Here is a 104,552-nt window from a genome sequence, read left to right on the forward strand (position 1 = left end):
TACCATGGCTAGAAGCAAATGATGCTCGCACGGAAATGCGGTACAAAATGTGCTGTATGAATCCCAATGTCGCCGATAAGAGCAGCGCATTTTATGTAGGGTCGAAGAATTTCAGCCATCCAAACTTTGAAAAGCACGAAAAAAAACAGAGAGCATGTGGCAATTAAGCAAACTATCGATGTCAAACAGGACCCCGCTCGCCCTATGGACAAGTGGCGGAATAAAGGTAATGAACAGCGACATGCACTGACAAACGTGTTTTTGCTCGCATTTTACAAAGCTAAACATGCACGTTCAATAAGGTCTTATGAGGAGGACATCCCACTTTTAAAAAGGCTTGGAGTTAATGTGGGAGCCGCATAAAGCCCTTTATTTTGAATTGGTGCTTTTTATTTCTTTACATTTCTAAGTAATGGCAATTTTGTTGTGCCAGTTGATGTTAATCAAGCATTAATTGTTATCATAATTAATTAAAGTTAATTGGCTCTAAGTAAAGCTTGTCATAAATTTATCGCATCAGGCGGGTTGGCTCTCAAGCTCAATGAGGACCAAGTCACATCTCCAGGTCCTCCTCTGAGAACCTGGGCAAAAAAATTATGTGCACCCCTGTCTATAATACTTAGTATATGTTTTGACCTACGGAGGGCGCCATGTTTTATGCGCACAATGGACGCTCGGGGTGATGACATAGTTGGCCTGGACTGGGAGAATAGCTGTGCTAGCTAGCAACTGAAGCTACTATGACGACTGGCATAATTTTGTCACATTCTGCTGCTGGTCAAATTGTTTTGTTAAAGAGCTGTGGGATGAGTTCCCGACGTTGTACCTGCATCGAATTCCAGCTCATCAGCAGTGTCTTTAAACTGATCCTAGGCAGCTTGCCTAGATATTGACTTGCTGCCATTTGACAGTTTGTATTCTCGATCCCTTCGCTGTTTGTCTTGGTTTTTTTACGCGACGATACGTCCAACAAATGCGGTGAGTACTTACTATTTGTGTTTTTATTGCGTCTTTTATTACCTTTTCATTGCCTCAAAATACTTTTTCCATGTGTTTCCCTCTCATACTTTTAGCCCGGGTTTTTCAACCAGTGTGCCGGGAGAAGTTATCCAATATCCCTTTTTTTTTTTTTTTTTTTTTTTTTAACGTCGTAAGGCGGGGTTGCAGTAGGAAAAAGGAGTAGCTAGAAGGTTGCAGTCATGTGCAAATTAGCAAGGTATTGCTCGTGACGTGTTCAAGAACTGCTCAGATTTCTATCCATCAGCCACCTTGCTGTCCGCGACAATGTGGACCCCAGCACGTCTTCTGTACATCATTTGATTGGAGTTGCCAAGTCTAAATATACACGAAAGTGTTCTTTCCATTTCATCCATATGTGAGACCGTCAATGGTCCCCTTGTGTTTTATTCTAACACATTGTTGAGGAAAGCAAGGAGGCTGATGGTTGGAAATCCGAGCAGTTCTTGAACGTGACACGAGCAGTTGCATTTGCCCTCGTATCAAAAAAAGTTGAGTGACTATTTTGTTTGCCTCTGTGAAAACACAGAGAAACTTTTTTGAGAAAAACTACAGAGGTAAATGAGTAAGACCTCAAAGCCAGTTACCTTGTTGCTGAACTTGTTGCTAAATCCAAAAAGTCCCATACTGTAGCAGAGACAATACTACCTGCCTGCAAAGCCATTGTCAGCGAGATGCTTGCCCCTGATGCGATTAAAGACATTTCTAAAGTCCCCCTGTCTGACAATTCTGAGCTATTAAAGCCTAACTGCTATAAAAAAATAAAAATAAAAAACAGAGAGAGACTAAGAGCTGTTGACGAAGATTCCTGCCAGGATATCGGCTTTGTGTTCATATATACAGGCTCAAGTTTCACACTAAGTAAATATAAATATTGTGAAATTATTTTATAATTTAATTTAATATAATTTATATACTGTACAGAAAGTAATTTTGGAACATTTTTGGTTTTTGATGTGTGCGAGATTTTTTCCAATGTAAAAACATACCGTGACACATAAAAGGGTGAAAACCACTGTTTTAAGCATTGTGTTTTCTTGTGATAGCTTTGAAGCAGATTGTTGATTCGTTGACCACATTAGTCACGTAGCATATTTTATACCACCCTTATTTGACATGGCTACGTTTAAGTATTTTCTTAAGGCATTTTTAGTATGTTCTGCCTGTATGCATCTAAACAGAACGAGCTGAAAGCACACGGTAATACTTGCTAAATACTAGCATGTTTCGCCGGTGTAGCACATTTTGGCCGAACACCGGTTTTGTCTTTCTCTCGTCTCATCCTGTCTTTCCTGTTCATTTTGTGTTTGCTGCTCGTTTTGTGAAATATCGACAGTGCTGTCATGCTCATTAATGTTCCTCTCTGGTTTAAATTGAAAGGGCTGAGCAGATGACATGTTTATGTTGTCATTCATAGTGTCATTGCATGTAATTGACTTTCATATATATATATATATATATATATATATATATATATATATATATATATATATATATATATAAGTTGTAAAGCAATAAAACTGCAACAAAAATGAATGAAATGAACAAAAAAAAAAAAAAATTATAATGGGTGGAAATTATTTTTCTCGCACCTTAGACATTTGCTTTTCATATAATTTAAAATATATTTATGTATTAGGGAAAAAAATATTTTGAAAAATGATTTTTTTTCTTTGATTGAATTTTTTTTTTTTTTAATTTGAACAACTTTTTTGGGGATTGAATGAGTTAGACAAAAATGTCCTAATCATAATATGGCCCAAACACAAAAAGATTGCTTCAATCAAAGAAAACTTTTTCAATGAAAAATTAAGTGTTCAAATGCAAATTTTTCAATCTCAAATATTTTTTTGCATTCAAATACTTTTTTATATAATTGAAATTTTTCTTTTTTTGATTGAAGTGATGTTTCTTTTTGAAAATCTATATTTTTGAAGCAACTTATTTTTGATTGAATAATAAGGTGAAACATGTCCTAGCCAAAATGTGCCCAAACAAAAATCAACATTTCTTCAATCAAAAAGTTGCTTCAATTAAAAAAAACAAAGAACAAAAAAAAAACTTAACTTTAATCAAAAAAATTAAAATCAATTCAAATAAAAAATAATCAAAGAAAAATAGCTTTCACATACATTCTTTTTTTTTGTTTGTTTTTTTTTGTTTTTTTTTTGTTTTTTTTGAGTTTTTGGAGTTTTTTGAGTTTCAAATTTGTTTTTGAATTCAAAGACTTTTTTTTTTTTCATTAAAGCTACTTTTTTTGGTTCAAACATATATTTTGATTGAAGCAACTTTTTTTGATTGAATAATAGAGACACAAATCTACCTCCATATGGCTCTGCCCAGGGGATACAATTTTTGACTGGGGTAACTACATTGGCACGACACCAGCGGGCGTACCAAATTCACTGGATGACGAGCTTGGCGAAAAGTATTGCCTAAGCAGCCTGATTTAGAATTCCCCTCAAGAATGATGAGAAACAAAAAATGCTCATTGTCAACTTATCATTATAAATATTCTTGTAAGTTAATTTTATTGCTGACACTGCGTTTTGGGGTCATCAACATGTTGTGCCCCCCCTGCACCAAAAGTCAAACTCCGCCTATGCCTGCGACGTCAACAAAAATGGTCACCTACTAATTATCGTCCACGCTACTAACGTAAACGAATTTTACAAATTGTATAAAAATGAAAACATCAAAAGGGGTTTTAAGATCAAATTATTTTAACCCATAATAACGTTGATCTTTTAAGACCTACAGGTCTTTCTATCCGTGGTTCCCTTTAAGTTTCTTGTGTGGGCCATATTAAGTGATTCACAATTTGCTACGGGCCAATAAAAACTAGCAGCGGGCTGCAGTTGGCCTCCGGGCCATAGTTTGTACACCCCTGGTGTATTCTAATAAACTACATGTTGACTTTGCAGTGCTTCGTCATTATTTAATGACTTTGTGTCAGTGTCTCTTTGGGGCCCCCAGCACCTTTTGGTTGCCCTGTTGCGGCATCACTGACCACATTGTTAATAAAAAGTACAGCATCGATAAATCCACTGCAAAATATGAGCTGGCAGCTATTTGAGTGACTTTGAGGAGGTAATACTATTAGTTTACAAATATTCAAGGTGGGCCCGGTATAGTGTGCTATTTGCTCTTCAAGAAACTTTGCTTTTTATAAATTGCATAAACAGTCTGTAAATCCCCTTTAGCATGTTTGTGTGTGTGCGTGTTTACAAGCACTTGTGAGCAGGTCTTTTAGAATAGCCGAGGCATCAGGTTTGCAGCAGCATACACAAGGACAGAATATACACCCTCAATTATTAATGGCAATGGAAACAACTCATTTTTTTCTTTCTGTGCCAGTAAATCTCTCGCGTCCTTGTTCATAGCCAGCAGCCATCTGGCACCTGTACAGCTCTCCCAATGTCTGCCCAGTACAGAGTACAGCATACGTGGAGCGACTTGGGTGTTCTGGCGCAAATGCACATGGACAGAGATGAGGACACACACACACATACACACGTGAACAATTCAAAAAGAGCTTACAGTATGTTTCATCAGCCTCCATCTTTTTCTAGTGGTTCTCATCTCTTCCCCCAATTTCCCCATCTGAAAAAAAAAACTATGGTTTCTGTGTCATTTCCCTGTTCCCCCCCACCCGTATGCTGCAGTGCCCTCTTTTTCCTGTTCCCTCTTTCTGTAAATAGGCAAAGAGAGGAGAGGAAGAGGATGAGCAAGAGATGGAAAATAAGAGAGGCAGAATTCACAGCCAAATAAAGAGCAGGCCTTAATAATTTAATCTGCCCTGAAGCAGCAAACCAATCTCAGACAGCCCATCGCTCCCATGGAAATGAGAGTGATAGGGGCGGCCGCTGACAGCCCCTCCATACTGTGATCAATTATTCGAGGTCAAAAGCTGGTGTAAAGACTTTAAAATGTTCCCTGTCAAATGTCAAAAGCAGAGAGGGTGAATCAATCAAGAATTTGGGCCAAAATTAACAATCTACAGCCCTGAAAAATACGTTGATGAATGTATTTCTCTTGTTGTACTCAGCAGCCAAAGCTGTTCCTATGTCTGGGCACGGTTCTATTTCTTGTTCGGATCACACATTTCCTCGTTGTAGTCAATGCTAGCCTTATGTGATGTATAGGTGCAGCTGTATATCAACCCTCACTTGCACAAAGCAGCCACAGTTCTTTCTAATCCTGGAGCAAAACGTGCACGTCATGCCTGAGAATCAATTTTAATGTGTGGACAGCATTTTAACTCGGCAGCCTTCATCCATAAGCTCGTTTATGATTTGGCCGGAGGAAAGTCACCTTCCCCCTCTGCCAAACTGATCCATAAACTGGAGGAATTTCGAAAGAGGGAATGTCATGCTGAAATATGGATACAGGTAGAGGATGAGACTATATTCGAATAATAAAATATATTCAGTGTATAGTGTCCTAATTTTAATACCTAAATTTACGAAATTAGTTGGTCCTGGAAGTAGTTTCATGAACTGAAAACTCCATCGATAGAGACCTGTTTTCTATGTAAATGTCCTAATTTCAAAATTCAGACACAAATCTTTTATAAAGCATAAAAATGCATCAAAACATGTAACAAATACATGTTACAATTAGATCATTGCACAATAAACATATAGTAAGAAAAAAACTAAGAATTGAGTAACTAATACAAGCTAATACAATGAAATGAAGAGGATGCTGGGATACACACATACACATTCAGTAGAGGTCCCTCTTAGCCAATTGGTTGCAAGAAAGATGCTAGGCGATAGCCAGTGGAAGAGCAGCTATAAGAATGTTACTTTTAGTAAACTCTGTGAGCTGCGAGTTGTAGCTCATACTGTATTTTTGCCTGTCGTATCTTGATATTTCTTTCATAATAAGAGGCAATATTTTCCTGTTGAAGTGCGTCATAACCTGAAAACTTTGTAGAGACGTTCGTAAGTAGAGATACCACTGTATTTACTAGGGTGATGATTGCCTCGTATATCTGGCGATACAATCCGTATCATGATTCACATGTCACCATTCGATTCGATCGCGATTGATCCCCCAAACAATTTTTTCATGACGATGGCGTCACAATGACGCAGTGAAAACGTGTCTTGGGAGACTAAAACACAAGGAGATGGAATGCCAGTTGTCGTCTGACGACACGAGAACGAGATGAAAATTCACCGTAGTTTCCGTTATAAATTCACAATGTTCACATTTAGCAGACTTAAGAGTGTGCCCATTCCAGGCTTCTTTTGTGAAACGTGTCAGGTGCTGCTTGGCAAGTTTTGTTTTCTTATCTTGGCTAACTCCATGTTGCTTTAGCCTTTAACCCTTGAGAGTCGAAGGACGCGCTGGCGCGTCCTCAGCGCACGTCGTCTTTGAAGCGCCCTCACGTTTTAATTACGTCACCCACATGCCGTTGGTTAGTCTCGTTTTAAAGTGCGGAAGTTGCGGTTTACTCTCGTTATTATTTGAAGTCAATCGACCAACTAAAACGTGAGATATTGTCATTTAAGTTTTATAGTTTTATTGTCCTCTCAAAAAAACATTAAAACGCTGCATGGATCATTTGTTTATGTCTATATTTCCATCATTTCTTGTCCTTTTTCAAAATGGAAGCTCCATGAAAAAAACACAAATCAAACGAACCCTTTCGAAGTCACAGTGGAAGCACAAAATGCGTTTTTTAAATAAATATAACTGCCGTGCGAGGTTCCACCGAACGAGAGGGAGGAGTGTTCTGAAGCAGCGAGGTGGCGAGCGACGGCCGTGTGGCTCGAGCAGCGACTTTGTGTGACTTTGAGAATGAACGGAAAACTAAATTTAGCGCAGGCAATTGTGCTTTTTGATCAACTTGAGGAAGAGGATGGTCCAAATTCGTCATCATCGTCTTCTTCGGAAGAGTCCTCGAGTGAAGATAGTGACGGATTTGAACACGTGGGTGACGCCATCGACGAGCAGAGGTAAGCAAACTCACTTTTTTTTTTTTGATGCTGAAAAAGTTTCTTTTGAAAGTTTCTTTTGATATTGCAAGACAAAGTTAATTTTGATGCAATATAAGTGTGTGTTTGTGTATATAATAATAAAATGTGCATATCAGATCAAAGTCGTACGTGCACTGTGTGTATCCAAGGCAGGAATTTATAATTGTGATGATCTTCTTTCTATATGAAGATTAGGGATGTAGCACATATTCAGCTATGGTATTCTTTCTATTGTCATACATATAGATTTCCATTATTATTTATTGCTGTATATATTTTTATTTTATACTTTATTATTTTCATAAATACTGACTTTTTTTCATGTACATTTATAGTGTCAATGAAAGTAAAGTGAAATGAAAATGGAAGGGTGGAAAGAGGACCGACACCCCATGGAAGTGTGGGCTGTGTGATGTCGCCCTGTGTCGAATTCCAGGACGAAACTGCTTTTCGGAGTGGCATGCCTGAAAAAAATTTAACTTGTTTATTGTAAATATTTTTGAAAATACTTTTTTTCCCAATGTTGTATATATATTTTTTTCCCCACAATCAGTCTTCTCAATTTGTCTATATAAATGTGTGTTCAAGAAGCTTGATTGTGTGTACATAGTTTTCATCAGGTGATGGGCCACAATACCTAAACTCATAAAGAGATGGCCTCTAAACACTTTTTGTGTTAGATGGTATATATTTTTTCACTGTTCGGTCTGCTGTATATAACCTGTTTTGACTAGAGCATGTATAAAGGCAAAAAACGCCTATGGCTATACCTGTTGTTTATGTTGAATTGTCAAATATAAGACTATTTATTCTAAAATTTTTTGGTTGAATGTTCATCCTAACATGTTGAATAAATATTACAAAGTTTCAAAACGGTTCGTTACGCATGTTTGGTTGTCAATTGGACATCAATATTAAAAAATTTGACAAAACGATTTTGGAATTTTTGGTCTTTTTGGGCCCAAAATGATGATTTATAATTGGTCAGTGAATGAAACAACAGTTTGGACATGAAGTTCAAGGTGTCACAAAAAAAGGGACCAAACCAGGCCATCGTAAACAATTCTTTCTTTGAAATATAAAGGCAACTTCAAAGGCATGCAAAATCAGACAAAATAGGCCACAGAACTTAAAGGGTTAAAGGTATTTGCTGAGTGATCATTACGCGTTAGCATAGTGTTTGCGATAGCATTAGCATTTAGCAAGATGACTCAGTGCCTTCTTAAACTCTTGGAAAACATTTTACTTACAGTTTGTGGCATCCAGGCGAGTTTAATTAATAGCAAATAATGTGCTGTTTTCCTGCTGAGTGTCTATTATGATCATGAAAATGGAGATATCCTTGTAGACTGTAGTTATGTGCGCGTCTGTCATGTTCATTCGAAATAGTTGGAAACCTTTTATTTATTTATTTATTCATGGACTATAACTTTTGAGGTTTTTATACGAAAACATTTTGAGGACTGTCGACTAAAACTAGACGAAGTTTTTCTGAGTTTTCGTTGACTAAAACTAGACGAAGGTGAACACAAATTTAAAATTACTAAAATATGTCTATTTTTGTCGAAAGGACTAAGAGGAAAATTAAAATGGCTGCCAAAAACAACACTGATCCAGATACTACACTTAAAGACGATTATTGGGATATTTTAATATCACTTTAGAAAAAACAAAATCAAAATGGACATAAAACTTTTGTGTAAAACTTTCATACAAAAGTTTTATATATTTAAAAAAAAATAAAATGACATAAATATTATTTTATGGTAAAAGTACATTTATATCAATTTATTCATGAAACCTCATTCAGCATTCAAGTAAAAATGTTTTTGGTTTTTTTAACGTTTGACCAACATATGGCTTTTATTATAACATTATTTCTTTTTTTAGTTAAAATCTACTTAAATGCGGGATTTTAAATACTCCATGCCCCCATTTTTGCAGTAAAATCCAAAATGTGCCTAAATTTCAGACTTATAAAAGGACTAATCTGAGCAAAACAACCAAAATACCCCATCCGCCATTGCTAAGGTGTGCCGCCCACAGCACACAGCCAACAGCAGCTAATGTTACTGTTTACATTGACTGACGCTGGGCTGCTATAAGTGTATAAACACCCCAGTAATGGTGGCCAACCATTAGAGGGCAACGTACACAAATCTCTACTCTGATTAGTCTAATGTCGTTGTTACTTCAGCAGACTGCAAGGCAATGCTGCTTGCGCGCTGCCAACTACTGGACAGGACTAGAAGTGCAGCCACTGAATTGTTTATTTCCACCAAAAGCTCACGTGTAAGGATCGATACGAGAATTGCGTAATGTAATATCGCGATATATCTAAGAATTGATTTTTTTTAATAAAACACCCCTAGTATTTACCGTATTTTTTAGACTATTAAGTCACATTAGTCAAAAATGCGTCATGACAAAGAAAAATACATGCCCAAACTTTTGCACTATAAGGCGCACCTGACTATAAGCCGCCAACCACCAAATTTGACACGGAAACAACATTTGGTTCATAGATAAGCCACACTGCACTATAAACCGCAGCTGTCCTCACTGCATTATGGGATATTTACTCCAAAAGATATTAACGGTAAAACGCTATTTGAGAGCGGCATCATACGACTGTCATGAGACCAAATAAACCACCATGAAGCTTTGAACCAATTGACTGCAAAGCTTCATTGCTCTAAGAAGCTTCATTTGGTCATCACTGCTCCCTTGTGGGAGACAGTCAACCTCTGCTGCCCCCTGCTGTCAACACTGTTGTTGTCCAATATGCCTCCTAGCATGCATTGCAGTGCTACAGATGTAAATAACAATCAAAATTCATGTTCTGTGCTAATTATTTCTTAAGTTACTGTTCCAGTTGTTTCATTAATTGCTAGTTATGGTATTTGGTAAAATTTTCTTTGACAGTGGCGCTATAAGACTGTCATTAGACAATCATAATTATGTCATGACACTGTCATGAGCATTAATGAATGCTTATAAAAGATATCATTTAGTGCTATCCGGAAAATTATCTCACTTTTGAATGGATGTAATGGATGATCCGAGCTGGACAAAAATTGAGTTAGTGACATGAATTGCCAGATGACACCTAATGGCATATGTCATAAGCATTCAGTAATGCCCATGATAGTGTCATGTCATAATTATGACATGTCTTATGACGCCGCTGTCTAATAAAGTGTTACCTATTAACCCAAATAAATCAACAAATAAGCCGCACTGGACTATACGCCGCAGGATTCAAAATGAAGCAAAAAAGTAGCGACTTATGGTCCGAAAATTATGGTATATAAGTTTTGCTGGACTATAAATTGCATTTTGGGTGGGAAATGCAGCCTGACACAAGCCAGCCTGACTTTCACCATGAACAAGATACATGGCAAGTCAGTCACCCAGATAGGGCAAAAGTGCCACTCATGATCTAAAAAATACGGTCATTTTGTTAGTGTAAGTAAATACGCTTTTTTGGTGAGTGATGACAATTCCAGGGAGCTGTGATGGACAAGCCGCCAAGAAAATAGTATTTTGGAATTGTATTGGCAAAGACAAATTGTGTGCATGTATAATGTGAGAGAATAAAAATCATCTTTCAGATAATTCTTTCGTTGGTGTTATCTTTTTGAATTTAAGAGGTTATTTCACGCATGTGCAGTCTGTTTCAGGAATTATATAATCGTTGTTGCAGACTAGGTGGTATAAATCCACACTGTCTGGGTCGGAGCCACCTCTGAGTGTCTAATCCAAAAATCTATTTTCCATATTTCACTTATAAAATAGGATGCAACAGATTAAAATTTGAAAAACGCCACCCATTCAGCACAAAATTATAGTCAACTCAAGTCATATTGTCCTTTGGAATGTGCAAACAAGCTCAGAAATGAGTGAGAAAGTCACGGCTGCTTTCTTTTACTGCGCTTATAATAAAAAATAATCACTGGGCTCAGGCAGCTATCATGACATGGGTGTAAAATGGGTAATCTGGCCTCCAATCACCAAAAGGCAGTTTGCGGCTAAGTGCGGGATAAAAGAAACAGGCAGTTGAAACATGTGGAGAATACAAATGGGCATATTGTTAGCTTTTAGTAAGAGATAGGGACTCAGCATTAATCAGCACTATGCGGGATAATTACTGGAGGAGGTCGTTTCAAGGACATAAGCTGACTACTCAGGGAGATTTTAGCTTTCACCTTGTTTACTGGCAGAGAGAAAGAATGACTGAATTCAATAAACAAATGGGAGTGTTGATGGAATGCACTTAACAGAACAATAAACTTGCTTGCTCCCCTATCATAAACCTTCCAGACATGCTTGTTATCCAGCAAGAACATGAATCACGTTATCCCAAAATAAAAAATGTGTTTGATGGTTTTTTCCTCCCAAACACCAGCGAGAAAGCGCATTCTAGTCTCGCTGATGAGGTTGGGATAACCCAGTTATATATGGCATAGAAGTTGCTGTGCGCTTCTTTCATCAAGATTTTACAGTAGTTGTTGAAAAGCTCTATAAATAGCGCACAAACACGTTTCCTGATTAGCAATCATTTATTTTCATCAAAATGCTTCAGACTACCTAGAAAGGCATCTCCTCGTAGGAAATGACACATAGAATGGTCGTACTATAATCACGGCTTGGGGAGAGGAAGAATGAGTTTATATTTTTAGGCGATTGGTGAAAAAATGGCCTCAAAATCACCTACAATTAGGGCTGCATAACGAGTAATCCTCAAGAAAACTGTTTTTTTAGGTAAAAAGCAATTATAAATATAGATGAGAAAACAAGATATTTCACCAAATATTGAACCATTTTTAGACAATCAATACCTTTATTGTAGATGTCCATGAATGAAAACAGTCAACAATTGCATCTCATATGTGACTAGAAAAAAACAAAACAAATTACAAATAGTCCTGATAGGATTTTGAGTTTTTGCAGTGTTCAAAATAAATGTATGATAGCTGAAGTATTGGAGCACATTAGGCACCAGTGCTACTTGGTATTTCACCCATCAATGACTACTGAGCTAAAATTGCTATTTAGCTTTGTTATGTTTTTATTTCACACCCTCATTACTCTACAGCTCTGTGTTTTTACAGATTAAATAAAGCCAGTATGAAAGACACGTTAGCCGTGGGCATCGACAGTAGTTATAATTGAAATTGCATATCCACTCAGTTGATGGCAGTGGTGCTCTCATTTTCAGAGTGTGCGCAGTATTTTTGAACCACACAAGAGCACAGAACAAACAGCAGGAGTTAATATGAAGAGCTAGGACGAGGAAATATGATGAAGCCTATGTGGTGTTTGGCTTCACTTTTAATACAGTGGGAGACAAGGAAAGTTTACTGTGTCCAAAAATGTTGGCAGCGTGAAGCCAAATCATTTAAAGACCTCACTTAAAGACCAAAATCACACTGATAACTCGCTTGATTTTTTTCACCAAAAACGTGCCGAATATTGCTAAAAATCTTTGTGAGTGTTACATCAGTAAACCAGCGAGCACTGTTAGCATCATATAAGGTGGCATACCAAGCTGCTCAGTGCAAAAATAACCTCACACCATAGGAAAGCAGCTGATACCACTTGCAGCCAAAGTAAAAATTCCCGCTGTGCAAAGACAGTGTTTTTGTTCTATTATTTTTTGTTTTTTCAGTCAAATTATTTGGCATGTTGTACTCTTGAATTATTGTTGCCAATCAATGTGAATTCATTATTATTCATTGATTTTATTAAATTGATTTTTCAGTATCAAATGGTCAAAAAATGTACTTTGAGTGTGCTGTTTTGGATGTGACTTTTTTTTTTTTTTTGTAATTCAAAGATGTGCTTTGTCTTCTGTTGAAAAGAAAAATGTTAAAGTATAACTTTATGTAAGTTGATCTCAGTGTTGTTAATCCTACTTTAAAAAAGTAATTAATTACAGTTACAAATTACTTCTCCCAAAAAGTAATTGCATTAGTAACTCAGTTAACTGAATGTAAGAGTAATTACTTACTTGGCAAAGTAACTGGTGATCATTTTCATGGCGTCCCCCCCCCCCCCCAAAAAAAAACGAACAAAGAAAAAAAATACAGAGCCTTCCTGAGACGTCTACTGCATCAAGACGGCGGCTGTTTAATAACGCATCTAGTTCTTTATACATGTTGCGAATGCCGCCGTGTCTCCCATTTGCATCTAGTTGTATGATATGTGATATCTACCGTAGCATCATGTGGGTGTAGTTTGAAGGCTATCGGCTACAGTCAGGTGTTATTGGAGCCACCTAGCATCGCGTTTGCAACGGCGCCACAACTCCCTTGCCTCCTCACTACTCCTGCTCTGCTCTCTCGTCTCCGTGAGTCTGTCTCTCTCAGACTTTTCCCGCGTCATTCAACCAACATAGTAACGCATAGTAACGCATAACTTTCCTGCCTCAGTAATGGTAACGGCGTTGCCAAGATAAGAAAAATAATTAGATTACTCACTACTGAAAAAAATAACGCCGTTAGTAACGCCGTTATATTCTAATGCCGTTATTAACAACACTGGTTGATCTATATTACTTGTTTATGTGAACAAGGACAATGATATTAAATGTGTACTTTTTATTAACTTTTGATATTTTGTAGACATACTGTATATATATATATATATTTACATATACAATGGGGAGAACAAGTATTTGATACACTGCCAATGGGTTTTCTCATTGGCAGTGTATCAACTACTTGTTCTCCCCACTGTATATAGCCTATTTACAGTGGTTGCAGAGAGTTGGGGGGCGCTTCTTCCTGAGGGCGTAACAGAAAATAATTGAGAAGCACTGTGATATTAAATCAGACAGAAATAATTATTTCTGCACCCAGCCGTTGCCATCCCCGCTGTATCCAACCAGTCCCCAGTAATTGAAATTACAATGCGATTGTGATTGTTAGAGAAAGAAATGACTATAAAAATTAAACAAATACGGCAGTTGCCAGTGAAAGACAGCTGAGTAATAGTACTCTATTTCTTTCAAATACACATTAGATTCTTTTAGAGTAATTGTGTTAAGGTATACAAGCTCTAGTTGAATTAAAAATCCTCTAGGGCGGGGGTCGGCAACCTGTGTTTTAAGAGCTGCATGGGGCTCTATAGCGCTGCCCTAGTGGCTCCCTGGAGCATTTTCAAAAATGTTTGAAAAAGGAAAAAGATGGGAGGGGGAAAATATATATTTTTTGTGTGATATGGTTTCTTTAGGAGGACACGAATGAGACAAACATTCTTAACGTTTTCCAAAGCTGTAAAAATGTGTAGAATAAATATTAAATTTAAACATTTCTGTCAATGCAGATTTGCGTTATAGCCTGTGACACGTTTCTATCAGAAGGGCGGGATGCCAGGCAGGTGGCTATTGGAAACAAACCGGCGGCTATGTGATGGGCCATGGATCCAAAAGGGAAAAAGAAAAATAACTGAGGAGAACAGAGGATTCAACGTTTCTTGGACCGAATCATTATCATTCATTGCCAATGCGGAAGGATTGCCTGAACGTTTACTCTGTGGCGAGAAACTGTCAAATAACAGCTTCAACATTCTGACAGACAGCCTCAGGTTCTCCTGCAAAACATCCTGATAAACTTTTGAATTAATTCTTCCATTAATGATTGCATGTTGTCAAGGCCTTGAGGCAGCAAAACAGCCCCAAATCATGATGCTCCACCATACTTCACGGTGGGGATGAGGTGTTGATGTTGGTGAGCTATTCCATTTTTCCATTTTTCTTCAGTCCACAGAATATTTTGCCAAAACGTCTGTGGAGTGTCCAAGTGCCTTTTTGCGAACATTAAACGAGCAACAATGTGTTTTTAGACATCAGTGGCTTCCTCCGTGGAGTCCTCCCATGAACACCATTCTTGGCCATTGTTTTACATATAGTTGATGTGTGCACAGAGATATTGGACTGTGCCAGTGATTTCTGTAAGTCTTTAGCAGACACTGTAGGGTTCTTTTTTTACCTCTCTGAGTATTTTGCGCTGAACTCTTGACGCCATCTTTGGTGGACGTCCACTTCTTGGGAGAGAAGTAAGACTGCCAAACTCTCCATTTGTAGACAACTTTTCTGACTGTTAAATGATGAACATCCAGACTTTTAGAGATGGTTTCGTATCCTTTCCCAACTTTACACAAATCAACAATCCTTGATCGCAGGTCTTCAGACAGCTCGTTTGACCGAGCCATGATGCACATCAGACAATGCTTCTCATCAAGACAATTCTTACCAGGTGTGTGTTTTATAGTGGGCAGGGCAGCTTTAAACCGGTCATCAGTGGTTGGGCACACACCTGACTTAAATTGTTTGGTAAAAATTGGTTTCAATTGCCGTTTTAGTCTCCTTAAGCAGAGGGTTCACTTACTTATTTTTAAATGTTTGGGTGGTTTTAGTTAAAGCAGACACTGTTGGTCTGTGTGATTTTGACAAAGATCAGATCACATTTGATGGTGATTTTATGCAGAAATGTGAGAAATTCCAAAAGGTTCAGATGCTTTTTCATACCACTGTACAGCATGTGTTACCTTCATTGTAAGGCTTTTAATTTTTTGCGGCTCCAGACATATATATATATATATATATATATATATATATATATATATATATATATGTTTTTTGATCCAATATGGCTCTTTTGAACATTTTGGTTTGCCGACCCCTGCTCTAGAGTAATGTTTGCTTTCCAGCTTTTGCCATGCCGTGTTAAGTTTCTGGATTTGTGTTTTGATTGTGTTAATGATCCACTTTTATTGCAAACTTTTTGAATGCAAAAATGTATTTTCCCAAAAGGCCCATAAAGCTTGATGGTGCAAATTGAGACCAATAAAGTCCCTTTAAGTGTAAATGTTTTATGTTTAGTCATAAAAAAAAAAAACAGCCCGATATGCTCAAGTACCTTGGGATTTTTGTAGTCTAAATTTACAGAGTAAAGGCACAATTTTCTATTGCACTGTGAGTTGTTTCAGAGAAGTGCACTTGGAGCTCATTGATTTTCCCCTATATAAAAAGATTTTATTGACGTGGCATTTTCACACCAGGAAAGGTTACCGACAGTAGAGGAGAGAGCCAGAGAGGGATACAAAAGGGACACAATCCTCTGCTGAGAAACTTGTCAGCAAAGACGCAACCTTGAAAACCGTTGAGTGACAACAAAACAGCACCAAACTAAAGAGGGAAATGATTCGGAGCTGAAATACATGGATGTCTTTCTTCACACGTAAAGAGAGATGAATTTAAGCTGAAGGAGAACAACCTTGCCACCTTTGAAAAGCACCTCATCTCCATGTAGATGCCTGTAATTTGTACTTCGTACGTAATGATTCATAAAGCCTTCGAGGCAACGCCTTACTGCTTACACAGCACTTAATCATAACGCTCTTGTTCCGCCTCCTTTTCTCACAGGAAAAAATGGTTTGGTTTCCCAATATTTACCCCTACTTCATTGTTCCTCAAATGACTACATAATATGATATTTTGTTATAGCAAGCCATTTCTGGATAAGTGTCTAGCAACAAAAGCGATGTTATTTTGGACACATCATTTTGGCAACCTCATCAGTAAGCATAACATTTTTGATGCAGGCTTTGTTATCAGCTGAAATTAGAGTGTGTGATGCGAACTACAAAGTGCAGAACCAATAGACGTAAGCATTTTTTTCCCTGTCAGAATTGTAGCAGCTTAAAAATGTTTAATAGGCTGTCAACTGTGAAGCTGAGATAAGACTTCACCTGGCAGCTGTGCCTAACACTGCATTTGTGTTGTGTATGTCTTAGGCCTGCCTAGATAAGTCAGTGATTCTGAGGCACCTGACCGTAGAAATCGGCACTCCACTGCCAACACACATCAAGCCAAGTCAAACCATGGGATAAGACATTAAATCCTGTTGTTCTTGTCTTTGGTTGGTCATTTTTTGGAATGAAGTGTTAATGCGTAATTGTGTCTGACAACATCAGCAGTTACTCACTTTTTCACTATGGCAATATTCTGGAAAAAAAATTATAAAATATATCTTCAGATAAGTAATAATATTCCTACATACCATCCTTGATCGACTTTAGAGTGTATGCATTGCACTGCGTATCTCAATCTTTCCGACACTCACTCAGACACATAACATCTCAACTCACATTGTGTGAATAGATCCATCCGTCAGCCTCTGTTGTGTGAACACGACAGGAAGCACTAGCGGAAGTGGAGCGTTGAGCTGTGCCACGCTGAGTGCCGAGGGCCCCGTTGCTTCCTCGTCTGCCTCGTCTTCAACTGTTAGCTTTTTCTTTGAAGGCTTGGCTTGCAGTAAAGAGATGGTCCATGAAGGCTAGATGCAAATTTGAAACAGAAAAGGGAAGAAGATTAGAAGTTTGTGCCTGTACATGTGTAAAAACATGACAAGGACAACCGCGACTAAACTTCTCTTACTAGTGATCTTCATCTTCATCATTTGCCTTCCAGATTTTTTCAGTTTGTATCGAGGTGAGGGATTGTGTGCGTTTATGTATTTTTGAAGCCTTACTAAAGAAGTTATTTTTAGTTTGTAACGTGCTGCGTTAAAATTTTAGCATACAGTATCAATCACATGGTATTTTACTTGGCAAGGTCCACGTGTTAAGGAATTTTTAATTCATTTTTTTTGGTTGTTGGTAAAATAATGGTTGTCATAAATTGTTGAAAATGGTTTGGTCTTTGACAATGATGGTTTTGCTCAATTCCAGTGAAATGTGAATTTATTCATGCAAATTATTTGAAGTGATTGGTAGGCCGCAATGTAGTTTTGCAATTCTCTTGCAATTGTAATACAGGGATATGTATATGAGGCTTGTGTAGAAACCCATGGGTGAGTGTGCAATACATCGTCTCAACCGTCTGTTCCACCACTTGTAGTATCCGATTTCCGCCTTGTGTAACTTTGAAAACACAAGTTCCTTCCTCACTCTTAGCTATGAACCACATGCTCCCTTGCAGCTGTTTTCTGGCTTAATGTGTTGTCAGAAAAGTTTTAATATTTAACTCTGATCAGATTCGTCTTCTTCCCCCTCTAACATGTTCAAATTACCGCAATTTTTCTACCGTATACTTTCCTTTCAGTGTCGAAATTCAACTTCATTTGCTTGCCTTGCAACCCACACAAGCGAATGAAAAATAGAGAGAATGGCAGGAGTGCAGATGCTGAGGTGAGAAGAAAGACGTCATGTGACCCTCTTCACATCCCATGGCAAGAGGCGTGTGATGAGAGTGATGCTGACAGTAGCCAAACGCAAGATGACACAGGGAGTGAGGACCCTCGCAGACTTTTTTATAGATGTGAAGCACAAGGGAGTGGGACGGAATTACATAGTAACAGCTCTGGTTCAGGTACCAGTCAACATATATACATCCAGTCACAACATCCCATTCCATTATTTAGAGTGAAGAGAATAAGTAGTTGAACACCGTGCTATTTTGAAAGTTCTCCCGCTTAGAAATCATGGAAGGGTCTGAAATTGTCATCGTAGGTGCATGTCCACTGTGAGAGATAATCTAAAAAGAAAAATCCAAAAATCACAATGTTTGAATTTTTAACGATTTATTTGTGTGATACAGCTGCAAATAAGTATTTGAAAACCTGAGAAAACGAATGTTAATATTTGGTACAGTAGCCTTTGTTTTCAATTAGAGAGGTAATATTTTTCCTGTAGTTTTTCACCTGGTTTGCACACACTGCAGGAGGGATCTTGGCCCACCCATCCGTCAGGTTTCTGGCTTGTCGCTGAGAAACACTAAGTTTGAGCTCCCTCCAAAGGTTTTCTATTGGGTTTAGGTCTGGAGACTGGCTAGGTCATGCTAGAACCTTGTTATTCTTCTTACGGAGCCACTCCTTGGTTTTCTCTGGCTGTGTGCTTTGGGTCATTGTCATGTTGGAAGACCCAGCCACGACATATCTTCAATGCTCTGACTGAAGGAAGGAGGTTGTCCCCAAAAATCTCACAATACAGGGCCCCAGTCATCCTCTCTTTAATACAGTGCACTCGTCCTGTTCCATGTGCAGAAAAACACCCCAATGCATGATGCTACCACCCCCATGCTTCACAGTAGGGATGGTGTTCTTGAGATAGTACTCATCATTTTTCTTCCTCCAAACACGGTTAGTAGAATTATGACCAAAATGTTCGATTATACTCTCATCTGACCACAAAACTTGCTCCCATGACTCCTGTGCGTCATCCGAATGGTCATAGGCAAACTTAAGACGGGCCTTGACATCTGCTGCAGGGGTACCTTCCGTGCAATGCATGATTTTAAACCATGATGTCTGAGTGCAGTGGTCTCCAAACTATTCCACATAGGGCCGCAGGGGGCGCAGGATTTTGGGCCAGGATTTCATTCCAACAAAACGACACCTTTGCACCAATCTGGTGTCGTACAAGTGTAATCAGTTGATTGCAGTCAGGTGCTGCTTGTTTTAGTAGAAACTTTATTGGTTAAAATGTCGGTACTCGATCGGTTGGAACAAAAACCAGGACCCACAGCAGCCTTTGAGGACCGGTTTGGAGACCCCTGTCTTAGTGTATTACCAACAGTAACCTCGGAAACGGTGGTCCCAGCTCTTTTCAAGTCATTGACCCACTCCTGCCATGTAGTTCTGGGCTGATTCCTCACCTTTCTTAGGATCATTGAGACCCCACGAGGTGATATCTTACATGGGGCTCCACTCCAATTGAGACCGACCGTCATGTTTAGCTTCTTCAATTTTCTAAGGATTGCTCCAACAGTGGACCTTTTTTCACCAAGCTGCTTGGCAATTGCTCTGTAGCCCTTTCCAGCCTTGTGGAGGTGAACAATTTTGTCTCTGGTGTCTTTGTGCAGCTCTTTGGTCTTGACCATGTTAGAAGTTTGAGTCTTACTCAGGGGTGAAAGTGGCTAGAATTTCTTGCCAGAACTCCCCGATGTGAAGGTCGCCATGGAGCCAGAAATTTTATTTATTTATTTCATTTGGGGGGAGGGGGGTTCAAACCTCTTAAACTACTGAAATGCAAAGAAAACTGTTTTAGCAGTTATTTCTATAACACATACAAAAACTGATTTGCAAAATAAAAGTTGACAAAAACAGCAATAACTATAACCTCCATCGCCTAATTTTTATTTTCCCTCATTTCCTCACATACAAAATGCCAAATGTCAATTTTAACCACATAAGAACATACGATGTATATTAAAAATTGAAGTTAATGTAATCATTTAGTTTTTTTTTTTTTTTTTTCTTTTTTTAAATAATAAAGATATAAGTAACATACATTCAGAAAATAAGTACAAGTGACTTATATTCTGCAGAGTTGAAATGGAATATATTTTGAAGATCGCGCAAACATTGACTTTTTCAAATCATAAGGAAATGAATAAGTAGCCTAACATAAATGAACAAATATAAGTCCAAAGTGCACATTGACTGCTAAGATGTTCTGAACCTCCCCATCAGAGCAAATAAAACTAAATATGAGAAATAAGCCTCCTCAACTCTTTCGTTGCTCTTAAAGATTTGATCCATTCTATATTGCATTGCCCTTTTTTTGTCGCATCAATTCAACCTTTTTTTTTGTTTTTTGCTGTTCCAGAAAACATGCAAATTTGAACCAATCAGAGCTAACTATCTCTGCTGACACATGTCTTCCAATTGAACGGATAAATGAGTCCAGGCATTTTGCTCTGCTGCTTGCATTCGCACATTGACGTGACTCGTCATCGTCAGACTCAGATAACTGCAGCAGCTGGGGAAACCTCCATGCCAACCGTGGAATAAAAGAAATAATAAATATTGGTGGAAACGGATTACGCTATACAAGCACTTTATTATGCTTGTTGTTAATACTTGTGTATGTAAATTTGATGTTGTTAGATTGTTTTCTTCTTAGAGATGAAATGCATGTGTGGCAGCTTAGCATTTAAAAAAAATTTTTTTTTTTACACAGCGTTTTGACTGTTGCCGTCATATTTTCTGAATCAAAGCACCGTGTACCGGAACAGCATTCCGGCCCTGAATCTTATACCGGTGTTCTGCCATAATCTCTTACATCTGCGAAACGTGCTACATGAGATGAATTTGACACCCAAAGTACTATTGTGCGCTCTAAACTTGTTTTGTTTAGATGCATACAGGCAGAACATACTAAAAAAAATGCCTTAAGAAAATACTTAAATGTACTTATATCAAATAAGGATGGTTTAAATACGCTACGTGACTAATGTGGTCAACTGCTTCAAAGCTAACACAAAAAAAAAAACACAATGGTTAAATGTAGGATAGGGTCATACATGCAAAAACTATTTTTGAGGCAATGAAAAGGTACTAAAAAACTAAATAAAACCAAAACAAAAATAGTGAGTACCAGTGTTGTTAATCTTACTGAAAAAAAGTAATTAATTATAGTTACAAATTACTTCTCCCAAAAAGTAATTGCGTTAGTAACTCAATTACCTGAATGTAAGAGTAATTAGTTACTTGGCAAAGTAATTGGTGATAATTACTTTTTTTTTTTCCCTCAAAAAAAAAAAAAAAGAAAAAAAAAAAACATTGGCCACACTATGTGAAGTTTTTTGTGAAGGTTTTTGGTACAATTGGCCCGAGCCCAATTCTTTACCCTAATTTACCCTTTACCCTGAATCAACTGTAAAAAGTTGTTAAAATTGCTCCCATTATTGCATTTGTTCCCTTCTCTCTACTTTCGACATATGAAAGTTTTAAAACAGTTTCATCATTTAAAGATAGATTCAAGTCAAGATTTTGCCGATTTAGAAGTATTTATATAAAAAGATTTAAAAAAGATAAAAAGTTACTTAGGTTCGTTAGGAAGGTTCTCTACAACAGAGCTGTCCTAAAAAGTCTACTGCTTTAAGATGGCGGCTGTCTACTAACGCATTTAGTGCCATGCAGTGTTGTTAATTTTACTTTAAAAAAGTAATTAATTACAATTACAAATTACTTCTCCCAAAAAGTAATTGCGTTAGTAACTCAGTTACCTGAATGTAAGAGTAATTAGTTACTTGGCAAAGTAACTAGTGATATGTTTTTTTCTTTCTCAAAAAAAAAAAAAAAAAAAACACACACACACACAGGTCACACAATGTGAAGCTTAAAGTGTTTGGGGGACAATTGGCCCTAGCCCAATTCTTTACCCTCCACTTAACTAGACACAAGGGTATTGCGATAACTAGCTAGTAACCTTTGCTATGTGTGGAAGTCATTTAAAGTTGTGAATCAATCGTTAAAGTTGTTAAAATTTCTCCCGTTATTGCATTAGTTCCCTTCTGTCTACTTTAAACATGTGTAAGTTTTAAAACTGTTTCATCATTTAAAGATAGATTTAAGTTAAGATTTTGCCGATTTAGGAGCATTTTCAATTAAAAAAAATTACTTAGGTTCGCTAGGAAGGACCTCTACATCAGGGCCTTCCTGAGAGGTCTACTGCTTTAAGATGGCGGCTGTTTACAAACGCATGTAGTCCTTAAAACATGTTGGCAGTGCAGCAGTGTCTATCAATTGCATCTAGTTCTATAATATGATATCTACCGTGTCATGTGGGCGTAGTTTGTCGGCTATGGCTGCAGTCAGGTATTATTGGAGCCACCTAGCATCGCGGTTGCAACGGCGTCTTCCCCACTCCTGCTCTGCTCTCGTCCCCGTGAGTCCGTTTCTCTCAGACTTTTTTTTTATTCAACCAACTTAGTAACGCATAGTAACGCACGCCTTTCCCGCCTCAGTAACGGTAACAGCGTTGCCAAGATGAGAAAAGTAATTAATTAGATAACTCATTACTGAAAAAAATAACGCCGTTAGTAACGCCGTTATATTGTAACGCCGTTATTAACAACACTGGTGAGTACTCCCCGCTTCTAACCGATGTGCGCATGCGCGCAGATGCTTGCGCAAGCGCGCCTAGCATTGTGTAGGACGTTTCGCCACGTAGTAAGGAATGGCCGAACACTGGAACAGCATTTCGGCCCTCAATCTTATACTGGAACTGAGTTCTGGCCCTGAATCTTATACCGGAACTGCGTTCCTGACCGTTCTGGCCCACTTTCACCCCTGGTCTTACTGGTTTTAAGGGGTGGACAGGGGTCTTTATGCTGCTATCGACCTTAAACAAGTGCATCTGATTCAAGATAATACATGGAGTGAAGGTGGACTTTTAATGGGCGGATCAACAGGTCTTTCAGGGTCAGAATTGTAGCTGATGGACAGGTGTTCAAATAGTTATTTGCAGCTGTATCACACAAAAAAATGTTTAAAAAAATAATTCATTGTGATTTCTGGATTTTTCTTTTTAGACTATCTGTCTCAGAGTGGACATGCACCTACGATGAAAATTTCAGACTCCTCCATGATTTCTAAGCAGGAAAAATAAAAAAATAGGGTGTTCAAATACTTATTTTCTCCACTGTGCATCCCATCGCAACATTCAAAATATGAATGCAGTAAGAGTTAATTTGTCATTTTAAATCCTTCAAATTTTTATTTTTTTCATTTCCAGCAGCAAAGATTCATATTGAGATGTTATTGAAGCTTCAACTCGGAGACGCTAACTTCCTGAACCTTACCTTATATGGCCACACTAATAGCAGCTCCCTACAGCTTCACCCGCATGAGGAGGAGACAGATGATGGGGGTCACGGTGTGGCATCTTATTGCTGTCACCAAGTCTCACTCACTTCAGAGAGATCCAATCACATTGTGTGTCTGGTGAGACTGTCAAATCACACCTTTTCTACTGCTGCAGTAAACAAGAATCTTCGACAGACGCAAGGTTGATATGGGAGTCTATGACTAACATGAACTGTCATTAAGTTGTTGTCGTTTCATGAATAGTTGATATTTCTCACCCCAACAGCCCATTGCTGTGTTTTTGCTGCTGTGTTTTGCTGTGGTTTCTGGTTCAGATGAGTGGAGTGGCATGTTCAGGATCCTCTGGCTGGTTCTCTTGTGTGTGGTGTTGCTGACTTTGACCTTGGCTTTAATCAGACAAGTCAAGCGGAGTGGCCACTGCAGTAAGACTCACATGCTCATATACTCAGTTCAATGCACAAAATAATCCAAAGCATCAAATATGATAGAATTTACCTGTACGTGGTTTCTTTCAGAGAAAGGGCACCCTGTTGATCATGGTGTCAATGGGCAGCAATTAAAAGGTTAATACACACACACAAAACCCTATCCATACATACAGTACATACAGTATATACATATTTAGAAATGTGTGTATATATATATATATATATATACAAGGCGGAAAACACTCAGATGACTTTAAGTTTTGCTCTGAGACCCCCAATTTGGCCAAATTGCCCTATATGCATGTGTGATACATCATTGGAAAGCTTAAAATCTCAATTTTCTGGGGGAAGAAAAATTTTGAAAAGGGGGGCATTTAAAAAAACAACAACAACAAAAAAAACTAAACCCTAACTCGAGGTGAGAGCATGAGAGAGCATAATTAAAGACACCATGATTTTAACGAGATACAGTATTATCGCGTACTTACCTTGTTTCGATCCAAAAACTCTGTGTAGCATTTCTCACCAAGTGCCAAGACACAGCTGTGAATGGCCACAGCCGGACTTTTTGGGGATTCTATGGGTGAAACACGGTACTATAACAAGGGTCGCGATGCATGTTTGGATCGATTATTTATCATCTAAAATATCAGGGAAAATGCGACAGTGACAAAAAAAAAAAAAAAAAAAATACAATTAAGCGATAGTTATGAGGTTGATATCCATGACCTATTTACATACCTGTCAACCCGAGGCCATTGGCAATCTTACAAATAGTGACGTATGCCCTTACAAATTGGTGACTAATCTTACAATGTTTCATGTAGCATGCAATATGAAACAAAAATAAAACTCAATTTTTGAACCAATATGAATTTATTAGTAATATTGTCACATATAAACTGGTGCAATCAAAGAACAATATCTTCAGTTACATCATGATTACAAAAATTTCACAGTGACTTTTGTTATAATTTTATGTAGCACTTTTGGCAATTTCTATCATGTCTTTTGATGGCTGCACTTCAGCTCGCAATTCAGTTTGACTTGAAGGTAGTTCGTTAGGGTGTCCAATTATAAATTAAAAAGGTCATTTGATAAAATTAACTTACCGATGCAATATTTGAGTCAGGGAACATTTCTTTTGCTAATTCTGAGAAGTAATCAGCAATAGTTGCAGCAAATTGTGTTCGGCAACAAATTGGCAGAAAAAAATCTCCGCTTTTGTCACTTTTCAGTCTGCAGACTGCATCTTTATGACCAGTGTTGTTAATCTTACCTTAAAAGAGTAATTAGTTACAAATTACCTCTCCCAAAACGTTATTGAGTTAGTAACTCAGTTACCTGAATGTGAGAGTAATTAGTTACTTGGCAAAGTAACTGGTTTTACCTTTCATGTTTTTTTTTTCATCTTGTCAAAAAAAAAAAAAAAAAGAATAAAAAAGCAACAACAACAAAAACAGTAACCTTTGCTATGTTTGGAAGTTATTAAAACTGCCCCCGTTTTTGCATTAGTTCCCTTGTCTACTTTCGACATGTTAAAGTTTTAAAACTGTTTCATCACTTAAAGATAGATTCAAGTCATGATTTTGCTGATTTAGGAGTATTTTAGATAAAAAAAGTTACTTAGTTTCGCTTGGAAGGTTCACTACAACAGAGCCTTTCTGAGAAGTCTATTCCTTTAGGATGGCGGCTATTTACCAACGGCGGCAAGTGTATCATTTCGCATCTAGTTCATATACATGTGATATCTAGCGTAGCATTATGTGGGAGTAGTTTGTAGGCTGTCAGCTACAGTCAGGTATTATTGGAGCCACCTAGCCTAGCATCGTGTTTGCAACGGCGTCACAACTCCCTCTTTCCCACTCTTGCTCTTCCCTCTCCGTGTCTTTCTCGCGTCATTCAACCGACGTAGTAACGCATAGTAATGCACATTGTGTCGTTGCCGAAACTGTGACAAAATCCGGAGAAAAAAAACCCTGTAATGCACGAAAAACGTACAGATTTTGAACGTACGACGTACACATTTAAAGATCACTGCTCACGTGTACAAATTACGCGGAAACCGTACAACTTGACAGGCATGTATTTAGAGACACTATTTTTTTCATTGTGACGTAATTTGTTTAAAAGTTTAAAATAGGCGAGTGAATAATTTTTCAAAGTCGTTTTTTTAAACTAAATATTATTCATTCATTCATTTTCCATGCCGCTTTTCCTCACGAGGGTCGCGGAGGTGCTGGAGCCTATCCCAGCTAACTACGGGCAGTAGGCAGGGGACACCCTGAACTGGTTGCCAGCCAATCGCAGGGCAGAAACTAAATATTAGACATCAATTAATGATTCTAAGCTAAAAATGATTTGGCTGGCACGACCAGACTGTTCTCCCTTTATTTTTCAAACACTTTGAGAATAGTCTGGGACCCAGCTCCTTAATGGCCTCTCGAGCCGAACGGAATCCTCCGTCCAATCAGATTCGATTATTTGCGTGACGTGTTCTTAACGAGCAACGTCACTCTTGCGCGTCGGAAGTCATCTCCACAACAACACAGATGGCGAATGGGAGAGCCAAGAAAATGTTCTAATCCGCAGTAAAAGTTGTTTTAAATTACCAAAAACACATCAACTCAAGTCGTTGTCCACAGTCTGTCTCGCGCTAGCCATGTTGAATAAACTTCTCCGTTCTCCGCTCGCTCTAGTTTCTTGTCGCTTTACCAACGTCACGTCCGCCCGCCGCTGATTGGTCCACTCCGCTTTCTGTTTGCTGTGGCTTTCTCCGCCCTGGAAATTTGTTCCGCTCAACAGTCGCCAGACTCAATAGCTAGAACAGCGCTGAGTCTGGTGTACCAGGCTAAAAAATGATAGACATTTCAAATAATAAATATAATTACTTACCTTCTTTTTATGGCTGTGTTGAAACAAAAGCAGTTGCGAGGTGTCTGTAAATGGGGGTCTCCAGGGTAAAACGGAATAGTTCGGGGGCTTAATGCGCCATGAAACTGCTGTAGCAGCATATAGACATATTGTTCTATCAAACACAACAGTTCTTTTGGCTTAAAATACAGCAGTTTATTCTAAAGAGGGGTGCAAGAGCAGAAACTGCTTTTTTAGCCTTGTCTGTGTTTTCCGTCATGTATATATATTAGGGCTGTCAAAATTATCGCATTAACGGGCGGTAATTCTTTTTTTAATTAAACACGTTAAAATATTTGACGCAATTAACGCACATGCCCCGCTCAGATTAAAATGACAGCAGTGTAATGTCCGCTTTTTACTTGTTTTTTGTTGTTTGGCGCCCTCTGCTGGCGCTTGGGTCCAAATGATTTTATGGGTTTGGGGAGTGAGCATGGTGTAATGACATCAACAATGGCGAGCTACTAGTTTATTTTTTGATTGAAATTTTTACAAATTTTAATAAAACGAAAACATTAAGAGGGGTTTTAATACAAAATTTCTATAACTTGGACTAACATTTATCTTTTAAGAACTACAAGTTTTTCTATCCATGGATCTCTTTAAGAGAATATGAATAATGTTAATGCCATCTTGTTGATTTATTGCTATAATAAACAAATACAGTACTTATGTACCGTATGTTGAATGTATATATCCGTCTTATGTCTTATCTTTTCATTCCAACAATCATTTACAGAAAAATATGGCATGGTTTGAATTACGATTAATTTTTAAGCTGTAATTAACTCAATTAAAAATTGTAATCGTTTGACAGCCCTAATATATATATATATTAGAGCTGGGGAAAAAAATATAATCTGGCGATATATCGCGACCCTTTATGTCATGATCCAAGTATTGATAGTTTTTTTATGAGTATCGATACTTCTAATGTGCTGCGCCTACGCATCGCTGTCCACAAGCCAACAAACTAAGAGATGTCTCAATTTCATCACTCTCCCTCCTCTCTGCTTTTTGTAATCACCAGTACACTGCCATTTGCTTGTTAAAGTTCCAGATGAGTGACAGCCGGTGAGGTTTTGATGTTGCCAGAGAAGCCTGGGAACGTGAGACTTGAAAGACGCCACATCATTAAGCTTGTTTAAACACTCGCGGTGCTTAAACACTCGCGGTAGTGTGAGTGACAACTCATTGTGTGTGTGTAAGCAGCGCGAGCGGATTTGAGTGGACTGACTCAATGAAGCATTTAATATAGACAAGTATTTTTTTATATTATTCTTGTTTTAAACTATTTCAGTGGGACAGTAACATGTTTACTTGTTTTTGTTTTTTTTTTAAACTTTTTTTTTGGTATCGGATCAGAACTAGTTATAAAATGTGAAGGGTTTTTAAATAGTTTTTGTTCTATTCTGCACAGGAACAGTTGCTGCAACAGCTAAAACACTTTTCTATGCAAAACACTTTTCTATGCAAAAAAAAAAAAGTTAAATGGCCTCTAGTTTAAACGGAGATACATGCCTCTGTGGTTTTATAAACTTTAAAAGACAATATTTTGCCATAGTTGAAATATCGCAGTTCGTATCGGATCACCACACAGGTATCGGGATACGGATCGGATCGTGAAAAAAGCGTATTGTCCTGGCCCTAATATACATGTACGTTTACTAGGGCTGTCAACTTTATTGCGTTAACGGGCAGTAATTAATTTTTTAAATTAATCACGTTAAAATATTTAACGCATGCGCGAAGTGACCCACTCCTGCGTTGCCGCAAACAGACTACAATGGTGCCGTTTTATGTATATTGAGAGCTAAGAGGCAGAGATAAGCGAGTGGAGTGGACACAGGCATTCATTGGGGCCGCGCTATTTATGGGCATAAGCTTTGGCATCTCTTCCACAACAATTATAACTATTGTGGCGGGCGACGTGGGGAAGACTGACAGGAGATCATCTTTTTCTTAATACCCTGTATTGAACAGAACGCAGAGAAGATATACCATTTGCAGCCACCAATGACAGTCATGGTTGTCCAAATTCCCATCATGCATTTGGGCGGAACAGTTAAGTCGCTACTGTATCATTTACTGAGAGCACAACAAAAATAATATTCCTATCTCAAAAAAAAAAAAAATGTTCACAAAGAGGAAAGCGCTCAATGCAAAGAGAACTGGCATTCCCAATCAAAATAGCTATGCAAAATAATACTCAGCCTTCGGTCAAACTCTATTCAAACATTTCGTTTAGCTCAACAAATACACTAGATGGCAATATTTAGTCACAATATACAAACTATCCGAGGTCTCGTACGTTGTGATATTTTTTGATTGAAAATTTTACAAATTTTATTAAAACGAAAACATACAGAGGGGTTTTAATATAAAATTACTATAACATGTACTCACATTTATCTTTTAAGAATTGCAAGTCTTTCTATCAGCGGATCCCTTTCACAGAAAGAATGTTCATAATGTTAGTACCATCTTGTGGATTTATTGTTATAATAAACAAATACAGTACTTATGTACAGTATGTTGAATGTATATATTCGTCTGGTCTTATCTTTCCATTCCAACAATAATTTAAAGAAAAATATGGCATATTTTAGAGATGGTTTGAATTGCGATTAGTTACGATTAATTAATTTCTAAGCTGTGATTAACTTGATTAAAAATGTTAATTGTTTGACAGCTCTAAACTATATACATATATGTTTTCTTCATAATTTGTATATATGTTTTATTCATAATTTGTATAGCGTCCCAACTTTTTGAGAATCTGGTTTGTACGCAGACAGATGATAGGCAGATAGATCAAAAGAGCAAAATTATCAACGCTAATGCAACTCTTGATCAGAAGGAAGCAATGACAGAGAGCAGCATTCGAAAAGCTAACTTGCATAACTTTTTTAATTGATGTGCATTTATCAAAATGTTTAAAGGGAGAAATCTTCATAGCTACGAGCCTCGCCTGACATGGTCAGGTCAGTAAAAAACAGTTTTTAATTAAAAACCTAGAAAAAATATTTAATGAAAAAAAAAGTACTAATAACTAATGTTCTTTTTCCACACACAGGACTGTCACCAATTGAAGAGGTTGAAGTCATTGGTAGGAAATCATAACGCACAGTTCAGCAAAATTTATAATAATCTTTAATCATTACGTATTCTATTTTTCAGATGATGCAGAAACTGTTCCAGAAGGACATGTGGACTACTCCTATGTTACTGGTAAATTGACTAATGTTAAAGATAATTACCCATGTATAAAGCTTAATAGAAAAGTACATACAGTATGCTTTTAGGTATTATGCTATAGTGTACCCCACTTCATGTAAAAGTTAGGCTGTAGATTGGAAAAGGTGGTACAGGGACCTCGAGGAGGCTCTCACTTTAAATATTTACCCTCAATTTTATCAATCTCTTTCAGCTAATCTTCATCACCGTCCAACTCTTACTTTACCCCAAAGAGGAGCTGAGCTAATGGACAGAACACAACTTTAGTTCCACCAAGAAAAATCAACATGACGTCATCATCTGTCCTAAAGTCTTATTTTTTCAAACATTACATCCACTAATATTTATAAATGACTAACTGCAAATTTTGTCATGTGGCTAAAAGAAAATCAGTCCTGATGGCTCTCTAAATGTTGAAGGCACAGAAGATGGTTAAAAGCAATGAAAACAGGTTGAATAAATCTTAAGTTGAATCAAATTTGACATCTCACCATAGCTTTTATTGCATATCGATACGTTCCATTTGCATTCGATCCTAGTGGATACAATGTTAAGAAATACATTTTCTTCAAGGTGATATCACTTTGGGTTAGATGTCAAATAATATAAAACTCAAAGAGCAATAATCATGAATACTGGCATTTTTAAGAGTAATTTTTTTCCTCTCGTGTCCATCAATGCAGTGGAGTGCAAAGAGTGCTAAGCGTATTCTTATATTAATGTAAACACAAACACATTTTGGTTATTCTGACATTTTGGAGATGATTATCTTTGTATTCAGTTCATGGCTGGACATATCCAAGTTAAAACAACATTTGGGTCAGCGACATACAGGCTGACTGTGGGATATTTAACATGTCAACGTTAGCTTTGTATTATACACATAAATAAACATCTTCTGACGGCGCAGACAGAAGCTCTTAGTGTCGGATTTCTTTCACGCTTATGTACATACAATAGTGTGTACCCATGTGTTATTGCTGCACGTGTGCTGGTTCTGCGGTTTTAGAGCGTTGGCTCTCGATGTGGGAGATCTGCAGGACGGGCAACAGAAGTTGAAAGGCGTTTTGAATGTAGTTGGTGCTGTTGGAGCCCTGAGGACAATAGACCACAAGGCTTTTTGAAAGATCAGTGCTATATCGCATCACACTATGATCGCCGAAAAAAAAAAACGCTATTAATCAGCCAAACATCAATCACCGCTGCCTGTCATGATGTTCGTTTCAGTCATTATAAGTTCAGTGAAAAAAGGCTCTTACCTCTAGCAGCACACTGTCAACGAGTGGACTCAGCTCTTCAGCTTTCCTCTGACACTGAGGGACAACAGAGTGTGCATGAATTCACTCGTGGTTTATTGTTATCTCCTTGAAGCACAGAATCTTCCACTGGCCCATACTCACCCCAACTACAAGTAGCGTATCCGAGAACTTTCTTGCCAAAAATTCCACTTCCTTACACATAGCAGCTGTTAACCTGTGAGGAAAATGAAGGATTTGAAAAGGTCTGGTCACCTCCATGCATGGTAAACGCACACAAATACCTGGTGAGGACATGTGCCTGATCCCTTGCTGGTTTCTCCTGTTCCTGCTCTTGGCCGTGGAGGATGAGTTCTGCCACTTTGTGGAGCTGCTCAATACTCCGGGCCGTCACTTCGGCCAGACTGCCCACTGATGACAAGTAGATGGACTGTGGAGCAAGGACGGATTGAGTGAGAACATAATTATTGATCCCCTTTTACATTTATACCCCGCCACACCGATGACACCTGACCTCCACAGACTGGAGCCCGTCCACCTTCTTTGTCTTTGCATCCTCTTCCACACTCGCTGCTACATTTTCCATCACCTCTTCCTCCTCCTTCTCTTTCTCCTCTCCCTGCTGTTCCTCCGTCTCCCTGCCAACTGTCTCTATTGTGACAGGCCGCTCCACCTTGCTCACCCAATCGTGGGCGCTCATCCGAGCCTGCAAATGCATAATTAGCTGTCATGCCGCATAACATGTGACAACTATCTTGATGTGATTATCACATGCACAGTTTATGCACCGATGTTGATTCGAGTCAGCCAGTCTCATTTAGCAACAACTCACAATATTAACAATGACATTCTGGACTGCATCTTAACTAGTGTTGTTAATAACAGCGTTAGATTGTAATAACGTTTTTTTTTTTTTTTTTTTAGTTTAATTTACGTACTGCTACGACAAAGACTGTGTTCTATTTCACCCACAGTGTGCGTTGGAGTTTTTGTATTGGAAATAAAAGAACCCGTGTATTATAATGTAAATCCCAGCAGCTCGACGGTGCAATGAACCACGGACACATTTGAAAATGAAATGGTCCAATAAGCTTCGGTTTAACACCCACTTTTCACAACACTCAAATTAATTGCACACAAATATCCAACAGTGTTCTGCACCACGCCTGCAGCTCGACAGCAACAACAACAATAATATGACTACAATGCAAGCTATTTGTAAGTTCTTCATGGTCTAAATCTGCAGCTAACTTTTCCTTGCTCGACACTATTATAAACAATCATAATCATCTTCATTTTTGAACTCGAATTAAAATTTTACAAAATTTCGCTGTTTTGTAAAGATAAAATCAGTAATTGTTTTTTGCGCCATGTTAACGCCTCCTGTGTCAACAGTTAACTTTTCTGTCCCAATAGCGCCTTATCCAACGTGACCTGGTAGCACGCAAGGTGTCAGGTGGTGACCATGTTATTAACAAAAAAAAAAAAGAAAAAGTTTTTCAACATATATATTTAATCCCCAAAGATAAATACGCCATTGTTTCAGTATTTATTGATTGATTGATTTTTAACAACAAAGACGTAAAAGAAAATACCAAAACACTTGTTCTCCCTAACACCAGGGGGATGCTGCAACACTCTCAGTACCCCACTTCCCGCGCCACTGGGTGAGTAAATTAATTTATTTTCCCATCTTTCTGACGCCATTACCGTTACTGAGGATTTGAAAGGGCGCATCACTACAATTTGGATGAATAAATGAGACTTGTCTAATATCTGAAAGAGCACAGTGGGATGGGGAGGGTGGTGACGCAGTTGCAAACGCGATGATAATTGGCTAGGGGGCTAAGAGCTTTAGCATAGCATTCGCGTTCTCGTTAGCATTAGCATTTAGAGTGGCAACTTTTTTTTTTTCTTTTTTTTTTTACATGCAGTTCGTGACGTCCAGGTGGGTACAATTAAGTGAAACGGTTTTCCTGCTGAGCGTGTGTGCATTATCATCACCATCCTTGTAGACGCTACAATACTAACTTGTTTTGTTTTTTTTTATTACCAAAAAATAGTCACTTGCCCTAACCTTTTTTGAATGACGTATCCATGAACCTTGTGTGATGTTTTTCAATCAAAACAACTAGAGCAAAAACAGGAGAGGCAGAAGATTCAGAGCCTCACCTGCATATTGAAAAATATATCGAGATATATATTAGGAGTGTGACGATACACACACAAGTCACGGTTCAGTGCGTACCTCGGTATGGGTGTCACGGTTCAGTGCGGGTTCAGTACAACAGGAAAAACAAAAAGGCTTTCTTTCTCACAGCATTTGAAAGTTTGTATACTGTTCGGGGGCGGTAAACCGAAAATTTACCGTCACCGAAATTCTTAACGATGACCGACGTAATTTTGACCATGTCGGTAAATTCGGTAAATTAATAAAACAAGAAAATATAGTCTTTTCATCCCGCTTTGATTCTGTGTTGTTCGTCTATGTTCATTCCCCTTTAAGAAATGAATGTGATTACGTAGGGAGTCACGTGATCATCAAGAAGCCAATCAAACAAAAGCCCGGTAAGCTAACGCTAGCAGCTAACGCTACAAGCAAAACGTGATGGAGTGTGGCTTAAGGGAGGTTCACCAAACTTTCAACCGACATTTAGTAGACTCTTGGTGGCATCCAGACGGGCTTTCACCCGCTGTCCTCCTTTGTTCTCACGATTTCCGGAGATGGTGCTTTCAGTGCTTTCTACTGGTAGCCAGGCTAACGCTAGCTAGCGGCTAACGCTACAAATGAACGTTATGGAGTCGGATAGCGGCTCTAACCTTGTCGAAACGGCTGAACTTAATGAGTGGATTGGGCACGGACTGCATCTAGCAATTACTATGTGGCGTTATTTTGTATCTCTGTCTGTGTGTGATTCCTCTGATAGCTTTTGTGAGGGTAAAGCATTCAGCATAAAGTACAATCCAACGGCAAAACTTATAATGACCGAGAAATGGCCCCAGCTATTTTTATTGTGCGTGCATTTATTAAAAAATGCACTGGGGGAAAAAAACCCTTAAACCATAAAGTAAACACTTGTATTTAATAATTATGTCACAGCAGCCATTAACAATAAGTTGTCTTTTTGAAGTGTACTGTTCAAGCTGCAAGTCATTTGTGTTACAATTACATGTTTGCACAGGCATATAGATTTTGACAATGTACATTGTTCAAGTCATACACGCTGTTATAAATGTTCATACTTGAATTCTTATTGCTTACAATACATTTTTATAAACTTAATGTTTAGACTGCATGTACAATTGTTAAATACAGTATATCAAATTGAATGCTGGTAAATAAATCAACAAGAAATAGTTAATCTGTATTTCATGCATTGATTCAGATTTTCAAATTATATAACAGTCCGCTTGGGCAAATTTATAGTCATTTATCGTTATTGAGATAAATCTGCTCAATTTATCGTGATACATGTTTAAGGCCATATCGCCCAGCCCTACCCAGACGTGAGTCGTGCCCACCCAATCAAAATGTTGGGAATATCTTTTGTAGCGTTGCACTGGATATAGAGAACGCACGGTCAGAGACGTAAGACAACCAGGGCATATAATATATAAGAAAGATGGGGCTTATGGTAGTAAAGGATAGATTGTTGAAACAGGAGAATGTCATTGTCAGTGGCATAAGAAAAAGGTGTCGATAAAAAAAGCTAAGGGAAGCTTAGGTCAGCTCGTTTTTTTCCGTCTTTTTCATCCGTCGACACTTAAGCCATCTCTTTAACTCAGTGCTTCTCAATTATTTTCTGTTACGCCCCCCCGAGGAAGACGTAAATGTTTCGCGCCCCCCCCCAAACTCTCTGCCGCCACTGTAAATAGTATCATTTGTCTATAAAATTACTATTATAAATACGCATCTGCCTAACATTGTGTCCTTTTTTTTTCTAATAAAGAAAAAAGTAACATAGATCAACTTATAATAAAGTATAACTTTATTAACATTGTTTTGTTTGTAACAGAAAAGACTTGACGCGCATCAATTTGCCTGAATTAAAAAAAAAAAAAGTCACATCCAAACGGTAAAAAATACACTCAAGGTACATTTTTGACCATTTGATACAGAAAAAAAAAGTAATAAAATCAGTAAATAATAACAAATTAAAATTGATTAGAAACATTCACTCATGAGGATAGTATGCCAAAAAATTTGACCGAAAAAACAAAACTGAATAAACGGAAAAAAAGAGTGTCCTTGGACAGAAGGACAGTTTTTATTTTTGCTGCTCACAGTATTTACCTCCTTGTGGTGTGGAGTTATTTTGCAATGAGCATGCTAACAATGCTCACTGGTTTACTGATATAAAACTGACAAAGCAGGACGATTGTTGGCAATATTCGGCACGTTTTCACTGAAAAACAATCAAGCGGCTTATCAATGAGATTGGGGTCTAATGTCTTTAAGTGGCGTCTTAATGATATGGCTTCTGGCTGTCCGCTATAATTATTTTTAGACACAGTAAAAAGTTGTCTTTCCTCATCACCCACTGTATTAAAAATCAAAGCTAAAAGGCAAACGGCATGAAAAAAGCGCATTCTCGGTGGCCGAGGTAGAACCATAGGTGAGGGCGGTCGTCGTGATGATCCCAAGCCGAAAATGGCACTTCTCGGGCGGCGACGTGAGAACCGGACAAGACAGCGGGTCGCTGCGTGAGTGAGTCCGGTCGGAAAACGGCGTTCGAAAACGGCGGCAGCACACTGCTCTTCATATCTGTTTTCTGTGTCTGCTAAGTGCTCTTCCTTAGTTCAAAAATACTGCGTGCACTCTGAAAATGAGAGCGCCACTGCCACCCACTGAGTGGATGTGCAAGTACACTTTATTCTAGTACGGCAAAAAAAAATAAAATAAAAAAAAATTAAAAAAAGCATGTTCCCCGAGGCCACATGCACCCCCCCGGCATCGCTCTGCGCCCCCCCCCTATTTGAGAAGTACTGCTTTAACTGAACATTTGTATGTTCTTCCACATCTTTACCAGTGAATTTGGCACCAGGGACATCATTTTCGGACAGAATTGGTAGGTTTAGCTCTGTAAACATCTACGTCGTACACTATTCCCATTCATTTCCTATTGGGGACAAACAAGAGCTTGTCCCCCCTTAGCTAACAGCAGAGCCACAGAAGCTAAGGTCATAAATAATAATGAGCGCAAGTGACGTGTAGCGTGCGGTTCCCCATTCCAAATACAAGCAATGGTAGTAGCAGTACCAGCAGCAGTAGAGCTAATAGCACTGTTGCTAATGAAAGCACTGCAGCAAGTAGTAAAGTAACCAGTACCACCACAAATACTTTTTTGCTTTTAACCAAGAATCGAGATTGTTTTATGTCCATATCTATAAAGAATTCAGGGATTTAAGCATTTATTCACAAGAATTTTCAACGTAAAAAGCTCTTTGTCTGCGTTTCCACTCGGTCAGCTTTGATGGAGAATGGCCCCCTATTAATCGCCCATACACTCCGTGTCCCATCAATATCATTATGAAGTCTATGATACATTTTAAAATGAATACAATTTTAAGAAAAACTCAGTTTATTAAATTAAAATGAATAAAAACAAAAATACAGCCTTATTAGGGTCCCAAGAATCACTCTGGGAGGAGATTAAACCCCCCCCAAAAAAAGTATTTAGCCCATTGTATGCCATTGACAGCGCTAGACGTCCAATTCATTTAAACTGGGAGGACTCGCCGTAAATGCTCATCTCTCAGTGCCATTGAGGGCGCTGGACGTCCAATTCATTTGGACTGGCAATGGGCAAAAGAAAGACTGTTCATTCCCCAAATCTAGCGCCGTTAATGTCTGCCAATGAGTTAAATAAGTGCCTTTTAACGGCAAAAAAACGTCATAATTTGTGCATGAAAGGGTTAACAATCCCTTAATTTAATTGCTGTAGATAAATAAAAATGAAACATACTTAGTAAAATATAATAACCCAGTTATAAATATAGTCAGTGCATGTATTCCTTTTTACTTGATTAAAGTAAGTTCATAATTATATAGTATTTACCAGTAGATTATAAATAATGCATACAAATAAAAACACATTTTGTTTTTTGTTTTTTAAACAAATTAAATAATTTTACATAACACCCCTCCTCCCCCTTTTACTGTACCTCTCTCTATCTAGGGGTGACCACTTTAAAAATCAAACGTGACTCGTGAACACTGCTATACATTTCCTAAATATGGTGATTTTGTGTGCGTACTTTACCTTGTTCAGTTTGTCTGGTGTAGCAGCAATATGAAGCTCGAACAGCAACTCAGTAAGAACACTCATAAACTCTTCATCAACTTCATCAGATTCTACAAGAATACACACAAGACAGCAGTTTAGACAGCTTCACTTAAATATTTTCGGGGAAAGTGTAAATTCAGTTTGTTTTCAAAGATGTTTCAATGGTTCGAAAAGTACTGTAGCGATACTGCACTATAATGACAAATGATCAATAGGAGAGAAATTGCCACCAAGTGGATTACCCTTCGTCTGCTCTTCATTTTGGGTCTCCTCTTCTTTTTCTTCATCTCTCTTGATGAAGACATCCTTGATGAAAATCAACTCTTTCTTCACTTCGTCCTGCGCTTCTTCCTCGAGGGAGGAGAGGAATGCTTGGACCTATGAGCGGCACTCGGCTTTATTTTTCAATCCACACACAGCTTGATCACCCACCCCCCTCAAACTATAGGCTGACCTTGGCCTCACTCTCGTTGGACAATATCTCCAGAGCCTCAAGGTGGGACAAGCCCTGGTAGTCATCAAAAAGAATCCCATAATGAGCCGTCGGTGCGCTGATGGGCTGGTTGCTCAGCCGTGCTCGCTCCTTCTCCTTGGCTTCCTTCAACATCTAAAAAAAAACACAACGAAGACAAATGTGGAAGCATGCTTTGACAGGTTGTAATCACTTAATGTGAGTTATAATGTGATGAAGTGCTTGAAGGTACCTGACTCAGCGAGGCAGTCTTCTGCATCAGTGTCTTGGTCTTTTTGAAACCCGGATCGCTCTCAGCCAAAACAGTCATGGTCTTCTTTCCGATGAACTCCAAAGCATCGAGACCTCCGCTGAGCACAGATTTACCCTGATAATCACAGCATGGAATACAATGGTGTTTGTGAATATACAAATAGAATCACCCCAAGGGTGTAGGTTTGCATAGGGACTATAGGGACATAACACTACCAACTTTTTAGGATGCTCACATTGTCCCCAGTTTTTAAGGAAGCTTATTTGCATTATATAATTACTTCAGTTATATAGGTCATTTAGATTGTCTTCCCATATGTTATAAGGATAGATTTGAACCTACCATTATTAAGTGAATTTCAGTACTTTAATTATGTTCAGACTTACATTGACCCCTTTTCACTTGCTGAATGGGCGAGTCCATTTTTTCCCCTCAAACGCACGTTTGATTTGCTGATGACTTGAACACACACACACGCATTCACCCCCCCCCCCCAACAGAAATACAACCTCCTCCGCCCCCTTCGAAGACAAGGGATATTACAAGTTTTTTTCCGCCAACAGCAGCCACTGTAAGTAATATAAAAAAAAAAAAGGTAAATGTTGTGTAGGTGAGAAATGAGGAACACACCACAAATTTTACTACTGAAAGTCCGACCTGCATCAGAGTTAGTATATTATTAATCTGTGCAAATTTCTCGATCTCCAGGAGGAAGCTGCTTTGAGAGAAATGTCCTGTTGGATGTTTTCTACTGTTAATGTTAATTAAACTGTAAGAAATGTAGTGAACCATCGTTTACCCCCTTTTCCCCAGTTTTCATTTTTATTTTATTTATGTGGTCTTGAAGCAGCCTAAAGGAGCTTTCATTTTTTTGATGAGTTTGGTTGCGCTTGTGGACAAAACCGGTAGTGTTTTACCTAAAGGAAGACTCTATTTTGATTTATTTTTGTTATTCCTTGACGAAGAAGTTTTTTTTTTTTTTTTTTTTTTTTTAATATATATATTTAATTTATCTAGACAAACAATGTTGAGTGGTATTAAGACAGATGTTTATTTTTTTGCATTTCTGGATACTTGAGAGATGATTAACAAGTTTGTATTTCTTGTATATGTTAATATAATTTGTGTTCAAATAATGAAATTTAAATTTGCTAATAAAATCAAGGCGTTTATTGTGGACGTTTTCAAAATGTTTCTTGAGTATTTTTTTTTTTTTTAAGGTTTAAATCGAACAGGGTATAACCTGAACCAATACATATGCACTGCAAAAACCCACCTTCTTAAAACAAAAACAAAAAATAATAATAATAATAATTTCCCTTGTTTTCAGTGTAAATCTACTAGAAATAAGTGAAATTATCTGCCAGTGCTTCAAGTAAATTTTAATCCAATTTCTTGAAATAAGAAAAATACCTAGCTGAAATGAAAATAAGCTTAATAGACCTATTTTAAGCAAAAGGTTTGTATATTTAATCTAAAACTTCTTAATTCAAGAATAGATATTGTTTAAAACATTATTTGAAAGTATTTTTTTTAGTTAGTTAGGAGTTACGTGAAAAATGACCGACTTTTAGATGTATGGGCTTAATAAGAACGAATAGAATTAATTACTAAAAGTAAGTGGAAGAATCTGACGCATTAATCTGTTAACTGGCCTTTAACACTCAAAACAAGGTGAAAATTATTCAACTAGAATTAAGAAAATGTATCAGATTAAGACCTTATTCTGTAAATTTGCAGTGTGAAAGTTAGCATCAGTCAATGGAGATTTATTTTGCTTTAATCATTTAGCCTATCAATTAATTAGGTTCTTATTGGTGAGAAATGTAGCCCTGACCGCCGTTCACCCAATCTGTTTGGTCTTATGAATGTCCCGTCCCAGACAAAAAGTGTACGTGCAGGTTATGCCGTTATATCGTCCCTACCAATATTGAGACCCTTGAATCACCCTCCTCGCCCCCCCCAAAAAAATAGAAGTGTGATAACGTTAATATTTACTCACCGTGTTGTGCACAACATTGGAGATAGCAGAGAACACGCCCCTGTTAGAGGCAGCAGTCCCAGAAGAGTTTGTGTCTTCAAAGCCTGACTGCTGGACGCTTTCCTCCCCTCCCTCTTGCTTTTCCTCCACTGTATCACCCTCTTCCTCTTTGGCTTCTTCGCCAACAGAGGTCCTGTGGAGACGCAGAGCTTCTCCTGCCTTCGCCTTGACAGATGTCAAACTATGACCTTTCAAACAAAAAGACAAACAAGAAGATCCGCAAAAGAAGACGGAAAAAGGATGATGTTAAGTGTAAGACGTACCCACTGTGGAAGTGGCGCTGCTAAGGAGTGATTTGCCCCATGAACCCCATCCTCCCCAAGCTTGCTCATTTACTTGACTTAAGCTCTGCAAATGACAAATGTGTTTATCAAGTGTGCTCCAAAATACGATGTGATGTTTGAATCCCTAGCATCAAATTTTGCTCTTGCTAACCAACCTTGCCATCTTTCTCCTCCGCAGCACCATCCAGGCTCACTGATTGGTCACATTCACTCAGTTGACCCTCTGGCTCTGGACTCTCAGAAGTCAGAGTCTCGCCGGTGTCCTTGGTCGTCTCCTCAGTGGTCTGCGGGGCACTCTCAGAGGTCTTCTGAGACTGCTGAACTTCAGTTGGGGCTTCAGGAACATCATTCCCACATTTGAGGTCAGGGTGTGGCAGCTCTCCTGGTGGAGGGAGGTTCTCTCTGTCAGTGGGGTCAGACTGGGACATGGTGATCTGGAAATGGTGATAACAGACAGTGGTAAATCAGGAAACAAGTTAAACCCTATTTAGGGCAGTACTTTAACACATAGGCTACCACTCTAGATGTATAATTCATTTTGACTGGGGAAACACTGACCTTGGAGAAAATAATCTAAAATTCTGGAAGAAATTATTTCTCTCAATATTGTAGGATTTTAATAAAATAAACAATTTCGGTAATCTTGACTGATCTGAAACAGGAGTAAAGTTTAGTCTGATTTGACGTCAGACAGTGAGACAAAACATGAAATCTGTGTTTTTGCACTAGGAGTGGGAACCTCTTGGTATTTCACGATACGATTCAATTTGCAATACAAAGCTCACAATAACGATGATCTGACGTTATGGCGATACAACGATTGTCGATGCATTGGTCAGGAAATCATTCTAGGATATTTTACAAAAAACTAACAGAAAAACAAGCTTCTAGTGTGATTTGGAATTAGGTTATCACTAGTAGACGTTCAATCCATTCGAACTGGGAGGGTGGCAGCGAATGAACATCCCTCCCACTTCAAACGGATTGAATGTCTATGGCGGTCAGTGACAGTCAATGCCGGGCAATTAGGTAATTTTGGGCCATTTAAGGTCTCACTGGAACAGCACCAAACAAAAGTTCCAGCATCATCACCTTGTCCAATGCAGATTCTTGACAAGGTGATGATGCTGAAACTTTTGTTTGGTGCCGTTCCAGTGAGATTTACAAAGATGATTGCCTGAAGAAGACATCAAAATTCCCTCAGTAAACATTGACACCTTTTTAAAACGATATCTCGATTCTCGCCAGGAGCATATCGATAACGTTTTGGGATACAAAGTATCACGATATATCACCATTTCGATATTTTGTCACACCCCTATTTTGCACAGTGTAGGTAAATTTCTGGCTTCAACTGTGTGTACTGTATATGGAAGCCAGTTTTTTTTTAATTTTTTTAATTGTATTTATTATTTATTCTTTCATTCATTTTCCATGCCACTTCCAGTATTAATCACTTGCCTTATAAACAGTTGAAAATTGATTCGCGTGCACCGCTATTTGTACATACTGTATGTTGTGGTATTAAACCGCCACCTGCTGGTCACTTGCTGCAAATATTCTCAGCACTTGTGTCATCCAGTTTTGTTGACTCTCCCAGTTTGCACACTTTGATAGGATTTTTTTTTTTTTTTTTTTTTTAATAGTCTCGGGCCTCAACCGGTGTGCCTAATACAAACACAATATCCTCGGGGAAAAACGTGACACTAACAAAGACTCGCATGCATTAACTCTTAAACTAAACATAGCATCCATGTAAATGTATGACATAAAAACCGTAAATCCGTGTCATCAATTCCATTCATATCTAATGTAGTTGGGAACTTTCAAACAATGGCAAATAGACACCAATGCACACGCTTCCTGCAATGGTTGGCTAGCAGTCTAAAATTGATTGTATGGTTTCGCAAAAACGCTTTTAATAGTTGAAATAGTTTATTGAAACGTGTTTGTCGTGGAAACTGGTGAATCCAGTCAACTTCGGGTGTTGTTTTTGTAAGTGTAGAGGTGACAGCGTAACTCACCCGCTTGGTACCACCAGCCGGCGACTCCTCTTCCGCCCCGCCACGTCGGCAGGCCGGTGAAGTGTCCACGCCAAAGAGTATAAAATCGTCAAGATGTTAGTTGCGCCTCCCTCAAGCGATCGTTGAAAGGAAGTAACTGTTTTTTGTTTTTGTTTTTTGTTCTTTCAATTTAAATGCAACTTTATTCACAACAAATATACATTTACAAACATTATTATTTTTTTTTTTCTATCAACAGAAATGAATAATCAACACACAAACAACAACAAAAAAACAAACGATACAAACACAAATATGTCGGGGTATAAACACACCACGCAATGTACATTCGAAAAAATTTTTTTTAAAAATCGCTGTCTAGGCTCCAGCCCCTCCGCGACCCTCGTGAGGAAAAAGCGGCATGGAAAATGAATGAATGAATGAAAATCGCTGTCATCAATCACTAAAAAGTTCTAGTTTTTCACAAATATTATTTTTATTAATTTTATTATTAATTATTAATTAATTAATTTTTTAAATTATATATTTTCGGTGGGGCGGCACGGTGGCTGAGTGGTTAGCACGTCTGCCTCACAGTTCTGAGATCAAGGGTTCAATCCCGGGCTTTGGCCTTCCTGTGTGGAGTTTGCATGTTCTCCCCGTGCCTGCGTGGGTTTCCTCCGGGAACTCCGGTTTCCTCCCACATCCCAAAAACATGCATGGTAGGCTGATTGAACACTCTAAATTGTCCGTAGGTATGAGTGTGTGCGTGAATGGTTGTATGTCTCCTTGTGCCCTGCGATTGGCTGGCAACCAGTTCAGGGTGTCCCCTGCCTACTGCCCATAGTTAGCTGGGATAGGCTCCAGCACCTCCGCGACCCTCGTGAGGAAAAGCGGCATGGAAAATGAATGAATGAATGAATATTTTCGGTAGGGGTGTCAACCGATTAAAATTTTTAATCACGTTAATTACAGCTTAAAAATTAATTAATCGTAATTAATCGCAATTCAAACCTATAAAATATGCCATATTTTTCTGTAAATTATTGTTGGAATGAAAAGATAAGACACAAGATGGATATATACATTCAACATACGGTACATAAGTACTGTATTTCTTTATTATAACCAGGGGTGCACATAAGTGGTCCGCATGCGCACATGCGTACCGGACGTAGACAAACGCGCTGGCCCTCAACGACTTCCATACGCTTTTGCGTACCGATGGCTGACCACCGTATTTGCGGCGGACACGAGAAAATAACTTCTCAAAATGTCAAAGAGGTAGGCCACACTGAGTAATTACTTCCGTGTTCCACCACCCCCGTCAAAAGACAGACAGACGACAGAGACGTCACCGGAGCTACCGAAAAAAAGGACTTTTGCTGAAAAGTAGGAGGTACCATGGCTACACGCAAATGATGCTCGCACGGAAATGCGGTACAAAATGTGCTGTGAGAATCCCAATGTCGCCGATAAGAGCAGCGCATTTTATGTAGAGTCAAAGAATTTCAGCCATCCAAACTTTGAAAAGCACAAAAAAAAAACAGAGAGCATGTGGCAATTAAGCAAACTATCGATGTCAAACAGGACCCCGCTCGCCCTATGGACAAGTGGCGGAATAAAGGTAATGAACAGCGACATGCACTGACAAACGTGTTTTTGCTCGCATTTTACAAAGCTAAACATGCACGTTCAATAAGGTCTTATGAGGAGGACATCCCACTTTTAAAAAGGCTTGGAGTTAATGTGGGAGCCGCATAATGCCCTTTATTTTGAATTGGTGCTTTTTATTTCTTTACATTTCAAAGTAATGGCAATTTTGTTGTGCCAGTTGATGTTAATCAAGCATTAATTGTTAATATAATTAATTAAAGTTTATTGGCTCTAAGTAAAGCTTGAAATAAATTTATCGCATCAGGCGGGTTGGCTCTCAAGCTCAATGAGGACCAAGTCACATCTCCAGGTCCTCCTCTGAGAACCTGGGCAAAAAAATTATGTGCACCCCTGATTATAACAATAAATCAACAAGATGGCCTTACCATTATTAACATTCTGTTAAAGCGATCCATGGATAGAAAGACTTGTAGTTCTTAAAAAATATATTAAAACCCCTCTTCATGTTTTCGTTTTAATAAAATTTGTAAAATTTTCAATCAAAAAATAAACTAGTAGCCCGCCATTGTTGATGTTAATAATTACTTACACAATGCTCATGGGTGCTGAAGCCTATAAAATCAGTCACATCCAAGCGCCAGCAGAGGGCGCCAAAACTCCGAAAAACACAACAACTACACCTTTCACTCTGCTGTCATTTTAATCTGAGCGGGGCATTTGTGCGTTAATTGCGTCAAATATTTTAATGGGATTAATTTAAAAAATTAATTACCGCTCGTTAACGCGATGATTTTGACAGCCCTAATTTTCGGCTTTCAAATTCATTGATTTTTTTAAAAACAGATTTATGTTGCATACATTTTCGTTATGAAAGTGATAAAAGGAAGGTGACAGCTTGCTAAATTTACATTTGTAGAGGTAGAATTTAGATAACAAAATGAGTAGATTAACAATAAAAACATTCTCACTCTTGAGATTCCTATATAGACAAAAAAATGATATTTTCCCATTTGAGTTTTAGGTCCACATGTAAATTTCTGCTGATGAAATTGCAAAAGTCTTTCCAAAATTTATTGGAAAAAGAGCAGGTCCAAAAAAGGTGCTGAACTGTCTCTGGATGATCTCCACAGAAAGAACAGTTTGTATCAATGTCCCGTTTGAATTTTCCATGTAATGGTTTGCAGGATAGAATCTATGGATAATTTTGAAAGAAACTTCTTTGACCTTATTTGTCAAAGAAACATGTTGCGAATAGTCCATACCTTAGACCTAATAATATCTCCAACGAACTGATTCTACAAACATTAGTGAACAATAGCGTACAGCACGTAACACGTCACCTTTGCTCATTAATATTCATGACGCTAGCAACTGCTGCTCTGGGGGTCAAACTTGCGTTTGTCGGTCATGCTAGATGCATGTAAATAAATAGTGTACGTACTAGATTTTTACTGAGCTAAACCTACCAATTCTGTCCGAAAATGATGTCCCGGGTGCTAAATTCACTGGTAAAGATGTGGAAGAACATACAAATGTTCAATGAAAGGGATAGCTTGAGTGCCGAGGGCTGAAAAAGACGGGAAAAAGAGCCGACCCTGATCCAGCGGTAGTTTTTTTTTATCAACACCTTTTTCTTGTGTGCATTGTCTTACGCCACTGACAATGACATTCTCCTGTTTCAACAAGCTATCCTTTACCACCAAATGCCCTGTCTTTCTTATATATTATATCCTGTGGCTTTCATAGGCAGAGTTTGACTTTTGGGGCAGGGGGGCACCACATGTTGATGACCCCGAAGCACAGTGTCAGCAATCAAATTAACTTACATGAATTTTTATAATAATAAGTTGAAAATGAGCGTTATTTTGTTTCCCATCATTATTGAGAGGAATTCAAAATCAGGCTGCTGGCAGGACAGCTATACTTTTCGCCAAGATCATCATCCGTTGAATATGGACGCCCGCCGGTGTCGTGCCAATGTAGTTTCCTCAGTCAAAAATTGTATGCCCTTGGCAGAGCCATATGGAGGTAGATTTGTGTCTTCCTTATTCGATCAAAAAAAAAAAAAAAAAAAAAGTTGCTTCAATCAAAAAAAAAGTTGCTTCGATCAAAATGTATATGTTCAATTAAAAAAAGTAACTTCAAAAAAAAAAAAGTGTTTGAATGCAAAAAATACATTTGAAACTTGTTTGGGCATCATTTTGGCTAGGACATTTGTGTCTTTTTTATTCAATCAAAAAATAAGTTGCCTTATACAAAAAAAAAAATTCAAAAGAAAAATCACTTCAATAAAAAAAGAAAAATTTCAATCATAGAAAAAAAGTTTTTGAATGCGAAAAAATATTTAAGACTCAAAAATTTGCATTTGGACACTTAATTTCTCATTAAAAAATGTTTTCTTTGAATTTAGCAATCCTTTTGTGTTTGGGCCATATTATGGGTAGGGCATTTGTGTCTAAATCATTCAATCCCCCGAAAGGTTTCTTTAATTAAAAAAATATATATATTTTCAATCAAAGAAAAAAATCATTTTAAAAATAAAATTGCCCTCCCCTATTTTTTTAATGTTTGAGGGGGAAAATAATATGCAAAGCAAATGACCATCTAAGGTGCTAGTCACATGAACTGTTCGAAAAATAATTTTGACCCATTATAAAAATATCTTTTTTTGTTCATTTCATTCATTTTTGTTGTTTTCTGCTTTACAACTTTTATATACAGTACATAGGAAAGTCAATTACATGTAATGACACTTTTCGGCCACCAGGGGGTGCCTGGCCCCCTCTTAAACTCCACTTATGCTGGTTTTCTTAAGTCTCTGACAGTTCTTGGGGGTAATTTACATTGCTAGTATAGTTTAGTGATCGCAAATGCTACTCAGTGACAGCCAACGAACACTTAATTTTTTATCAATAACAAATCTTAATTCTTTCAATTTATTTACACTTCCCCCATATTAAGGTTGTTTCTTTACAACAGAAAATGTAAATCTGTTAGATCTAGGGCCTACCAATATCAAAATGGCTTATCTCTTTGGGGAAGGCTGTGGCTGGCATTGTTCACATTTTTTCCTCTGAGTTTTTTGCTTCGGGAAACGTATGAAGAAAACCTCCTTCATATGTGGACAGTCGTAATGTATAGAGTCGTTTTTACAAGTTCCATAGCAGCAGTGTTTATTCGACATGTTCTTTTTTTAAAGATTACGGGCAGAAAACAAGCAGTACTAGCATGGCTTGTATGCGAGCGCGCTTCTACAGTATGTTGACCCCCTTCCGGTTTACGATGGTGACGTCGCACAGCCTTGAGGTCTAAAAATAGCATTCGTGCGATACGCTATTTAAGTAATATCTGAGTCAGGCTAATTTGCCTTACACACATATGCACACTAACATATATCCAAACATTATACATACAGTATATGTGTGTGTAGGGGGTGGGTATGAGTGTGTATGTATGCTCTTTATAACCATCTTTTTGGCTTTCTCCACTTTCTAATCGTTACTCTTTTACTCACCTTTCCATTAGAGGTCTCTCCCCTGTCAACCTCTTTGCTCCTCTGCTCTGACTCCTACAGGTCAATAAAGGTGGTGGAGTGATGATTATTATTAGTGTATTATTATGACTATTCACTGATGATAATAATACGTTAATGAGCTCCTGTACTCATCTATTTGTGAAGTGAGAAAACAGCTTATGCTCCTGACAATTTCTATAATTCGCTCCTAGGGTGAGAGAGGCCCTGTGTTTAAATCCTGTATTTTTAAGATACCAGACGAGCTCAACTTTTTTTTGTTTGTTTTTGTTTTAAAATCTTTGACCTGGAAAAAAAAATCTCACTTTTAAATAGGATTGCAAACTGTCCTTTGAAAAACGAAATCGTCTTGTATTCATAAAAAAATTGAGCTTTCAAGGGACACACTTTGTCCCATATTATAATGAAACTCAGAAATAGTGTTTTATTTGTAGAACGAACAAATACTGTGGTGCTTTACAAGAATATGCAGGGAAACGCGTTCCCCTGCTTCTACTTTTTTTTTTTTTTCCCCCTTTGTGATCATTCAACATACCTCATTTATTATGACAAAACAGCGAACAGGAAGGGGTTATGGGGGAACAGAAAAAAATAATATACAAGAGATGAAAGAGAAGAAACACAAACAACAACAAGAAATACATTGAACGCCTAACTACACTAACTACTAATATGTTGGTGCCATCGTCAGCTACATGTATTTCCGGTTGACACCATGTGGGGGGCCTGTTGACCAGGGAAAGAGGGGGAAGAAGGTGGGGGAGTCCACAAGCTAAGTGATAAAAAAGGGGTAGAGTGTACCGTACACAAATCATCACTGTGATCTAGAACCCAGTAATCGTGTGAATCCCTTGTGAGTGTAAGTCCATTGGCGACCGACCCTAAGCCGCCCCATCACCAATCCCGGCACCGGGACCCCCCGCCCGAGCGCGCACAATAACATTCAGCCGTACGCAAGCCCCGCCGGGCGCGCAGCAGCCCCGCAGACAAGCTGAGACGCTACGTGGGCACCGACACAGGGCCACAGCCCCCACCCAGCCAGCCCGGGGAGGGAGGGCGCCATATTAGGAGTGATCATTTGTGAAAATGTTATTACTGAGGGGACTTTGAACGTACCTAAGTTGTTAAAAGAGTTTTCCTCAGGCGCAGAATTTATGTCTGCACTTCTAAAAAAAAAACAACATATATATATATAAATAAAAATGGCCAAAATCACACATGCACACACACACAAAAAGGCTCAGGGCTTGAAGGGTTAAATTATAGTTTTAAATTCAGCAGAGCAGATTTTTTTTTTTAATACAAAAAAATACTACAAATAAAATTAAGTTGCTGATAATTATTTTTCCATGTGCTTATATCACTCAAATATGTACCTAATTCAGTTGAGTAAAATTATTATATAATTTAATTATATTAATTTAGAAAAAAATCATTTTCACATATTAAAAAATAATTAAAGGGTGAGTGTTATCGGGCCTGCCTGCAATTTCAGTGGCATGTCCTTTATTTGTTTTTCGTTTTTTTTCCCCAGAGAGAGTTACAACCCTAGTTGTAAATAGCTTGTCATAGTAATTTTACAATGTACTACAGTATATGGACCAAATTCCAATGAAAACATAAAGCTACATCACAAAAACACACATTTATGCGCAAAGGGAGGGCTCAAGGTTTCACCTGCTTAGTTCTTCTTGGTGAGAACACAAATTAAAATTGCTAGTCCACCGGTATTCAAGGACGGCTCCGAATAAAATTTGAGAGGAATATTATAGGGTTGTATACACATAAATCCTCGAGCCTGATTTTTAATTCCTTGTGTAAGGGTTGATTAATTAGATTAAGCGCGGACTTATTTTTCCCTGTGAGTTCCGAGTTAGTAGAGAGCATTCACGCTGTTTGGGTGTGCTTGTCTTTGGGTTTATTAGATACTTAGAGAGGCAAGATGAGTGATCGTATTTCATTTGAATTTATTGATTTTTTTTCCCACAAGGTCTCTTTTAATAATTGAATGGTTTCGTTTTTGAGGTAATGCAAGGAGTGAAAAAACAAAGCACTCAATTCTGAAAATAGTATCAATAACTTTATTAAGTGGTCTGAATAATCTGTTTCAAAATAAATGCAAAATTGCAGACATACCTGTAGTTATGTTCACAGTTTAACATATTCCCTTTAAATTACCAATTTAGATTAAAAGGAGAGAAGTTCCATGAGAGCCTCAACTTGGCAGAAATGTGGAATAAATTTTATTATTATGAGTATCAAAATCATGCTTAATAAAAACCTGTAATTGCCCTTTCAGTCTAACAATTAATTACAAAATATATATGAATATAATATATATTACAGCTTACATCTGCACACAAAAACCCTCACAAGCAAAAATTGGGAAATGCTGATTTGTTGAGATGCTACATTTGAATGTTTTTAGTAGATATCTTTGCTTGGGTGCCTTTGGGAACTTTGTTTTGAAACCTATCTGTAAAGTGCACACTGCATGCTTTCTTTGTTTGTTCTTGGGATGCTGTAGGTCAGATACAGTGAAATTTGATTGGCAATATATTGGTCCATTGAAATATTGAAAGCAAGCGAGTCTTTTCAGTTCCTTGCCTGGAATGTTGACTTTGTCCTATGTAAAAGTGTCACAAGATAAAAATGTACTTTTCCATTGCAACACAACCCCTCCCCCAAAACAGGCCAAATTACAGATACACTGTACCAGTTTGTTATGCAAAATTAGATATTTTACTGCAATCGGTTGGTCCTCCCTGAAACAATAATGCCCAATATGCAGCAATGTCTTAAGTGCATTTTTCCTGTGTTCAGGCAAGAGCAAGCATCGTTCAAGTTTTTAAACTTAGATGAGGTGTGCACTCTTTCAAATTGGTAATTAGAATTAGCACAGCTAATAACACTGCTAACATGTAAGTGGCATGTGTTATATTGTGGAAATCAACACAATATATAAATTAAGACATTGTTTCATGTGACATTCAAAAAAATATGACAAACTTTTTTTATTGCCTCGAAGGCAAATTAATCTTAAAAGGCTTTACCTACCCTGCTATATTGCTTGAGCATTTATATGGAATCCTTGAGAGGGATAATAATATGAGTCACATTTCCACTGGTTGGGAAATTTTAGTGTCACTGGTGTAGCAAAGGCACTTAGGTATTTAAGTTTTAATTTTGTACTGGTAGCAGATAAAATGGTAATAATAAGACTCAGCTGATCTATTTGTGTGTCCGAGTCCTGATAGTATCAGGACTAATTCACATTAGTATCACACTGATACTAGTGCGCCAATTGTTTTACAAGTGAAGAAAGAGTGCATTACTGCATAGCCCTAAAACAAAAATGTAACTCATCGGCTACAACTGAAGGCCATAAAAGTCCAATCCATTTCAACTGGGAGGGTTTGTAGTGATCATTTACAGACTTTTGGATGTGTGTGCTCTGTAAGGCCACAAGGGGGAAGCACTCTCAAACCAGCTGAGATGTTGCAATCCCTTTTAAAAGCCCCCCAACTTGTAATAACACAACGTGAAAGATAAGGAGCGTTGTACAGAAGCAGTACGACACCAGCTCATATTGGGGTTAAAGAGGTGAAAGCTTGCCCCAGTCCACGCATTGGGCTACAATAATAATACCCCGTCCTCCCCACAAAGTCCAAGTGGTCCAGTCCAATGTTGACCAGCTTTCTGGCAACTTGTCCTGTGCTGTATCACACTAGAAGATGGCGTTTCTTATGCAAGGCCAGGTGGTCTGAGCGAGAGAAGCTGCGCTCACAGTCAGGACACTGGAAAGGTTTGACGCCCGTATGCTTGCGAAAGTGTCGAGTGAGCTCGTCCGACCGGGCAAACTTCCATGTGCAGCCTTCCCAAACGCACTTGTACGGTTTCTCACCTGCATGGGTGCAAAAACATATTAAAAACTCTTTAATGGACTGTTACAGAACAACAAAAAAATCAGTTGAACAATATAATGCTCCGTTTTTCTCAAACTATTTTTTAAATGGTCTCTCAATAGCACTATTATGAATTTTCACCTAATGAATGTTGGTCTCAAACTAATCCACGCATATACTAAATTTATTATCTTATCTCCATAACAGTGATCCCTTGTTTTTCACAGTTAATGAGGACTAGAACCCGTCGTGATAAGTGAAAAACCGAGAAATAGTTTGTTCAATATATTTATTCAGATTTGGAAAGAGATACATATAAGACATGTTTTTTCACTTTTTTCCCCAAAGTATAATAATTAGAAATACTTTTATGTATATGGCAGAAAACACAGACAAGGCCGAAAAAGCAGTTTCTGCTCTTGCACCCCTCTTTAAAAGAAACTGCTGTATTTTAAGCCAAAAGAACTTGTGTTTGATAGAACAATATGTCTATATGCTGCAATAGGAGTTTTATGGCGCATTAAGCCCCCAAACTATTTTCAATATTTGTCCGTTTTACCCCGGAGACCCTCGTTTACAGACAGCGCGCAACCACTTTAGTTTCAACCCAGCCATAAAAAGTAACTATAGTCATTATTCAAAATGTCTATCATTTTTGCTTAGAATCATTAATTGATGTCTAATATTTAGTTCAAATTTTTTATTTATTTTTTTTAAACTTTAGACTTTATAAAATTAGTCACTCGCATATTTAAAACTTTTAAACAAATTACATCCCAATGATAAAAAAAATTGTGTCTGTAAGCAGGTCAGCTCATAACTATCACTTAATTGTATTTTGTTTTTAATGCCGCATTTTCCCCGATATTTAGATGATAAATAATCGATCCAAACAAAGACAAATTGTGTGTGTGTGTGTGCGGGGGGGGGGGGGTTTAAAACGTAAATATTTGAAAAACAAAATCTCAACCACTCCTTGATGTCTGCGATTTCTGCATTGCGACCCTTGTTATATTACTGTATTTCAACCGTAAAATCCCTAAAAAGTCCGGTTGTGGCCACTCACAGCTTCGTCATGACACTCTGTGAGATACGCTACACAGAGTTTTTGGATCGAAACAAGGGAAGTACGCGATAATATCTCATCAAAATCATTTTTTCGATTCATCGATTTAAAGTTTAGGGGTTTAAAAAAGAAAAAATTAAAAATGCCCTCTTGTTCAAAATTTTTCTTCCCTCAGAAAATAGATTTTAAGCTTTCCAATGATGTATCATACATGCTGATAGGACAATTTTGAAATATGGCCAAATTGAGGGTCTCAGAGCGGAACTTCAAGTCAACTGAATGTTTTCCGCTGTGTATACTGTATATATGTTTTTTTACAAATGCTTTTTAAGCACTTCAAATGTATTAATTTATTATAATATGAAATAGCGCCCCCACCCCCCAATTTTTTTTGTGTGTTCAATGTATTTATTCAGATTTAGCATTGGAAAGAGATATATATATATATATGACATGTTTTTTTCACTTTTTTCCCCAAAGTATAATTAAAAAAAAAAAAAAACTTTTATTATATATATATATACAGTATATTTTAATAGATGGTTTTTAAGCACTTCCAAATGTAGTAATTATGATAAGTTTTAAACATGTTACTATCCCACCGAATTATTTTTAAACAAGAATAAAGTAGAAAAATGCTTGTCTTTATTAAATGCTTCATTGAGTGAGTCCGCTCAAATCCGCTCAAGCTGCTCACTTACACACAATGAGATGCCACAGCAACTGTTTACAATTCAAATGATGATTGACACATGCGGCGCTTTGAAGCTTCGGCTTACAAGCATCTGTGGCAAGATCAATCACTCATCGTTAACTTTAATTAGCAACTCCAGTGACCAACAAAGAGCAGCAGGAGGGAGAGTGAGACTAGGTGCTCGGCTCAGGACGGCTCATCTGTATTTATTTATTTTTTAATTGAAAAAAAAATCTGCGAAGGACTGAGGGCGCGAAGTTCGAAGCGCGAAGTACCCTACCCAAAAATGTAATTACTTAGTGTTACAATGCAGTTATTACTGTTTAAACAAATCAAGAGTTGGAGCAAAGTTGCGAAAAGTAAACCATGTCATAGCTTAATTCCCAAAATGTGTTTCGACAGTGAAATTCAATACCACTACACACACAAGCTGTTGTACTGTATCATAATGGACAACACTAAGTGAAGCATCTTACCAGTGTGGGTCCTGCGGTGTGCTTTGAGGTGCGAACTTTTCGTGTAGACTTTGTTGCAACCGGAGAAATCGCAGCGGTGGATTCTTCTTTTCTTCAATGTGTCTGGAGAGTCAGCGGGGATAGGATGTTGGCTGGCTGAATGGACAATGACTGATGGGTTGTTGCCCCTAAAATACAGAAAGAATGAATGGAACATGTTAGAGTGGGAGGGGTCAGTGGCAGTGTTTTTCTATTTATGTTTATTTTGTGGTTAGATCAAGGTTTTAGGTGTTACAACTCAAGGTTTGACACCTATAGACAAGTTTCCTGTGCGAAACATGGGCAGCGCCATCTTTTGACATTTTCTGCTACGGACTTCCGGTTTAGACAGAACAACATGAAGTGCGGTTGAAGTAAGCAGTGTGTAGACAAAGTTAAAACTGCAAAATCAAACCAGAGGAACCCAAGGAATCTCCAAAAATGGATTCAGCATGAAGTAGATAAAGAGTTCATTTGTTCTTATCACTTCATTGATTGTTCATGGACAAAATTCTAACAATCTGTGTAGCCTGTTTTAACATGAGGTGTAGATTCATACGCCGGCCTCTTGGAAGAGCTAAATGTGGCAAAATTACGAATAATATTACAGTTGCCGAATGCAGAAGTGCTAATGCAGATTTTGTTGTTACAAAGAAATACTACAAGGTATTGTTCATCTGGTTAGATGAGAGTTATTATGAGGTCATCACACGTGTACAGTACATATAAAAACAAATAGCTGGCTACATAAACACCCAGTCTTTGTGGTGGCACGGGCTTGGTTCCACATCTGCCTTCATGAACATGGTGTACACCCATGTCGTGATGGTGGCAGATGGATGCGGTATTTCCAAATTTTCTTTTTGGAGGGATTTTGATGAGTGATGCCACTCCAGCTCCACTGTTTTTTTGGTTAGAGAAAGTGTAAAACGGAAGTCGTGAGCAGAAATGCAGAAGTAAAGCGGAAGTACTTCGAGAACTTGTCTATTCACAAACTTCATAGAGTGGTTATTACACTTTATTGCTGTCGGCACATTTTGTGGTGGCAATTGAAAAGACACAAAGAAAAGCAAAAGATTGACTCAGATCATGTTTATACTGCGTTTTAAAGTATTCAGGAGATCTGTTAACATGTCTTTGGCGAAATTGAATGCAACTTAGTTTGTTGTTCAATTCATTTGGACAAGGGGAGGTTGTGGCACTGTAAGCCTTCCCAGTCCAAATGGATTAGACACTAGCACATACACTGTATCAATCAGGAAGGGTGTAACTGTTCATGTGTATATATTGAACAGTTTCGGTTCTATTATGTTTTAGGATTTTTTTTCCTCATAAAATGTCTTATTAATACAAGCTAAGCGCTACCTGCAGAAACAACTGTAGGAGTTTCCGCAAGGATGCCTTAAACGCCGGATGCTCAGGGCTCTCTTTTACTTCACTACTGATAGGCCGACCTGTCTGGAGTGGCTGGCGGTGTTGCAAAAGACACCCAGGCTGCGCCTGGTGGGAGACGCTACAGCCGTTGGCAACGTGACGAATACTTTTTGACTTCCCCGTTGAACTTAACAAAGGACAAAGGCAGGTGGATAAATCCAGAGTTATTTTGATACTGCTGCACGGATATTTTAACCCACGTGATACGGCACAATCATCAGACAACTCGTTATCCTACAGTGATTCTGATAGTGAAGAAGATGTAGCTGTTTTTGTGGAAGATAGTTTTGAGGACGATGTAGAGGCTGACTACGAAGGAAATCCATCCGATATTATTTATCCGTACATGTGTGAGCCAGAGGCAGAACCTCCAGTAGACGTCGCGATCGCCAATGGTTGTGAGAGCGAAGTTAAAGAAATCAATGTCAATATTCTGGAAAATTGGTTAGTAAAAACTCTAACATTAAAAAAATATTCAAGATATGGTCATGGATGAGAGGAATGCTTTGTTTGCCTGCCTGCCTCTTAGCCTAGCGCAGGGGTCGCCCACCCAAAATGTTGAAAGCCATATTGGACCATAAAAAAAGAAAAAAAAACATGTCTGGAGCTGCAAAAAAATGAAAACCCTTATATGAGCCTTATAATTACTGCTGCAACGATTAATCGATTGAGTATTCGATTAGAAAAAAAAAAAAAGATTCGAATTAAATTTTGCTGCTTCGAGTATTTGTTTAATTAAAGTGGCGTTGTAATGGTTTGCTTTTAAAGTGTTTGCATTTAGTTGTATTGATTTGGGTGGATACACTGCCCTCTAGCCTGCCTCATTTCACATGGCTGAATCCAGCTGCTCCTTATTATGACCAAACAAAGTTTTTGTTTTAACTAATGTGTTTTTAATGCATTCGTAATTTAGTTTATAGGTATATTTATCTGTTTTTTGTGGGAATATGTGTCTCAACCAGTTGCTAAGCGCATTGTAAAAACAACAAAAAATAAACGTTAGCATTTTATAGCATTTAAGCTAGCAGACCTTTGCTATGCAAGTTAGCCAATTGTTATTTTGTTGTACATAGATCCTCATCTACAGTGCTGCTCGAAAGTTTGTGAACCCCACAGCGATGGTCAGATTTTTTGTAAAAAAAACTAAAATAACCTTATTAAATGTTAAATTATACCCAAATCCACAATACTGACATTCCAAATAATGGACTGAAACAAAAGAAATAGTTATATTGTCATTCTTTATTTAACAAAAGTGGTTGATTTAAGAAAAACTCAGATATCATGTGTGCAAAAGTATGTGAACCCCTTCAGTTAATAGGATATTGCGCCTCCTTTTGCAGAGATTACCTCAACCAAACGGTTTCTGTAGTGACTAATCAGCCTCTCACATCTACTTTGGGGGATTTTTGCCCATTCTTCCTTGCAGAACGCAGTCAGTTGAGAGAGGTTTGATGGGTGTCTGGCATGAACTGCTCGCTTCAGGTCCCGCCACAGCATTTCAATGGGATTTAGGTCAGGACTTTGACTGGGCCAGTCCAGAACACGAATCTTCTTCTTTTTCAGCCATTCCTTGGTTGTATTGCTGGAATGCTTTGGATCATTATCATGTTGCATGATCCACCTTCTGCCAAGCTTTAACTTCAAAACAGATGGCGTCAGGTTATGTTCTAGGATTTGACAATATTCCTCAGAATTCATGATTCCCTGGACTATGTGGAGTTGTCCAGGTCCTGAGGATGAAAAGCAAGCCCAGATCTTGACATTCCCACCTCCATGCTTCACTGTTGGGAGAAGGTTCTTTTGGTGGTATGCAGTGTTGACTTTTCGCCAGACATGGCGGTTTTGGTTGTGACCAAACAGTTCAATTTTGCACCTACATCAGTTGATGAAAACTCTTTTTAATTTAGTCTCGACAACACAACTGTTAAAAAAACAAAAAAAAAAACTACTGAATTGATTGATTAGGAAATCAGGTTGAAATAATAGAAAATTCCAAAATGTTGAGGGGGTTCACAAACTTTTGAGCAGCACTGTATTTATTTTATACCGTTGGAGGCTCAGCTCAGGTATTTGAAAATTTTATGTTCCTTTTTCGATTACTCAGTTATTTGAACTAACTAGTTTATCGATTAATCGACTACTAAAATAATTGATAGCTGCAGCCCTACTTATAATAAAGTCAACACATGTTGTATGTATCTATATTAGCTATATTAGCCTACTATTGGAATGACTAAGTTGACTACAAATACATAACGAGCTTTCATGATTAAATGTTTATTTTCCCTGCAGTGCATCCTATTGAGAATGACGCACCACGTGACTACTCTGTTGTACTATGCCGCCTCAAGATTAAACTTCATTACGATATTATTGAATAAAAAACAATGTTTGTGTTATGTTTCTCCTCCAACAGAAACCAAATTAGACAAAAAATATATATTTCCCTCCATCTTTTTTCCAGTTTCAAACATTTTTGAAAAAGCTCCAGGGAGCCACTAGAGCAGTGCTAAAGAGCCGCAGGGGTGCTGACCCCCGGCCAAGCATTACTACAGCCACCGTCCAGGTTCACAAAACATTACTCCGAGTTTGATTTCACCCACACTCATCTAGAAGCATCATCATTTGAAAAATCCATATGTTAATATCCCTAAATCTTTGTTTCCAACACACTTGAATTCACGGACATCGCAATTATACAGCATTTTGTGGCAAAGAGTTCACACAGTGATGCACATGGCAAACTTTCTACATTCGTCTCCTTTAGCTGACGTCATTGCCGAAAATTACCGAGAGTACACGATCGCGCCAATTTATTTTTCATTTGTCGCTGACGACCTATGAGACTTAAAAAAATGCCTATAAAAAAAATAATCCGCTGTATTATTTCAAAACAGGTGGTTATTGTATCGATAAGCATTTGCTTTTTCCCGTCTTTCCTTTGTCTGTCATCGTCTTTTTTTCGGGCAAATTCCACACTCTGAAACTGTCAATGATTATGACAATGATGACAATGACAATAAATTCATTAATTCATTCATTGTGACAGATTTCTTTTGTATATTTTGCACATCTAGGCGTTGTTTTGCTATAAAAAAATCCTCCTCACCTATTAAAATCAAGCACACAAGAACAAATGAACTGTATTTGTATTATTTCAAAAGAAAGGAGTGGTCGCTCCACATTAACAATGCGTATGTGTCCATGTGTGTACAAAGGTGTGATAAAGTGGCAGTTTAAAGCAGGTGCAGGATGTTGAAATATGAATCTGTGCAGGAATGCACGGACACCCGCATAAACAGTCACATACATGAAGACCCATCCAATACACATACACGCACATGATGACCCATCCTGCTTCCCAGTCCTGAGTCAACATGACCTATATTTCATGTACAGTACAGGCAGTGTAAACCATGCTCGAATGACTGTTGAGAGGTGATGACAGCCCGGGTCACACCCAACGCCAGACTTGGCACACTGACAATGACCTCACAACTATGCCAACAACTACCTGACTGTACTTGTCCAATAAATGTAGGAAGAAAGACAGAGGAATAAGAACAGATGAGCGATAGAAGCGAGGAAGATGCAGGACTTGCAGATGCCAGATGACGAGCTCTAAAAAAAAAACACACACAGGAAGCAAAAAGGAGGGGGCTGGTTACGAAAGAGAGAACAGGAAGTGGAACAGTGGCGGCAACAGGATTCGGATGGCTGATATAAACTTGTAAGGCCGCCTCGTCGCATTGAGACGTGCACCAAAAGACACGGGCGACTGGAAATAAAAAACTAACCAGTGCAGTGGTTGGAGTAAAGATGAAATCAAATGGACCTCCCATTTACATCAATAATGGTTAAGGGGGAAAAAAATCAGTTGGTCTTAACGTATTATACCTACTTTATTTTCCCCAACAAAAATATAACGGGAGTCAATTCTTCGTGGGTTTTTACTTTTCGCACTTAGTCCCTACCCTCTACAAATAATAGGGTCTACTACTATATTATATGACTTAACACATACAATAAACAACCTCTTAACATTTATGTTTGTTTTTTAAATTATTTTTTGTTATAATTTTAATTTTCCCAAATGATGCCATTATTACTTATTTTTAATCTATCTAAATTATGAAACTTACCAAATAAAAGTTTAATATTACCTCAAGCTCTGTAAAGAAAAGCAAAACCAGATATATCCTGCCTTGCTGCATTGTGATTGGTGTGCGAGTTAACAATGTTTTTCAAGTTGCCCGTCTTTGACAGTATGTTAATAAGCGTGTTCGACTGAGTCAAAAGTATTAGCAGTGACCCCCCCACCCCCCGAAAATCGAAGTTTTAGCAGCATTGGAAAGAGATACATATGAGACGTTTTTCAATTATTTTCCCATAAAGTATAATAAAAAAATATATATATATTGAAAAAAAAAACAAAAAAAAACGTATATGTATATTCTAATAAATGGTTTTTAAGCACTTCAAATGTAACCATTATGACATAAATGAGACATATTGTATGTACTAGTATAACAGAAAACAATTATCCGTGCATGTATACATGCATATACTGTATATTAACATTTTAGAATTAAATACTGTCTTTATTTATTTTTTAATTGATAAAAAATCCGCAATGGAATGATGACGCGCAATAGCGAGGGATCACTGTACCTACTTTCTGAAGAAATTACCGCGGAAACTTTAATCCAGTCTAGGGTAAATTCTTGTCTGAAACCAAAAACTGAAACCAATTAATGGTCATTGAAGAGATTATTTTGAAAATCTTTTCTTCGGATGGCACCATAGGCGGAGTTTGGCTTTCTTACAAGAATATTTATAATAATAGTTGAAAAAGAGTGTTTTTTTTCCCCATTATACTTGAAGGGAATCCGAAATCAGGCTGCTTAGGAGAGCTATACTTTTGGCCAAGATCGTCATCCATTGAATATGGTACGCCCGCCGGTGTCGTGCCCCTTAGTTACCCCGTCAAAAACTGATTTGCTTGATTTCCGTGTTTTGGTGATGTAGTTATCTACGAGGTTTTTGAAGAAATGGCCCATCCATCCCAAAAAAAATAAAAAATTCCTGTCGTATAACGTAACATACGTACTAAAGGTAAAAAAAAGAGGCAATGTTGTACTGTTTTACTTGTAGGATGACCTATAACTGTTATTACTGTAATTCAATTCCTATATTGAGTTTCTCCAGTTTAATAAACGTTGATGTCCAAAATATATAACTGTGGTTCTTTATGGCTTGAATTAATTAAGTCGACATAACTCATAACTAATGTGTGTGTGTGCTCCCACGGTCAGGGGATCCAATTTTTGACGGGGTAACTACATGGGCAAGACAGCGGTGTTGGCTCTGTTGGACAATTAGCGTCTTTAGTGGGGCAAATTGAAACTCCGCACACCAGTTTGGCAGTGCTCTCTGACGTTTCATGGTCCACATTTTCAATCTTTGGTTCTTGGTAAGTAGTTGTTGTCGCCTTTGAAAGCTTAGGTTTGAAAAAATTACGTATATCCGTCTTGCCTCTTCGGTCCTCGAGTAGTTTTGGCTAAGCAAAGCAAATGACCGTCTAAGGTGCAAGTGACATGATCTGTTCGAAAAATAATTTTGACCCTTTAAAAAACAATATTTTCTAGTTCATTTCATAATTTGTGTTGTTTTACTGTTTTACAACTTTTATAGACAATATTTTACTGGAAAACTCTTAATTTTAAAGTCATATAGGGGAACGTTAATTACATGCAATGACACTTTTTGGCCCCCCCTTACACTCCACGTATAGATGGCACTTGCATCCTGTGCAGTCGAGTCACGGTGAGAAAAGAGATAGGTTGTGGTTGCTCACATGCAGGAAGAGCAAAATCGATTCCAAAGCTGGTAAGATAACATCTAAAAGGTGGGACGTGAATGTCGCGAGTGCTCTTCCATTATAAATGCGAATTAATCCACCAAGCCAATATATCTTCTCGTTCACCTAACGTTGTCTCTCTAGTAGTAACGAAAGTGCACGCTATTTGTTTGCACCACTGCAACTTTTTGGTTTCAGTAATTGTAATTTCGGTAATAAAACTGTTTTGGTCACACATTTTGGTCAAAAATTTTCGGCCACTGAGTTTTTGGTGATTCTCTAATCTAATACAAAACTCTGATTGCACCTCAAATCAAACACCCTTGACTATACTGAAGCCCTGGTAAACCCTAATGTGAAAAGACTTCTTCTGTTCATTAGGTCTAATATGTAACAGGATGTAGAAGTAATCTGAAACAGCAGTATAATAACATCCAATGGAATTGACATAATACAGCAAAGCTTGACCTGTTTACTCTCCACGTTAAACTTACTCATATTCATGTTGTATCCTGATGACGGATGACTTGATGTCGTGGGTGCTGTGGTGCTCATGAATGAGTTCAGGCTGAGGCTCAGTTTTGATTCGCTTGAGCACGTCGTGGGCATCGCCTCGTCCTTCCAATGACTTTGTAGATTGGACTGTGCAGAAATAATGTCAATTAGAGTGGCTCGTCATGGTTTGGCTTTGGCCATATTGAATTTTTCATTCATTAAGTCGTCATTGAAATTTTGGTAAATAATGAGAATTAAATCATTTAACTCATTGGCTGCTATCAACAGCTATTTACTGCTCTAAAAATGCACTGTTTTTCTATTAACCACACAGTAACTTTGCCATGTTACCTCTTACAACACTGAAACTAAGGAAACAGATTAACAACCTTCCTTGTTGTCCAACGGCTTTAATGTTATTTCATGAAATAATAATTTGCTCTTTGGCTCGTGATAAGGAAGCACACATTCCCTACTGTATGCTGCATGCTTGTTGTTACTGGCATGTGTTCAACACAAGCTATGTGAATGAAATGCTACATTTAACTCATTGGCTGCCAATGAAGCTATCCAGTACGGTCACAATGGATTGGACGGCTAATGCAGTCAATGGCATTAAAAGGCGAGCATTCACAGACAGTCTATCATTGTCAATGGCAGTCAATGAGTTAACTACACTGTCAGGTTTTAGGCGTGTGAATGTTTTGTTAGACACCAAATATGAGGGCTCACCAGTCTTATGGTCTCTGCTTCGATGATGATGGTGATGATGAGGATCATCATTCGAGGTAAGAGGTGGGCTCACCATGATGGGTTGGTGCAGGTGGAGAGGAGAGGGGTACAGGACAGACAGAGGCACCATGACCGGAGAGACCATTACCCCCGAGCTCTGGATGACCCCCGACCCAGATCCCATCAGCGGAGCCACCATGGCGGGGTACGATAGCGAAGCGCCGGGCGGAGGGAGAGCGTGGGACGGCGAGGAGTGCCGCTGGGTCAGCTGAGGGGAACGACGCGGGGAAACACGCCCGGAGCTGCTGTAAGGTGACGGCGGGGTGCTGCGCGAAGAGGCCGGAGAGGAGGCAGATGAGCAGCGAGGAGAGGAGGACGAGGAGGTGGTGCTGGAAGACGAGCGCTTGCTCAGAGACAGGTCCACAGGCTCCATCTGGGTGTGCGACGGGCTGGCTGGGTGTGGCTGGGTGAGAGCCGGCATGTGGTTGTGGTGGTAAAGGTGGGCCGGGTGGGAGAAGATGACACTGTACGGCTCCGGGGTTTTCACTAACGATGAGTAGAATGACTGTGAAAGAGAGGTGGAGAGGATGCAGGAGAAGGGAAAGGGAACAAAAGAGCAGAGTTGAACATTTCCGCTCAGCCCCGAAAACACGCTTCTACCTCACAAACAACTACAGGCCGCCAAGAAATGTCAGCACAGCTTCGCTCGGGAATTTCTCTCAGAAGAGGGTGTTGATTAGCCGGCTGTGTGGCGAGGTGTGCAGCTATTGTATGCAAATAGCAACTGTACTGCCGCTTGTTTGTCCAGGAAGACTTGGAATGTGGGAACTGGGCCGTCTAGACACGTAGCATGAGTGTGGGTCGCTATGTACAAACTATTGTACAGTACGGCATCAAAAACATGCCCAGGCATGATGTGAGTACATATGCACTTATCGTACATACATAATATATAAACACATACACCACGTAGACGCGTCTTACCGTCTCCATGTCTGTCTTCAGAGGGTAATCATACATCAGCATGGCTGCAATGGCCAGACTCCTGCAAAGCAAAACACACATACAGTGATCAACATACTTGAAAAGTATCGTCAAAAAGGTATCATTTCGGAAGATATAATATGGGCGGCATGGCGGACAAGCGATTGGGACATCTGCCTTGATGCTCTGACTTAAAGGGATCCACGGATAGAAAGACTTGTAGTTCTTAAAAGATAAGCGTTATTATGAGTTCAAATAATTTGAAATTAAAACCCCTCGATGTTTTCGTTTTCATACAATTGGTAAAATTAGTTTAACTAGTAGATCGTCATTGTTGTTGACGTCGCAGGGCGGTGGTAAAACATGGTTACGCTGCCAGGCCTCCAGACTATGACTCCACTCATAAACATGTCATCTGTTCAACCCTTTCAATTTGAACCCGAGAGAACCATTAATGAGCATGACAGCACTGTCGATATTTCACAAAACGGGCAACAAAAGCAAAATGAACTGGAAAGACGGGATTAGACGAGACGAGAGTAGGAAAAAAAACTATGTTCTGCCAAAATGTCCTACGAGAGGCGAATTTGACACCCAAAGCACTACCATGCACTTTCAGTTTGTTTTGTGTAGATTAGGGCTGTCAAAATTATTGCATTAACAGGTGGTAATTAATTTTGTAAAATAGTCACATTAAAATATTTGACGCAATTAACGCACATGCCCCGCTCAAACAGATTAAAATGACAGCACAGTGCAATGTCCACTTGTTACTTGTGTTTTTTGGAGTTTTGTCGCCCTCTGCTGGCGCTTGGGTGCGACTGATTTTATGGGCTTCAGTACCCATGAGCATTGTGTAATTATTGACATTAACAATGGCGGGCTACTAGTTTATTTTTTGACTGAAAATTATACAAATTTTATTAAAACGAAAACATTAAGAGGGGTTTAAAAATAAAATTTCTATAACTTGTACTAACATTTATCTTTTAAGAACTACAAGTCTTTCTATCCATGGATCGCTTTAACATAATGTTAATGCCATCTTGTTGGTTTATTGTTATAATAAACAAATACAGTACTTATGTACCATATGTTGAATGTATATATCCATCTTGTGTCTTCTCATTCCATTCCAACAATAATTTACAGAAAAATATGGCATATTTTATATATGGTTTGGAATTGCTATTAATTATGATGAATTAATTTTTAAGCTGTAATTAACTCGATTAAAAATTTTAATCGTTTGACAGCCCTAGTTTAGATGCTACAGACAGAACATACTAAAGATGCCTTAAGAAAATACTTAAACGTAGTAATATCAAATAAGGGTGGTTTAAATACACTATGTGACTAATGTGGTCAACAGATCAACAATCTGCTTTAAAGCTACCACAAGAAAACACAGTGCTTAAAATTATGAGAGGGAAACACATGCAAAACGTATTTTGAGGCAGTGAAACCGTATTAAAAGACTCGATAAAACACAAATAGTAAGTACTGTATTGGCACGAACATAAGACGGAACCCATCTTTTTCAAGACTCAAGTTTTAAAAAAAGACTTTTTGAACACCAAATTAATTTTTATACAGAAAATAATTACAGTACATACGAAACAAATGATTATAACAATATATATGAGAGAAAAAGCATGTTAGTTTGCCTCATTAAAATCTTAAAATCTGAATATTTAAATATGTAAACGAAAGTGCAATCACATTCATAAATGAATGGCCTCTGGTTTTTGAAATGAAACAAACCAATCTATTGTGATAAAACAACAAAATTGCAATAACTGCATTAACCATCAAAGTGAAGTCTAACTGTAACCGTAGTCTTGAAACAAATCTGAATAAGGAAAAACATTGCAATAAAATAATGCAAACTGATTAAACTTGAGAGGAGCTGAGATCTGTCATGACAGAACATCGCTTCAATGATATCTGGTGCCATCTAGCGTTGTGAATGGGTATAATGTCTAGACCGCGAATATAAGACGACACCCTCTTTTTCTGTGTTATTTCAATGCAAAAAACACCGTCTTATATTCGAGCCAATACGGTACTTTCCGCTTTTAACCGATGAGCACATGTGTTGGACATCTCGCCACGTAGCAGAAATTGCAGTAACCCGGTAGTATTCTTCGAGTGACAGTGACAATCTACGTCATCACCCCGAGTGTCCATAAAACATGGCGCCCTCCGTAGGGCAAAACATGTACTCAATATTATAGATTTTTAAATCAATGGCAATATTTTATGTGTTTCTAATAACATATTCTAGTAAAAGACTACAATTGTGGCTTAACAGTGCTACAAGTCTAAGTCTGAGGTTCCCTTTAAGAGGTTCAAATCCGAATCTTGTATAGTGCATCAATATTTGATAAAAATTGAAATTTAACCTACACTGTACATAACTAATGGGCTGCCAATGATGGCAATAGACATCCAGATCCATTTGACAGTGAACAATCACTGATGACATGATAAAAACAATGTGTTTGAAAAAAAGTCATATAAGTAATATCAATGTTCTCCAATAATTGTCTAGGGCTAAAAAAGCTAAATTTCCAAATTTTTCAATAAATGAGTGAGTTAATGGACAACCAAATCCAACCAATCAGAATGGAGTCCATATGAGAGCTTCTTACAAGTTCTGTTGTTTATCAGCTCTTGTTCAGTGCTTTGTTCACCTATTTACCTTGCCTACATCCTTTTCCTATGAGAACTTTTTCACTAACTCTACTCAATAATCAACACCAGTTCCTTTCCTGATTTGCTCCAGCTGCACTCATTGTATTGGGTATCAACTGCATCCCCAAATAAATCACACCACATGATAACAAAACACAGCCAGTAAAGTAGGAGAATATGCACATACACACAAAGCCTTCCCACAGTGACTGATCGTGACTAAGTGTGTGTCATGTGTTTACTAGAGCCTTTAGGTAACAACTTGTACTGAGAATGTACCTCAAAGGTGTGTGTTCGTGTGTGTGACCTGATTAAAGTCCACAGTCGGGAGACAATTTGGCCTTTAATTATTAACAAATGGTCAAGAACACAGGCTGTCACACCCTTCCAAAACAGACACATAAACACACACGCTAGGAGTCCAGAGGGCGTAGAGACCAATGGGAGAGCGGAACGCTTTGCCGGCTGGGTCAGGAAGGGTGTGAACATGACGACACGGACCTCACCCATTGCGCGGTCCCGGAGAAACAAAGAGTGAGCAGTCAGGTGTGGCTTGTGTGCGTGGGTCTGCGTTCTTAACCGGGTTTGTATTGTGTTGCAGTTCAACCGAAGGTCAATCAGTTGTTCTATTATGGCTGCCAATCAGGTGACATTAGGAGCACAAACAGACGTTTCATGACTTGTGTGACAACATAGTCAACAGCTCCTCCCCTTGTATGTATTCCTTTTACACAACGAGGAAATAGTTTGATATGTTAAGTGCGCATGCTTAAAAAAATATTTTTTTATCACTGCCCCTTGTCTGTTTTTATTGTTTTATGTATAATAGCAAAAATATGAAGTCGATGGATTCACAGTTAAATTCCTATTGGAAATCCCAAAGCTGTACTAAAAATGAAATGTATCCAAAAAAAAAGGTGTCACAAAGTTCTTTACATTCCCGTAACTCCTCGAAAGACACAGACTGTGATGACATGTTTCCTCCCACATATTTCATGTCCTTGAAGGTTGATTTATATGCTCAAAGGGTTTAATCTCCTTGTCAGAACACGCAACACATGGAGAAAATCTATGGTGACATATGTGAGGCCACACACAAATGCAAGTCACTCACTTTTGTGCATTATATGTTGATTTTACTTCATTCGTTTAGTTTACCCTCATTATGTCCAAAGAGCAGATTCTCACAAGAGATGGCACAGATTATTAAAAGCAAGTGTTATTAAAAAAATGACATCACAAAAAACTACAAGTGCAATAATAATATTTTTAAACGCATGCCTTTCTAGTATGCATGCTTTTCTAATGAAGATCAGTTTGATGCATGGCTACCTAATGTGTTGGGTTGACCTAGTTTTATTGTCATTCACTGAATAAAGCAGACTTTCGGCTCAAATTGACCTGCTGGAAATTACACAACACAAAACACACAAACACATACACTTAGTTGAAGTACCAGTATGTGCTGCACCTACTTTGTAAATAAGTAGCCTACCTGTGCACTCCCCATGTATGCGCTTATGTGTTTGTGCATGTTGAGTGTGATCGACAAATATTGTCCTTTTAGGTCAGAGGAGCTACTGTGTGCTCAACCCCGAAAGACACGTCCCACTTGAACCTCCCCTCTTCCCCAACGGTGTCTTCTTCGACACCACTCGACTTCCTATTTATCTGCACCGCACGTTCTTTCTCCCCTCTTACTCCTTGAACGATAAAGAACAACATGACTGAGGGGGGAAAATATTGTGGCTTGGAGTCCTTTGCTACTGACTTAACCACACACGTACGCACACACACAGTTGTTCGGTACACACAACCACACACCACGTTTCTGCTTGCTCAACAGAATACACACATTAAATCACTAAAGGCCTAAATTATAACAGACATGGACACATGCTCGTACGTGCGCACACAGACACACACACAAGGGGGGCTTGCGCGTGCACGAACTAATGGCAAAACTGCTGGAGATGATGAGATCACCAGAGAGAGAACAAACCTCCAGACGACAACTTTGTCCAAGAAACACGCCACAACTCACATTTCTCCACATTCTTTTTCGTCTTCTTGGTCTTTACGGACTCATTTCCACTCTGAGCTCATTCTTGGTTTATGCCCCCCACCCCCTTTCAATCCATCCCTCTTACCCTTAAGGGACGGAACTGATTAGAAATGACTGATTAGGAAGCTAACTACATGACTCATCAAGGTGGTGAGCTAATATCATGTACTGTTGGTGTTTGGTCGCTTGTACAAACACCTCGAATTTGAACTCTCATTTCTACTCTACAAGACAAAAAAATATATATATGGCGGAAAACACAGAAAAGACTGAAAAAGCAGTTTCTGCTCTTGCACTCCTCTTTAAAATAAACAGTTTTATTTTAAGCCAAAACAACTGTTGTGTTTAATAGAACAATATGTCTATATGCTGCCATAGCAGATTCATGGCGCATTAAGCCCCCAAACTATTTTTTCTTTGGCCGTTTTACCCTGAAAACCCCCGTTTACAGAAGTAGCGAAACCGCTTTTGTTTCAACCCAGACATAAAACGAAGGTAATTAATCGTATTTATTATTCAAAATGTCTGTCATTTTTAGCTTACAATCATTAATTGATGTCTAATATTTTGTTTAAAAAAAAAAAAAAAAAACTTTAAAAAACTATTCACTCGCATATTTTAAACTTCTAAACAAATTACGTCACAATGAAAAAAATGGTGTCTGTAAAAAATTCATATGAATTCGATATGTTAGATGATAATCGATCCAAGCAAAGAAAAATTGAAAAATTTTTTTTAGAAAGTATATGAAAAAGAAAATCTCGACCACTCCTTGATGTCTGCGATTTCTGCATCGCGACCCTTGCTATATTACCATGTTTCACCCATAAAATTAGAGCTGTCCCGACTAGTCGACGTTGTCGACGTCATCGATGACGCAAATGCGTCGACAGGTAAAACATACCGTCGACGGGTAATGACGGGTTAAAAAAAAAAAAATTACATGCAGATAAACTTTAGAATGGCGGGCGTTCGCGATGCAAGCGGTTGTTACTGGCATCCCCAAGGGGGCCGCTGTTATTTCAATGTGACCGGCATTGTCAGATTGAGCAAAGAGGAAGAAAGTGGGCGAGCGAGAGAGAGGGAGCGAGATCGGTGAGTTGGGAAAGTGTGTGGGTAGCGCGGAGTTGAGTGACTGCAACCCCCACGTTTTTGTTTTGGTCAATAAAAGTATCCATACAAAGCCATCAGACGCCTCTCGGTGTTTCTATGCACGCCACCGCCTTCCTGAGGTGGAAATCGTACGAACCGACGACAATGAGCCAAGTGAATCGCTGGTTCACTCCATACTACAGCGAGGAGTTGAAAACTCCGCCAATTACCAAAAAGGGCAAAATTGGTAACACGTGAAAGCGGCATAAAGCCAAAAAAGCGGACCAGAATAGCCAGCGCCTGGAATTATTTCAAGGAAAAAATGGAGGGTGCCACTGTCTGTACTCTTTGCTAAGCTGAGCTCGCATACCACGGTAGCACGTCGGCTATGAACGAACACCCACGCCGTCACCCAAGTGTAATTTTCGAAGACAACAAGAAACAACAAGCTAGCGGATTGTAAGTCCATACAACTTTCTAACGATTTTTTTCTTAAAAGAAGTTGCCTTTATGTGCGCCGTATCAACATGCATTTTTATTTAATAAAATAATATATATATATATATATATATTCATTTTATTATTTTTTATTTAATTATTATGAAATTTATTAGGATCATGGAAGCTCCCACTTGGGGAAAATATATACATATATCCTGTATATACATAATAAAATAAAAATATATATGGAAACAGCACTGGCCTGCTTACTGTAATCCATTACTGCACTAATGTTACTTTATATTATAAAGTATTATTCTGTATATACATATAGTAGTATACTATAAAATTAATACTATATATTTATTTTTTGTTACTGTGAGTATGTGTGCCTTTCACTCAAAATAATTGTGGTAATATTTCAGTGTGCCCTCTACTTTATCTATTTTCAGGTTAAAAGAAAAGTTGAACAGTTTTTCCCCTCCCCCAAAAATGCGGAATGCACACTAGAAAAAGCATCTGAACTCACACAAAGTATTCTGAAAATGGTTGTCCGGGACACTGCAATTCATTTTAACATTTAGAACAATAAAGACAATGACATACCACAAAAAGAGTAAGAATTGTTTCTACTCCTGTTAAAGATGTGAAGTCACAGTGTTTCCGTTACATTTTTTTGCACTAGTTAATGCCAGCAGCATTTGACCTCATTGTTTGTGATTTATTATTGATATTTATGTTATTTATTTATACGTTAATAAAGAATTTAGGTGTTCCAAAATGTTTTTTGTGAATTAATAAGCTTCAACAAAAATTTCATTATTAAAGTAGTTAAAAAAAAAATTAGATTAGTCGACTAATCGTAAAAATAGTCAGCTGACGAATCGGGAGGAAATTAGTCGTTTGGGACAGCCCTACATAAAATCCCCCAAAAATCCAGCTGTGGCCATTCACAGCTGTGTCTTGACACTCGCTGATAAATGCTACATGGAGTTTTTGGATCGAAAAAAGGTAAGTACGCGATAATATCTCGTTAAAGTCAAGTCTGTAATTCTGCTCTTGCGTGCTCTCACCTCCAGATAGGGTTTTGCTGTTTAATTTTTTTTTTTTTAGATGCTCTCCTGTTCAAAATGTTTCTTCCCCCAGAAAATTGAGATTTTAAGCTTTCCAATGATGTATCAGACATGCATATAGGACAATTTTGAAAGTTGGCTATATTGGGGATCACCTGAGTGTTTTCCGCCACATACATAGAGTACAGGCCAAAAAGTTTGGACACATCTCATTCACTGCACACAAATGAAGGTCTCAACCCCATTGATAAAGCAATAAATTCCACTAATCAACCCTAAAAAGGCATACCTATGCTATAAATTTGTAATGTAAAAAGTTTTTTATCATGCTTCATAAAGATAACAGGGTCCACAAAAAAACAAGACAAAAAAATAGCAGAAAGTACTTGTGATATGACTGCAAGGCCAGCAATTAGCCTAATACTTTGTGTATCAACATGTAAAAAAACCATGAAATTGTCTTTTAAATAATTAACTCATTGGCTGAAATTGACAGCGATAGGCGTGCAGTAAATAGCAGTAAAAGATGCCTAGCAGCCCTCCCAGCCAAAATAAATTAGACATCCATTACTGTTAAAAGTACAAGAGAGTTTTAAAAAAACCTATGAGTAGACACATGTAGTATGTCAAAATGAGATTTGACGGCATCCTAATGCAATGTGTGTATTTGATCAATTTATAAAACTCTCACCTCAGAAACTTTCAGTTCTTGGTTTTCCTTCTAAAGTTGTGTTTGCACATGCAGCTGTAAAAAGCTCCAGCAGAGGTATACAGAGTTGAACAAAGCATGGGTTACTAAAAGATTTTGAAAGGTAAACATGTCTGATTTTTTAGGGCCATTTTCTCATATTTTGTGATCATCAGTTCCCTCAGACTTGAGGGAGAAAAATAAAGAATTTTCACATTTTAACTGGATTGTAAATGTTTGCAGTTTTGCAAAGCTAAGCAAAAGATCAATAAGCAAAGACAGCAATGTCATTTTTCAATTTTTGACTCAGTCACTGTCTCCAGCTTCCAGCAGGATTTCATTTTTTGCCCACAGCCACAAATAAACACAGGGGGCTCTATTGTTGTGGTGTGCTGGTGTCTCCTTCCAACTGTTGACACAGTTTCTCATGGAAATTTTTAAAAATTAAATACTGAACAAACCACAAATTTGGCTTATTTTTGACAGTGCATGCTGGATGTAGTATCTGTGGAGTAAATACAAACTTCTCTAGTGCCGACTACAAGTGCTGTTTTCCATTTTATTGTTCTGAGTGAGACATAGGGGTCGTTTACATGGTGACACGCCGAGAGTACAAGACATTTCATGTTTGCATTTACATGGTTCCGCCTTGGTTCCATCTCCATTCGACTGATGTAGTAATAGAGTACCGCACAAATGATATTTCTAGACTGTGACGTCACCATCATAAACCGGAAGAGGGTCAACAACCCATGTTGACCCATGTTAATACTGCTTGTTTTCTGCCGGTAATCTTTCAAAAAAGAACATGCCGAGTAAACACTGCTGCTATGGAAGTTGTAGAAATGACTCTAGACATTAAGACATATGAAGGATGTTTTCTTCATACGTTTCCCCGAGCCAAAAATTCAGAGGAAAAAATGCAAACAATAGATCAACTTGTGCGGACGTCCAAAAGACCATTTTAACGCCAGCAAGTTGAAGCCATTCACCTTTATGGTCCTACAGGTGACAATGCTGATCCACTGCCTTCCACAGCCTGCCCCGAAGAGGTAAGCCATTTGTATATTTTTACCTATTTTTTAGCGGGACATTTTGCCGTGCTGCTTCTGTCTGACAATGAATGACCTGAAAAAAATTAAAATGCTATCCTACTGCCACTGTTGTTACCTTTTATGTTGTAAAAAAAAAAAAAAAAACTTTACTAAGGGGAAAGTATAAATAAATTATAGAATTAAGATTTGTTATGAAAACATTGAAAAAATTTTAAAAATTACCCCCAATATTGGTCAGAGACGTAAGACAACCAGAGGATATAATATATAAGAAAGAAAGGGCATATGGTTGTAAAGGATAGCTTGTTGAAACAAGAGAATGTCATTGTCAGTGGCGTAAGGCAATGCACACAAGAAAAAGGTGTCGATAAAAAAAGCTACCTCTGGATCATGTTGCCTCTTTTTTGCGTCTTTTTCAGTTTTCGACACTAAAGCCATCTCTTTAACTGACCATTTGTATGTTCTTCCACATCTTTACCAATGAATTTGGCACCAGGGACATTATTTTCGGACACAATTGGTAGATTTAGCTCGGTAAACATCTCGTTCGTACACTATTTACATGTATTTACCATGAGGGACAAACGTGAGCTTGACCCGCATAGCAACAGTTGCTAACGTAATGAATATTAATGAGCAAAAGTGACGTGTTGCGTGCGGTACGCTATTCTGTGTGAAAACGATGTAGTATTCATGCCAAGTCTTAGGGGGCAGTGCAGTTTTACAAGGCAACAGCCAATGCAATACACTTCCTTGATAACAACCTCCTCTTCCGGGAAGACCACATACTGCCACTAAAATACCGTATTGGCCCGAATATAAGACGGTGTTTTTCTGCATTGAAATTAGAGGTGCACGATAATTATCGGTCCGATAATTATCGATCAAATAATAGGAATTATGACGTCGTCCCAATGAATCCAATAACATTATATATTATCGGGCCTATCGATATTAATTTTGGCACGGTGTCGGTGGATTGGGATGTGTGCGTTTGAGTTGTTTCATGGACCAAGACCACAAAAGTCTCCTCTCCTCTTGCACCAAATGTTTAATCTGCTGACAAAGCACAATACCTGTTGGGTTTATATTTGTTTTAGTTCAGCACTCTTTGTGCAGGGGAACACATCATCAATAATATTGACTAATTGATGGTGATAGACTCAAATTTTATTCATTTGAAAAAATAAATATGGGCACTTTATTTGAAGTCAAAACTGTTCTTGTCTTTGTTCTTTCCATTAAAATAATGTTCATGTCATCATGAAAATTCTGGTTAGGTCAAAGACAAGTCTATGCTGAATCCACGAGTAGTATTTTTGGCCTACACGTGGTCAAAAACCCATATGAATATACATTTAAAAATGATATATATATATTTTCGGTTATAGTATCGGTATCAGCTTTGAGAAGCAGGAAGTTATCAATATCGGTTTCAAAAAAATGGATATTGTGCACCCCTAACTGAAACAAGACTGAAAAAGTGGGGGTCGTCTTATATTCGTGGTCTAGACGTTATACCCATTCAGGACGCTAGATGGCGCCAGATATCATTTAAGCGATGTTCTATCATGACTGATCTCAGCTCCTCTCAAGTTTAACCAGTTTGCATTTTTTTATTGCAGTGTTTTTCCTTATTCAGGTTTCAAGACTACAGTTACAGTTAGACTTCACTTTGATGGTTAATGCAGTTATTGCAATTTTGTTTTTCTATCACAATAGATTAATTTATTTACATTTCAAAAACCAGAAACCATTCATTTATAAATGTGATTGCACTTTAGTTTACATATTTAAATGTTCAGCTATTAAGATTTGAATGAGGCAAAATAACATGCTTTTTCTCTTAAATATATTGTTATAATCATTTGTTTCAGATGTACTGTAATTATTTTCTGTATAAAAATTAATTTGGTTCAAAAAGTCTTTTTTCAAACTTGAGTCTTGAAAAAGAGGGGGTCGTCTTATAATCAGGGCCGTCTTATATTCGGGCCAATACGATATATTTATGGGAGTGCCGACGTCATCGGAGCGGGAGCGTTCTATTCCTATGGTTGCTGAGCAATTCCTGCAACCGAATCCTGCCGTTTTGGAGGCTGGCATTAAAAGTTTGTGTCTTTCACCATCACAGTGTAAAGGCGAGGCTATTCCGCAACACAATTGTGGCGTCTTGGTGCCGCGTCACAATGTAAACGGCCCCTGAAGGATGACTGTTATGACCACGTACGCTACATGGTAACATACTGTTGAAAACACATTCGAGAAACAAGGACGGGTTTTCGGACTACCAAAAGTCACTTTCAAGTAAGCAAACGAGAATGTTTTCATCTGTTTTTGTTTTAAAAACAACCACTTCATATCCAAAATCCAACAGATGAGCTCAACATTCACTGTTAAGCTTCTTCTCCATCATAATCATGATACTCTCCCCTTCTAAAGCCCCTCATCACCTCTCACCCCTGACTCACACCAGCACGGAGCCCCTCTCTTGCAGAATATGAGTCTCTGGAGAGCCAGACACAACGAGGCCATCAGTCAGGAAAGATGAAGCGAAACTCATCATTTCACACATGGAAAGACATGCTGCAACTGACATACTCTGACATGTGTGCTCTTCAAGTCATGTACTCAGCAGAGAGGTGAAACTTTCCAGAGACCAGCGGAAGCCCTCTCACTGTTATTATTTCCACACAACGTGATGGGTCGGGGGCTGTAAAGAAGAGAGGGAAGCCAGAGAAGGAGAAGGGAACAAGGGGAGGGTGCGGGTGGGGGGCTGCTGCTGGGGGCCTGTGGTTTCCTGTCTCCCCCCTTTAAAAGAAAAAAGAAACACTCCACCTCCTTACCTAAATAATAGGAGAAGGGGACTAGAAGAAAAACAAAAAACAGCCACTCTGACCTAAACTATGTCAAACTGGAAGAAATGAGGAAGCAAATATGACAAAACTTCCATGAACCTCAAACAAGTGGAGGTGGTGGTGTGTGTATGTGTTTAAGTTAGGCGGGAAGAAAAAGATCCGGTGGTTGAGACGGAGGGGTTGTGTAACGGGTTTGTGTATTTTGTGCGGCTTATTCCACGGACTCTTCGCTGAGGATGACCAAATATTCAACAGCCACCAGTTTAATGTTTAGCTCTTATGCGTTACAAGACGTGCCCTTTGAGCATGAGCAGTGTGTTTGCGTGTGTGCGCACTCTTACGCATTTTGTTCCACCAGATAACATCAGCATGTTGATTCAGGGAAAGAGGCGCTGAGGTGGGTGGAGAATCGGGGGCGTGCGTGTGTTTGTGTGGAGGGGGGTGGCGGCCCTTGAGACAAACTAGTGTCCAAATAATCATAAATAACTTTCCTTAAGGCTCCACCGGTGCTCACAAAGGACTATGAAGTCAGACAAAGAGACTGAGGTTGCCCCGTTCCACTCATCCGCCCCCCACGTCCACATCCCTCTCTCCTCCCTCGCTTCTTTCTCGTTGGCCTCTAAACAGGATGAGGGCTTCATATGCCAAGAGGAATGTGTGACGCAAGCCTCGGCCTTGAAACAAAGCACAGGAAACGCGGAGAGACACAGCGAGGAGATGGAGGGACAGGCCTCGCTTAGAGGTTTGCGGGGGGCGACGCGGCGCATAAGATGTGACTCACACACCTGTCACCTCACACCGTGCACTCAGCTGTCACACCAGCACCCCATTCAACCCACTCGCCTCCAGCTTTGGCGTCATATTCACTTTCAATGACATAATAAGAACCTTGTACTTTCCAAAGGCAATATACAGCCTTAGTGTGAATGTGAGTAGTCGAACTTCAAACTTTTACAAGCAGAACCTAGCTGTAACTTGTAACCAATCTGTAATTACATTTTAAATTATTGGCAGCCACGAACGGCGATAGTCTAACTTTCAGCGATGGTGAAGAAACGCAGAGCCCTCTTTTCGTACGCAGATTAAATCCAGGCAAAGTGGCTTTTTAGCCCAGGTTTTGGACTGGTTTGCTCCCAATTTACAGGCTTAATCCATTTCTTTTAACTGTTATTCCTCGATCTGATGGGAGGAAGAACAGGTTTGCTCAGTGGAAGGCAGAGGTTGCGCTAGACTTTTTCGTTGTCTGTCATTTTGACTGACAGTGTCATAAAAATCCGGTCATAATCTATTTTTACCCGTCACTTAAATTTTTAAAATGATAATAATGACATATTCACTAGTATTTAGTTTTCATTAATTTTTAATTAATATTCTGTCCGAACAAGCTTAACAGAGAATCCACACCGTGCCATCACACATCAAGCAGATGAATATGTAACTTTTTCTCCGCAGTGACAAAAACAGCTGACCGTGGCCACAGTAGGTAGGCTACGAGCCGACCTAAGCATAGCTTTAGCTTTTTTATCGACGCGACTGACAATGTCACGTTTACATGGAGCCAAATATTCCAATTACAATCGGAATATTTGTTCAAACCGAATAAATGTGTTCCATATAAACACCTCATTCGGAATGAACAGGCCCAAACCGAATGGAATTTCATTCCGATTCACAGGGGTGGAATATTCCTTTTCCCAAACCGATTAGAAGTAAAATTATATCATGTAAACAGGGAAGCGGAATGGTGTCTGGTTGCGTTCTTTCTGCGCATGCTCCGTACTGACGTGGTGACGTCACTCGGTGACGTAAGTAACGTCACTTGCAACATGGCTTCCAAGCACACGCACAGCGCACCCACACAACTTTTTAAATGAACGGCGTATCATTCTGAAGTTTTGTTTCCACTCGAAAAGTTAAAACAGCAGCTGATCTGACGATCGATCTCCATGTTTTGCAACGTGACGCTTTGTTTTGATTAATCTGCGCATGTCAGACGGCAGTTGTCAAACGTCCTTTCGGAATAAAGGCAGTCACATGTAAACGCTGGATCGGAATAGATGAAGTGACATGTTAACAGCTGATGTGAAATTTCCATTCGGAATGATTTCAATCGGTATGAATAAAAGTCAGCATGTAAACGTGGCTATTGACATTCTCCTGTTTCAACAAGCTATCCTTTACCATCAGCCCTGTCTTTCTTATATATCCTCTGGTTGTCCTACGTCTCTTACTGTTCTTGGTGGTAATTTAGTTAGCTTTTTGTAGCGATCGCAAATGCTACTCAGTGACAGCCAACGAACACTTGTAAATTTTTCATTGATAACATATCTTAATCCTATAATTTATTTACACTTCCCCCTTACTAAAGTTGTTTATATATATATAACAGAAACGGTAACAGTCAAATACCATTGTAATTCTTTTCAGGTCATTGTCAGACAGAAGCAGTACGGCACAACGTTACGCTAAAAAAATAAGTTAAAAATATAAAAATGGCTTACCTCTTTGTCCTCTGAAAGACCATGCCAACCCAACATAACGTTAACTGCATATGAAACGTGAATGGATTCGCCGAGCTGGTGTTAAAGTCTGCGCAAGTTGATTCGGTCTTCACATTTTTTCCTCCCTAGTTTTTGGTTCCGGAAACGTATGGAGAAAACATCCTTCATGTGTCGTAATGTCTAGAGTCGTTTCTACAAGTTTCAAAAAAGCAATGCGTGATCGGCATGTTTGTTTTTGAAAGATTACCAGAGAAAAGTAGCACTTTTTACGTTGGGTCTATGCGAGGATGGGTCTATAATGTCCCACTTCGGCTTTACTTCCGCTTTACGATGCGACGTCACGGTCTAAAAATAGCCTGCGTGCGGTACGCCATTGTGTGCCCGCTTGTGCATATTCAAATGTCTCAAGTGGGATTGCTGCAGAGGCTGTCCTTCATCCTCCACTGCATCAGTCTCTCTTTTTTCACCTCTTTTATCAACACCATCGTCGTTTTGGGGCTTTTTGAAGAAACTTCGGACACTCAGTTGCCTTGACATTTTTCCGAGTAAGGCCAACGACGTCATGCATCAAGAGAGACAATAGCTAATTAATATGCTCACTCGCCGCCCTGTGGTCTGGGGTGTGAATTGCAACCTGTCAAAATGACGGATGGACTTCATTTTTTTTCCGTCACCGTTTTAAAAAACCGGTCAACGACGGAAAATATTCGGTTAACGCGACCCCTGGTGGAAGGTTGACTCACACTTGCAATGAGGGAATACAACAGACCAATGGGCAGCGCTGTCTCAAATTTGGACCTGTTTATAAAACATGTTGTCAAAATTAGAAGAATTTTGACAGGGAATTTACTAAATTATTAGCTTGCTAGCTTCGGGGCAGTTTACATGATGACGCTCAGAGAATACGACAAATTTCATGTGTGCATTTATATGTTTCTGTCTCCATTTGAACGATGTCGCAATTCCGCGTGAAAACGATGTAGTATTCATGCCAGGCCCTAGGGGGCAGTGCAGATTTACAAGGCGACAGCCAATGATGCACTTCCTTGACACCAACAACCTCCTCAGCCTGGAAGACAACATACCCGCGTCCACTCCAAGCAATGGCATTTTTTTTTTGCTCCAAAAGGCATAAAAAATCAAACATTAAACATATTTAAATAAAAAATATTATAAAAACAGTAAATTAAAGCAGACGTTCCGCCATGTTTGCTGTTTTTAATGTTTAGTAGCAGCGCTTCGCACGCCCAAGGTAACATGTGTGAGTGCTGACGTCATCGGCACAAGAGCTTTGCATTTACACGTTTGCGGAGCAAGCCCCGCAATCGAATCTTTCCACTTTGGAGCCCGGAATCAAAGGTTTGCGTCTTCGCCTTCCATTTTTGTAGACACTCTATAAAACGAGGCCATTCCGCAACACAATTGTTGCGTCTTGGTGTCGCACTGTCACCATGTAAACTGCCCCTTAGATATATCGGTTTTCAATTTGAAGGAAAATTGCTTTATTATCTAATTCCGAAGGTTTCGGTGAATCCACATGTGAAACTTGTGGGGTTCGGTATCTTTAGCAAGGTTACCCAGATAACAGACCGACGTTGAAAAGATGTTGGATCAACAGTCCGCTGTCAATCATATATCGTTGAATCACCGTCACTTTTGCACCCTCAATTAATGTTGTTTCAACGTTGAAATCCTAACAAAACCTAAACGTAATTTCGATTATTAGTAATATTGGAACAACGCTGAATCAATTTTATGTTTTTGACCAAATTGCCCGCTCATCCATAATTCAATGATTTTATTAATCATATTTCCCGGTCAAACATAAATCATCAACTACAAAACAATGTTAACCCAACCATCGCCCGACATACCATAAAACAAAGTTGTTTCAACGTCACTTGACGTTGAAAATTTCGATATCATATTGATATCATTTCATATCATCATATCATATCGATCATTTCGATATCCATACTGATGGTTTTGATGGGAAAACAACCTTTATTCAATGCCGGTCTGCTATCTGGGTAAGAACCACTGGTCTAACTATTTGAAATGGACTATTCAATGAGTTAACCAACAGCTCACTCACAAATGCCCAAATATATAGGGACTCAAACCTAGAATCCTTTAGTTGCACGGCGAAGTTTTACCAACATAACCTCATTAAAATGTAAAGGTATTAACAAAACATTTTTTAAAATCACATTGCCAAGATACATACAATAAACTGGATCTTGTGGACCATTTATTCGCAGACAACAATTTTAACTGCTGATACATGTCAATTAATCTAAACTCAAAAATCGAAATTTGAACGTACTGTATTAATTATTTAAAAAAAACAAAAACATACAAATACGGTCATCACATATAGATTAAAAAAAAAAAAAAATCCCATCACAAAAAGTCCAATAAGAAGAGTCAATATTGTTGACAGTGCATGGAAGGAATCGAACCTATGACGCTTTAGTTACAGCCACAGGACACATTTTTGTGACGAACAGATTAGTGACAAACGCACACATGCGACATGTCGGGAACCCTTTGGTCTCTGATTCCATAAAGTAAATGCAAAATAACAGACATGGTCGCTCTCTCGCTCAAATACTACAAAATATGAGTATTTACAAAATTAAAATAAAAATGCTTTCGAGTGGAATGTTTAAATCTTTTTAAAGGACCTTACGTTTTAATGTTCTTGGAGATTAAAAATAAAAAAATAAAAAAATGAGACAGCAGTGACGAATTCAACATAATTTTCACTTAATTACAACTACATATAAAATGTCATTGAACAAACGAAACAGCGCGAATCGTTTTGTTGTTACTTTTTGATGAGCACACCGGTCAAACTCACCTTTCAGATGGAGCAGGAGCCGTCTACTTGCTGAACAACTACTCGGAACTGCTTTCTCCGTTTTAGTCCGCTGCAAAGTGATTCTGCTACGGCACCAATGACATGTGAACAAATCCGTCAGCTCCTCACAGTGATGTCGACACGCTGAGCGAGCGACAACTTCCCTAACTTGCGAAACTCACTCACTGTGTGTGTGTTTGTCAGTGTGCGTGACTTCAATATGTCCTGTTGAAACTACTGCTGTCACATGATCCACAGTCTGTTTTCTACGTGGGGTCGGACCGCTGGGCGGGACCGGGGCGGGGTGGTCCACTCGCTGTGTGTGTTTTGGTTTGAGTCTTTTATTGGCTCCCAGTGATGGCTATCTGTCAATAGTCCCAATTCAATGGGATTGGACGTCTATTTCTGTCAATGGCACTGCAACATGGTCATTCATTGACAGCCTTCCCAGTTCAAATGGATTGCAATAGCGGCGATTGAATTTGTAAAAGGGGATTTGTTAACAGGGCCGGCCCAGCCTATACGCAGTCTATGCAGCTGCTTAGGGCCCCTGACCACTAGGGGGCCCCCAATCTGGCAATTGTTTAATTTATATTCTATTTTGTTTACTACAGTTTGCTTTATTTGACTTTTCTGAGTTTTGATACTTGATTACAAGCTTAAAAAAATAAAAGTTCTTCCTTAACTTCATTCTTTCCTCTTTTAGAAAAGGTTTGGCGCTATCTACTGTAAGTACTGACAATCATTTGGGGTGAGAAGTTTGAAGTATGCAGTGCAACAAAATCTGATTAATATCCAAAATATGGACGTATGGCTTGGATTGCATGTATGGGTTTCACAGTACACTGTGACGAAATGGTGGGCCAAAAATATGGGCCCCTTTGAATTATTTTGCTTAGGGCCCCCAAATGGCCTGGGCCGGCCCTGTTTGTTAACTACCGCTTTCATGCATCAATTATGCTTTTTTTTTTTTTTTTTACCCAGACAGGCCACTCATTTAAAGGGAACCTCGGATTTAAAGACTTGTTGACTCTAATAAAACACTAATGGTCTCTTTTACTAAAATGTTATTAGAAACACTTAAAATATTGCCATTTATTTAACACTAGAAGTACCGGAGAATTCTCTGGACTCTCCTCCGGAAAAACCCAGAGGTGCCCAAAATCACCCAAGTGCATTTGAATCTGTAAGTCGTTGTCCAACAGACAACAGCCGTTCATATAGAAATGCAACCACTAGACATACATTTTGTTGGTATGCGGCCCAAATGTAGGGGAACACACCACGGCTGAACTATTCATGTGATAGTTTGTGTCAGTTCAAGTCAAGCTATATTTACTTATGGAGTTTTACACTTTTTATAATTGCAGTTTTAAAACACTTTTTTTTTTTCAAAACTATGTACACATTTGGGCCATTTTTTCTGTTTTTGCGCGTGGAGTATTGGAGAAGTGAGTTAAAAAATGTGTAAAAAGTAGGGTTGTTCCGATCATGTTTTTTTGCTCATGATCCAATCCCGATCGTTTTAGTTTGAGTATCTGCCGATCCCGATATTTCCCGATCCGATTGCTTTTTTTTGCTCCCGATTCAATTCCAATCATTCCAGATAATTTTTCCCGATCATATACATTTTGGCAATGCATTAAGAAAAAAAGAAGTAAACCCGGACGAATATATACATTCAACATACAGTACATAAGTACTGTATTTGTTTATTATGACAATAAATCCTCAAGATGGCATTTACATTATTAACATTCTTTCTGTGACAGGGATCCACGGATAGAAAGACTTGTAATTCTTAAAGGATAAATGTGACTTTGTATATTGTGACTAAATATTGCCATCTAGTGTATTTGTTGAGCTTTCAATAAATGATACTGTAGCCATTTAACTGTTTTGCCCAAATGCATGATGGGAAGTGCAACCATGACTGTGCGTAGTGGCACCAATTTATATATCTTCTCTGCTTTGGGAAATAACATAGGGTGTTAAGAAAAGATCAACTACTACCTTGTTTCCCCACATTGCTTCCCACGATATTTCTAATTGTTGAGAGAGGGATTGTAAGGCTTTAGCCAATTAAAAAAATGCTCCAATGACTGCCAAAATTCACTCATTTTACGCTGCCTTTTAGCTCTATATATAGGTAAAACGGCGCCATTATAGATTGAATGCGACAATGCGTGAGTAGGTCGTGCAGCGCATGCGTTAATTGCTTTAAATATTTTAACGTGATTAATTTTTTAAAAATTAATTACCGCCGTCAACGCGATAAATTTGATAGCCCTACTTTAAGCCAAAACTAAAGACTCTGGATGAGTGTGAGACATTTTGTCTGTAACGTTAAATACAATTAGAAAATGATTTAATCAAAAAAAATATGTATATTTAAAAAAGGCATGTCCGATATTTTTTTGCCGATTCCGATACTTTGAAGATGTCGATCAATCCTGACATCTTTCGTAAAAAGTGTATAACTCCATAAATAAATGTAGCTTCACTTGAACTGACACAAATTATCACATGAATAGTGCAACCGTGGTGTGTTCCCTTCCGTTTGAGCCACATACTAGCACAATTTATGTCTAGTGGTTGCATTTACATATGAATGGTTGTTGTCTGTCGGACAACGACTTGCTAATTCCAAAGCACTTGGGTCATTTTGGCCACCTCTGGGTTTTTCCGGAGGAGAGGTCAAATCGGCCATTGCTTGGGAATATTAGGGGTATTTGTCTTGAGAAAGTCGGTGTCGGCGTCGGCGTCTGCTGGGTTTTCTAGTGTTAAAAATCTATAATACAGTGGTACCTCTACATACGAAGTTAATTCGTTCCAGGACCTTGTTTGTAAGTCGAAATGGTCGTATGTCGAGCAGGATTTTCCTTTAGGAATACATTATAATTCCATTAATTCGTTCCACAGCGCAAAAACCTACACTAAATCCTTAATAAATACTGCTGGTACTAATACAAATGGCAATTACACATAGCAAAACACATAAATTATAAATAAAAATCGGAATAATATAATAATAATAACATACCTGTCAACTTGTACGGTTTCGGCGTAATTTGTACAAGTGAGCTTTGATTTTTAAATGTGTACGCCGTACATTCAAAATCTGTACGTTTTTTCGTGCATTACGTTTTTTTTTCTCCATTCAGATTTTGTCACCGTTTCGGCAACGAGACAATCTGCATTAATATGTGTTACTACGTTGGGTGAATGACGCGAGAAAAGTCAGAGACGGAGAGAGAAGAGCGGGAGTGGGAAAGAGGGAGTTATGACGCCGTTGCAAACGCAATGCTAGGCTAGGTGGCTCCAATAATACCTGACTGGAGCCGACAACCTATAAACTACACCCACATGATGCTAAGCTAGATATCACATGTATATGAACTACACGTGAAATGATACAATTGAATACTGAATTGAATACAACTGAATACCTGATACTTTTGAATTTAGCTTTCCACTGTAGTGAAGTTATTTTTTGTGTTTCTGAGACTACAGAAACTATCTAAATACAAATACTGTATCTTGGTTACCCCGACAAGGTAACCAGGATCCGTCGAGAAAATGTACGGATGGCAAATTATGTCAAAATTAATTTTGCAGCCAAAATATTTTTAGAACGGAATAGTTGCCATTTTTATGGCGTGTGCCACTACAAAGTTCCCCCAAAGCCATTGATTTGCAGAACTTTTTATTTTTTTTTTTTGTTTAATTCCCATTAAATTAGTATGAGAAGACAAGTAGGCTATACTGGAAAATCATTTTAATGTTTTACATTTTTACATTGGGAGGAGTTTCGGAATATCAAAGGCTGAGCTACCGGGAATTCCAAGTGTGCAACTAATGCCCAGAATTTAAATGGAATGAGAGGAGATGCTTTGATAGGACATGATTTAAGTCGAATGTGCCATCTGCGACAGTGACGCAGATGTCCTTTTTCTTTCTCCGGAATTACCAACACCTGATTCAGCCAGTGTAACTCCATAGAGAATTAAACAACGCCAAATTTTTGCTATTATGAGAACGGAACCTGTAGAGTTAAATCTTTACATGCTCATCCAGTTTTTTAGATTTGTTTTTCTTCTCTGAAATATACTCTAAGTACATCTGCATGTTTTTGAACATCTGTTCAAGTAACCAAATATTTTTCCCCCCTGTAAGAACAATCTGTTCACGTACTGTATCATCTATTTACCAGTGGCGGGCCATGCATTTTACATTCAGGTCTTCTGTGATGTCCCACTTGGTCCAACTTGAACAAATAACCCTCATACTTTTAATACCACCATTAGGGGTGGGCGATATGGCCTTAAATACTTATCACGATAAATGGAGCAGATTTACCTCGATAACGATAAATGACGATAAAGTCGTCCAAGCGGACTGTTGTATAATTTGAAAATCTGAATCAATGCATGAAATACAGATTAACAGTTTCTTGTTGATTTAGTTACCAGCATTCAATTTGATATATTTAACAATTGTACATGCAGTCTAGACATTAGGTTTATAAAAATGTATTGTAAACAATAAGAATTCAAGTATGAGCATTTATAACAGCGTGTATGGCTTGAACAATCTACATTGTCAAAATCAATATGCCTGTGCAAACATGTCATTGTAACACAAATGACTTGCAGCTTGAACAGTACACTTCAAAAAGACAATTTATTTTTAATGGCTGCTGTGACATAATTATTCAATACAAGTGTTTACTTTATGGTTTCAGCCCCCCCCCCCAAAGTGCATTTTTTAATAAATGCAGGCATACATGAACCCCCAAACAGACAGACAGACACACATTAAAGCTATATTGATCTTCTGCAAATGAAACACTTAAGATTTTATGATAGCAATAATGACACAGAATTAAGCACATACAGAAAAATAGCTGGGGCCATTTCTCGGTCATATTACAAGTTTCACCGTTGGATTGTGCTTAATGCTGAATGCTTTACCATCACAAAAGCTATCAGAGAAATCACACACAGTCAGATACAAAATAACGCGACATAGTAATTGCTAGATGCAGTCCGTGCACAATCCACTGATTAAGTTCAGCCGTTTTGACAAGGTTAGAGCCGCTATCCGACTCCCTCACGTTCATTTGTAGCGTTAGCCGCTAGCGGCCGCTAGCGTTAGGCGCTAGCGTTAGCCTGTGGCCTGGCTACCAGTAGAAAGCAATGAAAGCACCATCTCCGGAAATCGTGAGAACAAGGGAGTAAAGCGGGTGAAAGCCCGTCTGGATGCCACCAAGAGTCTATTAAATGTCGGGTGAAAGTTTGGCGAACCTCCCTTAAGCCACACTCCATCACGTTTTGCTTGTAGCATTAGCTGCTAGCGTTAGCTTGCCGGGCTTCTGTTTGATTGGCTTCCTGATGATCACGTGACTCCCTACGTGAGTACATTCACTGCTTTCTTAAAGGGGAATGAACATAGGCGAACAACACAGAGTCAAAGCGGGATGAAAAGACTATTTTCTTGTTTTATTAATTTACCGAATTTACCGACATGGTCAAAATTACGTCGGTCATCGTGAAGAATTTCGGTGACGGTAAATTTTCGGTTTACCGCCCAGCTCTAACCACCATTTGTGACAGCTTGACTGAAGAAATAATATTCAGAAACACACTTGCACGCTACTGAGTGTTGCTTCACCTCAATCGTGAAAATCAATTAACCTGCATCAGAAAAAAAAGCGGATCACTCCATGGAAGACGGAATTCCACGCAGGAAGGTCTGAGCCCTTGAACCCTTGACCTCAGTCAGAACTGTGAGGGGGACATGCAAGAATAGGCAAGCTTTAACAACGACACAATAAATCTTTTCAGGTACTTGCACTATGAACAATCAAATACTGTAGCTGTGCCAGTGCACCACATTATTTAACGTATATGTATTGCATTCATTCATTCATCTTCTGAACCGCTTATCTGCACGAGGGTGCTGGAATCTGTCCCAGCTAACAATGGGCAGGAGGCAGGGTACACCCTGAGCTGGTTGCCAGCCAGTCACAGGGCACTTAGAGACAGACAACCATCCACGCACACACTCAAACCTACGGACAACTTGGATGGTCCAATCAGTCTACCATTCGTGTTTTTGGGATGTGGGAGGAAGCCGGAGTACCTGGAGAAAACATGCACAAACCACACAGGGAGGCTGGAGCCTGATGTGAATCTACAATCTCAGAACTGTGAGGCTAACGTGATAACCACTCTGCCACTGTGCCACCTTATACAGTGGGAAAAATAAGTATTTGAACATCCCACAATTTTGCAAGTTCTCCCACTGAGAAATGATGGACGGGTTTGAAATTTTCATGGTAGGTGCTTGTCCACTGTGAGAGACAATCCAGAAATCACAGTGTTTTTTTTTTTTTTAACAATTTATTGGTATAATACTGCTGCAAATAAGTATTTAAACACCTGAGAAAATCAATGTCAGTATTTGGTACAATAGCCTTTGTTTACAATTACAGAGGTCAAACATTTCTTCTAACTTTTCACCACGTTTTCACAGACTGCAGCAGGGATTTTGCACCACTGCTCTACTCAGATCTTCTCTAGATCAATCAGGTTTCTGGACCGTCACTAAGAAACAGAGTTTGAGCTTCCTCCAAAGATTTTCTATTGGGTTCAGGTCTGGAGACTGGCTAGGCCCCTCCAGAACCTTGAAATGCTTTTTACGAAGCCACACCTTGGTTATTCTGGCAGTCTGTTTCGGTCTATTGTCGTGTTGGAAGACCCAGTCACGACCCATTTATGTTCTAATACCCCTTTCCCACTGGCCAAAAAGCCCGTGTCAACCCGCTAACAATCGGCTTTTGGTGGCAGTGGGAAAGGTGCAGCGACCCGCCTCGACCCGTGTCAATCAACCCGCCAAGCGACCTGCGTTAAAATCACCTCAGCTCTGATCGCCTTGCAGTGTGAAAGCAAAACCCCGGGTCAACAGTCAACACCCTAATCTACGTGGTGACGTAGGCTAGTACGTGATGCGTCATAACAAAAAACAAAAACCATGTGCTCTAGCCCGGATCCACATACGGCGAACAGTCGGTGTAGCAGCGTTAGCAATAGCCATAACAGATGAAACAAAGGCTCTTCTACTCCTTCTGTGACGTACACGACTCCTTTGAATTTCAAACCAAAATTTACGTCGCCTACGTTGCCTCAGCACAAGCACAGTGTTGATCCTTTGCTGCATTTCAACCATTTTGAGGGCAGTAAAAAGCATGAAAACAGAGAACACAAACGGAAAGGAGGCTTCCATGTTGCTTTACATTGTTAACTTCCTTGAACTGAATGAATTCGGTCGCACTTGTCGAAGCGCATCTTAGCGTGGTGACGTCACGCACCTTACGCACGGCTGAGGAGGGGTGGGGGTTGGACGGGTGGAAAAAGAAAAAAAAAGACACGGCTTTTTTCGTCAATGGGAAACGTGCCAAATGCCAATTGCTAGTGGGATGCATCTGCTTGGAAAAACGCGCGTTGACCCACTAGTTTCAGTGAAAGGGGTATAACTGAGGGATGGAGGTTACTCCCCAAAATCTCACAATACATGGCCCTGGTCATCCTCTCCTTAATACATTGCAGTCGTACAGTCCCATGTGCAGAAAAACACCCCCAAAGCACCCCCATGCTTCACAGTAGGGATGGTGTTTTCGGGACGGTACTCATCATTCTTCTTCCTCCAAACACTATGAGTGGAATTAAGACCAAAAAGTTCCATTTTGATCTCATATGACCACATGACTTTCTCCCATGACTCCTCTGGATCATCCAAATGGTCACTGGCAAACTTGAAAAAGGCCTGGACATGTGCTGGTTTAAGCAAGGGAACCATGCATGTTTTGAAAACCATGACATCTTAGTGTATTACCAACAGTAACCTTGAAAATGGTGGTCCCAGCTCCTTTCAGGTCATTTCCCAGCTCCTCATGTGTAGTTCTTGGTTGATTACTCACCATTCTGAAGTCTGAGTTATACTCCTGCGTTGCAGTGACGGCATAGCGACTACGGCGTCAACGAGCATTCGATAGTTCTGCGGCAAGGGTACCCGTTGCTCTGTAATTCACAGCCAAGCCACTAGAGGGGTACGGGTTTGTGTTTGTATGGTTTTGGGGGACTCTTGTCGACATCCTCTAGTTTTCTTCCGGTTACACAACAATGCCAACGGAGATGGAACACTTGAATGTGGATCTTCAGCTCATCAACATTGAACAACAAATGTTGATCATACAAATGTTGAGGCGCAGGCGACCCAGACGACGGTCGCAGAGGTGGTCGTTAGCGCAAGAATGTTTGTAAATGGCGGTGATTTCGCGCTGAACCGGAAACAACAGTCTAAGCGGACCAATCAAAGTCCATTTGCGTACAGTCACCACGCGTTGACGCGACGTGTAGTCAGAATTTTGTGGAGCTGCACATCAGGCTATGGAGGAGGCTCGTAAATCGGGTCTGCCTTGACGGCGTAGGTCTACCGCAGAAGCATAGCTCGGCCTTTAGGGTCATTGAGACCCTACGAGGTAGATCTTGCATGGAGCCCCAGTCCGAGGGAGATTGACAGTCCTGTTTAGCTCTCTTACTTTTTCTAATATTTGCTCCAACGGTGGATCTTATATCACCAAGCTGCTTGGTAATTGCCCTGTAACTCTTACTACATTTCTGTCTCTGGTGTCTTTGGACAGCTCTTTGTAGTGTATGGTGTGGACAGGTGTTTATATGCAGCTAACCACCTCAAACATGTCAAAACGTCAGACTCGTTCAAGTCTACCTCCACTCCACTTATTTAGGAGAATAAGTTGAATAGAGGTGGACTTTTTAAAGGCGACTAACAGGTTTTTAGGTTCACAATTCTAGCTGATACACAGGTGTTCAAATACTTATTTGCAGCAGTATAATACAAATGAATTAAAAAAAAACAAAAAACCTTACACTGTCATTTCTGCTATTTTTTTTAGATTGTTTCTAACAGTGGACATGCACCTACCATGAACATTTCAAACCCATTCATCATTTCTAAGTGGGAGAATTTGGAAAAACGCAGGGTGTTCAAATACTTATTTTCCCCACTGTACGTATTGTACAAAACCAAAAATTACAAATCAAACAGTCTAAATGAAATAAAATTAATAAGATGCTTGCACTCACAAAAAAGGCTGTTCAGCCAAAACAGTTATTTCAACACAAAATTCATTCACCATTTTTCCTCAAGACTTCAATAAGCTGGTTGTACAGTTTATCTGGGCCTTTCCGTTCCAATAACACATTCTTTTCTCCCGACATGGAGGCCAATGCTCAAAGCCGCGTCTGTCTAGTCGTGTTCCTAGCGTGTGCTTTGATCCGCTTTGAAGGTCCTAAGAAATGGTCACCGTGTCAAAAAATGAAAACGACTGCACTAATTTCACATGTTGAAAACTAATTTGGCATTTAGATCTTGCCGTCTTTTACCATTATTCCATCCAAAACAATGCATCAAGGAGCGCCCACATTTTTTCAGCAGTTCTGGGTGTGACATGAAAACCATAATTGATGATCATGCCTAGCTTTTATAGTACTGCGCGAGCTAGTGCATGTTGACAGAATGGTCACATGGCAACAACAGAACAGAAACCCTATGGATAGGATGCTAGGAGACCGCAAAAAAACTGCAACTCATTCTGGGCGTGACATCATTTCCTCTTCAGAGATTTTTTAAAAATGCAAACATTGAAAAGACAGGACCAGACAAAACAAAAGAAGGCAAAACAACAATACCATATACAGTGGGGCAAATAAGTATTTAGTCAACCACCAATTGTGCAAGTTCTCCTACTTGAAAAGATTAGAGAAGCCTGTAATTGTCAACATGGGTAAACCTTAACCATGAGAGACAGAATGTGGAAAAAAACCCAGAAAATCACATTGTTTGATTTTGAAAGAATTTATTTCCAAATTAGAGTGGAAAATAAATATTTAGTCACCTACAAACAAGCAAGATTTCTGGCTGTAAAAGACGTCTAAATTCTTCTAACGAGCTCTAACGAGGCTCCACTCGTTAACCTGTATTAATGGCACCTGTTTTAACTCATTATCAATATAAAAGACACCTGTCCACAAGCTCGGTCAGTCACACTCCAAACTCCACTATGGCCAAGACCAAAGAGCTGTCGAAGGACACCAGAGACAGAATTGTAGACCTGCACCAGGCTTGGAAGACTGAATCTGCAATAGGTAAAACGCTAAAGAAATCAACTCTGGGAGCAATTATTAGAAAATAGAAGACATACAAGACCACTGGTAATCTCCTTCAATCTGCGGCTCCATGCAAGCTCTCAATCCGTGGCATCAAAATGATAACGAGAACAGTGAGCAAAAATCCCAGAACCACACGGAGGGACCTAGTGAATGACCTACAGAGAGCTGGGACCACAGCAACAAAGGCTACTATCAGTAACACAATGCGCTGCCAGGGACTCAAATCCTACACTGCCAGACATGTCCCCCTGCTGAAGAAAGTACACGTCCAGGCCCGTCTGCGGTTCGCTAGAGAGCATTTGGATGATCCAGAAGAGGACTGGGAGAATGTGTTTTGGTCAGATGAAACCAAAATAGAACTTTTTGGTAGAAACACAGGTTCTCGTGTTTGGAGGAGAAAGAATACTGAATTGGATCCGAAGAACACCATACCCACTGTGAAGTATGTATCATGCGTTGGGGCTGTTTTTCTGCAAAGGGACCAGGACGACTGATCTGTGTAAAGGAAAGAATGAATGGGGCCATGTATCGAGAGATTTTGAGTGAAAATCTCCTTCCATCAGCAAGGGCATTGAAGATGAGACATGCCCGGGTCTTTCAGCATGACAATGATCCCAAATACACAGCCAGGGCAACAAAGGAGTGGCTTCGTAAGAAGCATTTCAAGGTCTTGGAGTGGCCTAGCCAGTCTCCAGGTCTCAACCCGATAGAAAATCTGTGGAGGGAGTTGAAAGTCCGCGTTGCCCAAAGACAGCCCCAAAACATCACTGCTCTAGAGGAGATCTGCATGGAGGAATGGGCCAAAATACCAGCAACAGTGTGTGAAAAGCTTGTGAAGTTACAGAAAGCGTTTGGCCTCCGTTATTGCCAACAAAGGGTACATAACAAAGTATTGATATGAACTTTTGGTATTGACCAAATACATATTTTCCACCATGATTTGCAAATAAATTATTTAAAAATCAAACAATGTGATTTTCTGTTTTTTTTCCACATTCTGTCTCTCATGGTTGAGGTTTACCCATGTTGACAATTACAGGCCTTGCTATTATTTTCAAGTGGGAGAACTTGCACAATTAGTAGTTGACTAAATACATATTTGCCCCACTGTAACACCAACAGCAAGCTGGGAATAGCAGACAGGTACATCATGAGAAATGGAGTCAATATAATGAAAACTAAACAAGGGGGAAAGTAATCCTGTTTATATAAAATTGCTCTTATCATAATAGCAGAAATATTGTCAATAATATAGTAAAGAAATGCTTAATTTCTCCCAGAAAATGATTGCAATTACAAATGCTTTGTTAGTAATATCTTCATTTATTTTGCTTGCAATGAAAAAAACAAAAAAGAGAAAGAAAACAACAACAAAATAACATTATTATTTTACACAAAACTAAAAAAAAATGACCAGACAAAAGTATAGGCACCCTCAGCCTAATACTTGATAGCAGAACCTTTAGACAAAATAACTGCGCACCAACAACTGCTTCCGGTATCCATCAATGAGATTCTTACAATGCTCGGCTGGAATTTTAAACCATTCTTCTTTGGCCAACTGCTCCAGGTCTCTGAGATTTGAAGGGTGCATTCTCCAAACTGCCATTTTCAGATCTCTCCACAGGTGTTCTATGGGATTCAGGTCTGGACTCATTGCTGGTCATTTTAGAAGTCTCCAGTCCTTTCTCTGAAACCATTTTCTAGTGCTTTTTGAAGTCTGTTTTGGGTCATTGTCCTCCTGGAAGACCCATGACCTCTGAGGGAGACCCAGCTTTCTCACACTGGGCCCTACATTATGCTGCAAAATTTGTTGGTATTCAGACTTCATAATGCCATGCACAAGGTCAAGCAGTCCAGCGCCAGAGGCAGCAAAGCAACCCCAAAACATCAGGAAAGTTCCACCATGTTTGACTGTGGGGATCGTGTTCTTTTCTTTTAAGGCCTCGTTTTTTTCCCTGTAAACTACATGTTGATGCCTTTTCCCAAAAAGCTCTACTTTTGTCTCATCTGATCAAAGAACATTCTTCCAAAACATTTTTGGCTTTCTCAGGTAAGCCTGGCTTTTTTATGTCACTGGGTCAGAAGTGGGGTCTTCCTGGGTATCCTACCATAGAGTGCCTTTTCATTCAGACGCAGACGGATAGTATGGGTTGACACTGTTGTACCCTCGGACTGCAGGACAGCTTGAAGGTTTGGGTGTTAGTCGAGGTTCTTTATCCACCATCTGCTTTTTTTCATTTCTGTCCACATCTAGGGAGGTTGGCCACAGTGCCATAGGCTTTACATTTATTGATTACGCTGCGCACGGTAGACACAGTAACATTCAGGTCTTTGGAGATGGACTTGTATCCTTGAGACTGCCCATGCTTCCTCACAATTTTGCTTCTCAAGTCCTCAGACAGTTCTTTGGTCTTCATTCTTTTCTCCATGCTCAATGTGATACACACAAGGACACGGGACAGAGGATGAGTCAACTTTAATCCATTTTAACTGGCTGCAAATGTGATTTAGTTATTGCCACCACCTGTTATGTGCCGGAGGTAAGTGACAGGTGCTGTTAATTACACAAATTACAGAAGCATCACATGATTTTTCAAAGGGTGCCAATACTTTTGTCCAGCCCATTTTTGGAGTTTTGTGTAAAATGATAATGATTTTTTTCCCCCCTTCCCGTTTGTGATTTTTCATTGCAAGCAAAATCAATGAAGATATTACTACCAAAGCATTTGTAATTGCAATCATTTTCTGGGAGAAATTGAGCATTATCTGACAGAATTGCAGGGGTGCCAGTACTTTTAGCCAGCACTGTATTTTTCTTAACAGACTTTAAGCAATAAATTATAATATCTTAAAAGCTTTACAACGTCAGAAATATTCTTAATTCAAGAATATTGTTCAAAACAATATTTGAAAGCAGATTTTTTTGGGGGGGTGAAAAATTGCGAATTTTTAGACGTACGGGCTTAATAAAAACAAGTAATAATACAGTAATACATGTATTTACTTGAAGTAAATGGAATAATCTGATGCATTAATCTGTTAACTAGTCTTTAACACTCAAAAAAAGATGGGAAAAAAAAGAAAATTTAAGAAAAATAATCTGGATAAGATCTTATAAATTTGCAGCGTAATTAAGCTCTACTTTGAACAAGGGTTAGCTGTCCTCATCTCACGACAGCTAGCTTTTCTTGAAAGGTCAGCCTTGGAAAAGGCCTTGCAAGTATATCACCCACCAAATCTAAGTTATTTTCCTTTACGGGCATTGTGGGTCAAAAAAGCAATTCAATTATTTTCTTCTAAAGGCTCCCATGTGTGGCTTTGTTGAGACTGTTCATTATTTAATGAGAAACTAGCTAGCAGGCCTTAGGCCTTTCATACCATCTGATAGCACAAGCTAGCTGAGTTCTGATAGGAGAAAAACTCAAATTTAAAACTACAACACTGGGATATGATATGAATATGGAGAATAATTTTACATATATATTTAGAGAAAATAAATGTAAAAATATCGAATTTTGTGATAACATTTATGATCATTATTTAAGATTTCTGGTTATGTTAGGCCAGCAGAGAAAGCCTTTCTGGCTCTGATGGTCCACCACTGCCATTTACAGTATCTCCTGACAGTCACATTCTTCTCTTTTTCTGTCCGCTTCATATGGCGAAGTAGCACTTGCTCATCTGATAAAGAAGAACAGCATTCAACCAGTGCAAATATGCAAACAGGTGAAAGCAAATACCAAAGATATAATCAGAAAAAGGATGGGTTTTTTTCAGGTACACAGTGAGTGCCACACTCAAGACTGTGTCCAAAAACTTAAATTTGGAGTTCAAAACATAGTAATGTGTGATGCTGTCAAATTACACGGGATTTCATTTGAAGGATTAACTACACCACTGTTTGTCCTTTTCTACGATGATATCGCAGAAGGGGTCCAATCGTGGCACTTGTCAGTTATCAGCCCTTGGAAGTATTGTCACTTTTCTCTTTCGTAGGGTGTCAGTGCATGTGAATGCATGATACTGTACAATGTCAATGTCTATTTACATAACCCCAAAATGTCACTGTGTATTCATAGCATAATGGATTCCGATCTGCTGTTGTGAGTTTGACTGTAGGTGTGGATTTGAGTGGCGCCTTAATGACTTATTTGTCAAATAATTGTTGTCTGTACAAACCATGTGCAATTTCTTGATAGGTAATTACATTTACAACTATTATCTATTTCTGGGCTTTATGTTAACTTATTTTGACTATAATATTGCTGACATTTCCAAGTTGGAAACACAATTGTTTGTACAGTGAAGTTTTTATTTCTTAATATAAATAAAGTCTGCACAGTTGTGGATGCAAGTAAAAAAAACAAAAACAAAAACTAACAGTCGATTGAAAAAACAGCGAGAATCCATTAGAGCGATCTGATTTGTCTGTGTGAACTGTCAACTGTCAGTCGAAAATATGTTTCAAAAACCTCTTCTTACAATCGGTAATTGATATAAATAGAAATGTTGAAAATTAAGGTGTACTGTAGTCAACATAATAGTTAAAACATAGACAGTGGGTCTTTTGAAAGTGAAATTGATTGCACACTAAAGCTGACATTATTTCAGATTCAGATTCAGAATATTTAATGGGAAAGACATGTTGTTTTACCAAATCGCTGAAGGAAAACTCAGCCAAACAAGTCATACATTCCTGTGAGAAATGCATTCTACAAACCTGATGATGGAGGTTGGCGTACCTCCATTTTCGTATACAGTGATACCTCTACATAGGATTTTAATTTGTACCAGGTTTGTAAGTCGAAATGGTTGTATGTCGAAAGGGAATGCATTATAATTCGATTAATTCCTTCCACAGCCCAAAAACCTACGCTAAATCCTTAATAACTACTGCTGGTATAAATATTTGCAATTATACATAGCAAAACAAATGAATTTTAAATACAAATTAGAATAATCTTAACAATAGTAAGAAAAATAATGCAAAGAATCAAGTTCTAATGTGGTGGCTGTGTTTTGCATGCTGTTTCTGTATGCACCGTTTGACTGAGGACAGAGTGAGAGAGGTGCGGAAGAGTTTTTACTTTCTCTTTTGTGTTTTTTGCTGGCTTCGGCTGGCAATGGCTGTGTTGTGTTGCGCAAGTTCTGAAATAAATGATTAAAAACCTGACGAAGCTGGCGGCTTCCTTTCCCATTTTACAATAATGATAATTGTCACCTTAACTCAGGTGTCGGCAACCTAAAATGTTGAAAGAGCCATATTGAAAAAAATATATATATATATCTGGAGCCTCAAAATATCACAAGACTTATATACAGTGTATCACAAAAGTGAGTACACCCCTTGCATTTCTGCAGATATTTAAGTATATCTTTTCATGGGACAACGCTGACAAAATGACACTTTGACACAATCAAAAGTAGTCTGTGTGCAGCTTATATAATAGAGTTAATATATTTTCCCCTAAAAATAACTAAAAATATAGCCATTAATAACTGAACCCCTGGCAACAAAAGTGAGTACACCGCATGGGTACTACGTACATCCCTAAATGTCAAAATTGAGTACTGCTTGTCATTTTCCCTCCAAGATGTCATGTGACTCGTTACAGGACGGCTGTCAGCATTGCTGATGAGATTGAAGAGGTGGGGTGTCATCCTGTCAGTGCTCGGACCATACGCCGTACTCTACATCACATTGGTGTGCATGGCTGTCACCCCAGGAGGAAGCCTCTTCTGAAGACGGGTACACAAGAAAGCCCGCAAACAGTTTGCTGAAGACATGTCAACAAAGCACATTACTGGAACCATGTCCTATGGTCTGATGAGACGAAGATTAATTTGTTTGGTTCCGATGGTCTCAAGCATGTGTGGCAGCGACCAGGTGAGGAGTACAAAGATTAGTGTGTCGTGCCTACAGTCAAGAATGGTGGTGGAAATGAACCCCCCCGCACCTCTTCAATCTCAGCAGCAATACTGACAGCACTCCTGTAACGGGTCACATGACATTTTGGAGGGAAAATGACAAGCAGTACTCAATTTGGACATTTAGGGATGTACAGTATGTACTTCCCATGCGGTGCACTCACTTTTGTTGGTTTAGATATTAATGGCTATATTTTGAGTTATTTTGAGGGGAATATAAATTATTATACGAGGGGCATTCAAAAAGTAATGCACTCAAGCACATTGCTTGAACAGGATTTTACCAATCTTGTTTGTATTTGGCACGAACATGATAGGACACACCTTTTTGCGATTGCTATATGTATTTTCTTATTTTCAGATTTTTGAAGCTTAAACTAGCTTCTAAAATGGCTGCCCCTCTTGAAGTTCGTCAGAAACAAAGAGCTGTAATCGAATTCCTTGTTGCAGAGGGAGAAACCTCTCTGAGGATTCACAACCCGCTGGAATATGTCTACAAGGATTACCATAGACTATAGTACTGTATAAAGATGGGTACAGCGATTTAAAAACAGTACTGAAGACCATGAAGGACATCAATGGAATGGCGTCACCCAAATTCTCCAAGGACCAAAAAGTTCAAGGCCCAAAAGTCAGCTGGCAAAATTATGGCCACCGTTTTTTGGGATTCTCAAGGTGAGGATTTTTTGCCGAAGGGGGAAACCATTAACTCTGAGGTATACATTGAGACTCTTAGGAAGCTCAAAGCAAGAATTTGACGTGTTCGGCCCAACTTTTCGGCCCAACTTGGACCTGGCAAATATGGTCCTCCAGCATGACAATGCACGTCCTCACACAAGCATCAGGACCATGGAGGTCATCACTTCATTTGGATGGACTGTGATACCACATTCCACCATATTCTCCTGATTTGGCACCGTCAGACTACCACCTCTTTGGTCCAAAGAAAGAAGGACTCCGGGGCAACCGAAATGGCAATGACGAGGAAGTGAAAACTGCTGTCAAGAATTGGCTTAGAGATCAACCGGCTGAGTTCTACAACACTGGTATACATGCCCTCATTCATAGGTGGACTGTAGCTCTTGAGAGAGGTGGAGATTATGTGGAGAAGTAAAAATGTAATCTTCACACTTGTACCTTTCTTTTGATGTATAATACATGTTGCTATTATAATTTGTTTGTACATAATAAAGTTGGGTGCATAACTTTTTGAATACCCCTCGTATAAGCTGCACACAGACTACTTTTCATTGTGTCAAAGTGTCATTTTGTCAGTGTCCCGTGAAAATATATACTTAAATATCTGCAGAAATGCGAGGGATGTACTTACTTTTGTGATACACTGTAGGCTGTACAATGTATAAATTTGAGCTATTTTAGCCTACTATCAAAATGACTAAGTTGACTACAAATACATAATGAGCCTTCACGATTAAATGTAAGTTCCCTGCAGTGCATCCCATAGAGAATGATGCACCACGTGACTGCTCTGTTGTACAATGCCGCTTCAAGTTTAACTTCATTACAATATTAATTAGAAGAATGTTTGTGTCATATTCGTCCTCCGACAGAAACCATATTCAACATTTTTGAAAAAGCTCTAGGGAGCCACAAGGGCATCACTTAACTCATTCACTCCCAGCCATTTTCACCGGAGCAACCCCCTTCGCTCCCGGCCGTTTTACTGGATTTTGACTGATTTTGCAAGACCCACAGAAAATTCTGTTCTGTTGCTATATAAACATGGAACCCACCAAAAGAAAGATTAGACTCTCTTCTTTCAGCAGGAAAAAATGTTAGTTCATATATTTTTCCATTCTTTAGAAATCAGCATTAGAAAATTGCTCAGTTTGAGCAATTTTCCAATTTCTGATGAAAAAAATAGAGAAATTAACCTTTTAGGTAAAAGCATACATTTCAAACATAACTTAACATAACAGCTATTTTTTTTTGCTTTTGTGACATCCCAAACATCTGAATAATGTTTTACTTCTACAAAATAACATAAACAACAAGACAAATACAGCTTTTGATAGCAAAGTAACAATTTATTTACACATAACAAAACTACTGAACTGAGAGATGACTGCTGTGGCCGCGGCTTTATCGGCAGACAGGGTAAAATTTTCCCTCATCACCGCCTGTCTCATCAAGATAGATTTTTTAAAATCTTTCTTTTGTAGTGACCACTACCTCATAACAGAATTCACCTAGGGAACTTGTGTGGGGCATGTGCCTTGTGTTTTACATCGTTCTCCACATTTTTCTCACGCTTCTTCTTCCAACTTCGGTTTCCTGACTATTTCTCTTCATTAATTTCCTTTCATGGTACGATATGAATTCTTACCAAATACGCTACTGCCCTCCAGTGGCCAGTTTTATTGCTTTAAAATGGATTTTCAGCGTTGTTCTTCGGAGCAAAGTTGCATCAGAACCTAGAGATGTCTCTTGTGAAAAAAAATGTAAAAGACGTATAAAAATGTTTTTGGGACACTGAAACAATTAAAAATAGAACGTATTTATACGTTTTTGGGAGCAAATGAGTTAAGAGGCGCATGTGGCTCTACAGCTGCTGGTTGCTGACGCTCGCCTAAACTTACAAAGGCTGACGAACGGAGGTTGGAGGACGACGGTCGAGATTGTAGATATATTCCGGTGTTCTGCCAAAATGTGCTACAATGGCGAAACGTCCTACAAGAGGCAAATTTGACACCTAAAGTACTACTGTGCACTTTCAGCTTGTTTTGTTTGGATGCATACGGAAGGAATGAACCAGAACGTAGCAATATCAACTAAGGGTGGTTGAAATACACTACGTGACTAATGTGGTCAACAGATCAACACCCTGCTTTAAAGCTACCACAGGAAAACACAATGCTTAAAAGTATGAGAAATACATGCAAAAAGTATGTTGAAGCAATAAAAAGGCGATAAAAGACTCAATAAAAACTAAAATATTAAGTACTCAGCGCTTTTAACTGCGCATGCACGCACAAGTGCTCTGGTCATTGTGTAGACGTCTCGCCGTGTAGCAAGGAGTTGCAGAACACCGGCTGTATCGTCGAGCAAATTTACTGATTTACTCATTTCCACTTTAATTTCAATACTAAGCGTCACCTTTTTCCCTTTTTCACCATCTACACTAACCTTCTTGGGACCAATGTTGATTTCTCTCACAAAAAAAAACAGGCGTGCGTCCATCTCGCGGGAAAACAATGAAATTGCGACGCCTATATAAATCATCGTATTTCGAGCATGTCGTCTTATGTTGAGAGACATGACGAGTCAATTTTACGTCGATGTAAAAAGGATCGTATGTGGAGGAAACGCTGTACAGGACAGGAAACATCAGCTGTTTGTCAGATGTTAGCTCCTGGATGAAGCCTCATTGTTGAGAGCAAGATGCTAAATAATATGACTGCTTGAGAGTGACTACAAGGTCGTAGTTCAAGAGTCGCTAGAAAAGTTGTAAGGTTAGGTTCATACCGCAGGTCTTAATGCACAATTCAGATTTTTTATCATATCTGTTTTTTTGGCGTGCCCTTTCAGACTGCCTTTTTCCATTGAACCCATTCAAGTATCACGCATGCGCACTAATTCGCAATAAGTCCGAGATGCGCTGAGCAAACCGACCCGCATGTGCAGGAGAATCAAAACAAATGACTACACATGCTAGCTCAACGTCGTTTTGATTTCCAAAAAGAAGACACAAATAACAGGCATAAATAATCTCCTGATTAGGCTATATTCAAAGTTTATATGGATTAATAGCATGCATGACGCACGCACATACGTACAGTTTGCCTCGACTCTCGGCCAAGTAAGCAATTATAAAAGGAAAAAAAACGTGCATTCTCAGGCTTATCCCCCCCACATTATATTTTTATATAACTGTCGTCAAGCCCGCCTCTTCTCTAAAAGCCGCGTTCAAGCTAAGCGCTAACGCTAATACATAGCTCCATCAATACCGTAGCGCCCTGTCTCTCTCACTCTTTGCAGACGTAATTGCTGCATGAATTCCGATTTGGGGAACTTGACAGTTCAGACCGCAGCCACATTCTGTAAAAGTGTGCCCCAGATGGGATTTTAACCACATACAAAAGTGATCTAGATCGGATTTGAAATGCTCTACTTTTATGCAACTTTTCCCAGTGGGAAAAACACGAAAAAATCTGATACGTGCATTAAGACCTGCGGTATTAACCAAGCCTAAGGAAAGAGATCTAACCCTAGTTGTTCTTCTTCTTTAATTGCCAAACAAGCTGGAAATGAGTCAACAATGCCTGCTTGTGGCAGCTCGTGGCTAAATAGTACTCTCGATTGCTTCAAGTCATGATTAATCAACTATTGATTGTACACATATGACAGAATTCCTCTAGTTTTTGTTTTGCTTTTTACTAGTTAGCTTTTAAAATCTATTTGGATATACTGAACTCCTGTTCCATGCCAATATTTTATTGAATTAGGGAATGCTTCCTTGAGGCGTTGTCTTGGCCAGGATTATCTGAAGCTGTCTTGGCAAAAGCGTTGTGACTGATGCAGCACAGGTTACTGCTAAATTGAGCACTACTCCATCTAGGTTGCGTCAAAGCATGATTTATCATTCCTAATCCTCACAAAGCCAACAGAATCCCAAATTACATCACGGCTGAAATGAAAAAAAATAAAAAACATCCTGCAACAAAAGTGAAAAAGTAGGTTTGTTTTTTCTATTGCTTAGCAAACTACTTTGTTGTTAGAGAAGATTGACGTAAGGCGTTTAGAAAAGAAAGAGGACAGAGTGCAGTGAATATCTGCATATTTACTGTACAGTGGTGGTTGTCGATGTCACTCATGATTGAAACAACAATTCCATTATCATATTTTTATGCCTAACGTAGGTTACAGAAAACTAACGATGAGCTCACTAGTTGCCTTAGTAAAATATTATCAATAAGGAGTTAATTGCTCAAGATAATCATTGTAGTAGAATCAGTGACAATATGTATCTTTGTAACTTGACCATGCTTAGGATGGCTGATGATCACGAGGTTACAAATTCCTTCATTCCAAATTAAAATCAAGAGTTGATTTATGATGCTCTATAGTCGCCGTTTGCTGGGCATGCCGATGCTATCAGGAGGCAGTATAATAAATACTGTACAATTAAATGCAAACTACTCAAGTTACTGTAATACTGCTCATTTTTGCAGATGATTAAAAATACACCGTGTGAATATTATTATATTGTACCTATAAATTTGATGCAACTCATGAAAAAAAATGAGCAAGAGCTCATCTCTCTAAAACTTGTTAGATCACTCATAAATCAAGGTACCACTATACAGTGATCCCTCGTTTTTCGTGGTTAATGGGGACCAGAACCTGCCACGATTAGTGAAAAACCGCGAAGTAGCGAAGTAGTACTTTTTGCGTGTGTGTGTGTTTAATATATTTATTCAGATTTAGAATTGGAAAGAGATACATATAAGACATGTTTTTCACATTTTTTCCCCCAAAGTATAATTAAAATAGGGCTGTCAAACGATTAAAATTTTTAATCGAGTTAATTACAGCTTAAAAATTAATTAATCGTAATTCATCGCAATTAATCGCAATTCAAACCATCTCTAAAATATGCCATATTTTTCTGTAAATTATTGTTGGAATGGAAAGATAAGACACACGACGGATATATACATACAACATACTGTACATAAGTACTCTATTTGTTTATTGTAACAATAAATCCACAAATGACATTAACATTCTTTCTGTTAAAGTGATCCAAGGATAGAAAGACTTGTAGTTCTTAAACGATAAATGTTATAGTTACAAGTTATAGTAATTTTATATTAAAACCCCTCTTCATGTTTTTGTTTTAATAAAATTTGTAAAATTTTCAATCAAAAGTAGAGTTAATATAATAATAAGAGGAATAAAAATAACAATAATAAAAATAGAGTGACCAAAGTCTTAAGTTTTACGTGTATTTTGCATAGCTATTTTGATATGGAATGCCGTTCATTTTTCATTGTTGTTTAACTGTGTGTCAGAATAGGACCTCATTACTATAGACTGAAGTGCTTTTCTTTTCTTTTTGGTGAGAGATAGGAATATTATTTTTGTTGTGCTTTCACTAAACGATACTTACAGTGGGGAGAACAAGTATTTGATACACTGCCAGTGGGTTTTCCCATTGGCAGTGTATCAAATACTTGTTCTCCCCACTGTATGTTTGTTGTGAAGGAGTTGCCAATAAACGGTGCGGTCCAAAGAATGCCTGTGTCCACTCGCCTCTACTGTATAACATATATTTGTACATATCTTACCCAAAATACAACAAGAGACACATAATTGCCACTAAAAGAAAGAAAACTTACCGAAATATGTGTGGAGTACAAATAGCAATTTGCATTGCATTGTGAATACAGCATAAACGTCTCACAACTACAAATTCTCCCACATTTAGAAGAAATAACATGAGTATGGACCGGCGCTGCCCCCAAGCGGCCGGTGGCATTCTCTTCACTCTTAATGTCCATAAACGGCCTCATATGATGTAATCTGTTTGAGGCAATATGCGAGATGGTCATTCACCCAAGCGCCAGCAGAGGGCGGCAAAACTCTATAACAACAAGTGAGCGTTTCAGTGTACTGTCATTTAAATCTGTCTGAGCGGGACATCTGCGTTAATTGCGTCAAATATTTTAACGTGATTAATTAAAAAAATTAATTAATGCCCGTTAACGTGATAATTTTGACAGCCCTAAATAAAAAAAACCCAAAACTTTTATATATGTATATATTTATATTAGGGCTGTCAAACGATTAAAATTTTTAATCGAGTTAATCACAGCTTGAAAATTAATTGTAATTAATCACAATTCAAACCATCTATAAAATATGCCATATTTTTCTGTAAATTATTGTTGGAATGGAAAGATAAGACACAAGACGGATATATACATTGAACATACTGTACATAAGTACTGTATTTGTTTATTATTACAATAAATCAACAAGAAAGCATTACCATTAACATTCTGTTAAAGCGATCCATGGATAGAAAGACTTGTAGTTCTTAAAGAATAAATGTTAGTACAAGTTATAGAAATTTTATATTAAAACCCCTCTTAATGTTTTCGTTTAGATAAAATTTGTAAAATTTTCAATCAAAAAAATAAACTAGTAGCTCGCCATTGTTGATGTCAATAATTACACAATGCTCATTGTGCTTAAACCCATAAATTCAGTCGCACCAAAGCACCAGCAGAGGGAGACAAAAAACACAAGTAACAAATGGACATGTTACTGTGCTGTCATTTTAATCTGTTGGAGCGGGGCATGTGCGGTAATTGCGTCAAGTATTTTAACGTGATCAATGAAAAAAATTCATTACCGCCCGTTAACGCGATAATTTTGAAATCCCTAATTTATATT

The 104,552-nt window shown here is 38.6% G+C and overlaps 3 protein-coding genes across 7 annotated transcripts; 1 reads left to right on the forward strand and 2 right to left on the reverse strand.

The window, feature by feature from the left end:
* The first annotated feature begins 17,272 nt into the window (after positions 1-17,272).
* LOC130920945 (uncharacterized) lies at positions 17,273-31,310 on the forward strand. Of its 2 annotated transcripts, none has more exons than XM_057844508.1 (9): positions 17,273-17,505; positions 18,118-18,384; positions 23,538-23,807; positions 23,941-24,048; positions 24,142-24,189; positions 29,910-29,951; positions 30,044-30,076; positions 30,148-30,198; positions 30,398-31,310. In XM_057844508.1, exons 1-9 carry the CDS (start codon positions 17,406-17,408, stop codon positions 30,469-30,471), a joined length of 993 nt encoding a protein of 330 aa, XP_057700491.1. In that variant the 5' UTR covers positions 17,273-17,405; the 3' UTR covers positions 30,472-31,310. The 2 variants fall into 2 exon arrangements, with proteins under 2 accessions (XP_057700491.1, XP_057700490.1); XM_057844507.1 differs by having other exon boundaries at positions 23,535-23,807; positions 30,398-31,309.
* fam114a1 (family with sequence similarity 114 member A1) lies at positions 30,230-42,958 on the reverse strand. Its single transcript, XM_057844506.1, has 13 exons — positions 42,822-42,958; positions 40,953-41,231; positions 40,777-40,861; positions 40,475-40,701; positions 38,452-38,586; positions 38,202-38,354; positions 37,990-38,125; positions 37,724-37,815; positions 31,975-32,166; positions 31,745-31,890; positions 31,605-31,677; positions 31,464-31,517; positions 30,230-31,298 (listed from the first exon to the last, which is right to left on the reverse strand). The coding sequence occupies exons 2-13, from the start codon at positions 41,223-41,225 to the stop codon at positions 31,179-31,181; spliced, it is 1,686 nt and encodes a 561-aa protein (XP_057700489.1). The 5' UTR covers positions 41,226-41,231; positions 42,822-42,958; the 3' UTR covers positions 30,230-31,178.
* A 5,395-nt stretch (positions 42,959-48,353) lies between these two features.
* klf3 (Kruppel like factor 3 (basic)) lies at positions 48,354-81,174 on the reverse strand. Of its 4 annotated transcripts, none has more exons than XM_057843801.1 (6): positions 80,947-81,174; positions 63,617-63,677; positions 62,633-63,197; positions 61,900-62,047; positions 54,091-54,257; positions 48,354-51,853 (listed from the first exon to the last, which is right to left on the reverse strand). In XM_057843801.1, exons 2-6 carry the CDS (start codon positions 63,656-63,658, stop codon positions 51,672-51,674), a joined length of 1,104 nt encoding a protein of 367 aa, XP_057699784.1. In that variant the 5' UTR covers positions 63,659-63,677; positions 80,947-81,174; the 3' UTR covers positions 48,354-51,671. The 4 variants fall into 4 exon arrangements, with proteins under 4 accessions (XP_057699784.1, XP_057699783.1, XP_057699782.1 ...); XM_057843800.1 differs by lacking the exon at positions 80,947-81,174 and adding an exon at positions 68,358-68,957; XM_057843799.1 differs by lacking the exon at positions 80,947-81,174 and having other exon boundaries at positions 63,617-63,712.
* Positions 81,175-104,552: the final 23,378 nt, after the last annotated feature.

The sequence above is a fragment of the Corythoichthys intestinalis genome, chromosome 8, assembly GCF_030265065.1.
Source record: "Corythoichthys intestinalis isolate RoL2023-P3 chromosome 8, ASM3026506v1, whole genome shotgun sequence".
Lineage (NCBI taxonomy): Eukaryota > Metazoa > Chordata > Actinopteri > Syngnathiformes > Syngnathidae > Corythoichthys > Corythoichthys intestinalis.

What these genes read in the sequence shown, in the direction of transcription:
- fam114a1 (XM_057844506.1), bottom strand. Translation starts at nt 41,225, where the DNA reads ATGTCCCAGTCTGACCCCACTGACAGAGAGAACCTCCCTCCACCAGGA. An exon ending in CAGCGCCACTTCCACAGTGG is followed by an intron (nt 40,702 to 40,776) that starts GTACGTCTTACA and finishes TTTGTTTGAAAG; the next exon opens with GTCATAGTTTGACATCTGTC. An exon ending in CACCAGACAAACTGAACAAG is followed by an intron (nt 32,167 to 37,723) that starts GTAAAGTACGCA and finishes ATGCATTTGCAG; the next exon opens with GCTCGGATGAGCGCCCACGA.
- LOC130920945 (XM_057844507.1), top strand. Translation starts at nt 17,406, where the DNA reads ATGTGTAAAAACATGACAAGGACAACCGCGACTAAACTTCTCTTACTA. An exon ending in TAGTAACAGCTCTGGTTCAG is followed by an intron (nt 18,385 to 23,534) that starts GTACCAGTCAAC and finishes TTTCATTTCCAG; the next exon opens with CAGCAAAGATTCATATTGAG. An exon ending in CAAGCGGAGTGGCCACTGCA is followed by an intron (nt 24,049 to 24,141) that starts GTAAGACTCACA and finishes GGTTTCTTTCAG; the next exon opens with AGAAAGGGCACCCTGTTGAT.
- klf3 (XM_057843799.1), bottom strand. Translation starts at nt 63,697, where the DNA reads ATGTGTGTTTTGCTTTGCAGGAGTCTGGCCATTGCAGCCATGCTGATG. An exon ending in TGAAGACAGACATGGAGACG is followed by an intron (nt 63,198 to 63,616) that starts GTAAGACGCGTC and finishes TCTCTTTCACAG; the next exon opens with TCATTCTACTCATCGTTAGT. An exon ending in ACACCGCAGGACCCACACTG is followed by an intron (nt 51,854 to 54,090) that starts GTAAGATGCTTC and finishes GCACCCATGCAG; the next exon opens with GTGAGAAACCGTACAAGTGC.